Raw genomic sequence first — 134,013 nt, 5'->3', positions numbered from 1 at the left:
TTCAAGTGTTATACACTTTAAAAATTCACACCTGAATTGCACCTGAACCGGTGAACAAAATCTTACTGGACTTGAAATATCGCACTGAAACCGCCCCCAGCACATATGTGAATCGGCTCTTATACTCACAGCAGATGTGGGCACATTATTATGTATTAAAGAGACAAAAAAAGACTTTTCACTAGAGACAGTAAAACTTGGACTGGAATACATCTACTTCTGGTATGGAGGTAACATTGTTGCCATGTTTTTCATGGCCAAATGTGAATCAGAGATTCTGGTGAGTGAACATGATGAGTAAATCATGTATAATAAGAGATGAAGGGGGGTGGGGGTTCTCCTGTTTGGTTTTTGTTCAGTCTAAATAACAATGATAAAAATACTGTTAACATTACAGTACCATAAAAATATTCTCTTTTTTGGATTTGGAGATTTTTGTAGAAGAGAATATAATCCTAACAAACTCTTTCTTTAAGAAAACACATCTTAAGTGGACCTCTCCCCATCCGCTGACTGTATCTAAGTGGATTCTAGACCTTAATAGGGTTATTCTTTTTGAAAAAACATACGCACTTCCTAAAGAATTTCATGAGTAAGTTTGATGCTACCTGGTCAAGGTGGCTTCAATCTATGACTTAGGCACTATGGTAAACCAATATGCATTATGTACTCTGTAATATTAGATATTGTTTCTTTTTCTTTTTTCCTTGTCTTTATTTTATATATATTCCAAGAGTAGATGGGGGGGGGGGGGGGGGGTTGTTTTTGTTTTGTTTTTTTCCTTTGATTGTGTTTTGTTTAATGTGATTTTGTTTGAATAACCTGTTTGCATTGTTTTAATGTTGTCTGCTTAAAAAATAAAAAAGGATCTGATTAAAAAAAAAAAAAAGAAAACACATCAGAATAGCTATATTGTCACTATCCATTAAGGTTTTAGTGTCTCAAAAGGACAATTTGTCAGGACAAGAAAAAACATTGTACAAAGAAAGAAAATGTTATTGCGCCATCCTTGGTGTAGGTTTATCCTGAAGGCATATGATAAAAAAAATATTGAGGAAAAGATTAGGAAGGTGCATGATAGATAGGGATCAGCTATCAAATGACAAGAAGAAAGGAAATGAAGAGAACAAAAAAGTTTGTCTGGCACTAGTCCTAGACTATAACATGCAACATAAAAAGAGCTTTTTAGTAATGAACATTGAACTTTTCTGAAAATTGTTTTACCTGACAGAACTAAGATTATTACTGAGAAAGCACCAGTTTTGAGAGAAAAAAATAGGTAAATAAATAGTTGCTACCCCAGAAAAAATATATATACAGGTATATTTCTATTATTTTTTTAAAGGAGAAGTTTTTTACACCACAACGAGCATCTTGGTGGTCTGCAGGTTTTGGGTGTTAACATTTTTTGTAAACATAGGAGAGATTCTAATTCAAAATGAATCTTGGCTTAAAAAAGAACCAAAATGGATTTATGAGACCAAGACTTTGACTTTGACTTGAATTGTTTTAAAAGTGTAGCGCCCTCCTAGGTAGGTGCTACAGTGAGTGTATATAGTTTTTGGTTTCTCTGCTTAACAGGGAGATACCTAGGCAAATTTATGCGCTGTCAGCTTAACAGAGGCTGTGATTTTTTTTAGCAGGTTCTGCTTAATGTGCTCTGGCGCTGCTCATGCTGTCTTGAGAAGTTTTACACTGGTCTAAGAGCTATGCAATGTACTGGACAGTGGGTGGAAACCATGTAGATGAGAGCATAAATGTTCATACAGCCCTAGCCATTAGAAGGGGATGTGCCCCAATGCATGCTGGCTGACTGTATTTAAATTTGATGAGCACGTGGGCTCTGGGTCTTCCTCTAAAGAGAGAGGTCCAGGTGGGGAGGGGCAGGCTGCCATGCGGTCTCTGTTGGGCGACCTGAGGACCTGAGACATTGAAGCTGCAACTCATGGTTCTTGTGAGAGTTGACTGATGGAGGATGTCCACGGATCTTGTCTGGTACTACTGAGGAAGGCTGCCACTGGTGCTTCAGGAGCCTTGTGAGTACAGACCCTAGGACCTCTCCACTCTGATCCTTAGGACTTGTGCTGCTAGATCACCCTCTTGGTGCTAGAAGTCAGTTGCTGGGTGTAACCTAAAGGGGACACTGGCTAGTGCCCTGAAAAGGCAAAGTTCACTGGGTTCCTTGTGCTACAAAGGGACTTGTTTATTCTGTACAGCTGCTGTATGGCCCTACTGATAATCTGCTACACAGTTCTATTGAGAAAGTTGTCCTCATCTATGAATATAGTGTGGATAAGTGTGGCGCTAAAAAAATATATGGGCAATAATATATGTACGTTATTGCACAAAGTCAGACAGAATAGCATCTGAAAGACAATATGCACAATAAAGTGTCTTAATGAAACTTAATCATAAGTGAAATTATAAGGAATGTATCACCTATAGTGATTAGGTAAAGCACACAAGTGAAACGTATAAGAACTGTTAAGCTAAACACTAGCAGGAATAAGTGAAAAAAAGTGAAACGGATATAAATAAATCCTACAGTAACTACAGCTCCCAGAAATGGGAAGGGATAGTGAAATAAATAAAAGAAAACATGAACTGAAATTGATATCAAATTCCTAAGACATCAATAAACTGTGTTACCCACAAATGTGTTATCAAACATATAGTGGGGAAGTGGGACTAAAATAATAAAAATGTGGACTGTAAACATGTAGACTAATGCTAGGAAATCAAACATGAACTCATAAATTGCTGATATAACTAAAAGTCCAAAAACAATAGATACACATCTGAAGATGAGGCTGAAAAGATCAACGACAATCAGGAAATAGTAGTGGGAGTCCCTTAAATCCAGGAATGGTATCCACAGGATGGGGTATCCAGCTTATATGTAAAAGGGATAGGCAAAAGTACCCTTACCAGCAGTGGTGGACTCCCAGCCAGCGGCTTGGGAGTCAGACAGGCTTACAATGGAGCAGGAGAAGCAGCTCTTTGTCCACAGCGACTGAAGATGATAGAAGAACTGTGGCACTCACCAACCGAACCTCTCTGGTCTCACTGACTCTCGGCTTCAATGGTGTAGGTGAAGGGCTGCTCACCAACGATCGAGCTCCATGGAGTGGGTATAGGTCCTCAAGGGAAAAGGGATCAAGAAAAGAGGCTCCCCATGGTGTAAATCAGCTTAACAAAAAGCTTTATTTAAAACGAAGTAGTAAAAACACACTCTGGCTCATGAATGGAAGTCAGGTATAAAAAAGTATAAAAAAGCGCTAAGATCAAATGGTGGCAAGACAGGCATAACAAACCCAACGCGTTTCGTCCGATAGGGGGTAGATGTCCTATCGGATGAAACGCGTTGGGGCCATGGAGCTCGATCGTTGGTGAGCAGCCCTTCACCTACACCATTGAAGCCGAGAGTCAGTGAGACCAGAGAGGTTCGGTTGGTGAGTGCCACAGTTCTTCTATCATCTTCAGTCGCTGTGGACAAAGAGCTGCTTCTCCTGCTCCATTGTAAGCCTGTCTGACTCCCAAGCAGCTGGCTGGGAGTCCACCACTGCTGGTAAGGGTACTTTTGCCTATCCCTTTTACATATAAGCTGGATACCCCATCCTGTGGATACCATTCCCGGATTTAAGGGACTCCCACTACTATTTCCTGGTTGTCATTGATCTTTTCAGCCTCATCTTCAGATGTGTATCTATTGTTTTTGGACTTTTAGTTATATCAGCAATTTATGAGTTCATGTTTGATTTCCTAGCATTAGTCTACATGTTTACAGTCCACATTTTTATTATTTTAGTCCCACTTCCCCACTATATGTTTGATAACACATTTGTGGGTAACACAGTTTATTGATGTCTTAGGAATTTGATATCAATTTCAGTTCATGTTTTCTTTTATTTATTTCACTACCCCTTCCCATTTCTGGGAGCTGTAGTTACTGTAGGATTTATTTATATCCGTTTCACTTTTTTTCACTTATTCCTGCTAGTGTTTAGCTTAACAGTTCTTATACGTTTCACTTGTGTGCTTTACCTAATCACTATAGGTGATACATTGCTTATAATTTCACTTATGATTAAGTTTCATTAAAGGGGTTGTAAAGGTATACATTTTTTCAGCTTAATGCATTCTATGCATTAAGCTGAAAAAACTTTTGATAATACCGCCGCCCCCAGCCCCCCCGTCTTACTTACCTGACACCTCGAAACTCGGCCGCTCGTTCCCGACCTCCATTCAGCCGATCAGCCTGGTCGCTGATTGGCTATAGTGGATGGATTGAAAGCAGCGCAGCCATTGGCTCGCGCTGCTGTCAATCACATCCAATGACGCGGCGCGCCGGGGGTGGGGCCGAGTGATACAGCGAGCGGCTATAGCCGCCGGCTGTATCACGGGAGCGCGCCCGCAATAACTAACCACCATGCGAGGGAGCTCGCATTAAGGTGGTTAGTTATTACGGGGAGGAGCTGAGACAGCCGCCGAGGGACCCCAGAAGAGCAGGTTCGGGGCCACTCTGTGCAGAACGAGCTGCACAGTGAAGGTAAGTATAACATGTTTGTTATTTTTAAAGAAAAAAATTTTTACCTTTACAACCCCTTTAAGACACTTTATTGTGCATATTGTCTTTCAGATGCTATTCTGTCTGACTTTGTGCAATAACGTACATATATATTTTTTTAGCACCACACTTATCCACACTATATCCGTACCACAATTTGTCTGATTGTTGTGTTGGCTGCTTTTCCCTTTGGTTGGCGCACTATTACCTTTGATTTTTTGTTCTCATCTATGAATAGTTAATTTAGAGTATCCTACTAAATCCCTTCTTCTATCCAAGTTCTCTATATAAAACACAAAAAAGCATATCCCCTAGACTGGCCATTGGAGATAACAAGCAGAAGAGTGTGTGCACCTGGCTGTGTAAAATACCCTGGGACTGGCTGTAGATTAATCAGTGGGAGACCCAGGCACAAATATTAAAGCGGCTCCTGCGGGGGGTAGCTCTACATAAGTAAATATTAAATAAAGGTATTATCTACTGCATTCCAATGGGCAATAAATATAGAAGAGCTAAGGTTAAACCTGGGTGGCTAAACCATAATGTGAAAAGTCATATTAAAGAGAAAAAAATGGCCTTTAAAGAAAATAATGCTGAGGGTTCAATGTTGAAATGTAAGAACGCAATAAGGGCAGCTAAAAAAGACTATGAGAGGCACATAGCGGAGGAGATTAAAAAAAAATCCCAAGAAATCTTTTCAATATATATCTTTTCAATATAATAACAGTAAAAAAGTGAGGTCAGAGCATATTGGCCACATAAAGGATAATGAAGGGAACAGGACCGTCTTTAATATTGATTGGACCCTGGGCAAACATTTTCTTGGGCAGCCGTACACGCGACCTACATCTTTATCTACCCTGTCAGTACTCCTGTGCATCCTAAAACCCCTGCTAACCGCTGCACCCCAAACCTCCCCCATCCTCTCCACTCCAACCCTCCACCCATTTAACTCTACCTGCCTACCTCTGCTCATCTTTGCACCCACCTTCCTTACCTCTACACATCCCCTCATTGCTCACCTGTGCACCCCAAACTTTAATTCTTTTTCTGCCTACCTCTGCACACCCCACACTACCCTTCCCACCACCAATTTACTTACCTTTGCAGAACAGGCTGATATTAAGCTGAATGACCACAGCTGCAGGTAGAACTTTCAAGCATGACCATTTACCTCCCCAGTGGGAAGCACTCAGTATAGGCGATGGTGCATATGACCTCAGGGGGACATGATATACACATGACATATGTGTATATCATGTAATTTACATATGAATGTTGTCATTTACATATCAATGCCGGTTATTTACATGTAAACACAAGGTCTGCAGGTGAGTCATCTGTACACAACAATAGGGCAGAGTTGGGCATCATTAGTAGGAGCACTTCACACTGAGATATCAGGACACAGCACTGGACTAAAACTTCAAGGGACAAGTGAATTTAAACCGGGATAGTTTGCAAGTATGAGGTAGCTGCATTGGGCCCCAGAACAATGACAGAGCCCAGGGCAGCTGCCCCTTTTGCACTGCCTTAAAGAGGGCCCTGGAAGTGAATTTGGTTACAAATGACAAGGAGAAGGCAACTGCACTAAATGCATCCTTCTCCTCAGTTTTTACACAGGAAAAGGAGGGGTATAACAACCATGACTGTATTGTTAGTAACACGTCACAGGAGCTACCCTTGTGGCTCACAGAAGCCCAAGTCCAAAAAAGAATAGAAAAGTTTAACACAAACAAATCACCAGGACCAGATGGCTTATACCCAAGATCCTCAAAGAACTCAGTCAGGTTATAACCAGACCGCTATTCCTAATCTTTATAGACAGCATACTGACAGGAATGGTACCAGCTGATTGGAGAAAAGCCCACATGGTACCAATATTTTAAAAAGGACAGAGATATACTCCTGGAAACGACAGTCCTGTCAGTCTAACATCAATAGTATGCAATCTATTGGAAGGGATGATAAGGGACTATATTCAAGAATTTGCTGATGAAAACTGTCTCATGAGTAGTAATCAGCATTGATTTACTATAGGTCGTTCTTGCTAAACCAACCTAATAACATTCTACAGGGAAGTAAGCTGCCATCTAGATAAAGGTAGGCCTGTGGATGTGGTGTATCTGGATTTTGAAAAATCTTTTGATACAGTCACCCCATAGACGCTTAATGTACTGTAGCGGTACCCCCATTCACTTCTCAGTCACCTTAAGACATTGAACAGTCCATGTGCTTGTTTTTGTTTGTTTTATTGAGGGAATTTAACTTGGATGGGGTGAAGGAAATATGGGATGCCCGGTGAATTGTATATCAATCAATTGATGGATTGTATATCAATCATTTGGTAAATTGTATATCAATCAATTGGGACAACTATGTATACTTCTCTGTACGTTACTACTTCAGTCACCTCCAACACTTTCCTTGCTTGCAGACTATTCCTCTTTTTTCCTCCTGCACAATATTTAATCATCATGGCCAAGTAGGACATGTAAGGTTAGGCCTGACACTGGCTCAGCCAGGCCTCAACAAATCGCCCTTTACAGGCAGGGACCGTGGGCCCCTATAGTGTAGAAGAAATGAAAAGTATTTAGTGATAGCTGTCCTACTGATGGACTACTGCTCCCAGTCAGCCCTCTTCAGGCCCTGCCAGCCCTCATGGCCACAGCTGCCCAACTCCACTGCCCATGACATTGCAATCCTTACTATTGCCTCTGCACCCATCTCTGACTCTTTCCTCTCAGTCCTCTCAGGCATGCTTCCCCAGTCCTCCTGATTGCACATGTCACTCACCAGCCCTCATGGCTGCAACCGGTGGTTCCCTCCTGAAGACCTGCCCGGCAGTAGTAGCTCCTGCTGTCCTTCCTGGCTCCTCCTGTGCCTCCTGTCCAGAACCTTCACGCTTTCTTGAAAGGCTCCGTCCTGCACCCGAGCCCGAGGCCCAAGGTCACCCCCCCAGACTGGGGAGCTCCCTCCAAGGCCCCGACAGCCTAGTACTCCATCTCCAGTTCTTCCACCCGACAACTCCTCCCCAGCTGGGCTGACCCTGTGTATTTAAGGAGGCCTGCCCCCTGCCAATCCAGGTTGGGGATTGGTCACGGCTCCTTAGAACACCCCAGGCAGCTCCACCTCTTCTCTTCTAATAGAGTCCTCTAGAAGAAAGAGGGAGGTCTCAGTGATGCTGCCTGTGGGTAACCAGTTGCTACTCTCTGAGCTACTCCCAGTCCACATAAACCAAAACAAACAGGCCTGGCTGCCAGCCAGGCCTGCCTAAATTTACCTACTCTACAAAACAAAAATCCTATTCTAGCATCTACCTAAGTAGAGGGTGCTACATTACAAACTGATGTCTGTATGCATTAACCATAGGGTTTGATTTCAGATAGAAAACTGGTTACAGGAGCGTGTCCAAAGTGTGGTGATAAATAACCTGTACTCTGACTGGTTTGGTGTGGTAAATGGGTTCCCCCAAGGCTCTGTCCTGGGACAAATTATTTTTAATTTATTCATGAATAATATATAAAAATCTCAATCTCAATGTCTGCTGACGATACAAAAATAAGCAGGGCAACAACCTCACAGCAGGATATAGAAGACCTGAATAAAATAATGAGGTGCACAACCACATGACAAATGAGGTTTAATGTTGAAAAAAGTAAATTATGCACTTGTGGGGTAAAAATAGATACGTAAATTACTTGTTTGAGGGAGAACCTCTGGGTGAATCCAGGATGGAGAAGGATCTAGGGGTCCTAGCAGAAGACAGACTGAACAATAGCATGCAATGTCAAGCTGCAGCAAGCTGCAGCAAGCTGAATGTTAGCATGCATTAAAAAGGGAATTTACTCCAGAGATAAAACAATAACCCTGCCACTGTTTAAAACTCTGGTTCAGCCACATCTGGAGTATTCTGTCCAGTTCTGGTCACCATTCCTGTGCTAAAACTGGAGAGAGTCCAGAGAAGGGCGACAAAGTTATTAATGGAACTAGAGGGCCTCAAGTATGAGGAACGACTACAAGCACTAAACTTATTCTTCCTGGGGAAGAGACGTTTGAGAGGAGATATGATAGCGATATACAAACATCTCAATGGTGATCCCAGCGTAGAAAGAAAACTATTCAGTCTCAGGGAGTGTAAGAAGACATGGGGCCACACAATGAGATTGGAGAAGTGGTTTAACCTTAAGCTGCATGGGGGTGGGGGTTCACTGTTAGGGTGGCAAGGATGTGGAACTCCCTTGCACAATCGGTGGTGTTAGCAGGAAGTAATGATAGTTTTAAAAGACTCTTGGACATGCATCTTAGTGAACACAATATACAGGCATATGGGAAGTGGTGTAGTGGTTAGCACTTTTGCCTAGCAGAAAAAAGGTTCACTGGTTAGAATCCCAACCATGACACTAACTGCCTGGAGTTTGCATGTTCTCCCTGTGCCTGTGTGGGTTTCCTCCGGGTACTCCAGTTTCCTCCCACACTCCAAAGGCATGCTGGTAGGTTAATTGGCTCCTGTCTAAATTGACCCTAGTATGTGTATGTATGTGTATGAGCTAGGGACCTTAGATTGTAAGCTCCTTGAGGGCAGGGACTGATGTGAATGTACAATGTATATGTAAAGTTCTGCATAAATTAACGGCGCTGTATAAGTACCTGAAATAATATCGACATGAACATACACACAAACCCACACTGGATGAACTAGTGTCTTTATTCAATCACTTGACCTCCAGAAGGTTTTATCCCCTTCATGACCAGGGCATTTCTTGCTATTCAGCACTGTGCTACTTTAACTGGTAATTGCGCGGTCATGCAAGAGTGTACCTAAATTAAATTTGTATATTTTTTTCACACAAGTATAGCTTTCTTTTGGTGGTATTGGATCACCACTGGGTTTTTTATTTTTGGTATATAAATGAAAAAAAAGATCAATCATTATGGGTAAAAAATGAATTGTTTACTTTCTGCTATAAAACATATCTGAAAAAAAATTCTTTATTAATTTAGGCCAAAATGTATTCTGCTACATGTCTTTGGTAAAAAGAAAAAATCCCAATAAGTGTATATTGATTGGTTTGCAAGTTATAGCGTCTACAAACCAACTGCTCCCACAGTTGATTTCTTCACACCAAGCTGCTTGCCTATTGCAGATTCAGTCTTCCCAGCCTGGTGCAGGTCTACAATTTTGTTTCTGGTGTCCTTCGACAGCTCCTTGGTCTTCACCATAGTGGAGTTTGGAGTGTGACTGTTTGAGGTTGTGGACAGGTGTCTTTTATACTGATAACAAGTTCAAACAGGTGCCATTAATACAGGTAATGAGTGAAGCACAAAGGAGCCTCTTAAAGAAGAAGATACAGGTCTGTGAGAGCCAGAAATCTTGCTTGTTTGTAGGTGACCAAATACTTATTTTCCACCATAATTTGCAAATAAATTCTTTCAAAAATCAGACATGTGATTGTCTGGATTTGTTTCCACATTTTGTCTCTCATAGTTGAGGTATACCTATGATTACAATTACAGGCCTCTCTCATCTTTTTAAGTGGGAGAACTTACACAATTGGTGGCTGACTAAATACTTTTTTGCCCCACTGTATATGTGAATTTTTTTTATTTTTAATACCACTAATGACAGGGATCAGTGACTTATAATGGGACTGTGATAGTGCAGTGGGCAATCTGACACTAGCTGATGCTGGGGGGAACTGACTAACTGCCACTGACATCACCAGTGACACAAATACAGTGATAATATTATACAGTGTCACTGTACTAATGACACTGGCTGGAAAGGTGTTAACATCTAGGGCGATGAAGGGGTTAAATGTGTGCCTAACTATGTGTAAGTGTGCTGCATTTACTAAAAGATCTTAAAGTTTCTCATCCCTGCATTGCAGGGATGAGAAACAGAGAGATTGTTTTCTCCGTACAGAGCTCTGTGTGATTGTCAACACAGAGCTCTGGACTGTGATTGTACACAGACAATCAGCACATCCTGGCTGACAATCATTGGCAGGGACTTGCTGACAGGTTCCTGCTGTGTATAATCACAGTGGGTGCTGGCTGGGGTGCGCGCACCCTAAACCCAAAAGTAGGCAGTGGCATAGGGGTACGTCGCTTTGCGCCGCAGTACATTGCATGGGTCTTTCCTACAGCTCTATGGTCTGAACAGGCTATGTACAGCACAGTGATGATGTCAACACTGTTATATCATATCTGGGTTTTGTAATAGCATTTGGTACACACAAAGTAGATTTATATCTGGTGTGAATGTTGAGGAATATATTTAAATGAAAGTTTTTGTGCCTGAAATTCAGCTTTAAATTCTCAGTGCCCAGCACAAGCAATATTGTAAGCAATATTCAATAGGTAATGCTAAAACATGCCTTTTGAATTGCCTTCTCACACTGATCAGCTTTTCTTCTGTTTTTGCCTTACAAAAAGAGGAAGAAAAATGCACGACCATTAAATCCTATGGAACTCTTCTCACCAGTCGGTTGTGGGTCAGTTGCGTTTTTAAAAGTCCTGCATGCTGCATTTTTTGGTGCGTTAAAAAAACACACCAAAGATGCAACCCCCCCCCCCCCCCGCTGAGTTGAATAGAAAACACATAAAAAAAACAACAAAACTCCATTAAAAACACACGTGTGTTGCGTTTTTGGTGTGTTTTTTGAGTCAGATGTCACTTTTTCACAGGTGAAGGCTGATGTCAGGCAAACAAAAAACACACTGGAAAATGCATATGGTTTTTTCTGCATTTTTGCCATGGAGTGGTGTGAAAGCAGCCGAAGATTATAAAACAGAAACAGCTGTGCCTAATTAAACTGGTAAGTGGATCTAAAAAAATGCCTCCTGAGGACATCTGTTTGGGATGAAACATGTTGGGCATTACTGCATGTAACGTCACTTCTAGTTGTGGCTTCCGGGTCTATAGAACCCACGCCTGCTTCAAAGATAGCAGTGTGAAGCGGTAATGATTAAGCGCACTTGGAGTGTGTGAAATGCATCTACCAGCTTTCTGTCAACACTTTGGGATGTTCTGAATAAAAGAATTTTGATGGAGTACAGAGTGCGGCCATTTCTTCTTTTGGCGGCACTTCCTATACAGGAATAAGCTTTTATCTCTTAGTGCCAGGAATGCGTGGCACTGGATTATGTGTCCTGGGTGGAGGCACTGCCAAATTTATTATCAAACCTACTCTTCCAAAGGTTCTAGTTCTCTTATTTACAAGTGCAATATTCTGTTTGAGATACCTGTTGAGTAGGGATGAGCTTCCAGTTCGAGTCGAACCCATGTTTAACATTTATGTTCCCTTGTAGGTGCGTTGATGAAATTAATAATCTTTCTTCAGCTTTGGTGTGTCAGAGAGTGTGGTACTGGGAACAGGGGGCCTGAACAGCTGCTCTTCCTGTATGTAAACACTATATTTGTTTATTTTACAGTATCTAGATTTCATCTGATAATATTATGTGGCATTGAGCTGCTGTTAAAGTGGGAGTAAACTCCCATGTATGATTTTTACCTATAGGCAAGCCTATAATAAGGCTTACGTACAGGTACAGTGAATATCTCCTACACCTTTAGGAGATATTTCGTTTAGATGCAGCCAGAGACGTCACCAGCATATGTGCACTGAAGGAACGGCATACCCATGCCGTCCCTTCAGAGTTGTACCGCAAACAGCAACTCCCATCCGCATGCGCGGGAGTGACGTCATTGCTGGCTCGGCCAATCAGATAGCTGAAGCCTGTGAACCCAGAAAGAAGACCGGGTGAAGATGGAAGTGCCTTCAACTGTGACAGAATGCTGTTGGAGGGCTTTGTTTTCAGGCAAGTCTGAAAACAGGTGTGTTTTGGATGCGGTTTACTATGGTTTACTACTACTGTTTTAAGTTGCCCATACATTATACAGTTTTGTTGTTCAATTTCCTTTAGATTTACCTTCAACTGTGTAGAATGTAAAAATTTAAAAACAAAATATTTTATTACAAAAATATGTACAAATTTATAGACAAATGATCATGCCTAAAAAGGTCACTATAGTAACTCTCTCAAAACTGGACTATTGTTATCAAAAGAAAAATATATGGAGATGGCCTTTAGTTCAGGCTACCAGGAAGATATTTTAATAGTCAGTCCTTATGCAACAGGTTTGTGGATTTAGCAAAACTAAAAGAAAGTGAAATGAACAAAGTATATTACAAATGCAATCAAATTTACCTATGTACTGAAATAATGAACCATGGTAGTGTAGTATTTATTAAAACATAACTTCAGCCAAAATCTTTTTTTTTTTTTTCAGTTGAGGACAAAGTGGGTTAGAAGAAGAACCTCTGTCATGATTTATTGTTGTCTGTATAGTTGTTAAAGAGATCTCCCCTCTCAACATCTTCTAGTGACACAGAGGTTCCAATCCTATAGCACGTTCCAAAAAAAAAGTGTTTTTATGATTTATTAGTGGCTTTGTTGGACAGATGTATCTCCATTTCCTGTCCCAGTGACAACACAGGAAATGAGGGGACATTTCTCCAAAGGTGGCACAGTCAGCAGTAAAAATCTGAGAGAGGTGCTAACTCTATTCTATAGAAAACAAAACAAACAAGCAAACATTTGTGTTTGGAATTCCACTTTAAATGTTATTTATTTTAATATAACAGCCCACATTCATTGGATGTCATACATTCACAAGAGTAAGTATAAAAAGAGAGAGTAATGCACATAAGGAAGACATGGTCCACACAGTGCCTTTGTTCCGGATCTCCTTTTCACATCTGTCACCCACATACCACCGGTCTCCAGATGTTTTACACCTGTAAAAAGTGTTATTATATATTAATCTGTGATATACCCAGATATGCATATTCAGTATAGAAAGTAATGCAAACAAGGTCTAAATACTGGTATTTTGCAAGGAGCACGTGAAATAGTTTAAGGTGGAACTTGGATTTAAAGGAGAATTTTTTCCAAATAATCCAAAAGTGTCAATACCACTCCAGAGTGTATACTGTATTGTAACATTAAGCAAATAAAGCTGTAATGAAATATTACATGACAGTGGGCCATTTGTATTTCTTTCAGTAGCATAAACAATATATTCTGCCCTATGCACCCCAATACAAAAAGCACCATGCCCTCTGATACATGCACCACATACCCCTAATGCCATAATACTAACCTAAGAGCTCCCATATAGCTCAAGAGGCCAGAGGGGGACCCTCAGCAGTCTTCATTCACCTGGGGCTCCGAGTCCTCACTGATGGGAAGCTCTGCCAATTTGCTCCACATCTCTTTCCTCCTAACTTCACTGCATCTTCCTGCAGAGCCAGGTGCTGGAAGCCAGTGCACTCCAGGCCTGGTACACACTGCCAATTTGCAGAGTTAAAGGGGGAGAGGAGGCTGCTACTATACTGCAGCCACAGAGGTAGAGAATGAAGACCTTAGGTAGCTGCCAAGTTAGTCAGGGTGAAAGAAGCAAAAAGTCAATTTAGTTCAACCACTAGAAAAAAAAAAAAAAACAATTTACAGAATCCTTTACCCACAGTTGATCCAGAGGAAGGCAAAAAAGCCCTACAGGCATGGGGCAATTTGCTCCAACAAATTCCTTTTAGATTCCCCCAGGAGGCAACCAGATATTCCCTGGATGAACAATCTCTGGTGTTATTACCTATAAATGTTATATTTTGTGTGATTAGGAATGCATCCAGCTAACAATCTACTGAGCTGCCCTGAACTAGTTTTTAGGGAGTCTATTCCACAGCTCTTACTGTAAATAAGCCTTTCTGTGCCCCTTTATGTCTTTTTTTTAATAACATTAAATGATATATTTATTACCACCCTAGAGAAGGAATTACCTTGGAATTACCTTGAATGCCATAATTGCTTTATGTGAGATTAATTCTATTTTTTATAGTAAATACCATGGTTTTTAATTATGGTCATTTTCCTTGTATGTTATATACAGTATAATAAATTGTGAAAGTGGACATGGGAGGTGATCTATTTATATACTTTTTTAAAAAATATATATGTTTAACCCCTTCCCGCCCTATAGCCGAAAGACGGCTACAGTGCAGGCTTAATTTGCTGGGATGGATGTCCACCTGTGATCGTGCTGTCTGTGTGCCTCCTGCGGACTCAGCCAATCACAGCAGCCATTTACCACATGATCAGCTGTGTCCAATGACAGCTGATTGCGGAAGTAAACACAAGCCGGTTATCGGCTTTTCTTTTCTCACGCTGACAGCATGAGGAGAGAAAAAGAGAGCTGATAACCGGCTTGTGCTAAAGGGACATGGGCACTGATAATCAGGGCACCGATTATCAGTGCCCTGATTATCAGTGCAGTCCCAATAGTGGCCACCAGTGCTGCCAATCAGTGGTCAACAGTGTTGCCAGTCAGTGCCCATCAGTGCTGCCAATCAGTGCCTATCAGTGCCTCCTCATCAGTGTCACCTATCGGTAGTGCCCATCAGTGCCACCTATCAGTGCCGCCTATCAGAGCCACCTATCAGAGCCCATCAGTGTCACCTACCAGTGCCAATTAGTGCTGACTATCAGTGCCCATCAGTGGTGTCTATCAGTGTAGCCTCATCAGTGCCACCCGTCAGTGCCACCTATCAGTGCCGCCTGACCAGTGCCATCTATCAGTGCAGCCTCATCAGTGCACATCAGTAAAGGGAGAAAAATTACCTGTTTGCTAAATTTTATAACAAACTATGAAAAAAAATATATATATATTTTTTTTAGGAAAATATAAACTCAGTGATGATTAAATATCACCAAAGGAAAGCTCTATTTGTGTGTAAAAAAAGTACAAAATGTCATTTGGGTACAGTGTTGCATGACTGCGCAATTGTCATTCAAAATGCATCAGTGCTGAAAGCTGAAAATTGGCCTGGTCAGGAAGGGGGTAAAAGTGCCGGTAGGAAAGTGAGGAATGTATACTATATAGTTTATGTGATATTTACATCTTTGTGTTTTGGGCTTGTAGCGTCCTACGTTTGGGGTTCTTTTGTATTGCATTTGATATTGGCAGATTCTGAATCCCTTACTTCGGATTTCAGATTCAAATTACACAAAGGCTGTGCTTTATTATTTTTTTCTCCCAATGCAGGTATAGGTGTCAGTCGAAGACAGAAGGCAATGTAATTCCCATGTGTCTGATACAGCATCTTGATTTAGCAGTGTCAGCTTAGTAGTGTATTTCATGCGACAGGTTCACATTACCCTTTATACATCAAACAACCGTTGCATTATGTAGAGCAGCCTCGTAGGAGCCGCCGTGAATAGGGGTCTGCACAGCCAGGCACACCGAATTTCTACAGGCTCGCTTGAGACTGGAAACTTTTTTTTTTTTTTTTTTTATTAGGTGTTAATAAACTTGAATGGGAATAGGGGATTATGGGATGCCCACTTGACTGGAACAAAGTCTCTTCAGGGACACTCAAATATATTCACTCTCTGTATACACTCCTCTTCCTCCAGTACATCACTTGCTTGCAGAAACAACTCAGACCCAGACAGAACACAGTTTGATGAATCTGGCAAGGCACTCAGCCAGATCAAGCAAAAGCCCTTTACAGGCAGGTGTGTAGAGAAAAAGTCCAGTGTCCGGCTACATTCCTGTAACTACTGATCCCAACACCAAACTACTGATCCCAGCACCACCTCTTCAGGCACTGCCAGCCCAACTGGCTACAGCTGCCCCTTTCACTAGCCCTCCTGGCTACTTCCTACAGTCCTCTCAGACTGCCACACTCACCAGCCAAGCAGCTGTTTTCTCCCTGGAGATCTCCCAGATGTGCTAGCTGGCTCCTGCTGTCCTCACTCTTGCTCCCTTGCCTCTGGACAGGACAGACTAGGGGGCTACCCTCAAGGGCCACCGACAGCCTCCTCAACACTCTATCTCCAGCTTCCACCCAAACTCTGCGCTGCCGGTGCTGGCCTGACTGAGTATTCAAGAGGGGTCCACCCCCTATCAGCCCACTTGTTGGGGACCGGCCAGGGCCCTCCTCAACACTCCAGGCAGCTCCTCCCAACCTCCTTTCCATTCCTCCGGAAGCCACTCCAAGGTTCCAGCAAGCAAGGGGAGGCACCAGAGGTGCTGCCCAATGAGTCATCATGCCTCCCTAGATCACTCACCCCGACCCAGATTAAACACAGACTTGGCTCCCAGCCAAGCCTAAATTTACCTACACTACAAAAAGAAATCTAAGTACAACCTAACACTCTACACTAGAGGGTGCTACAATTATTTGCAGTCACCTGGCTGTAAATGGTCACCCTATCTGCACTCTGTTCCCCAAAGCCTTCTGGGTTTACAAGCACAGCTTACCTCTTGGTGGCTCTCACAGCTCCCTGCCTGGCCTGAACTCACAGCAAGGACAAGGGAGCTGCTGATGCAGGTGCAGCGTGGGATGGGGCAACACGTGGTAAGCTGTAGTCAACACATAATGTGTTCCTGGTATTTATCACCCCTTTAAGATCCTCCCACTATCAGTGCAATTTGGCCACACCCACCATTTGATGTGGTTTAGCGAGGGGGGAAGCGTGGTTGAGTTCCTGCACCTATTCTCTAAGAAAAAAAGCCCTGCATAAATGCATATAGTCTTACGGATACAACTAGCCCTTTGAGGGCAATTATAAAGCTGATGTGATGTGGCCCACAATGAAATTGAGTTTGACACCACTCCACTAAGGCAAGACATTTTTACCTGCATACTGGCTGCTGATTTTCCACAACACAGATTCCATCATTCAAACAGTTATTTTGTGCGCACAGGACTGGCACTTTGGGTGGTGGTGATGTAGGTGGCGGCAATGGTTGTGTCTGTCTTAATTGGGAAATATCTGTAGAAATAGAAGAAGAAGAGAAAATGATTTCCTTTCTCTGCTGAGGCGCTGATAAGCCTGTATAACTAATACACAAAGACAATGAAAGAAGCCAAAGTACATTACATTTGGTTATATTTCAAAAACAATTTATTAGAGGCACTAGACCCTATCCCAATACACCTCAAATAATGCGTATAAAAAAGGAAAAAGAAAACAAAAAATGTGTAGCTGCCCCTTTAAGTGTAGGTAATACATCTAGACGTAGGCCATATATATATATATATATATATATATATATATATATATATATATATATATATAATTTGTAGAGATCAGAGGGGTAAAAAGCTGTCTCAAATAGTTCAGTAAAGTAAAAATGGCTTTATTCAGCAAAACAAACAGAAGAAACGACAGGCTTGTCTAATAACACAGGTGCAGATGTAGGAAAAGTTCAATCTCTTTAGCCAACAGGTTGATATATAGATAAAGTACACGGCTCTAGCCAGAGCTACAGTCTCTGATATGGTTTTGCTCACCCCAGCAGGTACACAATCCAGCAAAGGATCCTTTCACACAGCATGCTGCTGTGTCTCTCTCTCCTACTCAAACAGCTCCCCTCTGACATTTTCAGCCCAGCTGGCAATAATCAGGTCTGAAGGGAAAGTACCTGCCCTCTTCAATTAACCCCTTCTTAACCCTGCCCCAGGCTGAATCTCTACATATACCCCCCCCTCCTGTTCCAAGCCAGGGGTCTGGACACCACAAACTACGTGGCAATAGACCCAAGAAAGGGCATCCGCATTCTGATGAACCTTTCCTGGTCTATGTACCACTACAAACGTGAAGTCTTGTAGGGCCAGAAACCACCAGGTTCTTATCCTTATTTTGGGCCATCCACGTAAGGGGGGCATGGTCTGACACTAGCTTGAACGGCCGGCCCAACAGGTAGTAACGGAGTGTCTCCAATGCCCATTTGATTGCCAGGCACCCTCCTTCCACAATGGAATAATTCCTCTCAGCAGGTGAGAGTTTCCGGATCAATTACACTACGGTGTGCTCATCTCCCCCAAGTATCTGGGACAGAACTGCTCCTAGACCCAGCTTTGATGCATCGGTTTATACCAGGAACTCTTTTTGGAAGTCGGGAGCTACTAGTACTGGTTCCTGGCACAAAGCTTGCTTCAGCCGGCAGAATGCTGCTTAGGCTTCAGTAGTCCACTGAACAACAGTTGCATTCCTTTCTTTAGTGAGATTAGTTAGTGGCACTGTCAAGCTGGCAAAGTTGGGGACAAACCTCCTATAGTAGCCCACAATGCCGAGGAAGGAACGCGCTTGTTTCTTTGTGAGGGGACAGGGCCATTTTTGGATGGCCTCGACCTTGTTTAGTTGGGGTTTAATCACACCCTTGCCTACAATATAACCCAGGTAGCGGCCCTCCTCCAACCCAATTTTGCTCTTTTCTGGGTTCACTGTGAACTCTGCTCTTCGGAGTGCATCTAAGACCAACTGGACTTTTGGCAGGTGGCTCTCCCAGTCATGACTAAAGATGAAGATGTCATAAAGGTAGGCTCCTTAGAAATCCTTATGGGGTCTCAGAACGAAATCCATGGCCCACTGGAAGGGGGCTGGGGCCCCATGCAAACCAAAGGGCATTCTGGCGTACTGCCATAAGCCCTCTGTAGTGGCAAACACAGTTTTTTCCTTGGCCTCTAGGGATAGTGGAATCTACCAACATCCCTTGGTCAAGTCCAGGGTGGTAATGTACCGGGCCAGTCCTAATCTCTCGATTAATTCATCTACGTGGGGCATGGGATACACGTCTGGCTTGGAGACTTCATTTAACTTGCAGAAGTCATTGCAGAACCGTCAGGTTTGAGTTGGCTTGGGTACAAGGACTGTAGGGCTGGACCAGCTACTTGAATTCTCCTCAATGATCCCAAGGTCCAACATACTCTTAGGCTTGGCCGAGACGACCTTCCGGCGAGCTTCGGGTATGCGGTAGGGTTTGAGGTTTACCCAAATGCCAGGGTCTGTGATGACATTCTATACAATTACCGAGGTTAGGCCCGGTAGGTTTGAAAAAGTGTCTCGATTCCTCTGCAAAAACTTCCAGGACTCCTTTTTTTATAAAGGGGAGAGAGCCTCTACAATCCCTACCTTCTTAATCTGAGCGTCAGGATCTTCCGGCACCTTCAGACTGACTGTCAAAACCTTTCTATCTTTCCACGGTTTGATCAGGTTGACATTGTAAATCTGGTAGGGTTTACGTTTGGTGGGCTGATGGACTTTATAGTTGATATTCCCCACCCTCCCAACTACCTCAAAGGGTCCTTGCCACTTAGCGAGAAACATACTCTCCACCGAAGACACTAACACCAGCACCCGATCCCCAGGTTTAAACTCTCTGTAGGTTGTATACACGACTTTGGGCGTTTTGGGCAGCCTGCAAATGTTTCCCGTACAATGGGCATAACTTTTGTTATTCGGTCCTGCATTTGAGAGATTTGTTCTACCACACTCTGATACGGGAAAGCTTCTTGTTCCCACATCTCTTTCATTATGTCCAATAGTCCACGGGGGTGTCACCCATAAACCAACTCAAAGGGGGAGAATCCCGCGGAGGCCTGGGGTACCTCTCTTATGGCAAACAACAAGGGTGGCAACAAGCAATCCCAATCCCGACCATCCTCCTCCACTGCTTTTTTTAGCATTCCCTTTAAGGTTTTGTTGAACCGCTCCACTAACCTGTCAGTTTGTGGGTTATACACTGAAGTCTGCAAGAGTTTAATCTTAAACAGTTTACAGAGTTCTTTCATCACTTTTGACATGAACGGGGTACCTTGGTCTGTTCTCATGAACATCTGAAACAACTCCCATGCAATGACCTTGGATGAGCAATTTCTTAAAGGGACCGCTTCGGGTTCCCGGGTTGCATAGTCAAGGACAACTAAAATGTATTGGTGGCCCCTAGATGGCTTGGGTAAGGGGTCCACCAAGTCCATGGCTATGCGATCAAAGGAAACCTCAATAATTGGAAGTGGTACCAACAAACTGCAGAAATGAGGGGTTGGAGCGATTCTTTGACAGGTGGGGCAGGACTCACAGTAGTCCTTAATTACCCGATATACCCCGGGGCAAAAAAAAAAAACGCTGTAAAACCCGTTCCCGAGTTTTAGCCGCTGCAAGGTGACCCCCTTTCCAGGTTCTGAGATAAAAACCTAACAGCAAGGGAGATAACTTGCACATAGACCTCCCACATGCTTACATTCACAGGGCTGTTAGATCATGAAGAATACCATGCCCTTCAGCATTGACTGGTGTTTTGAGAAGGGAACCCATTGATTTTAGGGCTGTTACTGATTCAAATTTTCGTGTTCGATTAATCGTTTTTTTTTTTTTTTTTAATCGATTACTCGACTAATTTTGATTAATTATAACGCACATACAGATCCAACTAATTTTAGCTGATCTCCTTGCATTGCAGCGCTGCATTAGTCAGTGGTAAATGTGGTGTACACTATATACAATGACCCGACACTAGTTAGTTTCCACAATCCATGACTTAACTTCACAGTTCACACACATACCGTTTAAATTCAAACTATAGCACTGACGTAAGTAATTTTTTTACTAAACTTTAAGAAAAACGTAGAAAGTTATTTTAACTTTAATTATAAAACTTATCTAGTATATTCACTGTCAGACACTTTATAGTAGGCAAGTAGGCATCACTTTAGCCAGTCACGCAGACATACCAGAGTTTGTCAAAAGGTTATCAAATTTGCCTACACTTAGCTCACTGAATGATCCCGTTTAACCACATCCATATTTACCATCACTGTCCAGGCTGTCCGGTGATGTCACGGACATCAACGTCACCGGACTCCTCCCCCCTTCCCTTCGTTAGCAGACGGAGGCACTTGGGAAACTGGGGGAGGAGTCCGTTGATGTCGATGTCCGTGACGTCACCGGATCTCCGACGGAACTCCCTGAAGACCCGAAAGCCAGCGGAGAGGTGAGTACCAATCAAAAGAATTTTGATCGATCAAAAAAATCACGATTAATCGAGGAATTAATCATTAATTTACGCGGCCCTAATTGATTTATTTATTTTTTGCTTTCTATTTTGAAGCCCTGTCTAATGCTGCTTCAAGTGTGCCCTTTCTATTTATATATGGGTTCTCAATGTGTGCCCATCCAAAGTATCCTCTTTTTTCCATTGCATTTCAAGGTAACACATGTTTTATTGATTGTTGTCCAAGTATGTGCATTTGGGTGCCATTGAAACTGAATGGCAATACACCATTACAGGCATACACAATACACTGATAATGCCAATGGGCACACCAAAGTGTGAATGCAACCTTAATTATTGACTTATCTCTAGGTCACATTCTCTTTTTTTTTTTTTTTTTTTTTTAACAGAACTTAGGAAAATTCAGTTCACATGAAATTATCTCAAATGTATATTGTACACATTATATATACCTATTGTATTATGAATAGAAATAAGGTTCAGGGTCATTTTATACCACAGTTTCCTGGTTCAACTTTGTAGCTTTCTGGGTCGTACCTCTGCCACCAGCCACCTCACTGGACAATGAATTAGATTAGTTATCTATTTTTAATGAGCAAACAAATAACACAAGAAACTATAACATAAAACCAGGCACTACATTATTTTTTACCATGACTACACAGCTAGAAATTTTTGATTCACAAGATAGGCTGAATAGAATTACTAATCCTTTTCCAGATAAAGTAATTCACATACAGTATATGTGCAGTAAATGCATTACAGAACTGAAGAAGTAGTTTGGATAAGCTGCAAAACATCTTTCATAATACAGAACAAGCCCTGTTGACTGTGACTAACCACAACTTTCTATACCATGTACCTTCACAGACATACAATAAATACAGATAAATGGATAAATGAGACCCTTCAAAAATATGCAATATATTACTAGAGATGAGCAAATCTGCCTGGGTTCAATTCACAAGGAGTTCATTAAATCCTGCTAAATATTTGTGAAATCTGAAAATTGCTGCAAAGCCCACTGAAGCATATGGGGGCAAATCTTGATACTACGTTCTGCCCATTTTCACGGCTAAGTGGCAAGCTATTGTCAAAAAGGGCATGGGAAACACATTTTTTCAAATAACAGGTTTGAGGGATGCCTTAAAGCTGTGCATTGTTTTTCCAAACCAACATAGTTTGGCAGACATCAGTAGCACAACAATCTACTTGTGTGTGACTGATATCCATAAAAAAAAGGATTTTTCAGATGGCTTGACCAGCTTATCCAAAATACATACTTTGTTTTTGTCAGATAAAAATTTGGCCCTCTTTCTCCTCCTCCACTAATCTCGCCTGATCCTTTGAAATTGACTACAGCTGGAGTTGGCAAAATTGCTTGAGCACTTTGTTTCTGGCTGAGACTGCTGGAAAGATAATAGCGATGTGCAGCTCTTCTATGGATCTCTATATCCTCTTGATCTCTATCTTTATCGATGCTTTCTTTGAACTGGGCCCCATTCAACAATATGGCAATAATGTGCTGGGTTGGCACTTGAGTTCCAAGGAGGGGAGAAAAGGATATACTTAATTGCTGAATGAGGGAGTGCAGGCATATCTCATTAGACAGGAAGCATCAGATGCCATCTGGAGCTGCACAAAAGCTACACTAGTAGTTTTGCAAAAAAGTACACTAGTCTCACATTTTGAATGCCACTTTTTCAAAGCTCTTTGCACTGCAACCTCTCCCATATAATATAACAAAAAATTTCTTGCCCTGGGTGGCCCAGAGTGGCAGATTCCCAGTTGCCATTTTTTATGTTAGTTTTTTCACATTTATTTCTATTTTTTAGTTTATTATTTGGTATCAATGCAGAGGTCAGGCTGCACACAGCAGAGGCCAGGCATGTCTGCAATTCCTCCGCTTTGCCATCGCAGCCTCCCTTTTTCCAGGAACTCAGCAGCCAGTATTTATTTTTCTTTATATGTATTTAAAAGTAATGGTAGACAGCAGAAAAAAGTTTAGGGTAGAATCTTACAGCCAAAAGCCTTTCCGTAGCCTCCCTGACGGTAATCCCGAGTGTGACTCGGGGTTAAATTTCAGTCCCATTAGCGGTAACCCCGAGCCACACTCGGGATTACATTGCAGGATCCTGTTGCGGCTCTACTTCCCTTGTCCCCAGGATCCTGCGATGTCCCCCGCTGTGTCTGCAGGCTCTGTCTCCTCCGAAGCCTCTCTGTGCCGGGCTCCATTCCCTGCGAGCGTCATAACGCACGGGGGCGGAGCCTGGCGGCAAATTGAAAAAAATTTATAAACCATAACACATACAGTACTGTAATCTGTAAGATTACAGTACTGTATGTGTTATGGTTTGTAAATTATATATAGTATATATAACATAAAACTGCATGCAGGGCATGGGCCAAAGCACTGGGGACAAAAGGGATGTGAAATAATTTCATACAGTACTGTAATCTGTAAGATTACAGTACTGTATGAAATTATTTCACATCCCTTTTGTCCCCAGTGCTTTGGCCCATGCCCTGCATGCAGTTTTATGTTATATATACTGTTTTTTCTGCCTGGAAACTGGAGATTGTCCATAGAAACTGAAAAGTGTTCCTTTATGTCAAAAGTGGCTTTAGACCAGCTAGAAAACAGCGATAGTAAATTAGAACACTTGCAGAATTGAGCGATAGTGAATCGTGGGGAAATGTATTTTATTATTATTATATTATTATTTTTTTAATTATTTATATTTATTTATTATATTATAATTTATGTTTTTGTGTTTCAAACTTCATCATACCCGGGATATCTACTAGACTCTTATTTGGACAGATTTAAGTGTGTTATTGTTAAGAATTACAGGCCTACAATATAAAACGCCAAATTTCCATGCAAAATAATTGTACCGCTTTCAGCACCTAAAATCCGAAATAATCATACCGCCAGGAAGGTTAAATTAGGATTGCCCAAAAAAAATAATCAAAAGGCAGGCGTAAAATGAGAGGTAGAGATGCTGCTTGTGAAAGTAGTAGGTGGCAAGCATTGCTAACACACACTTCTCCTTGTCTTCTTCCTCCACCACCTCCTTCCCCTCCACCTCCATCTCCTCCTTCTTCAGCACCTCCCTCTCTATCTCTTTTTCATCCAATCTCACCATAGCTCTGCCGAACAAGACTGATCTTATCCTCTTCCTTTATGTAAAGCATTTTTTTATCTTCATCACTTCCTTAATGTGGTTGTAAACCTCAGTCATAAAATCTGAACAATGCACATATTTCTGTAATGTTTATCTGTCTATCTTCAAAGCTCTAAGTGCTGTCTCTCTCTGGTTCTTTGTTCCTCTGGTATCAGCATGAGTCACTTCTGAGAAGTTTTCCCAACACATGAAATACATTTGTGATGGGAAGGGAGCTCAGCACACATCTTATGTACTCAGAACACAGCTCTGCATGTTCCTTTGTTCCTGTGTGCTGTCTGGAGGGGGGTGTGTCCCTTTCCTCCAATCAGATCTCACACAGTGTATAAGAGCTGTAACTGCATCTGACCACTTGTAGTCTGTTGTATCTAATTATTGGGCCTAATTGGCAGAACAGGCTGGGAAAGAGAATAGCAATAGTGCTGATGGTAAAGTAGCAGGTAGGAACTAATGCACCCCTAAATCAAACCTGGAAAATAACTGATGCAGAAAGTCTACCAAAAAGGTTCTGATTTGTTAAAAATATATTTATTTTAACTTCTCCCATAATTATTGTAAACTTCCTGGCTTGTGAAATCCCAATATACAGAAACTAATGTTGTGAACAGACCTCAAAGCCCATACCCTATATATAGCACTACCCCCACAGGAGCCGTTGAATAGGATGGGTTCCTTGTTCTTTGCCTCAACCTCCTGGGGTTGATTTACAAAAACTGGAGAGTGTTGCTGTGCATAGAAACTAATTAGCTTCCAGGTATTTTGTGTCAAAGCAAATTGAACAAGCTGAAGTTAAAAGCTAATTGGCCACCATGCACAGCTGCACTAGATTTTGCAGTTTTAGCAAATCAACACCAATGGGTTCAATAAACAGAAGCTTGAAATATCATAAAAATCACTGAAGGCAATACCAACTACACATTAATGATGCTCTGTTTGAGAAACAGGCACTAATTAGTAAAGGCAAGTCTCAATATACAGTCCCATAGTGTGATTGGTAACAATAAAGACAGAGAAAGGGAATTAGCAATAGTAGTAGTGCAACTCAACATATAATATAATCCTCAACATACAGTATGATCAACAGTCAGCAGTAGGTGGAGGACAACAGTATGCACCATGGTCAACATAAACAGTAGCAAGATCACCTTGAGTGCAGCAATGGAGCATAATATGGCTAAATTAACTGCGATCAGGAGACTATACTGCTAAAGTCTGTTAATGGTGACTATGCTAGGCATAGGCTAACTGTGTTCTTCTGCTGGTTATAATTGGGGCCTATAAGCAGAGTTGGAGCACTTATCAACAGTCTTGGTGAATTAGCATGCAGTGTAGATGCTATGTAATAAGTATCCTGCTACCAGTAACTCAGTTCCTGCTATCAGTGTGTGAGTGTTGGGCAGTAAATGCTCTCTCTAGTCCCCGTGGTGCGGTTGTAGATTCCCGTGGTAGGAAAGGGGCCTCTAAGCAGATGGCTCTGGTGATTAGAAGTGAAGGAGGGGTGAGTAAAAAGACGTTCCAGTCTCTCTGCAGCAAGGGTGAGATGAGCGGGATCGCCACAGTTTGTGCAGCGCTGCCCCTGTGTCACCACTCTCAGGCCTCAAGCTCCGGTCCCCATCGGCCTGGTCTCTCGCAGAGATGTGGGCACACAAATTGATGTTCTCACATGGACTTCCACGTGCCCCAAAGGAAGAAGTTTCCAGTGTAATCTGTTAAAAGCTATTCCCCCTCCTACTCAGTGTCCTATAGGAACTTTAATGTAAGTGTCCATGAGTCCTATTCTATGGTTGATGTCCTGGACTCCCATGATCCTCAACATTCTGCACAAAAGTCCACATGCTTTCCTGGGTATATATCTCTTCCCCTACTAACTGGAGGGGATAGTGCCACACAATATCCAGAATAGCAGTAGAAAGTAATATAAAACTGACTGTAAAGAGGACACATGTTCTTGTAGTCCAGCACCTGGCTACATATATAACTGTATAGCAAAAACAGACAGAAAAATATTCTACATCTGGAGCCCAAAGCAGAAAAACGCTAGAAACCACTACTGTAAAATATATCTACTTAACAGGGCTACCATGCGCCGTAGACAGAGGTGCGCAGGCGCACTGAGCATGCCATTGCTAACAGCGATATGCTGTTAGTGGCGGCTCCCGTGCGCATGCGTGGGAGTGACGTCATTGTGACTCTGGCCAATCACAGCGCCGGAGCCGCGATACCCGGAAAGAGGATGGACGCTTCGTAGGAGAAGGGACAGCGGTGACATCGCAGGCTCCCTTGTCAGGTAAGTGACACATAATGGGCTACTATGCGATGAACTATAGTTCATGGCCTGTGCATGTTCCACATTAACATTTTCCCATCCATCATCACTATTTTTGTACATTATTTACTGATTTACATTTAGCTAGAACAGGAGATGGTCTGCTGTATTAGCCTGGTTGATTAAATAATACATTTAATTTATATACATACATTTAACTAAAAAAAGACCAAACATGTTTTGGGTATATGGGAGGCAGGGGGTTGCATGGCACATGGGATGAGGTTATGTGGTGTTTTGGGTGCACAGTGTTTTTACCTCTTTTTTTTAATTATGCAGTGCATTGCTACAACAAAAAAGTTGTTGTGGACAGATGTTTTTCCTAAAAAGATTTTTAGATGTACAGAGTTGTGCACACGGGCAGGGCACATAATAAAACTACCCTGGCACTGCAATTAAAAGAACTAAAGCATGGTTTGTTAAAGTAAATATAAACACAACCCCAAAAATCTCATTTAAGATTTAACAAGATAATATCATTTGGAAAGCCTATTTCTTAAATTACTAGCTTTCGCGAAAACAGCAGCTGGTGATACTGATATAAAGGTCCTTGTCTGGACATTTTAAGGTGTAATTATAAAAAAATCTGCATATCTGTCCATCCTTTGAAACTGCATGTAAATTCATTCTGTGAGGATGGTGCAAAATTGAATATTCTCAGGCTTTATTCTCTGCAGATCAAATTATATTCATTGAAAATAAAACATATGAATGATGAAATTACCACATTATGGCCACCAGATGGAGCTTAGGCACCTACATATTTCCTATGATAGTGCTATGTAGTAGCCACGATGGTGCATTTTCCCAATTCTTTTTTTTTTTCAATTAATAACATTCGGCAGAGGATATAGAAAAGATTCAATTTTGTTGAATTTACACAGAATGAATTGACATGAACATTTGAAGGATAAACAGCTATGCAAATGTATTAAAATACACCCTATTGTGTTATGAGGTGACGTTACTTTGGTTAACAAAGAAACCTACTGCTTTGCCGATGCACATTGCCCAGGCATATTTCACTGTTGTCACCATTTAAAGTGGACCTTCCATGAAAATGATTGGTCCACTCTTTTGAAAGCCTTCCAACCCGCAAAGTCAATGTGCATGCCAAGGCTATATAAAAATAAAGCCCTTACTAAAAAAAAAAATGCTAACCTCGGCCCTAAGCTCCAAAGTTTTGAGGGGTTGCAGGTGACCTCACTAGTCAAAATCCCAGAAGACTGCTCTTCAGCTCATGGCAGGGGTATGTTCTCATAGGATTTTGGATGTCCACTCTGATTACACTGATTTCACTGCACAGTGTCAGCTTTTCAGAATGTGCAGTAAAGGCTTTAGTAAGTCAGATGGAGCCTTATTTCCTGGCTGGAGGACATCCAGCATCATCTAGCGCTTTCCTCCTTAGCCTTACTGCTCTAGGCCCGCCCTTTCATTCTTTCGATTTCAGTTCTCTCAGTCATGGAGGCTCTACATCACATTTGAGCATTACCTAACATGGTGTGCATGTAAGTGCAGCCTGTCTAAGAACACCCACTCTTCCAGACTGACATAACCCACTAAGACATTTTGATATTTGTATAACCTCTCCTAAGAACCAGCCCACTGCTTGTTTCAGGGTCCAGAGCTCTTCAAAGGAGTACTGAGGCAGGCTGCTGTGATGTTTGCAGTAAGTTATGTACAGCACATTGCTGGCCTTTCCACCTATCATGTCCTGTCTGCATTGCATAGAGAAGCAGAGCTACAGTGGGGCAAAAAAAGTATTTGGTCAGCCACCAATTGTGCAAGTTCTCCCACTTAAAATGATGAGAGAGGCCTGTAATTGTCATCATAGGTATACCTCAACAATCACATTGTCTGATTTTTGAAAGAATTTATTTGCAAATTTTGGTGGAAAATAAGTATTTGGTCAATATCAAAAGTTCATCTCAATATTTTGTTATATATCCTTTGTTGGCAATGACAGAGGTCAAACGTTTTCTGTAAGTCTTCACAAGGTTGTCACACACTGTTGCTGGTATGTTGGCCCATTCCTCCATGCAGATCTCCTCTAGAGCAGTGATGTTTTGGGGCTGTCGCTGGGCAACACGGACTTTCAACTCCCACCAAAGGTTTTCTATGGGGTTGAGATCTGGAGACTGGCTAAATCACTCCAGGACCTTGAAATGCTTCTTACGAAGCCACTCCTTCATTGCCCGGGCGGTGTGTTTGGGAGCATTGTCATGCTGAAAGACCCAGCCACGTTTCATCTTCATTGCCCTTGCTGATGGGAGGAGGTTTGCACTCAAAATCTCACCATACATGGCCCCATTCATTCTTTCATGTACACAGATCAGTCGTCCTGTTCCCTTTGCAGAGAAACAGCCTCAAAGCATGATGTTGCCACCCCCATGCTTCACAGTAGGTATGGTGTTCTTTGGTTGCAACTCAGCATTCTCTCTTCTCCAAATACGACGAATTGTGTTTCTACCAAACAGTTCTACTTTGGTTTCATCTGACCATATGACATTCTCCCAATCCTCTTCGGGGTCATCCAAATGCTCTCTAGCAAACCTCAGACGGGCCCGGACATGTACTGGCTTAAGCAGGGGGACACGTCTGGCATTGCAGGATCTGAGTCCCTGGCGGCGTAGTGTGTTCCTGAGCTCTCTGTAGGTCATTCACTAGGTCCCCCCGTGTGGTTATGGGATTTATTGCTCACCGTTCTTGTGATCATTTTGACCCCACGGGGTGAGATCTTGCGTGCAGCCCCAGATTGAGGGAGATTATCAGTGGTCTTGTATGTCTTCCATTTTCTAATTATTGCTCCCACAGTTGATTTCTTCACACCAAGCTGCTTGCCTACTGCAGATTCAGTCTTCCCAGCCTGGTGTAGGTCTACAATTTTGTTTCTGGTGTCCTTCGACAGCTCTTTGATCTTCACTATAGTGGAGTTTGGAGTGTGACTGTTTGAGGTTGTGGACAGGTGTCTTTTATACTTATAACAAGTTCAAACAGGTGCCATTAATACAGGTATTGAGTGAAGGACAGAGGAGCCTCTTAAAGAAGAAGATACAGGTCTGTGAGAGCCAGAAATCTTGCTTGATTGTAGGTGACCAAATACTTATTTTCCACCATAATTTGCAAATACATTCTTTCAAAAATCAGACAATGTGATTGTCTGGATTTGTTTCCACATTTTGTCTCTCATAGTTGAGGTATACCTATGATGACAATTACAGGCCTCTCTCATCTTTTTAAGTGGGAGAACTTGCACAATTGGTGGCTGACGAAATACTTTTTTGCCCCACTGTATAGTGCTGATATCACAGGGACTAAAATAAGATATGTAATGAAAATAGAAAAGTTTTTTTTTGTTTGTTTAATTTTTTAGCATGTTGATGAAGGGGAGGGGTAAACCAGGGGAGGCAAAATAAAAGCAGCTTCAACTTTAGCTTTAATGCACCTCCGTGAGTAAGTTTACTTTGGGGAATCAGGGGCTTTCAACAGAGTACACCTTCTATTGTTATGGATGTTCCACTTACAAAAAGGCCTGTGAAACAAACAATTGCAGATAGCAATAATTAGGAAACATGCCCTGTGTAAAAACAAATGCAGCCTGTTATCACTGTAGTGCATGTGGACAAGGACAAGCTGTAAAGAGGCTTCAGAACAACAGCAGCATTAAGATATAACAAAGGATAATAAAAAAAAAGGAAAAGAAAGAAAACCTTCCCTTCACTCTCCCCATCCCCAAATTCTCCTAGATACACAATAAGTTGCTACCTTTATGACATTCAGTACAGGTTTAAATTTACTTTTCACAGACCTATCAGTAGCTACATGCTCTACACTTATTTCTCCCTACACAGTTTAACAGCGGCACTCCCTATGCTTTCCCTATGACAGCCAAAGTAGACTGTCAATATGGCTGTCCAGAAATCTCCCTTTTACAGGGAAGAGACTGGCTTATCCAAAAGCCCCTATATTGGCTCTTCTACACCAGCTGATGTATGTTCAAAGGCCAGGCAATGTAGTCTGGATTCTATGTCGAATTCCCACATTAATTCACTGAATCACGGACATAAAATGTAACTCCTCTTTTGTGGAAAAAAAAATAGCAAATAAAAAAAAAATATATATAGCATATACAATTGCAATTCAAGTTATATAGTAATTGAATGTTATTGAAAATTACCTTTCCGGGGGGAGATGGGCGGAGCCTAGCGGAGCAGACATGCATTGTTAGAGCTCCACACTGCTGAGGAGAGAAGAGAAGGACAAAGCGGAGCCTGCAGGCTCAAAAGGTATCCATTTGAACCTTTTTGCCCCAGGGAACAAACTGTAAAAGTTTGGGCAGGAAATATGGTACTGGGAGGAAGCCGTAGCAGAAATAAAAATCACCTCACAAAGAGCTCACAGGCACTCACTGCAGCTGAAGCAGCTCCAGTCACCTCACAAGATACAGCATCAGGGCGCTCTCACAGACAGAAAATGTCACAGCAAGACTCTCCATTTGAGTCAGATACAGAACAAATCCTCTCACAAAGTTCTCCACAAGCCTCCTCAGCATCCCCAGTAATATTATTACAATTTGAAAAGATGCTTCATAAGGCTTTAAAACAAACCTCAGACCAAATAGCAAAAAGCCTAACCAAAGAAATAAGAGAGCTGGGAAACCGCACCGCAGCCTTAGAAATAAAAATGGATGAAATTGAAATTACAACCCAAGAAAATATAACAGAATTGAAACAATTAAAAGAAGAGAATTTAATACTTCAAACTAAGCTCGAAGATTACGAAAATAGAGCCAGACGTTCAAACTTGCGCATAAGGGGAATACCTGAAACTGTGACAGACCTGCAATCTACTATTACTGCTCTATTACAAGAACTAAAGCCAGATATCCCTATTGAACGTTTAGAACTGGACAGAGTACACAGAGCCCTCACAGCCAAAAAGAAAGATGGACCCCCACGTGATATAATCACAAAATTTCATTATTACAGAACGAAAGAACAAATACTAATTGCTGCAAGAGAAAAAAAGGAACTGACAGAACCCACAAGCAGCAACTCTCCCACACGCAGAAGAATGGCATCATCTTCACCTTCAGGCAGCACCCAGAAAATTTCAGAACAAAATGAGAATCATCATTCTCACAAAAGAGGCCGTTATGCCACATCATCCATGGACCAAGAAGATTCAATGGACTGACATCCTAATTCCTGATATCTCTTCATTTATTATACTAAGAGATGGTTCTCTATAAAAAACCTGTATTTATAACTGAATGTGACTGAATTCTGATAGTCACACACTGTGTGGGATCATGTTACATTCCAGTTATATTTCTTATTACTTCTGATTCATATAGCCTTAGAATATATAAGTGAAATAAGGAAATTCTTGTTCAGTTATATATTTTCAGGTAATAACAATAGATTTATTACTTTTTAGGACAAATATGTTCAATAATCCAGAAGTAATGGAAGCTTTTTCTTTCTTTTCTTAAAACAAATATATTATTATATTATTATTAACTAGTTCCTAGAACTATGTTTTTGTTTATTCTAATCTGAAGCAATACAACCTCAATTTTATGAGTTAACATATCTAAACAGTTACATATGAATAAAATATGTATTTGTTTACTCTAAAAGGGTTAAAATCCCAAAATAATTCAAACTATCTTCATCAATACCAAAGTTATTAACAGTACCTTTCTAACTGAATTATTTAGCCTAAGGCAAGACTAACCATATACAACCACCCTGGAATAAATAATTTCAACAAAAACCATATTCTGCACTCCAATTAATGAATCATCATTTTGATGTCTTTTGACATAGCACTTCTCTCCTGTAAGCGGAAGATCCGTGTACCCACATTAGCCCTCCTCATTCTCCCAACCACATTATGTGGGAGTGTGACGAAGGCACTTATTCCCCTGAGAGAGATATTTATTCTCTTTCACGGGTAAATTGTGATTACTTGCAAAAAATAATTTATACAATGTATCATCTAATCTCATATGTTTTTTGTTTACTCTTTACTCCAGAATTCACTGGTTTCTTTCCTATCTTTTCATCTCTTCAGTCCACACAGGTTGATCTGCGCAGTCAGCTCTGCATAACAAAAAGTAAGTCAAAACTATTTGATCTGTTGCCATGGCACCACTGAATATACTTTCCCTGAATGTTCAGGGAATAAATGTCCCTCAAAAAAGGACCAAAGCCTTCCGTACTTTCCATAACAAGAAGGCTCACATAGTATGCCTCCAAGAAACACACTTCACCAAAGATTCTACTCCAAAATATATTTCTCCTTTTTATCAACAAATTTACACGGCTTCTGCCTGTACCAAACAAAGGGGAACTCTAATTGCATTTCACCGATCCACACCATTCACCTTATCATCAGAAATTAAAGACCCAGAAGGTAGATACCTGATACTCATGGGTTATATAATGGATACAGCAATCATGGTGATTTCCTACTACGCTCCTAACAAACAACCTACACCATTCCTCTCACATATATTACAAGTGATTAATACACACAAAAAAGGAACAGTAATAATGTGTGGGGATTCGAACCAGGTCCTCCTCCCATTTCTAGATAAATCACCTTTTACACCATCCAAAATAACCTCTAGATTACCTTTTTCTCAACTTCTTTCCAAATACAATCTGGTAGATTCGTGGAGAGAAAGTAACCCAATGAAAAAGAAATTCACTTATTTCTCGAACCCTCATCAAACCTTCACCAGAATAGATCATATTTTTCTAACAATAGGAATGATACCAGAAATTATTGCATCAGATATAATTCCGATTCCGTGGTCTGACCATAATGCAGTATACACTACTATAGCCTCAGCCATACCAAAAGCGCATGACCCAACGTGGTACTTACCGGACATAATGCTCAAACACCCACTACATCAGATGGTCATTGAACAAGCTTTAAAGGAATACATATCAATTAATAATACAACAGACATCTCCCCAATAACACTGTGGGAAGCTCATAAGCCTGTCTTGCGTGGTACAATACAAAGACAAATGGCACTATTTAAACGGGAACGCAAAAATCTAGCAAAAAAACTAGAACTCAATTTTAATGCAGCCTACATATCATTCCAAGATAATCCATCTCAGAGTACAAAATCTCATCTGGAAAAATCTAGATTGGAATACGATCTATTTCTCACGGAGTCAGTTGATAAATCCCTCAAACGCTCCAAACACAATTTCTACATGAATACAAACAAACCAGGTACATATTTGGCTCGGGCATTAAATTCAACTAACAAATCTTTCAAACCAATACGTTTGAAATTATCAAAAAATGTTTATACTTGTAATCCAGTTAAAATAGTCCATAAATTTCACTCACATCTCGCAACTTTATACAAGACAAACAATGAATTTAATCCTACAGAGGCTGAATCCTTCTTCTCAAAAATAACCTTACCTGAGTTGTCTCAGAATCAAAAAAGCAGTTTGGATGAGCCTATAACTATAGATGAAGTTGCTAACGGCATAAAAGACCTAAAACTTAACAAAAGACCAGGCCCAGACGGCTACTCTGCTTTATACTATAAAACATTCTCAGAAATACTCTCTCCCATTCTCACTGAAACTTTTAACAAACTTCTAGAAGGACATTCTTTTCGGCAAGAAACACTAATGGCAATTGTTTGTATGATCCCAAAACCCCTTTCTGATGATACTTCCTGTGTGAATTATCGGCCTATCTCTCTGTTAAACCTTGATATTAAATTATTAGCAAAAATAATAGCAAAACGCCTCAATAGCATTATAGGAAAATTAATACATAGAGATCAAGTAGGCTTCATGCCAAATAGACAGCCAGGCGATAATATACGCAGGGCAGTGTTATTGGCACATATTGCTAAAAAATGGAAAATCCTTTTATGTTTTCTATCTCTCGATATTAAGAGGGCATTTGACACAGTATCCTGGCAATATATGCAATATTCATTACAAAAATGGGGTTTTGGACCCCACTTTTTAACATGGATCAAAGCATTATATAATAAACCCAAAGCCTATATAAAATATGCTGGATACAAATCTGATGCCTTTAATATCGAAAGAGGTACCCGACAGGGTTGCCCATTATCTCCCTTATTATTTGCCCTTATACTCGAACCAATGGCCCAATACATCAGAACAAACCAAACTATAACTGGCATTGAAGTAGGAGGTATTACACACAAATTATGTATATTTGCAGACGATATATTACTTTTTCTATCATCACCACAGGTCTCTGGTCCTAACTTAATACCAGCTCTTGATGGATTTGCAGCCCTATCCGGCCTTATGATTAATCCTAAGAAATACCTAGTGCTTAATATTTCGCTCACAAACATGGAACTGATCCCGGCTAGGGCTGCACTCCCATTCACATGGGCAGAAAAATCAATCCCATATCTTGGAATTCATTTAACAGCATCTCATTCTGACTTATTCTCAACCAATTATCCTCCTGTATTAAGACAGATCACAAATCTAATAAAACAATGGTCGCAACTTCCTTTATCCTGGATAGGGAAGATTAATGCAATCAAAATGACTATTCTACCCAAATTGCTTTATCTATTCAGAGTCCTCCCTATTCCAATTCCTTCCTATTTTTTGAGAATAGTACAAAAAAGAGCAACTTCGTTTATATGGGGTTCTTCTAAACCACGTATACCTATACACACACTACATCTTCCCAAAAATAAAGGAGGCCTGGGATACCCTAATTTTACTAACTACTACAGAGCGGCACATTTGGCCAGTCTGTCCAAATACCATGCAAAACAGGAAATCCCATTATGGGTATTTATAGAGGCTTCAGAAAATGACCCTCTATTAATATCAAACTTGTTATGGCTTGATCCTAAAGACCGCTTTAAAATTCATAATCCCATAACTAAACACTTCTTATCTCTCTGGGATAAACTAAAAACCAAATATCAGTTACAATCTCCACACAATCCTCTCCTTTCTTTTATCAGAAATCCGGCCTTTTATCCGGCATGGATCTACCCAAATTCTTTTAAAGCTTGGACAACATCAGGCATTCAGACACTAAATGACTTCATAGCATCTAAATCATTCCTTTCATTCCCATCGCTTAGAGAAAAATATGATCTACCAAACTCTGAGATATTTAGATATCTCCAAATCAAAAATTTCTATACACCATTCCTAAAGGGGGATACACCATTATCCCAATTATCCATTTTTGAATCAATCTGTACAAAAGATCCATTTGCTAAAGGTACAATTTCATCACTTTATAATCAATTATATGGAGTAGTAAATCTTAATAGACCCTCTTACGTTCAGAGGTGGGAGGAGGACCTGGGACGAACTTTAGAAGACACGGACTGGTCTAATATATGGCTGACATCTAAGTCATCTTCACCCAACATCTTAGCACTGGAGACAAATTATAAAGTCCTAACTCGCTGGTACCTTGTACCCGCTAGAGTGGCAAAATATTCACCTAATACCTCAGCTCTTTGTTTTCGAGGATGCCCAGAAATAGGCACATATTTACACATATGGTGGACGTGCCCAGTAATCCAAACCTTCTGGAAGGAACTCTTCGTGATTGTATCTAAAATATTTTAAAAAATAATACAACCGGATCCATATATAACTTTACTTAATCTAAAACCGGAATGGTTAACACTCTCTCAATTCAAACTTATGATCCAACTAATAACGGCTGCAAAACAAACAGTGGCCAAGGCATGGAAATCTCCTACATTGGTACTAGCAGAAACAATTCACAGAATGAATAATACAATGTCCCATGCTAAGATGGTAGCCATCGATCAAAATCAAATTCCAAAATTTGAAAAACTTTGGCATCCTTGGATAAAACAACAGTTCCTGTCAAATTTCAATGACTCTGTCCTGTTGCCATGGTAACAGATTAAATGACTTACAGAGACACCCATTCTAAGGCTTCAAAGAGAACTAAAAAGAATAATAAACTGACGAGCGGGACAACCTTGTGGACCATACCTCTGCCTTTCTACCCTTTTTCTTCTTTCTCTTTCCTTTTCTCCACCTTACGATTAAAGCTCATTATCAGAATTTATTTGACCTATATACACTCTACCTGTAAACAATATGTATAGTAGGTATAAATCATTTAAATACCTACAAAAGTAACTAAGGAAATGATATATATCTTTAATTTAGGTTTACGTGAAGCCAATGTTTAATATTTGAAATTTCATGATATTTACCTATATAAACCCCACTGTAAAACAATGAGCTTACTTTATAGATCCTTGTAAACTTACTTTATGTATCTTTATAATATTGTATACTCAATAAACTTCTTTTGACAAGGAAAATTACCTTTCCTTTTCAATCTGCAGCCACTGTAATTCTGTACATTGCAATACAATATGGCTACCTAGAGGTGTTCTGTACACGGACGGTGTACAGAACCCCCCCCCCCCCCCGGAAACATTATTTCCTGCTTGTGTGATTGGCTCACTGACTTTCCCAGATATCTGCACTAAGATACAAGTCAGGTTTCAGGCATCATTTGCAACAAAAATTTTTGGTTCATTTTTGGTTAGATACTCCCAATAGGAAACTCTATCTAAAAGATTGCATGCCCTGCAATTTTCCTCATTAGAGCCCTGCAAGTGCAGCAGCTGATCTATAATTATTAAACCACTCCCATTAGATTTATTGACCACATGGACACAGACAAACACACAGTGGTTTTTTCAATATAACAAAAAGTAGGAATCTGCAACAAAGTTTGTTAAAATCCTTGCAATGTACATAGATCACCAAAGGGGAATGTTATTTTCTCAACGAAAGTGGAGTAACTCTTCAACCGCTTCCGGACCAGCCACAGCAGGTATACTGTGGCAGGTTGGCTTCCCTGCGCGAGCCGTCGTAGCTGTATGTCGGCTCTTTAAAACGATTTAGCAGGCGCTCGCATGCGCCTGCAACATGTCCCCGGAGCCCATGTGCATGCCCGGCAGGCTCGATGACCGCCGGGCACCCGCGATCGCTCGTGACAGAGCGAGAACCGTGATATGTGAATGTAAACACACAAATCCTGGTTCTCTCAGGGGAGAGGAGACAGATTGTGTGCTCCTACTAAGTAGGAACACCGATCGGTCTCCTCCCCTAGTCATTCCCATTCCCCCACAGTTAGAACACACCTAGGGAACACAGTTAACCCCTTGATCGGGAAAAAGGGACATCAATTGTGTTTGGGTACAAGGTTGCATGACCGCGCAATTGTCAGTATGGCAAAAAATGGCCTGGTCACGAAGGGGGCAAAGCCTTCCGAGGCTGAAGTGGTTAAAAGATTTGTTATGAGCTCATGGAAAAGGCAAACCTGAATTTAATGTTTATATATTACGGCTTTACATTTAATTGTTTACCTGAAATTCAGATTTAATGTGTAATGTCTGTAATTTTGTTACTTTACAGCAAAGCAGTGCAGTCTCTAAATGAGACATTTTATTGATTCCTTAATCTGATTATGTATAGTAAATTAGGTGATGAAGTTTTAAACTATTCATGGCTAGTTGAAAACACAGTTTCTCATATTTATTTATTAAGTCAAGACTTCCTAATAGTTATGTTAGTCCTAGATATCAGAAATCATTGAAAGATCAACAGCAGCTCATGGCTTAGTGGATTTACCTGGGTTTAAACAAAATCAATAACTTTCTGGTCATTAACCATTGGAAAAAAGTTGCAATAATTACAAATGAATATGTGTGGCATACCTTCCATGGATATGAGAATAAAGGCATCTCCGCCTTTTAGGAAGTCTTTTCTGTAAAGCCATTCTTCAGCAGTAATTAGGTTCTTTCCAAATCCACCAGTTTGTTTGTATCTGGTTCCATTAGGGAATATTGCAAGACTTCCTACCACTGCAGGATTATCCCATATCAATGCCTTTGCATCTGAAAGCACATACATTATTTGTCAGCATCTGTAATCTTCCAACTCTTTGTCCTTAAAGGGGTTTTCCTTTTTTATTAAATGGAGTGTATAGAATTGATGCAGCTTTATCTAAATAACCTTGTCAGTGGGTGATAATGATTTGAAAACATTGTTTCTTGAATACTTTATAATTATAGAAGTACACAGGGGTGGCCTTATTTACTCATTACCTATGCCGGTTCTGCTTTCAAGTTTTACTTAAAGAACCACCCCAGGTATGGATATTTTTACATAATAATTTGGACCAGCTTGTACTAATATAACTAAGCATGTACCATGAATAGTGAAAAAACCTTGCTTCAATATCTATTTAAAGTGCTAATTAAGCTGCTCCCCAAGTGCTTTAGATTCCTACTGTGCAATAAGTATAAGTAGATGATAGGAGGCGCTGTGACTCCTATTTAAATGAAAACCTGAATGGGTTTAATGGGTGAACAAATGCTAAAATAAATATAAATATACAACATAGATATGATGAATCACTGTGATCTCTGTGACCAAATAATAATATTTAGTAAATATAAAACATATATATAGTAAATCTCTGTGATTAATTATAAGTGCAAATAGTCCATAATCTTCTGTGAATATTCCAAGATAAAACATGGTTTGTACAATGAAAAAGTGGAAAGTAATGAAATTCCTGTGAGCCCCAATCAACCAAAAGCCTAATAGATATCACTAACCAGCTGCAAGCGTTACACACGTCTCATAAGCTCATGCACATAGACAAAAATAGTAAATAATACGCTGCGCTTTAGAATATTACACAATAAATGCGTGCTGAAGATTAAAATAAACACGTGTAGTGTTAATGTGACGTAAGTGACATATGTGACATAGATGTGATATGACAAAATAAAAATAAAATAAAATAAAAACAATAAATATGTCAATTAAAACATTAATATTAAAATGCTCATGTGCATCCAAGTGCTTTGTAACACAGATATAAGTGTCCAGTGGTATATAGGGAACACTAGTCCCACTTTAAATAGCAAAAAGTGCTATTGTGCAAAAAACAAGTCTTTTTATAAAAGAATGCTGTGACAGTCCTGTTGAAAAAAGTGCATATCTCTGGCATCCAGTAGTAGCACTGCTGACATGTTTATAAATCCATGCATCTAAAAATGATTGACAGGTGTTGCAGATCATGCATTGGTGCTCTTATTCCAGTGACCCCCTAGGTATTAAATGCTCACCTTGCAGCGTATGACTTAGCAATTACGCTCAGTCAATAAACACTTGTGAACCACCCCTGGGTTCTATAATGGTAACAGGATCCTGAGCTTCCCACACAGTATCTTGGGAATAATGGGAAATAAAAAGCCTTGATAGTGTAATATTGCTTTAAACATTTTATTAAACAAATAAGAACAATCCACCAAGGGGTACTCACATGTACGTCAGTGCACCACTCTGTATATAGCATGAAATATTACAGCGGCTGGCTTTGGAATGGTGTATGCTTCCTCCTAGGCAGATAGACTGCCTATCGTACCGTCCTGGCCCCTCCCCTGCCTAGGAGGAAGCATACACCATTCCAAAGCCAGCCGCTGTAATATTTCATGCAATATACAGAGTTATGATGCCGCTGTAGGTCTCGTCAGCACTGTCTGACCAGGTTACCATAGCTTTAGATACTGCGTCTATGACTAGGACCGGCTTGCAGGCCATTACCTGCTGTCAGGTAGATCCGCTTCAGATCAGAATCGATCTGCCTTTTCAAGGGATCTTTAAAGAAGACTGTCTTCCAAAGGAAGGGTCACATATCGAACTAGTCTCATCAACGCGCACCAAAGAAGATGACTCGAGATGCTTAACCTCTTCCTCCCTGAAGGGATACAGCTTCAGGATTTTAGATTGCATGAAACTTTTCTTGTCCATTTTGTCCCACTCATCAGAGATGATGTTGCCCAGTTCAGTGAGAAAGGGAAAGTATTGCTGCTCCTTATTGAGCTGCTTGAAGAATTTCCTCTGCTTTGGAGGAGACGTTACAAGATCTTCCCAATTCAGGGCTTCCCTTACTGCTTTCACCAAAGAGGAAACCAGGGCGTACTCAAAGCCCATCCCCGGATCCTCTACTTCGGACTCGCTGTCCGAGGGAGGAACAGATGGGTGGCTTAGCTGGTAAGATTCCCATGTATCGTGGACCTGCCCCTCTCCCGTTGGAGAGCATAGTGGCTCCAGCGGGGGGTCAAGAGGCTGACAAGCTTCCCTCTCCTGTAGAGATTCTTTCACAACACGCTTAACCAAAGATTCAAAGCACTGGTCTGCACCCTCCCTCTCGTCTGCTGCTTTGGAAAAACAGTGGTCACAGAGGGACTTGCCGGCAGGGACCGGAGCCCTACACCCCCAGCATGATTTCTCCACCCCCCTGCCAGGGTGAGATGAAAGGGTGGTGAGGAGGATCTTTACTGTGGTGTCTGGACCTAGAGGGAGATCCGCGGTGCCTGGATCTGGAGGAAGAGTGCCGGCGGTGTGATTCTGAAGACCCACTCCCTCTGAGGGAACTATGCTGAGTATCAGACCTGGAAGGGCTGTGGGGAAAATAAAAGAAAAAGAGGGAAAGGAATACATTAAAGCTGGTGCTCCTGTACCCCACTCTCCTCCCCCCAGCAGGCAGAACACAGGTATAATCCCTAATGCATACCTGCTGCGAGAGGGCTGTCCACCAGGAGGCAGTGAAGGATCCATATTATCCAAAGCAGGTCACTGCAGGGAAAAAAGACAGATCAGCCTGCAAGGCTCTCATCAGAGGACTTCCCTTCCCTACAGACCAGTACTTACTCAGGGGAGCCATAACAAAGGCCTGGGAAAGTCGCCGCATATGCCCACGATCATTCCTGAGGCTCTGCAGTGTTCCCCCAGGTTTTGAAAGTGGCGCTGCGTGATGTCACGGCCAGCGCCGGGTACGAGACGCTCGCACGTATGCGCGAACTAAGCCTCGCTTCCATTCCGGGTCTGCGCATGCGCAGAGCGTACACCAGGACCCGGAAGAGAGAGAGAGAGAGCAGCGGGTAGAACGCAGAAGGAACCAGCCCCCATGCTCAGGGGAACACTAGCGGGGAAATGAGAGGAAAGGGGAACAGACATAAGACCATGGCTGACGACGTCCATCTTACCACTCCACCTTACGATCGCCTAGGCCGAGGGAATCCCATACACACACCGGACTTTATGGCAGATAATGGCTGCCTGCTGACAGCTAGGCAATCAGGCCTGTGAGCACTCGCCTGCTGATTGCCAGGCTTCCAGCTCTTCAGTGCTACTCTGCATATACACTCCATACCCTGCTTAACAGTCAAGGCTTATCGGAGGGATGTGACACCTTGTGGCTCAGCCGATACTGATCGTAGGGGGGGAGTCTTCAGGTAGGAGAACCATCGACTTGGTTCTACGGAGGAGGTTAAAAAAAGAACACGGCCGCTGGCTTGGAGCAAAGATTTATGGGAGAGGTGTCCTATAGGGTAGTTATGGAGGCGGGGCTAACCCACACGTATGCTGCCATGGAGTCTGTCAGGAAAGTATTTTTTTTATAATAAGGACCCATTTACAGCAATGTGTTGTAGTGTGTCCTGTACACTGCATTTTGTTTTGGCAAGTAATGAAATACATGCCCTATGAGGCTTTTAAAATGAAGAGAAACTTCTTTCTTCTTCTCGTTTAATGTAGAATCTGTAACCACAAGCTACCTATTCTACTAAAATTAAAATGATAAGAGTTGGGTTGTTACATTGTGAGCTCAGTAATTGTTATTTTTCTCAGCTTTACATTTTCAGTAAAGTACTGTATGAGACGCCTTAAAGTGTCTCTGAGACTTAAAAAAAAAAGATGCGACCAGTAGATACAGGCATCTGGATGTGCCTACATATATCTGCATTATCTCTCAGTCCCTTATGTTATTGCTGAATGGTAAATGGTTTGAATGGACAACACTCCAGCAGTCCTGTTAGTGACAGAGTTTGCCCACCCCCCACCCATCTCTAAAAATTCCTAGTGATGATTGAAGCATCTCATCAGCTCCAACACAAACTGGAAATGCCAGAACATAGCTTGTTTGAATATGCAGTTATCATGTGGTACCTGCTGGGAACTCTGTTTTTCTTTTAAAGTGACAGAGTATCTTTATGTTGAATGTTTTATGTTGAAGAGTAATATCAAGTAGAGTTACTCTCAACCCAGTTCTGCTAACTGCAGTGAGCTCTGGCAGCTCTTCCAAAGTTTGAATTACTTTGCTTCTGGGACCCATGCCGAGTGTCTGCCCAGCTGCTTACTGAACAAAGATTGCAGAGATCACTTTTTATTTTCTCAGTGAATGTAAATTGTTCTCCCGTCGCGCTTTATGGCTTTGACCATGGTTGGTGGACCCACCTTCCAAGCAGGTTCAGTGCCGAATTCCCTTTGAGGGTGCTTCCCTTTTCGGCAACTAATGTGATAGCGCCACAACCCGGGCCACGGGTGGCAAGTCGGGATTCCTCCCTCAAGATCGGCGCTTACAGAGCCAGAGACGCACCTTTCCGAGGAGACAGAATACCGATCGGGCCAGAGAGGCACGCAGCTACAGGCCTGGTCAGGAGTTTACAAGATCCTGGAAAGCTAGGCAGTCTTCATTCAAGAAACCTGCGAAGGGCGGTTCTTCCGGCAACCAGGAATCCACTAAGTCTTTTTGAGATTGGGCCCACTCAGGCATGCCAGGTTGGGGCTCGTCTTCTCCACTTTCGGCATGTCTGCATGTCTGGGCGGCCTCAATCGAGGACTGGCCCGTCAAAACTTTCTCCTCGGGTCACGCCTGGGGCTTCAGCAGCACCCCCAGGCTCAGATTCATCGCTACGTCTCTTCCACATTCAGAAGAAAAAAGGCAGATCCCATTAGCCTACGTAAACTCTTTATTGGAGCAAGGCGCAGCTCTGTTAAGAATGGCGAGCAAGGCCAGGGCATGTTGTCAAGTACCTGGTCGGAGGCCTGAAGTGCCGAAAGGGCTCCCCTTGCGGCTAAGTGCAGTACACCCCTGAAGATGGTACAGAAGGTGTAGTGCCCAAAGAAGCACAGGTTGCCAGATGGGTACAGGAGAGTAGAGCCGGTGGCCACCTGAAGTATACTGGATAATGCAGGATACACAGCTGGGCCAAAGACTCTAGGAATCCTCAGTAACACTTGACAATGGTGTGTGCAGGAGACGGTAGTGGAAGCCAGGCCAGGGGTCAAACACTGTAGATCCGACAGGAGGAAGAGACAGGTAGCAAGAACAGGGTCAAGCCAAGGTCATATACAGGAAGGCAACCCAGGAACAGGTAGCCGTATCAAAGTCCGTGATGGAAGCTGGGATCAGACACTGGAGATAGCAGCAAAGTCGGGAAAGCAAGCCAGGGGGGTCAAACCAGGAGATCAGATCAGACAGGTCAGGAGCAAGCCGGGTCACAACAGGAAATCCAAGTAGAATATGCACAGAGGCTCAGGAACACAGGAAGGCTGACGACAATCCAGCAATGTGATGGGCTCAGCAGCACTCTTATATAGGCCAGTAAGTGGCCGCATCTGTCACATTGTGCGTGCACTGTTGCGGACCTGCGTATGCCCATTCACACTTCTTGCACTAGTGCGCATGGCAATGTGCCGGAAGCATCCATTACCAGTACTGGCACTATTGCCAGTTCTCCTATGGCCATTTCCCTGACACCTGTATTCTCCTCTGTTCATGGTACAGAAAAAGAACGGCATGTGGAGACTGGTCATAGATTTGACCCATCTCAACTGCTTCATCAGAAAAGAAAAATTCAAAATGGAGTCTTTATACACGATCCAGTAATCGGTCCAACCAGGAGACTGGTTAGTGTCAATCGATCTAAAAAGACGCCTACTTCCAACAATTCTTTTGTTTTGCAGTAGGCCAGTGGCACTTACAATTCACCTGTCTCCCCTTGGGTCTAACTACATCACCTCGTGTCTTCTCCAAAGTCTTGTTAGCTGTTGTGGCTCTGCTCTGAGTCAAGGGGGTTCATCTTCATCACTACCTAGACGACCTCCTTCTCCTGGCACAAGACAGAGGTCAACTTCTAGAACACAAAATCCTGGTCATCTCCACCCTTCAAGAGTTCGGGTGGCTCCTGAATCTAGAGAAAAGTCACCTGGAACCCTCACAGTCCCTCTCGCTTCTCAGAGTCAACTTCGGCACAGTAAAGGGCACCATCTCGCCGCCTGAGGAAAAGATTGTAGTGGTCCGAGACAGAATCCGCTCAGCCCTCCCTTCATCCCATCTCTCTGCCCTCCAGTGTCTGAAGGTGATTGGCACCATGGCAGCCACAATCCCCATGGTGAAGTGGGCCTAGTGGGGGACATGACCCTTCCAGAAAGGGTTCCTCCAACAATGGAGGTCCGACAACAAGAGCAAGCGCATCTACCTTACTCCGGCTATGAGGACATCCCTCCTTTGGTGGCTCCAGCGGTAAGATCTTCGCGAATGTCACTTGATCGTCCCCATCACATAGGTCACGATGACATCGGATGCCAGCAACAAGGGCTGGAGCGCTCATCGGAAGTATCACAGGGCAGATGGATCTCCCCTTCTCCTGGGGTTGTGTCCAACATCCTGTAACTATAGGGTGCATTTCAGGCGCTTCTAGCATTCCATCATCTAATAATGAAATCCTTGGTGATGCTCAGGTTGGACAATACAAGCGCAGTGGTCCACATAAGGAGGCAGGGTAGAACCTGCAGCTGGTCCCTGCTACAGGAAGTGGAGCCAATCATGAGCTGGGCTCAGATGGATCTTGTCCAACATTTCAGCGGTCTATATACCCGGCATCCAGAATGTTCAGGCAGACTTCCTTTCTCGTGTTCATATGAACAACAACAAGTGGTCTCTCCACAAAGAAGTGTTCGAGTGGCTCTTGACCCTGGGAGTGTCACCAGAAGTAGATCTCTTTGCATCCCCATGCAACAATAAGTTGGCTAAGTACTACTTAAGGTTTTGAGACCCTCAGGCCTATGGGATAGATGTCCTCATGGACCAGTGGAGGTTTAGAAAAGCTTATGTCTTTCCTCCGGTACCTGTAATACTTCAGTTTCTCTGGGGGCTCAGAACAGAGAAAGTGGAAGTGATAGCGATAATTCCTTTTTGGCCCAACGGGCCATGGTTGCCACTCTTGACACACCGCAGTTATCGGGACTCAGTTCCCCTGCCACTCAGGCTGGACCTATTGTCTCAGGGCACAACCCTGCACCCCTGTCCTTCCCACCTGCACCTCAGGGCCTGATTCTTGAGAGGGGAAGGCTTAAAGCCCAGGACATTCTTAGCTTCCTGCAATCAGGTCTAGACCTATCCCTATAAGTTAGCTCTCTTCGGGGACAGGTATCGGCCATATCGGTATTCACGGAAGTTTCATGGGCCAATCACTCCCTTGTTCGCCAGTTCTTCAAAGGAGCTATCAGGCTTAGGCCCCAGAGGAAGTCAAGGTTCCCCAAGTTCCCCCTCTTGTTCTGGATTTTCTTTCCCAGCTCAGATCAGGTCCTGGCAAGCCACTCTCAGTGAAGGAACTTACTCTCAAGACCACCTTCCTGTGGCTGTTACTTCAGCAAAAAGAGTGTCTGAAATCAGAAACCTGGGTTCGAGGGAGCCTTTTCTCACTTTCTTTCCAGACAGAGCAGTGTTAATTCCCATGCTGGGGTCGAATCCTAAAATGACCACAATTTTCCACGAAAATCAATAAAGGTGCTCCCCAGACAGAAAATCAAGATGTTCTTCCCGTTGATGTGGGGCACACTCTGAAACAATATCTGGAAGCCACAGCTCCCTTCCGTCAGTCGGACTTACTCTTCATCCTTCTCCAGGGAAAAAACAGAGGAATGCGGGCCTCAGTTAGATCCATTGCTGCATGGATCATTCAGACCATTCAAGGGGCTTATAAAGCAAAGGTGGCAGGGACAGCGCATTCAACTCTGAGTATTTCAACATCTTGGGCAGCTTTGCATCCCCTCCCAATGCCTGGAGTAGGCTAGTTACAGAACACGGCCGCTGGCTTGGAGCAAATATTTATGGGACAGGTGTCCTATATGGTAGTTATGGAGGCGGGGCTAACCTACAGGTATGCTGTCATTGAGTCTATCAGGAAAGGAAAATTACGGTAGGTATTTGATAGGAAATTTTCAGTTTTTTGGTCATGCATAGAGTAGCAAAATGCATAGACAAGAGAAAAGATGTTATTCAGTCAATTCATTATGTAGCAGTGCATTGTGTCTGGTGTTACAAAGACCAGGGTGTTATTACTGTACTTTGAGAGATCTCATTAGAAAGGGTATTTAATTAATCTGAAGGATTCTAACCTGATAATTGAGTTGGGTCAGTTGTAATACTCTTCATGGCCGATGTTCTCTGCAGACCATTAGGATTTTGATCCATGAACTCTACTGTAGCTTGCCTCCAAGGACAGGGCCATTGAAGGGTCCAATCATTCTCTCCAGTTATCAGATAAAGATATGCTGCAAGGTTATATGGGGAATATAGTGTAGCATATGACCATAGCGCAATTTGGTAAGCATAGCCATCATTAGAGTAGTATGGAGGACTATATACCACATCTTTTGTGAAATCAGAGCTGAAGTTTCTAATATGCCAAACATTCTGAGGACACTTAGTTTCAGACAAGTTGATATCATCGATGGAGATGCCACCAGCAGGATTTCCACTTCCTTTTATTCCTCGGAACACAAATCTGAATTTGTTTGATGTATTTATTGAAGAAAAATGAAGCTGCCAATAATCAGCGGGCTTGACTGCAAAACAGAGAACAAATTTCACTAAAATAATACATATTACTGGTCCATATAAAATATTATGTGAATTAGTATTTATTATTTTTTGGATATTACTGACTTGACTTGTCTACAAATCATCTGGAAGTTCAGTAAAAATCATGCTTAATGTCTGTGACCACAAGGAAAAGGAAGGCAAATTATTCCCAGGCCCTGGGGCTAGCATAATGATATAAATATAGGAAGATTCTGTCTGTACAATGCATGAGGAAAGATTTTCATTGGAAGTGATGAGCAAAGCTAAGAGCCTATAAGGGCTAATAAATACTGTAACACAGTATGCGGACAATACAAAAAAAAATTTGTTCTTCTTCTTACCAGATACAGAGTCCACTAATTTCAGAATTCCATTAGGGTAGTCAGGTGTGTATTCATTAATCCAGATTTGGAGCTGGTCACTTTCACTGCCACTGTGATAGTAGAAGAATTCCAGACACTGATATGCTCTCTTTGGGTAGAATAATCGGCTTTCAAGTGTAGCAAAACTCCCAAAGCTGCCCATGCTGGTGCTGAAGTGCATGAAGTAGCTGGTGTCTAAAACTTTATATGAGAATCAACAAGATAAATATGAGCTTGTATTTAAAAACTGTGACATAATCAGTAAAGAAAATTGTGGAAACCCATGACAACCAACCTACATTCACATTTATTCATCTAATTTCAGTAAAAGAAAACATGATCATTATATATATATTATTACCTAGAATATAGTATATTTACACTCTATCAAGTATTTTTTTTCTTCCATTGTCCAGTCCACAAGATGTTACCTTTTCCCAGGAAAGTATGATCAGAACTTGGCCCAGCTGGAATGCTAGAAACACGCTGCCAATCCAAAGTATCACTGTTATCCTGCAACATGCCACAAATGTCATCACGTTCAAAGTTGCATGAATCCAGAAAGGTAAGGGAGGATGCTGTGCAATAGAGAACAATAATTATACGTTAGCATGATTGACCAAAATGGATAAGTAATTATTTGAAAAAGGCAGAGGAAAAAACAGACATACAGTATGTGCTTGTATAGACACGGATAGCGTTTTTGTTTTTTAATAAAATGCTTAAAATGGAATTAAACGATGTAAACCTGAAAACAAATGCTAGGAGGTAGAGCAGAAGAGTTTGCATGCATCTTCCGTATAAAAAATATATTTCCCCTTTCTCCTAGCATTTATTTTCTAGTGTACATTGCCTGATGCACATAGATAGTGCAGTGCGCACTTCCAGCCCATTCCCAGAATCTGTAAAATACTGACAATAAATCAGGGTGCTGGGATGATGTAACTCCAAAATGCATTCACACAACATTGTTTTTAATAATGATGGCCATAATCAATCCATGTACTAAACACAGAACAGCCAACAAGAAGCTTGGTTCAAAAAAGATCTTCTAGCTGGGGAATCTTCAAAACCAACTTTTGCCCTTTAGGTCTCACGCACAAGGGTGTTTTGTTTTAACCCCTTAAGCTCTGGAAGGTTTTACCTTTTAATGACCAGGCCATTTTTTGCTTTTTGGCACTGTGCTTCTCGATCCACTTAAGCCCCAGACCATGTTGCTTGCCAAAGACCAGAGCACTTTTTGCGAATCAGCACTGCGTCGCTTTAACTGACAATTGCGCAGTCGTGCAACGTGGCTCCCAAACAAAATTTATATCTTTTTTTCCCCACAAATAGAGCTTTCTTTTGGTGGTATTTGATCAACTCTGTGGTTTTTATTTTTTGCGCTATAAACAAAAAAATAGCGACAATTTTGAAAAAACGCATTATTTTTTGCTTTTTGCTATAATAAATATCCCCCAAAAATATATAAAAAAACATTTTTTTCCTCAGTTTAGGCCAATGCATATTCTTCTACATATTTTTGGTAAAAAAAAAAATCGTAATAAGCGTTTATTGATTGGTTTGCGGAAATTTAAAGCATCTGCAAAATAGGGGATAGTTTTTACGGCATTTTTATTAACATATATTTTTTTACTAGTAATAGCAGCTATCAGCGATTTTTATCATGACTGCGACATTATGGCGTACACGTTGGACAATTTTGGAGCGATTTTGGGACCATTCACATTTATACAGCGATCAGTGCGATTAAAATTGCATTGATTACTGTGTAAATGTGACTGGCAGTGAAGGGGTTAACACTAGGTGGTGCTGTAGGGGTTAAATGTGTCCTAGGGATGTGTTCTAACTGTAGGGGGGATGGGCTAGCTGTGACACATCACTGATCATAGCTCCCGATCACAGGGAGCTATGATCAGTGACTCTGTCACTAGGCAGAACGGGGAGATGCTTATTTACATTACATCTCCCCGTTACATTACATCTCCCTGTTCTTCCTCTCCGTGAGGCGATCGAGGGTATCCGCGGAACCCACGACCTGACTTACGGAGCTCCCAGCCAGCATGCGCGTGCGCTGGCGGCGGCGCACACGCGATGGCACAGCGGCAAATTCAAAGGGACGTACAGGTATGCCCATTTGCCCAGCCGTGCCATTCTGCCGACGTACATCGGCGTGCGCCGGTCGGGAACCAATTAACTGGTAATTGCGCAGTCATGCAGCACTGTACGCAAATAAAATTTAGATAATTTTTTCACTCAAATAGAGCTTTATTTTGGTGGTATTTGATCACCACAGGGTTTTTATCATTTATTATATAAACAAAACTAAGTTTTGTAAAAAAAACAAAAAAATAAAAATTTCTACATTCTATTATAAAACATATCCAATAATAAAAATTTTAAAAAATCGAGTTTTCTTCATAAATTTAGACCAAACTGTATTTCACTACATGTCTTTTGTAAAAAAAAAAAAAAAATCTCAATAACTGTATAATTGGTTTGTATGAAAAATTGATCAATCCTGATGTACTGACGGCCAATCTCATTTGTTGAGGCCCTTAAAATCCCAGGACAGTACAGATACCCCCCAAATTACCCCTTTTTGGAAAGCAGACAGTCTGAGGCATTTAGTAAGTGGCATGATGAGTTTTTTTGAAGTTGTAATTTTTTTGTCAAGTTTTTTTGAAAATGACAAAAATAAAGAAAAATTGTTTTTTTCACAATTTTGTTTTACATACTGTCACCAGCACAGTACAACATAATCATGTGACTGGTGTGGCCGTGATCAGGGACACTGATGACAGTATGTAAAAAAAAAAAAAACGGGAAAAAAAATGTAAATACTATTTTTCAGTGTTTTATATAATTTTATTTGTTTTATAATTCTTAATTTAAACAATTTTCGTACAGACAGGCATGGGAGAAACAAACAGATTAAACTCAAACGGTGCATTGCTGCAGAAGAAAATTGCTGCTCGGTATCAAAAGACATGGTACAGTATATTGATTACCATTAATGGATGGCAATGGATGGCTCTCACTATCCAGTCCATACTTCAATTTTTAAACACTTATTGGCAATACCCATATATACGTGAACTGTACACTGCAAAAATAATAAAAAAGTAAACAAAAAGGAAAAAAGGAGGAGAGATCAGAAAAAGAAGGGGGGAGGGGGGGTGTCCCTCACCCATCCTCTGCTAGAGCAGACCTGTAATCCCTGGAACAAGTACATTGGGTCCAATAGAACCAGTTTTTGTTAAATTGCTCTTCCTCATCACATAAGGCAGCAGCAATACTTTCCATGGCATGAATATCAGCAATCTTGGTAGGCTGTAACGAAAATCTAGGGGGGAGCCCTGCTTCCACACTGCCGAAATACAGGCCTTTGCCGCATTCAAGAGGTGAACCATATTTTGTTTTAACTTTTTTTTTCTAAAGCACCATATAATATACATAGGTAAAGTCCCAGCTATAATGTTTGAATTGTAGATTGTGACAGCAATGTTTTCAACTGGGTTATGTTCATGACAGCTTTGATTACTGTACTAGTAATCTGTGATTGACTACAGTTAATCACATGGTACAGGGTGCTGTGATTGGCCCAGGTACCATGTTATAGCTGTGGGTCAATCACAGCTCACTGGTTTAAGATACAGAGCTGTTATAAATGAGATTCATTAAAATGACTGACAGGTTCACTATATGTTTTGTTGACTATAATCTTAGCAAGAACTTACTGCAGTTGTACAGTCGGTTTAACTTCAAGACATCACCATTACCAAAATCCGATTGTTTTCCAATTATATTTGTATACTGAGGATTCTTAGGTATGATTGTTGGATCGTTGCTAATCTGAAAAGCATTTTTGCTGTAATGCAATACAGAGGTATAATCATAAGGAACATTTAGAGAGCTGGATGTTTTATCATCATAGGCTTGGAAATTATGGTCTTTACCTAAAAAATAAAGATACTGTTTAGTTAAAGTTGTATTAAAAAAATGCATTATGTTCGATAGATAAGAAACAATCATACATATAAATATAATACATTAATATATGTGTATATTTGTCAAAATACATAATGTGGCTTTTCAGTTTAAACATTCTTATCTACTTGATACCTCCAAGGCTGCATTCACACTTCAGCGTTTTGAATCGTGGACAGATTTGCAGCGAATCTGCCCGCGATTTGAATGCGCTGATGTGTGAATGGAAAATCGCGGGACTCGCATTTGAGATGCTATTCATTTGAATGACACCTCAAATCGTGGCGCGGATCTGCCGCGATTGTCGCATGATAAATCGTGCTGCTACGGGAAGCATGTAGCCCAAAGTAGCTTACTTCATATTAAAGCATATGTATAGCCAACAGGTTTTTGTTTTAGTTAAAGTAGGAAAGGGTTAAAACCTCTGTTAATTTAAAACGTTTGTTAACCCCCCAACAAAAAAAAAATACAGATCTTGTTCTCTTAAAGCATGTTATACAGCACAGTGCTTGTGCTGTGTCATTTGGACCCCGTAACACCTAAAATACCTGGCTGATCCTGCCTAGCTATGCCCTCCCCTTTGCAAACAGACCACGATAATCATGGCTGCTGAGCCCTGACATCATGGTCTGTTTGCGTGCCTCCATCACTCGCAGCCTGCTATCTGTCTCCTGTGTCCTTCTGCCCCCTCCTCCCCTCTCTGCCTTTCTCTGCTCGTACAATGTGCCTGCCCCCCCTGCTGCTCTAACTGCTCTCATATCTTCTATTACATCATCCCATTCTCTCTGCATCATTATAAGAAGTTTCTCTGTGCCTGTGTTCTGTAAAAAAAACTGAATGATTCTAACTGTATGAACTCACCTCGCACTGCTCAGCTGCTTGATGGCGGCTCGACGCTCTGTCTTTCCTCTCTCCCCCTCCTCCTCGGCTGACATCAGCGGGAGGGCTAGGCCCCGCCCACTGTAGCCGTGACCTGGAGACAGAACAGGGGAGAGGAATCAGCTGAGCGTCCAGACAGGAGCTCATACAGGTAGAATCGTGCAGGTTTTCTTTACAGAACTCAGGCACAGGGAAACTTCTTATAATGGTGCAGAGAGGATGGGATGATGTAATAGAAGTGGGTTAACAACCACTTTAACCAGCTCAACTCCCGAGCAATTTTTTAAAATTTTTTGCATACATGTAAAAATCTTTTTTTTTTTTGCAATAAAATTACTTAAACCCCAGAACATTATATATTTTCCGAAAGCAGAGACTCTGTAAAATAAAAAAGGTGATAGTTGCAAATGCTTATGTCTCATGATTTTTGCACAACTGTTTATTAAATGCAAATTTTCAGGAAATATTGAAAATTTCCCCAAAGTGAAAGGACAGTTGTAACCAAAACAAATTTTGCCCTTGGAAGATTCCACTTATCTCTTGTTCTGATGACACCTCTAAAATGTTGAATTCTTGATGACAATAGACGCCTGACAGAGTGTGACAGCAGCAGTGATACAGACAGCAGAAATTCCTGACAGTTTAGCCTCTACTTACACTTCAAGGATATTAGCTTCTCATATCAAATCTGTTTTTACGCTTTTTATCTTATGATCATTCTAAAGTGAGTCGCATGTAAATCAAAATTAGGTTCGTTCTGCAAACAGCAAACAGAAGAATTGCTGAAGTTTCTTTTTATATGGAAGACACCATCATTGGGTTTTCAGCAGTGGCAAGTCACCCAATTTAGTGCCTCTAATATCTGATCCTACATTACAAATACATGTGCAGCCTGCAGTGCAGACATTGCTCCTTACAGAAAGGGATTGTATAGTGTTTTGTATATATTTTCTCTATACAATGGGTATATAAAATAACCACATTTTGTTGCTTTGCAGCCTGAAATGAAGACAGACACAGTTTTTGTTTTATCAAGCTGTATTTATAACATCCGAGTGAAAGATATAACACCAACATGTCAGAAAAAGAAAAAGAAAATCAAAAACAGAATTACTGAGTTAAAAAAAGGATCACCCCCTTGTGTCAGTATTTTGTTGAACCGCCTTTTGCTTTAATTACAGCCTTTAGTCTGTTGGAATATGTCTCTACTAACTTTGCATATCTATACTTTCTAATATTTGCCAACTCTTCTTTGCAGAGATGCTCAAGTTCAGTTAAATTTGATGGTGTTTGTGGACTTCAGTCTTCAAGTCATTCCATAGATTTTTAATGGGATTTAAGTCTGGGCTCTGACTAGGCCATGCAAGGACGTTCACCTTTTTATCCTTCAACCACTGTGTGGTCATTTTTGCTGTGTGCTTTGGGTGCATTGTCATGTTGGAAGGTAAACCTTCTTCCCATTGACAACTTTCCGGCAGAGGGCAGCATTTTCCTTAAGAATTATACAGTATTTTGCCCCATCCATTTTTCCTTCTATCCTGACAAGTACTCCAGTCCCTGTTGCAGAGAAACACCCCATAGTACTCCAGTCCCTGTTGCAGAGAAACACCCCATAACAGGATATTAGCAACTTCATGCTTTACCATAGGAATGGTGTTATTTGGATGGTGAGCTGTATTGGATTTCCACCAGACTTATCGTTTGGTGTTGGTGAAAAATAATTCAATTTTAGTCTCATCTGACCATCAGGGCTGTCTTTAATATTGATTGAACCCCGGGCAAATATTTTCTTACCCCTCCCCCCACACACACAAACACACGCACACAGACTTAAGCCAGCTATAGACGGAGCAATTTTTCTTTTCCTGCAGCCACAGGTTGCAGGAAACAAAATATATAGATTCCCCCCTCAACACAGTGTTGACAGGGGATTCCCTCCTGCAAAACCATTGTGTTCTCATGGCGGGGGAAGCTGTCCCCAGTGGCAGAACACATGATTATTGCTGGCGGCTATCAATAATCACATGTAAAATCTGACAGGCTGGTTGTACCCAAGTTGATAGATGGTACATTCAGCCTGTCCATACATTGATTAAATCTTGGTCAGTTCCTGCTGAACTGGCTGACATGTGAACTGTCTATGGCCAGCTTTATCTAAAAAAGTTACTAATGTACACATAAAGGTCCACACTCACTGATTGGTTGCTAAAGGTTACTGCACATCTTTGCCACTCACCGATTGGTTGCTAGAGGTTGCTGCACATCGTTATCACTCACCGATTGGTTGCTAGAGGTTACTGCACATCATTACTGCTCACCCATTGGTTGCTGGAGGTTACTGCACATCATTTTGCTTCACTAATTGTTTGCTAAAGAGGTTACTGCACATTAATACCATTCACTATTTGGTTGCTAGAGGTTACTGCACATTAATACCATTTACTGATTGTTTGCTAGAGAGGTTACTGTGCATTATTACCATTCCCAGATTGGTTGCTAGAGGTTAATGCACATTAATACCATTCCCTGATTGGTTGCTAGAGGTTACTGCATATTAATACCATTTACTGATTGGTTGCTAGAGATTACTGCACATTATTACCATTCACTATTTGGTTGCTAGAGAGGTTACTGTGCATGATTACCATTCACTATTTGGTTGCTAGAGGTTACTGCACATTAATACCATTTACTGATTGGTTGCTAGAGAGATCTGCACATTATTACCATTCCCTGATTGGTTGCTAGTGGTTACTGCACATTAATACCATATACTGATTGGTAGCAAAGAGAGGTCTGCAGGTTATTACCATTCCCTGATTGGTTGCTAGAGAGGTTATTGCACATTAATACCATTCCCTGATTGGTTGCTAGTGGTTCCTGCACATTAATACCATATACTGATTGGTTGCTAGAGAGGTTACTGCACATTAACACCATTCACTAATTGCCAGCAACTTACCCTGTGTCCTCTTCTGCAAGTTTCTTTGGTCCGGTCCTGCCCCCGCTATTAATCTCTTTCCTGCTGGCAAGAGAAGGGAGAGAAAAATCCACATACAGCCCGGTCTGTGTGTTTGATCTCCGCGCTGCTGACCGAAGAAGGGGGGGGGGGCGAGCGGGGGAACACAGAGCTGTTCTGTCTCACTTCCTGTCACAGTAGCTCCAGTTCTAACAGAGGGAGAAGCACGACTTGTGGCACGTACAGCCCACAGCTGTGCCTATCTCCTGTCACAGCATAGCCGCTTGAATTATTGGGCTTGGAGAGCAAGTGGGGGATCGGCTGCACCTGCTACACGAGGAATAATATTTGCGGGCAGCGCGGGCTCAGGGGGCAGCCACGATTGGCCCCACAACAATGATATGGCCCAGGGCAGCTGCCCCATTTACCTTGCGTTAGAGATGGCCCTACTGACCATAACATCTTTTTCTATGTGGCCTCAGAATCTTCAAGGTGTGTTTTGGCAAAGCTCAGTCGTGACTGCATGTGGCCTTTTTTGAGGAGTGGCTTTTTTCTTGCAACCCTCACATACAAGCCACATTTGATGTAGAATTAGTGATATTGTTGTCACATGCACAAATGACCACTCTTTGTCATAAATTCCTGCAACTGCTTTCGAGTTGCTGTAGACCTCTTGGTAGCCTCTCTGACCAATTTCCTCCTAGCCCCTTCATCGAGTTTAGAGCGACATCCTGTTCCAGGGAGGGTCTGTGTTGTACCAAATACCTTCCACTTCTTAATAGACTTCACTGTGCTTCTAGGCATTGATAAAGCCTTTGTAATGTTTTTTGTATCTAGCTCCAGACTTGTGACTGCTCACAACTTTCTCCCGGAGATTTTTTGGCAGTGCCTTGTCACCCATAGTTGATTGCTTTAGTTGCACTACCAGGGAGTGCAATAGTCCAGGAAAGCCTTTTTCATGCTGAGCTAATCAAAATGAACAAATATTATTACAGTTGAAAGTCAAATGGCTTTGCATGCAATTGAGAAGGCGATTAGCTTTACGTGTGTAGCGGTACCCCCGTAGGAGCTGCTGAATGTTGTAGTCTGTCTGTCACCATGCCCCAGCCAGGCACAAACTTTTCATTCACTCAGACACATGAAAGCAGTCCTTGCACTTGTTATTTTTTATCGAAGGGAATAAAACTTGGATGGAGATAGGGACTTATGAGATGCCCAGGTAATCAAACATCAGAATTTGGGACTCCTCCTGCACTGGCTTGCTTGCAGAGCATCACTCCTCGCTCCTTCTGCACATCACTTCCTTGCTTGCACTCTCCAGACTAGCTAGGACTGTAGACCTGACACTGGCTCAGCCAGGCCCAAAGCAGATGCCCTTTAAAGGCAGGGACAGCGCATCCCTATGGTGTAGCAAAATAGAAAAGTTCCAGTGCTAGGTGTCCCTGTGGCTACTGCTCCCAGCACCACCTCTTCAGGCACTGCCAACTCTCCTGGCTGCAGCTGCCCCTTTCCACTGCCCTTTCCACCACCACCCTCCAGACTGGCTCTGCACCCATCCCAAACTGCTACATCCCAGTCCTCTCAGGCATGCCCCCCAGTCCTCCCGAAGGTGTGAACACTCACCAGCCCTCTTGGCTGCCTCTGTGAAACTCCTGGAGACTTGCCCAGCAGTGTTCTCCGGCTGTCCTCTCTTGCTCCTCCTGTGCCTCCTGGCCAGGACACCTCTGTGGTTTGTAAGTGGGTCCCATCCGCACCCGAGCCCAGGCCCAGGCCCAAGGTCACACCCCCCAGACTGGAGAGCTCCTTCCAAGGCCCCGACAGCCTAACACTCCATCTCCATCTTCCACACGATCAACTCCCCCCAGATGGGTATTTGAGGAGGCCTGCCCTCTGCCAATCCAAGTTGGGGATTGGTCAGGGCTCCTTAGAACACCCCAGGTGGTTCCACCTCCCCTCTCCACCTCTCTTTCCAGAAAGTACCAGAAGATTCTGGAAAGAAGTGAGAGGTCCTAGTGACAGTCACCCAGCACTATTTTGAGCCACTCCCAACCCTGATCACCATAAAAAGCTTGGAAGTGTAGCTGTTCTCAACACAAAACTACATTATTCTAGAACACTAGAGGGTGCTACACCTGATTGAGTTTACAAGTGATTTTTAGAAGGGGGTGATCCTTTTTCCAACCCAGTGATTCTGTTTTTGATTTTCTTTTTTTTTTTTTTTTTTGGTGTTATAGCTTTCACTTGGATGTTATAAGTTGCACCGAGTAAATACAGCTGTATAAAACAAAAACTGTGTCTGTCTTCATTCCATGCTGTAAAGCAACAAAATGTGCTTATTTTAAAGGGAGGTGATTCTTTTCTATACCCACTGTATTTCATTTTCAGGAATGAAACATACAATTAGTAAAAATACTCTGTATGAATTTCTCATCTGTATATTTCCAGACAGCAAGTAGAGCCCAAGGCTTCTTTTCACTTATTTTCTTAGGGCTTTGTATAGTTAAACCTTTTTTTATCTTTGGACAGAGTAGGGTTTTTTTTACTGTCTGTGCCCCAGGAAATTGGATGAAATCCTATCTCAAAGTGATTGTAAAGTCTCTTTTTTTTCTATTAAAATAACAAACATATTATACTTACCTGCCCTGTGCAGTGGATTTTCACAGAGCAGCCCAGATCCTTCTTTTCTTGGGTGCCGATTCTGTGCTCCTGGCCCCTCCTTCCTGTTGAGTGCCCCCACAGCAAGCAGCTTTCTATGGGGGCACCCAAGCCGAGCTACAACTCTGTGTGTCCATTCAGACACGAAGTTGCGGTTTCGGCCCCACCCCCTCTCTCTCCTAATTGACTAACTTGCTTTGATTGACAGCAGTGGGAGTCTTGGACGGGTGAGACACTCGTGGACATTGCTGGACAGAGAGGGGGCTCAGGTAAGTATTAGGGGGGCCAAGGGGGGCTGCTGCACACAGAAGGCTTTTTATCTTAATGCAAAGAATGCATTAAGATGAAAAACCTTCTGATTTTACAACGACTTTAAAGCAGTTGTTGCTAGAATATTTGCCCCCATTCAATGATTTTTACCTCTTGTTCTGGTGACAGCTCTAAAATGCAGGATATTCCCCTACTTTCTATTTTGGCGATTATGGGCACCTGGATCAATAAAGGGGATAAATCTACCTAATGGGGACACTTACAGCAATAAAAACTGGACAAACAGTCTAACTATTCTCTACTCTACAGTAGGGAAAATAATTATTTGATCTCCTGCAGATTTTGGAAGTTTGCCAACTTACAAAGAAATTATGGTCTATAATTTATTATCATAGGTGTATTTTAAATGATAGAGACAGAATGTCAACCAAAAATCCAAAAAAAACCCACATGATACAAATGTTATAAATTGAGTTGCAGTTCAGTGAGTAAAATAAGTATTTGACCCCCAAGCAAAACACGACTTAGTACTTGGTGGAGAAACCCTCGTTGGCAAGCACAGAGATAAGGCATTTCTTGTAGTTGGTAACCAGGTTTGCACACATCTCAGGAAGGAATTTGGTCCACTCTTCTTTACAGATCTTCTCCAAATCCTAAAGGTTTCTTGGCTGTCGCTTGGCAACTCGAAGTTGCAAGCTCCCTCCATTAAATTTATATAGGATTAAGGCATGGAGACGGGCTAGGCCACTCCATGACCTTAATGTGCTTCTTCTTGAGCCACTCCTTTGTTGCCTTGGCAGTATGTTTTGGGTCATTGTCAACTTACTAAATCTGTAGGGGATCAAATAATTATTTTCCCCACTGTATTTAAAGCTAAAATAATGTTGTGTCTTTATATACACTTTATCACATACATACACCATTATTACCCACATGGAACCCCACAGGGTCCACTTTTTACACATCACGTTTAATTAATCCAAGATTGTCTAATCTAATCATTCATACTTACCACATTATTTGTTTCTAGATAATTTTGTGCAATGAGCCACACACCATCACCTTTTGTCACATGGACACCATCCATGCACCCATGCACTTCCCCATACCACCTGATAGCTGCAACCTGTGTACCTGCCACCTCAGCTCCTGCGGCGAGGTCCGTACCTCCTGCGCACCCTGTGCCAGTTGCCACATGCCGTTTTCACTGTCCGCTTTGGTAAGAGCGCTTGGCTAATTATTCATATTGAAATATCCTCCATTTTTATCCTTCTCTTACCAGAGTTGGTTTACTAATTTGTATATTCTTAAGGTAATTGTTGCATCTGATCCTGATGAGTGAACGTATTTACGAAATGCGTCGAGCTATAAGACAATTTTGATGCCACACTCTTATGATTAATCATGTTTTAACCTTTTCTATCATGTGATCACGGATGCAGTTTTCGGGCATGCCACTCTTGGCACCTGTAGGCCATGCCATTATGTTATGTGCAATATCTTACCACCCATGATTTATGTATATCGATATATATTTTCTATCTAATATGCTACATTCTGTGCATATCCCATTAATGTATATATATGAAATTACCTTTCTGCTACAATTATGTTACGAATAAAAATCTTTTACCCATACCTCCGCATTCCAACTGCTTCATTTAAAGTCCCAATTCCCCTTGATATGTACTTGAATAGGGATGGAGGCACTAACCTGTGCCTCATATAAAGTCCCAAACCTTCCCCTTTTTTTACAGAATTTACAGGGATGGAAGCAGTTGGAAAATTGGATCCGCAGTGCTCCCCTGCCATCCACGTGCGAGGTTTGCATATGGATTCTTATGCCCTGATGGGATTTGCACATTTGACACAGCCAATCAATTTGTTTATTTATATATGTATGTAATTATTAGTTTTACCACCATATAATAATAATAGATGCCAATCCCGGCACTGATCCTGTGTTTTCACATATATACCATTTCTTATCCCATGCACGCCTTTCCTTCGCCCAGTGTCATGTGCCTCTGTTGGTATACTGAGCATCTCGGTGCTGCTGGGGGTTTTTTCCTTAATGCAGGGGCTGCGATGCGCCCTGTGGGTCCTCCCCTCCTCCCTTTACACCTTTGTGTTCGGGAGGTTCGGGTGGACGCCCCTCAGCGCAACGGCGCCACAATATCCATGTCGGGCGTGTGACGTCACTTGTTGGCACCACCGCACTGACGTAGTGAGTACCATCTACGTGCTTCCAGTGAGGGAATTTGGCGCCAATCGCTAAGCAATCAGTTAGCTCAGGTGCGGACGCTGTCCCTCCTAGTACGCACGTACGTGGCGTTGGTGGCATGTACACATACACCCCAGTTGGAGTAGACCGTCTTCGCGGCCGCTCTCCTCCTGGGGTCTCTTGCGTACCAGCTGATTTTCCGCTGGTATTGCATGAATGCAGCCCACGGGTAAGTGTTCCCCATTTTTGTTTCAGCTTACCTCGGTTCATATGTCACATTTTTTCACACATATATTATTCCCCTGTTTTTAGTTTCTTTTGGCATCAGTATGCACATATCTAGGTAATTGACAATCACGTCCCACGCACAGATTGGTCATTTATTTAAATTCCCCTTCCAGCATCACCTCTCATGGAACCACATTGGGGTTAATATGACCTGTACAGTGTGAAAGGGCTGTTTGTTTAGCGACTGTACAGACCTAATGTGACAGGGGGGCAAAGGTGGTTGCGCAAACGTAAATACATATTGCAGAGATCTGAGTTAAAGTTTCATTCATAGGATTTAGTCTGCTCATTTCTAAATTAAATGCACATAAACATGGGGGGACTACAGTCTGAGTGTACTTTTGCATGTTGAACCAAATCCCATAAAATTAAAGGAAGTTTTTCTTTAGAAACCATGGAGGCTGGCTTTGCTGCTTTTTCACTTAATTTGTTGCCTGACTGTGATGGTGCCCCTTAGCTAAAATTTTTAGAAGGTCATCAATTGCAGCTTTCATTTTTTTCTCAGTAAAGGTTTACTTTAAAATGGCCCTGTGAACAATTAGCAAATAACAATGTTTCTGCAACCCATATAGTCAACTCAGGTACAGCTAATTGTGCACAAAGAAGCAAGCATGCTGTGTTGGTCTGACTTTGTCTTTACAAATGGAGAAACTTAAAGCATAACTCCACTTTTGTTGAGAAAAAACATTCCCCTCTGGGTGATCTATGTACATTGCAAGGATTGTAACAACCTTTGTTGCAGATTCCTACCTTTTGTTATTCTGAAGAAATCCCTGTGTGTTTGTCTGTGCCTCTGGGCTAAGTGAGTGTAATGGGAGTGGTTTCATAATTATCAGTCAGCTGTGGCAGCTGCAGGGCACTAATGAGGAAAGCTGCTGGGCCTGCATCATTTTAGACCGGCTCCTATTGGAAATATCTCACCAAAAATGACATTTTTGTTGCAGGGGATGCCTGAAATCTGACTTTTATCTTAGGCAGACTTCTGGGAAAATTGGTGAGCCAATCACACAAGCAGGAAACGATGTTTCTGGAGAGTGGTCAGGGCACATTCTGTGTATAGAACAACTCCATGTAGCCATATTGCTTTGCATTTATAGAAAATTACAGCGGCTGCAGTTTGAAAAGGAAAGGTAATTATTTAATAACATTCAATTACAATATGACTTGTATCGCAATTGTACACGCTATATTATTTTTTCTTAATTTGCTATTTTTTCCCCACGAAAGTGAAGTTACCCTATAAGCAATGGCCTAGCTCTGCATGGGGATTGGTTTGTCAGAAGAGCATTAAGAACAGGGATAATGGAATAGGTAAAAGGGGTGGGGGGTGGATACTATTTTTTTTTGTAACATTGCTTAAGTGTTCGTAGTCCATAGAATATACCCTGATATGGTTAATATATACTGCCCATGAGGAATTTATTAATTTATGATTATTTTATTGTATGCATAAAATGTATAAATTGAAAAGAGTTAATCAGATAATAAAATCATAATACTAGTTTTACTATGGTTACATCAATTTCATCTGATAGCTTTCATACTAGATTAACTTTAGAAAAATAATTTTTAGTTAAGATCTTTTTTTGTTTGTTATAAGCTATAGCTGCATCCCGAGGTTTACATATTTGTATGTTTCTAATGCCCCGTACACACGGTCGGATTTTCCGATGGAAAATGTCCGATCGGAGCGTGTTGTCGGAAATTTCGACCGTGTGTGGGCTCCATCGGACATTTTCCATCGGATTTTCCGACACACAAAGTTGGAGAGCAGGAGATAAAATTTTCCGACAACAAAATCCGTTGTCGGAAATTCCGATCGTGTGTACACAAATCCGACGGACAAAGTGCCACGCATGCTCAGAATAAATAAAGAGATGAAAGCTATTGGCCACTGCCCCGTTTATAGTCCCGACGTACATGTTTTACGTCACCGCGTTTAAAACGATCGGATTTTCCGACAACTTTGTGTGACCGTGTGTTTGCAAGACAAGTTTGAGCCAACATCCGTCGGAAAAAATCCTAGGATTTTGTTGTCGGAATGTCCGAACAAAGTCCGACCGTGTGTACGGGGCATAAGTGTTTATATTACGCTAATTCACAATGTTTTATAGCTCTTTGTTTAATGTTTCATGTGAATAAATTGTATTGGTCTGGCAATGAGAGTTAATTAAGTTGCAGATTTTGATTTCTGCTAGTTGCTGGTTTAAATTGTGTCTATATATATTTTTTTTAACAAATGAAACCACCAAGCTCCTCATTCACTCCCTTGTTATCTCTCGCCTTGACTATTGCAACTCCCTTCTCATTGGCCTACCGCTCCATAGGCTATCCCCTCTTCAGTCTATCATGAATGCTGCTGCCAGACTTATCCACCTTACCAACCGCTCAGTGTCTGCCAACCCTCTACTTCAATCCCTACACTGGCTCCCAATCACCCAGCGAATTAAATTCAAAATTCTAACCACAACATACAAAGCCATTCACAACTCTGCCCCAAGCTACATCACTAATCTTGTCTCCAAATATCACCCAAATCGTCCTCTCCGCTCTTCTCAAGACCTCCTGCTTTCAAGCTCTCTCATCTCCTCCTCCCATGCTCGTCTCCAGGATTTCTCCAGAGCCTCTCCCATCCTCTGGAACTCGCTACCTCCATCTATCCGGCTAGCCCCTACTCTTGCTACCTTCAGGCAATCCCTGAAAACTCATCTCTTCAGGAAAGCCTATCACGTCTCCAACTAATCTCCCACCACTTCCACCAGCTCATTCCCCACAGTTACAACCTTTTGTACCACCTGCCCCACCCTATTAGATTGTAAGCTCTTCTGAGCAGGGCCCTCTTAATCCTATTGTATTGTATTGTATTATATTATAACTGTATTGTCTCCCTTTTATATTGTAAAGCGCTGCGTAAACTGTTGGCGCTATATAAATCCTGAATAATAATAATAATAATAATAATAATATCGTTTGGCTAAGTGTTCTGGTTTTTATATCGATATGTCTTTTTCCTGATAATGGAATGGTGCATCATTTTGAAATTAAAAGTTGAAGTAAAGAAAGGAAGAGTAAAAATATTAATTCCTGAATGTTTTCACTTGCTGGTTCAACATTATCTGGATGGGTGAAACACAAAAAAAGGACTTGATGGCTGCACTCCTGTGCAATTCACTTTATTCTCGGTTTCATGTATAGCACTCCTGTGCAATTCACTTTATTCTCAGTTTCATGTATAGCACAGTGGTGAACTACAATAAACAGCTTTCGCGTTTCACACCAATGTTGGGTGCCAATGTTGGGAGCTATGATTAAGCACCCAACATTGGTGTGAAACGCATCAGATGTTTATTGTAGTTCACCACTGTGCTATACATGAAACTGAGAATAAAGTGAATTGCACAGGAGTGCGGCTATCAAATCCATTTTTTGTGTTTCATATATCTGCAAGGACCACGCCCACTATACGGGATAGAGGTTTGGAACAGTAGAGTGAGTGATTCAGCACTTGAGCGATGCATATGCTTCTATTAGCTGAATGGGCTTTTGTATACTACTGAGAGGAACCAATGTGGGGGAACCTGGAACTAATCCGTGTGCTAACAGCCCACTGATTCACTGCCATATAACAAGCTGTTGCTGTTTACAGGTATGTATTTTAACAGCCATCACAAAAATCCTTAGGCTTTTTTTTTCTGTTTCAGTTGTTACCAGAACAAGAGGTGAGGGTAAGCCATTCAATGGTGAAACTTTCTGATGAAAATTGTCTTGGATTCAATTTCAAGCTCACATTTCGGTACTTTACCCTCATTTTCTTTTGCGTCGTTGTCCTAACCTATTTCACTAACAAATAGACATACATATATCTAAATCACATATATCAGTTTACCAGACTGGATATTTTCCCACACAATGGTCACATAGTCATCGCGGTCAGATCGGGATTGCTCATGATGAAATCCCAAAGCATGGAGGAACTCATGCTGAACTGTTTCAACCATATCACATCCCAATCCAATAGAAAGCAGTTGTTTTTCCCGTTGCAGGTTTCCAACATATGAATAGCATCTAAAATAGAAAATGGTATTAACACAATTGGCTTGAGTTACTGAAAATTATTAAGAAAAGCATTTTATGCAAAACTAATTAGGTGTTTAGGAGTGATACTTAAAGTACATTTAAACGCACATATATTTTGCCATGTTAATGTAAACTCAGAAGCCATTTTTTAAAAAATGTTTAGATCGGCATTGGTAATTAATCCCTTGAAGCTGGCGCCTCCTGGCCCTTTAAGGGGTTTATGATCATGTGCCCGCCGTGATTGGTCATCGCAGCAGTCACATGATCGGAAAGCTCCAGATCGCAGGCAGCAATCATGAGCTTTCCATAAGCCGCCGGTAACTGTGCTGGGAGCACGCAGGGCGCACAGCTGTATTCTACCAATTCACACAAACATGCAACCACTCTGTGCCAAGGCCCACCTGCCGAAAGGCTGTATATTTGTGTGCGGCCAGTACCAAAGGGTTGAAATAATACAATGGGATCCTGCCAAAAAGGTCTTTGTTACATCAACTTCCTGTTATAGGGTGATAACACTCTGTCCCTATTTTCAAGTTATGCTACTTCGTCGCCACCAAATTACAAGGACTTCTGAGGGGAAGCTGTTATAAAACAAATGTCATATAGGTATTCTCCACTGCTGTTACCATCAAGCCTTGAGAAATGTTATTTCTGCCTGCAAACAGAAAGAACCTGTAAAGTGGCTGCAGGAGTTCAGCAACACAGATAGGATGAAACGTTGTAAAGAAATATTTTATTAAAAACAGTTAAATAAAAAAGTGTTTATCATACACTGGACTTTATGATATTTACTACTTTCTGAAAATTTGGTTTGTTGGTGCCTGTAGCCAGGTGGTAATAAGGCACCTAAAATAGTATAACTGTGACAAGTCCCACGGAGTATATGGAAATTGCAATGTTTGGAAAAATTGACTTTGAAGGCACGTATAAAAAAAAATCAAAATTATTTTATTAATGTACATATATTACAATACATATATAGCGTTAAACATAAAAGTGGGACTAATTGTGGTTCCCCTATTATAAGAACCGGATATCGTTTCCTGTGTGACAATGCTGAAATTGCGTCCACACATAGGTATCCTCTCAGTTGGGGTTCCACTTGTCCACTTGTATATCGTTACTAAAAACATTTTTCTAAATAGAAATATTCAAGCTCCTGAAGAAGCGATGGCCCTAGTCGCGAAACATGTAGAGCAGAAGTGTTTTTAATCTACAAGTGAAATACCATTTTTTTTTAATGGGATGTGTGTAAATATTGTTGAGTGTGTAAATGTATTAACAAACAAACCAAAAAAGTTTAAATATTAATAATTAATAAAATAGAAACAAACAAAAAAAATCAGTAGGAAAATAATAGTCGAAGAGAGAAGAAAAGTAAGAAATTAGTTTACTCCAATCAGCCCTAATTTACAGTTAATAAGGGGTTAAACAGAGAAACATTTTATTTAAAAAAACCCAAAAAAACACTTTTTATTTACTTGTCGACTTGTCTTTCGACCGCCTGTCCATTTACACCCGACTGCCATCCAGTCGGCCAGATGGATTGGGAACGGATCACCATCCGTCTGTTTTTAGCTGATAGGATCGTTGGCAACGTATCAACGGTCGTATCGTATCAACGGACACATGTCCATTGATACAAGCCACTCCATAGAGGAGACTGGAGGATCTGATCCTCCAGTCTCCTCTATTGGTGCACTAGTCTGAAAGGGCCCTAAGAAGAAGTCGGTATACTGGGAGAGGAGGTCCCAGAAGTAGGGCAGAAACACTGGACTTTTTTTACACACACCTAGTGTACAATGATGACAGATTTTTTGGACATGTGTAGCACACCCAAAGTCTGCAACAATTTTTTTATTATTTAATGTGTAAGTATATCCATTTTTATTGATGTTTTATATCTTTTTTTTATTAACATTTTATACAATCTGTATTTTAGAAATAAACATTAATACATGATAAAGCATTCCCAGAGCACTATGGGATCACTGAAAGACATACCAACAGTAGCTGCCTGCCCTGAAGTTTGCTCTGTTCAAATTAATTCTTGATAGATCCCGGTTATAAGAGATGAGTCATTACAATGAGACATTCACTATGTAAGTACTGTAGCTGGAGTTAATGAATTGTATAAATAAGCCTAGGTTCACACCTTTGTGTTTTTGTGGCCCGCGTTTGGGAAGGCACGGCATCCCATTCATTTGACTGGGCTGCCATTCCTGCATTTCCTATAGGAAAAGGTGCATACACACAGCCCGCAGGGAAATTGCATGGTCAGAGTTCCATGAATTCATAAAACCATTGTGGCCAGCAAAACAGCAGAGAGCCTAAAGAGTAGCCTAAAGAGTAGCTCACTATGTCGGCTTCTCTGTCTTGCATCCACCCCTGGGACAAGGGGTGGGCACGGGAGCAGCTGTCCTGGGCACTGTGCTATCATGTGTGGTGCCGGGGTGCACCGAGGAGATTGGGGGAGAGGGGGATTTGTGTTGGGTGGGGTAATTTGGAGGGCAGAAGTGAGTAAAAATTGTTCTAGGAGGGGAAATTTGGGGGGGGGGGGGGAATCTATAAGGAGCATGGAGCACATATTTCAAGAGCACCTGTCACTTTTTTCAGTTTTATTTATTTTTTAATTTTTAATTTTAAATCTTTTATTTTTTGGAATGAAATATGGACTATTTATGATCACAGTGTTTATATATTTGTATCTCTTTGCATGAAATTGATGCACATGAACATTGTTTTTGAAGACCACCAGTCACTTTAAATAGGGTTTTATTTATTTATGCATTCACAGTAATGTCTTATGGATCATTTATGAATACAGTAAATATATATACATATTTCTGCTTGTATGAAATTGATGTATATGAGCAAAACTGAGGTACAATTTTGAACAGCACTTGTCACTCAGAGAAGGGGTTCATTATATTATATATGTAGATATTTTTACTGCATGTGCATTGCTAGTACTTGCACACACTTGGATTTGCACTAAGCACATGACAATTTAAACAATAGGATATATAGAGTGTCACATAGGGGTATGTAATAGTGCACCCCAACAGTGCCACACCTACCTCCCCTCATTTATTATTTACATCCCGCTTAGGTGGCTGTACTGGTAGAGGCAGCAGTTCTCTTTTTCTCTCCATTTCCATTTATTTCCGTAAACGCAGGGCCACCAACACATTTTTTCGTAATACCTTCTTAGGTTACAAAGTTGGGAGGTATGCTTGAGAAATTCCCAGCCCAACTCACCAACCAGTCTGCTTACCAACCGAATTAACCTATCTAACAGTGTGTGTTAAAAACAGGGGTTTAGTCAGCACACATTTGCAAACGCATGCGTAAGCTGCAAGGCCTCTTCACGGCACCCTGTGTTACCTGCAGTCCTAACTCCTGTAAATTTATCAGAGTCTCTACAGTGGGAGCACATGCATTCTAATGGATATATGGAGGGCAAGTGTGCCTGGAGGTAGCCCAATCCTCCTTAAAGGCACAGGGGCACATTGGACACCCAGCACATAGCACAATGGCAGCAAAGGTGCCCAGTGTGTCCCTTCACCATTACATCAGTAACAAACAAAATGGCCCCTGCCCCACCTTTAACTGGCCTTCACAGCAAGGAGCACATGGAAGGGCAACTCATGCAAGACAAAACCAGAGAAATTCCCAGCTCAACTCACCAACCAGTCTGTTTACCAACCAAATGAACCTGTCTAACAGTATGCGTTAAAAACATTAAACATTTCTCTGGTTTTGTCTTGCATGTGTTGCCCTTCCATGTGCTCCTTGCTGTGAAGTCCAGTTATAGGTGTCGGCAGGGGGCCATTTTGTTTGTTACTGGTATGCTTTTGTTGCCTATTAAACATAAAAACACTGAACAAAAACCCAACAGGTTATATCCCTCACAACACTAGTGCTTCTCCCAAATGTGGATTTGAGCACTATCCTGGGTGAAATCGTGTCATGATTGCACAGAAAACATTTGTATGACACAACACACTTGTCCCTTGTATTCTATTGCCAACTGCTCAATCCTTATTAAGTCAACAAGCAAATGTAAAATTAATTCTGAAATCCACTCAATAAGTCAAGTTCTTAGGTTTGCTGTTGTATAGAAAGCTCTACAAAGAAAGTTTCTATATATAGCAGGGACATAAACTGAGAAGCAGCAAACGTCACCCGGGCCCTGTTTTTAGAGGCAAAGGTATGTTGCTGAACCAATAATGTGCTTTTCAGTTATTGCACCAATAAAAGCAACATACTAATCTGTTATGGATAATGCACATGTTCATGCTCACAAATGTATTACTGTGTAAGGTTGGAGTATTTAACAATAAGAGGGTATCAATGGAGCTCTGGTTCATGATCTTTATTTGAACTTTGTGGATTCAGCTATTCTTCTGGCAAATGGAATAAAACATACAGTATATCTATATTGTTTGTATGTTTAATTATGACTTACCCTTCTCCTTGAAATACAGAAATATAGTTCTTTTCTCCGGCCCATGGCTTAAAATCAATGCATGTTTTCAGCCTGTAGCGTTCAAATGCTTGCAGAATAACACCCTTGGCATTCATTTCTTCCTTGTAAAAAATGCACACAGATGGTTATGGTACACAGGCTATTTAACTGCTAAATCTCAAAATAGGAAATCATAACAATTGAAGTGTTACTAAACCTAGGACCCTGCATTCACTATATCCTTTTTATACAATGAGCAGGATTAACTCCTTAGATTCCACAGTAAGTATAACAAGCATGCTCTACTTCATATACAGACTGATTTTATTGTTGTGGGATTAGTAACACTTTAAAGTCTAACTGAGCTTTCAGTTTAAATCAGCTAAATACATGTAGTGGGCACCTACTTTCATGTAGGTGACCTTTTCTAAGTTTAAATGATAAAGTACAGTTTCAGGTAAAATTTAGGCAGGCTTGTACTAATATATCAGGCCTGGTTGTTTATTTTGGGAACTGGGAGTGTCAGTGTAGTGCACGGTGTGGCCACCTGTGCTTGGACCCAGAGATGCCTCCTCTTGCTTTCAATTAAATGATTTTGGAAGAGAGGTTGGACTTGGGATCTGAGTGACAGGCAGCTTGTAGGGGAGTTCTGGCCAATCATTAATTTGTTTGGCAGGAGGCGGAACTCTCATAAAAGCTGGGGTCACATGACAGAAGGGGGGAGTGGTGTTGGAGTTCCAGAAAGGGAGAGGCCGTAGAGAGAGGTTCCCCTGCGGGGAGCCAAGTGGAGCCCCCCCCCTACGGGGACACATGGAGGAGAGGAGTTGATGACACCGGACAGCATGTAGTCGCGGGTGTCACTGAACGCCCCTGTGGGGAAGGGAGTGTGCCAGACTGGAGAGAAGGGACAGAGAAACACTTATGGAAGAAGTAGCAACTAAGCAGACTACATCTGGGCAGTCGATTGTTTGTGAGTGGAACATGGACTATCGATCAAGTGAGTGAAAGCCCAGGGGAAGGGTACTACCAGAGGCTGAGGGATGTTGGTACGCAAATCAGCGAAAACAGGTGGTGATGGCCTGTGACTTTGGGTTCAACAATGACCCGGGATTCCAATCAGTCAGGCGGGAGGAATTATTCAGAGTAATCCCTTCTTTAGCTCAACTTGGAAGTACCATGCAGACGAGAAGTAGTGGTAAAAAGGTGGCGGTAAAGCTCCAATCACAAATAGAGATACAGACTGTTCTAAAAAGTTCTGCAGGTGAAGAAGTTATTCAGACTGACTCTTTACCCTATATTCTCTAGTAAATCTACTTCTGTCTTTCCCACTAAAGAAATCATTCAGAGTTTTTTCTTATAGTCCGCATTGTTCTAAGTCTTTGCATGAAAAGGAAAAAAATTTACAAAGCAATATAAGAGCATCTCAGAAAACCCTTCTCCTATCCCAGTTCACGTTATATCAATAAAAGCAAGAGAAAATTACAATATGGACTGTTTTCTATTTCTATGGGCTGCCATGGGCTAGATGGCAAATGTGAATTACAGATAGAACACACAAATTGCAGCTCCTTCGAGGGTAGTGCGCTACATACATTTCAGCTTTTATCAAAACATAGTGTACATAAAGTCTAATGCCGCGTACACACGAGCGGACTTTACAGCAGACTTTGCCCGGCGGACGGGATTTCGTCGGACAATTCGATTGTGTGTGGGCTCCAGCGGACTTTGTTTGCTCAAAAGTTGGACGGACTTAGATTTGAAACATGTTTTAAATCTATCCGTCGAACTCGAGTCCGGTCGAAAAGTCCGCTCGTCTGTATGCTAGTTCAACGGACAAAAAGCCATGCTAGGGCAGCTATTGGCTACTGGCTATGAACTTCCTTATTTTAGTCCGGTTGTACGTCATCACGTACGAATTCGACAGACTTTAGTGGATTGTGTGTAGGCAAGTCCGTTCATTCAGAAAGTCCGTCGTAAAGTACGTTGAAAAGTCCACCGGGCAAAGTCTGCCATAAAGTCCGACCGTGTGTACGCGGCATTACAGTTTTCTTTAGAAAGCAACCAAATACTAAGTAAAAAAAAAAACTATGCCTTGCCAGGGTGTAAAGAAGAACCTTTGCTTTCTGAAAGGAAGCAGTGGTCTCGCTGCAGAGGTCTGACCCACCCCTCAGACCTAAAGCTCTGCAATCAGCAAAGCTTGTGCTCCTTGCTGAAGGTCGGCTCTAGCTGTGTGAATCAGTAGGGGGCATGATGGGCCTTTGCAGAGAGACTTTTGCTTCCATGCAGAGAACAAGTATGCTATTCTGCAGTATGCTGGCAGGGGACAAGATATTCTGTTCTGTGTACACTGTGGCTACTTTTCTAAAGTCAGCTAATTGTAAGTATTAGTAAAACTTTTGTTTTGATGCACCAAAAATGTATTGAGCTAATTTAAGTGAACGTTCATTTGTACTGCCTTGATGCTTTGATGAAATATTATTGTTTATATTTGTACTGTAATGGTAATCTCCCCTGAGTTATGCAATCTTTAAGCCTCTTGCACTCTGGCACCTAAGCCCGTGCAATATACAGTAACTCCCTGTATTTTTCTCCTGCCTGGAAAGCCCAAGTGCTGCAGACAGCCACCCATAGACATGAATCCCTGTACATGACTATACTGGATTAAACACCAGTGTTTTCATAAACTGTTATGCACAAATTAAAAGGTTTAGGCCCCTTTCACACTAGGGCGGTGGGTGCATCAGCGGTAAAGTGCCGCTATTTCTAGCGGCGCTTTACCGTCAATTTCGCTGCGCTATTCGGCCGCTAGTGGGGCGCATTTACCCCCCGCTAGCGGCCGAGAAAGGGTTAAAACCACCGCAAAGCACTGCTGCAGCAGCCCTATGCCAGCGGTATAGCCGCGCTGCCCCATTGATTTCAATGGGCAGGAGCTGTGAAGGAACGGTATATACACCGCTCCTTCACCGCTCCAAAGATGCTGCTAGCAGGACTTTTTTTTAGCATCCTGCCAGCGCACCGCTCCAGTTTGGAAGCCCTCGGGGCTTTCACATTGGGGAGACAACAGCGGCTCTTTCAGGGCACTTTGCAGGCGCTATTTTTAGCGCTGTAGCGCCTGAAAAGCGTCCCAGTGTGAAAGGGGTCTTATTGTGAATGTTATTATTAGGGATGAGCCGAACACCCCCCGGTTCGGTTCGCACCAGAACTTGCGAACAGGCAAAAAATTTGTACGAACACACCAACAACTTTAAAGTCTATGGGACACGAACATGAAAAATCAAAAGTGCTAATTTTAAAGGCTTATATGCAAGTTATTGCCATAAAAAGTGTTTGGGGACCCGGTTCCTGCCCCAGGGGACTTTTATCAATGAAAAAAAAGTTTTAAAAATGTCAGTTTTTTCAGGAGCAGTGATTTTAATAATGCTTAAAGTGAAGCAATAAAAAAAAAATGGCGTAGGGGTCCCCCCAAAATCCATACAAGGCCCCTCAGGTCTGGTATGGATTTTAAGGGGTACCCCGAGCCAAAATGTAAAAAAAATGGCATAGAGGTCCCCCCCAAATCCATACCAGACCCTTATCTGAGCACGCAACCTGACAGGCCGCAGGAAAAGGGTGGGGGCGAGAGAGAGCACCCCCCCTCCTGAACCGTACCAGGCCACATGCCCTCAACATGGGGAGGATGCTCTGACATCACGTAACGTCAGAGGGGGCAGGGACACCCGTTCGTTTACGTCACCGAGTGGCCCTGCCCTCAGCTATATAACAGCTGTCATTGCAGAAAGCCTGCAGTCAGCAGGAGCCTCCCATGGAGGTGGAGTTTTTTCTGTTTTTTTCTCTCCGTCAGTCGGACGCTGTGATCAAAGATGAATGGACATCGCGGGTCAGTTTTTTTTTTTATTTCTTATAAAAGACTTGTCCCAAACTGTCTACTGTCATTTTTACCATTTGGCACTTTTTTTGATGAATGTGTATGAGTACAATGTACCCGATACCCATTCACACAGGGGGGTCGGGATCTGGGGCTCCCCTTGTTAAAGGGGGCTTTCAGATTCCGATAAGGCCCCCCGCCCACAGACCCCCACAACCACCGGGCAAGGGTTGTGGGGATGTTAGTGTCCCATAGACTTTAATGGCATTCCCCAGCTTTCGAATTTGCTGTGAACGGCGCATATTGTTCACTGTTCAGTCTTGGTCTTGGCCACTGTGCTGCAGCTCAGTTTAGGGGTCTTGGCAATCTTCTTATAGCCTAGACCATCTTTATGTAGAGCAACAATTCAAATCCTCAGAGAGTTATTTGCCATGAAGTGCCATGTAGAACTTCCAGTGACCAGTATGAGAGAGTGAGAGCGATAATACCAAATTTAACACACCTGCTCCCCATTCACACCTGAGACCTTGTAACACTAATGAGTCACATGACACTGGGGAGGGAAAATGGCTAATTGGGCCCAATTTGGACATTTACTCTTAGGGGTGTACTCACTGCCAGTGGTTTAGACATTAATGGCTGTGTGTTGAGTTATTTTGAGGGGAAAGCAAATTTACACTGTTATACAAGCTGTACACTCACTACTTTACATTGTAGCAAAGTGTAATTTCTTCAGTGTTGTCACATGAAAAGATATAATAAAATATTTACAAAAATGTGAGGGGTGTACTTACTCACTTTTGTGAGGTACTGTATATAGAGCACACAGAATCATCAGCTACAGGGGAACTACATGCTCCAGCAAAGAGAGAACCTACATATAATAAGCAAGTGGCTCTTCATGTTGGTGGCAGGAACAATGCTTATTTGCTAGGTTGGGGGGAGGGGGGAATGTGGAGTGGTGGGCCTGCAGTAGCTGCCCTACCTACCCCTAGCAGGAGGAATGGATTAATTATTTGTTAAGTCCTCATGTACACTGTTGCTGGTAAACTGACCTTTAGGAGCAGTTGGTAGTTTTTTCAGCAGCCCCAGAACTCTCCTCTATGTTATCTTATGAGTACATATACACATAGTTGTTTAGAGTCGTTTTTAGGCAGTTGAGTTTAGAAGCATGTTTTTGAAAGCAAAAAAATACATTCTGGACAGATGTTCAGAGGCATTTAAAATGCTAAATGCTTGTAACAGCGGGTAAACGCATCTAAACGTGTTTTCGATCATAGGCATTTTTAATGGGGAATCATTTTTGTCAGTTTGTAATGGTAAAAAATGATAGAGAGAGAGAAAGAGAGAGAGAGAGAGAGAGAGAGAGAGAGAAGAGAGAGAAGAGAAAGAGAGAGAACTGGTGGTGGGAGAAGACATAAGCGTAGAGAGAAGAACCGGAGGATGAAGACATTGCTGGAGGGAGAAGAAATCAGAAGGAGAAGAGATGCCGGAGCTGCTTTAATAAATTACATTATCAAAAACCCGTCTACTGTTTTGATTTTTGACACTTTTTTGGGGGTGAATGGGTAGGGGTACAATGTACCCCATACTCATTCACATAGGGTGGGGGGCCAGGATCTGGGGGCCCCCTTGTTAAAGGGGGCTTCCAGATTCCAATAAGCCCACACACTCCGAGAACCACCGGCCAGGGTTGTTGAGAAGAGGCCCTTGTCTCCATCAACATGGGGACAAGCTGCTTTGGGGTGGCGGCGCAGGGCTCCCCTGCCCCAAAGCAACCACACCCCCCATATTGAGGGCATGTGGCCTGGTATAGTCCGGGGGGGGCACCAGCTCGTCCCCTCCTTTCCTGGCCTGCCGCGCTGCGTGACCGAAGGGTCTTGTATAGTCTTAGGGGGAAATCCCAGGCCAATTTTTTTTTTTCCATTTTGGCGAGGGTTCCCCTTCAAGATCCTCAGTGCACAAGCCGCAATGCAAGTTGGGTCATCACGATTCGACTTGTGGTGAGACTTCTATTCAAATCAGTGGGTTCTCATAGGGAACCACTGATTTTGAATTTTAAAAAAAACGCTTAACGAGGCTTAACGCGGCTGTATCCAGCGTTAAGCCTCGTTTAGCAGCTTTTTATCAGCGTCAGACATTTTTACAGCTCTAACACTGGTCCTCAGAATGCGCTGGGGGTTTTTTTTTACAGCTTGAAAACGCCTATGGCACTTACAGCTCCTAAAAGCCTGTGTGTGCATGGACACATAGAATAACATGAAGAGGCCTTTTTAAGCTACAAAAAAAATGTTTGACGCTGCTAAAAGCAGCTGTAAAAATGCCCTGTGTGCATGAGGCCTAAGGGGTCTATTTATAAAAAATTTGTTGTATGAAGGTCAGAAACATTTGTGCAGCTTAAGCAAAATGTTACCATATTTGTTCAAATAGATTAACTTCTATAGCATCAGCTCTATCTAGTAGACAAAATGTGGTGTATTTTCCTGAAATACCTCCATGAGAAAATATACTGTACTTTGGCCACTAGATGGTGCTGATGATACATAAGTTAATCTATTCATAAACGAAATTTAGCTCAGTTTGCATGTTTCTGACATTCATGCAAAGAATGTTTTATAAATTGAGCCCTAAGTGTTGTGGTGGAACCCTGAGTTCTAATGTGCAAAGTAATTCCTTCCATCTTCTTTCTTTCAATTTTCTGTGTTTTTTTTTTAAACTAGAGATCCTGCCATTTTCCAGACTCCCAGTCCTATGGCGACAACACTCTCTTAGCAGCTCCCTAAGTAGAAGCAGCATTGTCACTCTAGGATGTTCTTTCCTATTGGACTTTAAAGTGGTTCTAAAGCCTCAGGGTTTTTCACCTTAATGCATTAAGGTGAAAGCCTTTCTGTGCTGCAGCCCCCCCCCCCCCCCTTTTCTTACCTGAGCCAGTTCCGATACAGAGATGTGCACGAGCGCAGCGGCTCTTGCCGCTTCCTCCCTCCTCATTAGGCAGATTGATAGCGGGAGCCTTTGGCTCCCACTGCTGTTAATAAATGCTGTGACATGGGAGTGGGGGCGGGGCCAAGCTGTCCACTCTGTGTCAATAGAGACTGGCAGTGCGGCTCGAAAATGGCTTTCCGTGAGGGCACCCATCGAAGAGGAGGGACCTGGAGTGCTGGTGGGGGACCTCAGAAGAAGAGGTCCGGGGCTGCTCTGTGCAAAAGCATTACACAGAGTAGGTAAGTATAGACATGTTTTTTTTATTTTAATGAAATAAAAATTGAAGGTTTAACCACTTAAGCTCTGGAATGACCAGGCCATTTTTTGCGATACGATACTGCATTACTTTAATTGACAATTGTGCGGTCGTGCAACGCTGTACCCAAATAAAATTTATGTCCCTTTTTCGTACAAATAGAGCTTTCTTTTAGTGGTATTTGATCACAAACAGACAAACAATTTTGAAAAAAAAACAATATTTTTTACTTTCTGCTATACAACATATCCAATATAAAAAATGTAAAAAATTAAATATCTTCATCACTTTAGGCCAATATGTATTCTGCTACATGTCTTTGGTAAAAAAAATCCCACTAAGAGGTTTGTGCAAAAGTTATAGCGTCTACAAACGATGGGATATATTATGGAATTTTTCTTTATTTTTTTTACTAGTAATGGCGGTGATTAGCGACTTATAGCAGGACTGCAATATTGTGGCGGTCAAATTGGACACTAAGTGACACTTTTTTAGGGACCAATGACACTAATACAGTTATCAGTGCTAAAATATGCACTGTTACTGTACTAATGACACTGGCAGAGAAGGGGTTAACATCAGGGGCGCTCAAAGGGTTAAATGTGTGCCTAGGGAGTGTTTACTAACTGTGGTGGAGGCACTTGTACTGTGGGAAGGCAGAGATCCGTGTTCCTGCTTAGCAGAACCACAAGATCACTACCTTCCCTTCTTACAGAACAGTGATATTCCTATTCCTTGCAGTGTGACTTTTCACACTCGGGCGGTGCACTTGCAGGACGTTCCAAAAAGTCCTGCAAGCAGCATCTTTGAGGGAGGTTGGGAGCGCTGTATTTAGAGCTCCCAAAACGCCCTGCCCATTGGAATGAATGGGCAGCACTTCCGAAGCGCCTGAAAAGCGATTTGGAAGCATCGCAACACAGGAGTTTTTAACCCCTTCTTTGGGGTTAAAAGCGCCCCACTAACAGGCGAAAAGCGCCGCTAAAACAAGCCACTTTACCACGAATGCGCCCGCGGTCCCAGTGTGAAAGGGGTCTTAAGGTTTTGTTATGCTATAACATTAGGAAGGATTGGGTTTGATGTTTGGGGTTAGGTTAAGGGATTGTGTATGTGGGCAATGTATCAGACTTTTAGGTGAAGATCAGTTCATGTTCCCTACGCAGGTGTGTTTATCCTGCAGCTGACCTCCTTCTGACCTGTTTCAAGCATGGCCAAGGCGAGCACTTTGCTTCAGCAAGGACTGTGTGTTACACCAATTGAGTCTTAAGTTGTAACAACGCACCTGTTAGTCATTCCTTCAGTGGAGTGATCTTAATAGGACCCAATAGAAGAGAAATATTTTAATATTCTAAGCTGTAAAGTCATCAAAAAGGTGGTGATTAAATTTAAACAGAATTAATACTTTAATACATACCAAGACTGTCCTCTAGGTAGTATGGGATTGTCTGTGGCCACCTGGATCTTTCATTAATCAGTGTGTTTCTTGCATTTTTCTGTAGAAAGAAAACATGACATTGGGAACCATAATAAGTCTTTATAATACAAGAAGGAGACTAATAAAAGATCCTTAAAGTGTAAGTTCACCTTTACAGAAAAATCTGTAAGGTGAACTTACAGAGGACCCCCTCCTCACCCCCCCCCCAGTCCCGTTCTAGCGGCTTTAGGGGTCCGGGCCGTAGAAATCCCTGCAGCTTTCACTCTTCTTTTTCCCCGCTGAGAGGATGGGCTACACAGGTAACCAATTAGACATTACACACGCCAACCAATTAGAATGCTCCTAAACGTCCCTCCTGGTGGGGTACGTTTAGGAAATTAAGCTCCGGGGAATTCTAAGCCCTGGAGCCGTGAGGTGGCTATACCAGGACTCAGAACAGGAGATCGCCGCGCTGCAGGTCAGTGGCACAAGGATGGGAACGGGGAGGGGGGGACTTGTGTAAGTTCACCTTACAGATTTTTCTGTATAGGTGAACTTGCCCTTTAATCAATCCCTGGCATACAGTCCTTACAGCTTCTTGATATATTTATGTATTTGCTTATGGTGAGGTTCAGCGTGGTGTCGTGGCAGTAAACACTCCGCGTCCAGTTACAAAGAACAAGATTTATATAGATCTGGGAACACTCACAGAATGTAGTAGCAACATGAAACAGAGCAGGTCTAATTGTGCCAACAATGTCTGACTTGAGGGGCAGAATGTGGCCTGACTTATCTATACACAATGGGGAGGTGTCCAGAAAGGATGGCGCGTCCCCTTCCTTTCCCTTCTCATCTGGAACCTCTCCCTGCCGCTAATCACTCTCCCAGGCAGATGGATGACATGTCTACATTCAATGAACTGGTTGCACAGGCCCATCTTAGTTTGAAACTGCTGTTTTATTGTTTGCTTTTAGGTTGACAACACCATTACACTGATATCCATCTGTACTCACTTTCATTTGGATCTTCCTTTCATTTGCAGTAAATCACTTATATAAACCTTCGCAATTTGAATAAGATAAAAAACTCTAACCTCATCAATTATAATGTCTCCTTCAAACAGGTTCAGACCAGCAGCTGAAAGACAAATACCCAGATTGTTACAATACAATATGTATATATACTGTATATCACCAGAAAGCTTTTTGGTACTTCACGTGGCCAGGAGAAGCAGTTATTTATTCTAATGTGGAAAAAGTGTGGATATCATGCCCATTAACCTGTTAAAAAAACAATATGGCAAGGTTATGGAGATTGGTAGCTAGCTGCTGCCATAACCCTGGTATTTAAATGTAAAGTAATGACATATACGGTATTTACAGATAGGCGGTCGGCAAGTGGTTAAGGTCAATGGGAGCTGAATATTGAAATACTGTAATGGCCATTTTCTAGGCTAACAGGACAAACAAATGACATGGGGAATTGAACACTGCCCTAGGGGACATGTAGAAAAGCAAACAAAATCTTTAAAAAATTATATTTGGCGGAGGACAGCAAATTTTTATAATGTTTTAAGGACAACATTAAAATTGCAAAATTCCTTCAAATGCTTTGGGATGGCCCTGTTATAACCCCTTAAAGCTGAGGCCGCATATGTGCATACGGTCGGCGCTAAGGGGATAATAAATGTTTACTTTTGGGTTTAATACTGCGTAAGTGAACTATATACAGCTTTAGTAAATCATCCCCAAAAATCAACCTATTATTCTTGTGATTTAGTAGTAAATAGAGGCACTTGCACTGCTGATTTTGTTTTAAAGATGCAAGCTCCAAGGCTGTTATCCTGATCCTTGCATAATATTTAGTAATACTTTGACCCAGAATGAGTTTGCAGGTCATTTCTTTATTAGTTGCATACTCGTTCCATGTCAGTGACTCACTAGGTAGTAAAACCAACTTTCACCTTTAAAAAAAAAAATAAGACATTGCAGCCTCCAATTAGTATTTCATTGTGACATTTTGTTTCTTCTGTATAAGAAACAGCACTTTTTTTATTTGTATTGAACAAGAATTTGTTATGTATGTAAAAATGTGAACAGTAAAACATTACCTTGATTTATATCAACAATATCCGTATATTTTGGAAGGTGAGTGCCATTTCCTGTGTGCAGGGAAATAAGATAAGTTTAATTTCCATTTAAAAGCAATGTAAAGGTTTAGAGACATGAAAATAAAATTTCCTGTATACAATCAATGCTACTGAGTACTCCTAATACTCAGTACAACTACTGTCACCTGCTTCATATATATCTCTGAAATCAAGATGGCGAGCTTCAAATGTTGGACATGCTACAAAAGCAACATATACATTATTAGTCTTAAAGTGGAGGGCCAACCTGGGAAAAAAACCCACCAAAAAACCTAAAAAAATTAAAAAAAAAACATTTGGAAAAAAAAATGTTATACTTACCTAAACCCTTGTTGCTAGGCAGTCTTCTTAATCTGCCTCTTCCTATTCCGCGGCATGCTCTTCTCCTCGGTGAGCCCAGAACACCATGGGGCCATTCACAGATCGCCGTGCCGCTTGCGCGTGCGCAGTAGGAAACTGGCAGTGAAACCGCAAGGCTCCACTGCCTGTTTCCCTTACCTAGGATGGCGGTGCAGGGACCCGAGAGCCGAGGGACGGGTCAGCCTCGGGCGGCGGACATTGCGAGCACCCAGGACAGGTAAGTCTACTTATTTAAAGTCAGTAGCTACAGTGTTTGTAGCTGCTGACTTTAACATTTTTTTTTAGCTGGCCAGAATCCCACTTTAAAGTGACACTAAATCATATGCTTATTCTTCAAAAATAATCCATGCACATTCACCACTTAATTGCCCTGTTATCTATTTTTTTCATGAAATTACTTTTTAAATCGGTAGTAAACCACCACTGAAAAAAACGTAAGCGCCCCCCCCCCTGCAGGGTTAAGTCACAATGTACTAGTGTGCATAGGGTTGCCACCTTTTCTTTGAGCCAAACCCGAACACTTTTGCACCACAGGGCAATTTTTTATTATTTTTTTTGCTGTAAACACTATAGGATTATAAAAGACCTGGGATACATTTGGGTGCCCCAAGGAGAGTAGTAATGTAGCACACAGAGCGCGCCTTGACACACAGTGGTTGTGGACAAATTTCTCTTGCTGACATTATCACCCCACCCTTCAGTTAAACCTGCTCCCAAACAGCTGCCCGCAGCTCCTAGACGGCAACAGATTTGTGACAACTATCTCGGTTACTTGGGGAGCCACAGCCTGGTCTGAATAATGTGTCCGGGTTTCAGGTGGACTGAAACCCAGACACATGAATCAAAACCCGAACTGTCCGGGTGAATGCTGGACAGGTGGCAGCCCTAAGTGTGCACTGCATATTAGCACATTACGCCAGACTTACCAGTAATGTGGATCCCTCCCATGCAGCGCTGTCACCGATTCCCAGCACTGCCATCTTCACCCAGTCTTCCCTCCGCTCTTGGCTCCGGCACAGAGCTTCAGAGTGCGTGCACCGTTGACGTCACCAGCAGCATTGCTTGTGATATCTCCTAAACAGTTCAAGTTTAGGAGATATTCACTGTATCTACAGGTATGCCTTATTAAAGGCTTACCTGTAGGTACAAGTTCAAAAGTGGAATTTACCTCTACTTTAAATTACTTCTTAGGTAGGCCATACATGGGTCGAATTTGAAAAGAATTTTCTTACAAAAATCTTATCTAAGAATTTTCGTTAATATTTTGCACCATTAGTGGGCTGCAGCAACAGCCGATTTTCGTGCGGCAATGAAATTTGGGTAATCGGACATGTTGGAAATTTTTTGAAAAATGACTGATTTTCTAATCGATGATGGGAGAATCATGCAAGAAATTGAATCAAAAAAGAAATGCGCATGTGCAAGAAAAGAAAATTCCCGGAAAGAAAAGAAGATTCCCAGCCATGAAAATTCTTTTCTGTAGCAACAGGAGGTGAAATTGAAGGCTTGGCTGGTCGAATTTCAAAATCAATGGTGGCACCATCGGATCACAAAATGCGCAAAATTTCTGATTTTCAAAAGAAAATTCTTTCGAAATTTGACCATGTATGGCCATCCTAACTGTGTTTTTCTGACTCCTTGTAACAACTTCTGTGAGCTGTACAACAAAAGAAACAAAAGAGTTTGCACCAGCCTAGTGCGTTATTTAAAGCACCATTTATTTAATAAGTGTGATATTAAGTAGCGAACATTCAACTCTGAGGAAGAGGGGATACCCTTGAACCGCGTCAGCCTCTGCATTAAGCTTGCAGGATGTCATCTGACCCGACCTGGAGCATGTAGAGTGATCTTGGCTGATGTCTCTCCTTGTATTTAAAGAGGAGTTTCCCCAGTTGCCTGGGGAAAAAAATTAAATGTCAGCAGCTACAAATACTGTAGCTGCTGACTTTTAATATATGAACACTTACCTGTCCAGGGAGCCCGCAATAGCGGCACCCCAGCCAATAATCGATTGGCTCCCAGGGGGTCCCTCCACCATTCCTGTTAAGGGAAACCAGCAGTGAAGCCATTTGGCTTCACAGCCAGCTCGAAACTGAGCATGCGCGAAGCGCGCTACGCTTTCTAACTGACCCGGTAGCGGAGGAAGGAGGAGGGAGGCCCGGCTTCCGAGGGACGGCACCGCAGCGCAGTCTCCCAAAAGCAGAAAAGGGTCAAGAACAGATACACCCCCCCCCCCCCAAAAGGTGTCAAAATGTCAAATGTGACACTGGAGGGTGGGAGGAAGCAGATAAGTGGACGTTAAATTTTGGGTGGAACTCCGCTTTATGATGAGCATATATGCATTCGCATTAGTGAGAATGATCACACTAGGCTGGTGCACCCTCTTATTTCTTTCTTGTACAGTTTTGGACTACGCTGGTCTGAGGAGGGCTGGAAAGCTTGGTCAACCTGTGATGTCTAGTATTTTTCCGGCGGCAAGGAATATTTATATAGATACATAATAGAGGTTTCACACTTCAGTGCAGAAGAGTTTGTTGTCTGAATCCTCTGTGAGCTCCCTAACCTTCAATTTTCCCTGTCACTGCTACCAGCAGAGCATTAGTTGTGGTCATTCATGTCCACTGCCCTATCCACACTACAAATACCCTAGACCATCATCCATTTCGGGAGCAAGGATGGATACATTCCTACATACAGCAGGACCATGGAGAATAAACATAGCCACCTTCTAACAGGAAGTTGGGGGGGGGGGGGGGGGGAGACATTTTGGGGAAGGCTGAGAACAATAGAAGGTTGAAGTGTTTGAGTTAACAGTAAATATGAATACATTTTTTTAAAACCAGAGTTTAGTGTAACTTTGATCTCTCATTCATCACCTCACCCACACAATATCCTGTGTAAGGGACATTTCACTATAAAGTTAAAGGATAACTTCCCTCCTACATGACTTGGTATAAAAGGGTGTGTTCTTGTATCAGTGAATCTTAATAAATTGTACTGTGTATCTATAGATTTTGTGCCTACAGAAATGCACATAAAGGCTGGAAGTGCCATCAATACACTTAGCACTACCATACCGACCCCACCCTCCCTATTAAGGATTATAGTCCCATATTGGGCCCATTAACTCCTTGTCATACATAAAGACTTATATTGGTGGGCATTGAGGGGTCCAGCAGGGTTTTTCTGTAGTCCATATTTTGAATAGTTATGTAACAGTAGCTTATTATTTAATAAAATATTTGAGGATCTTCATTAAATGAATTATATGAATATTCATTTCAGTTATTCAGTCGTGAATTGTGAAAAGCAAATTACTATTCACTGTTTACTCAATCATCTGCAGATGAAATAAGTAAAATAGAATATGCTTTTTACATGATTAAATAACTGACGTGAAAAAAAAAATCACCAAAATTTGAGTGAAGATTCTCAACTCCTTTAGTAAATCAGTCCGATTTTATCTACTCTGTACACAACTCCTCATAACTAAGATTTTTATTGAAAATTATTATTCGTAAAGCTAAACAAAAACTAATTCAAAAATATTACTGCAGCCACTGCTCTTTATATTAGATACAGTTCTACCAAGATTTATTGCAATGGCTGTTGTTGATTGTTCTGTTTGAGAAGGATGGGAAAGGTCAAATATCAGTATTTTATTTTTTTATGATAGGCAGGTGAGCTGCAAGGAGAATTTGCTTAGATAAAGAAAAGATGACAATCAGAAATCAGTACAAAGACCGCACATATACTGTATACTGCATGTAAATAAATTTACATCTTGAACGCTTATCATCCAACAAGTAGAATGCAATCTACAATTTAACAGGACCAGAAAATATACTGTGCTGTGCTAAAGGATATTGGCGTATATGTGGGCTGAAAACTGAATAATGTTTTTGCTTTATATTTATTTTACCAAAGTGCATCTATTTTCTGATATATAAATAATAATGTCCTTTATTATCTCATAACGAATTATCAAAATGTGCAGTTTTTTTTTTTCATTTTTGCTAATTTGATTAGTTAAATAATTTGAACATGACCAGTTCCCATAGTAGGCAAATTACTGGGTTGGCTTAAAGTTGAACTTCATTCTCCCAATCAACATTGATTATTTTTTAATTCTCATGCTTCTAGCATTAGTAAATAGATAGGAAACTATATAATATTTACTTGTTTTCAATTATTTTACATTTCTTCAATTACTTCCTGATATTCTTGCCTAGGCAAATGATGTCATACATCCCAGGGGTCTTCAGGAGGGGAGAAGAAGAGGAGGGGTTTTCTCAGCTAAGTACACTCTTCTCTTCTGCATGCATGCTTGAGCTAAGGACAGATGGATTCCAGGAAGTAAATGTTACATGAATCATTTGCCTTTACTTAAGATAGCCACGGCCAGAAATACTAGAGGGTTGTTTTTCAAAGTGTTTGCTCAGCAAAATAAAACATGGAGACATGGATGGATGGGAAGGTTGCTTTGAATTTTAAAAAATTGATTAATTGGTGTTTTTGGTTTGTGGTGCTTAGATGCAGCGAAGATTTGCTTTAACTGTATGAAGCATACAGAGCATGTACATGGCATCCACTTCCTCCCACACCACCGGAACAGTGGACAGCTCTACCAAGATTCCTACGTAAGTTACAACTTGCAGAACAAGTTCAGACTTAAGCCTGGTACACACCACTAGTCTTTTTTCGTTCAAGCCAGCAGGTTGAACGAAAAAAACCTGACAGCTCCATTCAGAGCCATTGTACTAACGATCTGACATTGGTACAATGATCTCCTCCGCTGAGCTGCTGTGTTCTGACAGGGGAACGGCCCCCCACCAGAACACTCTAGTCCAGTGATGGTGAACCTTGGCACCCCAGATGTTTTGGAACTACATTTCCCATGATGCTCAACTACACTGCAGAGTGATGGGCATCATGGGAAATGTAGTTCCAAAACATCTGGGGTGCCAAGGTTCGCCATCACTGCTCTAGTCCCAACCATTGACTGAGAGCGCTGATTGGGAGCTGGTCAGCTGCTGGTTTTCCCAGCATGCTCGTCCGACAGAAGCTGGCCAGAAGATGTTATACTTACCTGCTCTGTGCAGTGGTATTGAACAGAGTGTTTTCTTATCCCTTTTTCTAGAGTCCCCCGCCATCGCTCTCTGCTCCTTCTTGCAGGTGGCCCCACAGCAAATCGGCTGTTGTGGCAGAACCCATGCAGGTGTGCTCTCGAGCTGGGCTGGGTGTGCCCATAGACGTACACACACCCCCTACACCCTCCTCACAGGATTTGACTGACAGTAGCAAGAGCCATTGGCTCCCACTCTCCAAATCTCCTGTGAGATCAGGAAGAGAAAGCAGTGACATTGCATTTGGACACAACACTGGATTGAAGTGGAGCCAAGGAGTGTTTAAAGCAACACTTCACCCAAAAGGGGATGTTCCAGTCTTCAGCCTCCTCCCCCTCTCCTCTACTAAATTTGGACAGTTTTTTTTTTTTTTTTTCGGGGGGGGTCCTGGTTTTGACAGCAGGTACCCACTCCCACTTCCAATCAGATTGCCATGGCGGATCCACCGAAAGTTCTCCTACCCCCTCCCTGCCCACAACCTTCTGGGACATCACAGGTCCCAGAAGGCTACGGGACCATTTAGAAAGTGCCACAGTTAACATGCCAAAGACCGAAGACCAATGAAGAATCGGCTTGAGTGAGAACGGTGCTGGATCCCTGGACAGGTGAGTGCCCTTTTCTATTGTTCCTAGGATGAAGAACTGCTTTAAGGGTGGGGGAAGAGCCATTGGTGGGGCTCTAGAACCACATTAAGAGTAAGGCTGGCCATATATTGCACAATATTTTTATACAATTTTCCTATAGATGTATAGTATCTCACCAAAGTGAGTACACCACTCATATTTTTTAAAATATTTTATTATATCTTTTCATGTGACAACACTGAAGAAATTACACTTTTCTACAATGTAAATTAGTGAGTGTACAGCTTGTACAACAGTTTAAATTTGCTGTCCCTTCAAAACAACTCAACACACAGCCATTAATGTCTAAATCGCTGGCAACCAAAGTGAGTACATGCCTAAGTAAAAATGTCCAAATTGGGCCTAATTAGCCATATTCCTTTCCCAGTGTCAGGTGTGAATGGGGAGCAGGTGTGTTAAATTTGGTGTTATCACACTCACTCTCTCTTACTGGTTGCTGGAAGTTCAACATGGCACCTCATGGCAAAGAACTCTGAGGATCTGAAAAAAAAGAATTGTTGCTCTACATAAAGATGGCCTTGGCTATAAGAAGATTGCCAAGACCCTGAAACTGAGCTGCAGCATGGTGGCCAAGATCATACAGCAGTTTAACAGAACAGGTTCCACTCAGAACAGGCCTCACCATGGTCGACCAAAGAAGTTGAGTGCATATGCTCAGCGTCATATCCAGAGGTTGTCTTTGGGAAATAGACATATGATTGCTGCCAGTATTGCTGCAGAGGTTGAAAGGGTGGGGGGAGGGTCAGCCTGTCAGTGCTCAGACCATACGCTGCACCCTGCATCAAATTGGTCTGCATGGAAGCCTCTTCTAAAGATAATGCACAAGAAAGCCCGCAAACAGTTTACTGAAGACAAGTAAACTAGGGACACGGATTACTGGAACCATGTCCTGTGGTCTGATGAGACCAAGATAAACTTATTTGGTTCAGATTGTGTCAAGCATGTGTGGCGGAAACCAGGTGAGGAGTACACAGACAAGTGTGTCTTGCCTACAGTCAAGCATGGTGGTGGGAGTGTCATGGTCTGGAGCTGCATTAGTGCTGCCGGCACTGGGGGAGCTGCAGTTCATTGAGGGAACCATGAATGCAAACATGAGAGGGTGAAAAAGGGGGGGGGGGGGTATGCCTATATATCAAGAATGTACAAGTGAATGTGAGAGATGACATCAATAAGGGAGCTAGGGAGGATGTGGAATCCTTAGGGGTAGAGCTCAGAAGGGATGAAGCTAAGGGGAAAATAATACTGGGAGTATGCTATAGGCCCCCTAACCTGAGGGAGGAGGGGGAGACGGACCTCCTATCACAATTTGGATTAGCAGCAAGGATAGGAAGTGTTATCATAATGGGGGATTTTAATTATCCAGACATAGACTGTGTGACGTATCCTATCCCATACTCCACTGAGTGCTTCCGTCAGGAACACCGCTTCCTCCAGCCTGACCACCAGAGAGATATATTATTATAGCTGCATTGAATACAAGTCTAGCCGAAAATAGCTTGTGGAATCTTGAATGCTTTATTGGACAGAATACAGCCTTTTTATACACATTTAACACAAGGGGTTAGATAACGAGGTAGGGCTGACTCATGGATACTCCCCCCCTCCCCTCTAGCAATAACTTAAAAGACAATAATATAATTAACATGTTAATTAACACAACACTTAAGGCAGACCTGGTGACCGCAGGTTAATGTGATCAGCTCTTTCAAGAATCATGTATTGTTCAGAATAAACAACCAAGAATAGTCTTTGGGCAAATCCAAAAAAAATAACAAATAAAAGATTAATATAGAAATACCAAACAACAGGGTGAATGTGGACAGAAAAAGGTCCTTGCAGCCAGTGTCCGCGACAGGCTGGGCAGAGGGAACCACGCATTCATCTAAGGCTCGCCAGTTCATAAATGTCTTGCAGGACAATTTCATAGGTCAGATGGTAGACGCACCTACTAGAAACAAGGCTACAACCTACTAGAAACACACGATAGGACTTTGTACAAACTTTCCCTTGGATTTTTGTACAAAGGGCGTTGCCCAAAAGTTTGTCTTACATACAGACGACAGGACTTTTCCAGCCAACTTTCACTAAATCATGTGGTTTTTCAGCTCTTTACCACCACCCTTTGGTCAACTTCTTTATTGTTGTCTGATATTGTGTCAATCTCACCACTTTTATTGGCGAGATTGACACCTTGCGAGCCGGGATGACACTGGTGCGGGGATCCGACTTGGATCCCCGCCAATACCAGGCACTGTGTTTGGTATGAATCTTGAGGGGGAACTCCACGCCAAATTTTAAATAAAAAAACGGCATGGGTTCCCCTCCAGGGGCATACCAAGCCCTTCGGTCTGTTATGGATTTTAAGGGGAACCCCATACGCTGAAAAAACGGCATGGGGGTCCCAAAAAATCCATGCCAGACCCTTATCCGAGCACGCAGCCTGGCCGGTCAGGAAAGGGAGTGGGGATGAGCGAGCGCCCCCTCCTGAGCCGTACCAGGCCACATGCCCTCAACATGGGGGGTGGGTGCTTTGGGGGGAGGGGGGCGTCCTGCGGGCCCCCCACCCCAAATTACCTTGTCCCCATGTTGATGAGGACAAGGACCAACCAATGGCCAGGGTTGTCGGGGTCTGCGGGCGGGGGGATTATCGGAATTTGGGAGCCCCCTTTAATAAGGGGGCCCCCAGATCCCAGCCCCCCACCCTATGTGAATGAGTACATTGTACCCCTACCCATTCACCTAGGGAAAAAAGTGTCAATAAAAAAACAAAGTACACAGGTTTTTAAAGTAATTTATTAGGCAGCTCTGGGGTCTTCTTTCGACTTTGGGGGTCCTCTTCCCACTTCCGGGGTCCTCTTCCAACCTTGGGGGTCTTCTTCCGACTTCGGGGGTCCTCTTCTGACTTCGGAGGTCTCTCCGGCGTCTTCTCCCGGTGTCCGCATCTTCTGCCGGCTCCTCCGCTATCTTCTGACGCTCTTTTTCCAGTGGTGGTCCGGACTTCCCGACGCTCTCTCCAGCTGGAATGGTCTCTGTGCGCTCGGACTTATATAGGCGGTGACCCCGCCCCCCTATGACATCACAGTCCCGGGGCATGCTGGGACTGTGAGGTCATAAGGGGGCGGGGTCATAGGATGACATGACCACACCCCCTTGGGGACGAGTGCTCGCTCGTCCCTACTCCCTTTCCTGACCGGCCAGGCTGCGTGCTCGGATAAGGGTCATGGAATGGATTTTGGGGGGACCCCCATGCCGTTTTTTCGGCGTAGGGGGTTCCCCTTAAAATCCTTACCAGACCAAAGGGCTTGGTATTCCCCAGAGGGGAATTCCCTCGCGCCCGCCGCAGTAGGAAAATGTTTTTTTTCCTATTGCAGCTAGCGTAAGATGTACAGTACCCTGCCGCCGAGAACCAGCGCGATCCGATCATTCAACATTCTCGCGGCTGCGTACTGTAGTTTGTACAAAAGTCCGATTGCTTTGTGTACACACAATCGGACTTGGCTCCATCGGACTTTTGTTGCCGGAAAGTTTGTCCGTTCGCACAGCCAACAAAAGTCCGATGGAAACTGAAAATGCATGTTTGTTGTCAAAAAGTCCGATCGTGTGTACGGCCCTTTAGAAACAAAGAACATGGATGTGAGATGGGTTTGCTTTAAGAGCATATTAAATAAGGGCATTAGCCAGTGCATCCCATTGGGAAATAAATTTAAAAGAGCGAACAAAAGTCCTCGATGGCTTAACTCTAATGTAAAAATGCATATAAAAGCAAAGGAGAAGGCCTTCAAAAAATACACTGCTGAGGAATCATCATCAGCATTCAGACTTTACAAAGAATGCAACAAGATATGTAAGGGTGCAATTGGGGCGACTAAGATAGAACACAAAAGACACATAGCTGAGGAGAGCAAAAAAAATCCCAAAACATTATTTAAGTATATAAACAGTAAAAAAGGGAGGACAGACATAATTGGCCCCATAAAGAATGAGGAAGGACATCTGGTTACAAAGGATGGGGAGATGGCGAAGGTATTGAATTTATTCTTCTCCTCAGTCTTCACGAGGGAAGCGGGGGCTTCAGTAACCAAAACTGCAGTGTTTGTCCTCATGACACATCACAGGAAGCACCCTCATGGCTAACAGAGGACAGAATTAAAAATAGATTTGGGAAACTTAACATTAATAAATCACCGGGACCAGATGGCTTGCACCTGAGGGTATTTAAGGAGTCAAGTAATTGCCAGACCATTGTTCCTAATTTTTACTGACAGTCTACTGACTGGAATCGTAACAGCTGATTGGAGAAAAGCCAATGTAGCACCAATACTTAAAAAAGGGCCAAGATACATCCCTGGGAATTACAGACCAGTTAGCCTAACTTCAATTGTATGCAAGCTCTTGGAGGGGATGATAAGGAACTATATACAAGATTTAGTAATGAAAACGGTATCATTAGCAGTAATCAGCATGGATTCATGAAGAATCATTCTTGCTAAATCAATCGATACTAAACTAAGCAGGGCAATAACTTCTCCGCAGGATGCAGAAACCTTGCAAAAAGATCTGAACATTCTAATGGGGTGGACAACTACATGACAAATGAGGTTTAATGTAGAAAAATGTAAAATAATGCATTTGGGTGGCAAAAATATGAATGCAATCTACTCACTAGGGGGTGAACCTCTGGGGGAATCTAAGATGGAAAAGGACCTGGGGGTCCTAGTAGATATTAGGCTCAGCAATGGCATACAATGTCAAGCTGCTGCTAACAAATCAAACAGAATATCGGCATGCATTAAAAAGGGGATTAACTCCAGAGATAAAGCAATAATTCTCCCAGTCTACAAGACTTTGGTCCGGCCTCACCTGGAGTATGCTGTCCAGTTCTGAGCACCAGTCATCAGGAAGGGTGTACTGGAAATGGAGCGAGTACAGAGAAGGGCAACAAAGCTAATAAAGGAATCAATAAATAAAGTGATGTGCTAGAGTGTGCTGGGTGTGTCCATGTACTGTCACAACCTCTAATATATCAAATATACAGTTAGGTCCATAAATATTGGGACATCGACACAATTCTAATCTTTTTGGCTCTATATACCACCACAATGGATTTGAAATGAAACGAACAAGATGTGCTTTAACTGCAGACCTTCAACTTTAATTTGAGGGTATTTACATCCAAATCAGGTGAACAGTGTAGGAATTATAACAGTTTGTATATGTGCCTCACACTTTTTAAGGGACCAAAAGTAATGGGACAGATTAACAATCATCCATCAAACTTTCACTTTTTAATACTTTGCAAATCCTTTGCAGTCAATTACAGCCTGAAGTCTGGAACGCATAGACACTGGGTTTCATCCCTGGTGATGCTCTGCCAGGCCTCTACTGCAACTGTCTTCCTGCTTGTTTTTGGGGCATTTTCCCTTCAGTTTTGTCTTCAGCAAGTGAAATGCATGCTCAATCAGATTCAGGTCAGGTGATTGACTTGGCCATTGCATAACATTCCACTTCTTTCCCTTAAAAAACTCTTTGGTTGCTTTCACAGTATGCTTAGGGTCATTGTCCATCTGCACTGTAAAGCAACATACAATGAGTTCTGAAGCATTTTGCTGAATATGAGCAGATAATATTGCCCAATACACTTCAGAATTCATCCTGGTGCTTTTGTCAGCAGTCACATCATCAATACATACAAGAGAACTAGTTCCAATGGCAGCCATACATGCCCACGCCATGACACTACCACCACCATGCTTCACTCATGAGGTGGTATGCTTTGGATCATGAGCAGTTCCTTTCCTTCTCCATACTCTTCTCTTCCCATCACTCTGGTACACATTAATCTTGGTCTCATCTGTCCATAGGATGTTGTTCCAGAACTGTGAAGGCTTTTTTAGATGTTGTTTGGCAATCCCTAATCTGGCCTTCCTGTTTTTGAGGCTCACCAATGGTTTACATCTTGTAGTGAACCCTCTGTATTCACTCTGGTGAAGTCTTCTCTTGATTGTTGACTTTGACACACATACATCTACCTCTTGGAGAGTGTTCTTGATCTGGCCAACTGTTGTGAAGGGTGTTTTCTTCACCAGGGAAAGAATTCTTCGGTTATCCACCACAGTTGTTTTCCGTGGTCTTCCGGGTCTTTTGGTGTTGCTGAGCTCACCGGTGCGTTCTTTCTTTTTAAGGATGTATCTCTCTGATGGGTTTGTTTTGTTTTTTCAGCCTAATGATGGCTTGCTTCACTTTTAGTGACAGCTCTGTGGATCTCATATTGAGAGTTCACAGCAACAGATTCCAAATGCAAATAGCACACTTGAAATGAACTCTGGACCTTTTATCTGCTCCTTGTAAATGGGATAATGAGGGAATAACACACACCTGTCCATGGAACAGCTGAGCAGCCAATTGTCCCATTACTTTTGGTCCCTTAAAAAGTGGGAGGCACATATACAAACTGTTGTAATTCCTACATCGTTCACCTGATTTGGATGTAAATACCCTCAAATTAAAGCTGAAAGTCTGCAGTTAAAGCATGTCTTGTTTGTTTCATTTCAAATCCATTGTGGTGGTGTAAAGAGCCAAAAAGATTAGAATTGTGTCGATGTCCCAATATTTATGGACCTGACTGTATGTAAAAGCGTATTGAACACTAGTGAATTAAATACATCACAAATCAAAAAAATATTAATGCAATATAAATAGTGCACTAAAGCGTACTGGGTGTGCCCATGTGGAGATACAAAATTGTGCATCAAATATATGTGAAAGCGTATTAAACACTATTTGATTAGATATAATCACAAAATAAAATAAAAATAATAGTAAATCATAAATAATAAAATATAAATAAATTTAAAGTGCATAAACACATACGGCAAACCTAAACCACAATAACTTGCATCATATGTGGAAATAAATTCCAGAAGTGCCATGTGCCAAACAAAATGTAAGGTACTGAGTGCCACACAATTCATAAATGCAATGTGTCTTTAAGAACTATATAACTGCATCAAGCATATGAGCAGTCCTGCACATAGATATCAAATGATTGTACAAGATCTTCAACGGTGGTGTGTTCAAACGTGCTTAAATCTCCACATGCCACAGATCATGCGATGGTGCAACACAGGGGACCCCCTGAAGGTAATATGCTCACCTCAGAGACTGTGACTAAGTCGCTAGACAAAGTCAAAAAGCGCTTTGGAGCCACCCTGGGCTCTGTGCAGATTCCAGGATCACAGGTTTCAGCTCTCCCCCCCCGCCGACTGCCCCTATAGCAAGCCACTTGGTATGGGGGCACTCGTGTGTTCTTGCTCCTGAGCCCCACTCTGTGTCTACAAGACATACAGAATGGGGCTCGGCCCTGCCTCCGCTCACTTAACTGGCTGTGATTGACAGCAGGAGTCAATGGCTGCTGTCTCTGAGCCAATAAGGAGGCAGAGAGCCAGGACAGTAGCTGCTCTCGTGCACATTGCTGGATAGGGATCAGACTCTGGTATTAGGGGGGCTGTGGGGGGAGCAGCATACTCAAGGTTTTTTACCTTTTATGCATAGAATGCATGAGGGTAAAATACTATCATGCTTTACAACCACTTTAAGGTCAGATTAGTTTACAGCCTGAGACCCTTAATTTCATTTGCTGTCTGGAAAATTCCCTCAGTCTTATCAGAAATTCTGATCACAAGGCAGTGATAAGACATCTAGTATGACACAACTTCTATTTCCTTATATGTCAGATGATAAAAACTGGGTGGCTGACCTCATCCTCACAGGTTTGGATACATAACACAGTTTATCATTTTTACAGTAAAATTTGTACTTACTTGCTTGTTCCAGGACAGGCTGAAAAGTAGTACAAAACTGCAATTATTATAGTGAAAAGTACTCTAGAATATAATAATAAAAGATCTTATACACATTTTGTATAACTGTTTAGCTAAGAGAAGCAATGCATCTTTCAAGATTTTCGTTTACAATGGGTGGGACAGTAACTATTGCATTCAGAAGATAGGATGAACATTTCAGTAGCAAATAACTGATTAACATGGACTGGTTCAGTGATCTTGATTACACAGATTATAATGAAAATCATGGATGACAAAGGTGTACTCAAAGTGTATTATAATATGATATTTTTCTTCCAGGTGGAAAAAAGTTATCTGTACTTGTTTCTATAGTAGATATACTGATCCTACAGTGCAGTTATTGTGTACAGGGGGTCTTTTTAAGGGTTGGAATTAACCCAGGGCACCAAAAATTACAATACATATAATGCTTCCCCAGTTTACTGACACTTATACCAAACTCCAGTCAATATATAAAGTAATTGGGAAGGGTCCTATTGAGCATATTTTTTTTCTCTCAGGTATCGTATGCTGTCTCTGCTGGAAAGATTTTTCCTCACTTCCTGTTCTGTCTTACACCCATCACCTGGACAGTAGGTGAAAAGAAACATCCCTAACAATGATGAAGACCACAAAGAAATCCTGACAGAGCTTCTAAATGATTCTCACTGAGAAAATGTATTTTGTTGCTGTCTGCACAATTGTGGAGAAGGGGAGTAAGCTCTATCAAAAACGTAAAAAGTATTTTGACTGGAGTTTGGCTTTAGCGTTGCTCTCAACTTTCTGATATGAGATAAAATGCAAAAACCTCTAGGCTGGCTTCACACCAGTGCCAATTGGAATGTGGGTTTCTCCACATCCAAGTCACTTTGTCAGTAGATTGTGACCATCTCTCACATCTCCAGAGCGGCTCCGGTGCGAATTGCACAAGTCCTGTGCATTTTCTGGTCCATTTCACGCCTGAATTCAGACAAAAATTTGGGCTGAAATCATACCTAAAACAATGAATGGAGACGCACCGGACCCCTGCTGTGAGCAGCTCCGTTCCTCAGTGTGAACCCAGCCTTAAGAACAAATAAGTAGGCATGGGACATCCCAATGTCACTTTCAAGTTAAATCTTTGCAAATTTATTAAAAATAAAAAAGGAAAAAAAATGTACATAAGTATTTACAGCCAGGGGCGGAAGTATAGGGGTCGCAAAAGTCGCCATTGCGACTGGGCCCCATGCTGCAGGGGGCCCGTGTGCCCCCCTCTCCCCGAGCGGTGGCTGCATATGGGACCGAGCTCCCTCATCCTCAGCCGATGCGTAAATCATTCGGCAGTGCAGGAGCTCGGTCACAAAGTGAAAGTAGGTGAGACGTGTCTAGCACACTGTGTGCTGTGCTCTCTGCCTCCCCCTACAGTGCAGTACCCAGCATGGAGAGTTTAAGGTACAGAGCTGCAGCTGCAGATTTTTAAAAAGGCGATCTATATATGTTTGTATGCATGTGTGTGTGCTTATATGTGTGTGTCTGCATGTGTGTGTGCTTATATGTGTGTGTCTGCATGTGTGTGTCTGCATGTGTGTGTGTCTGCATGTGTGTGTGTGTGTGTGTTTTATATGTGTGTGTGCGTTTATTTGTGTGCATGTGTATGTTTACATGTGTGTGCGCATGTGTATAGAGTTATATGTGTGTGCGCATGTGTGTGCATGTGTATAGAGTTATATGTGTGTGCATGTGTATAGAGTTTTATGTGTGTGCGCATGTGTGTGTGTATGCATGTGTATAGAGTTATATGTGTGTGCGCATGTGTTTTCATGTGTATAGAGTTATATGTGTGTGCGCATGTGTGTGCATGTGTATAGTGTTATATGTGTGTGCGCATGTGTATAGAGTTATATGTGTGTGCATGTGTATAGAGTTATATGTGTGTGCGCATGTGTGTGCATGTGTATAGAGTTATATGTGTGTGCGCATGTGTGTGCATGTGTATAGAGTTATATGTGTGTGCGCATGTGTGTGTGCATATGTATAGAGTTATGTGTGTGCGCATGTGTATAGAGTTATATGTGTGTGCGCATGTGTGTGCATGTGTATAGAGTTATATGTGTGTGCGCATGTGTGTGCATGTGTATAGAGTTATATGTGCATGTTTGTGTGTTTGCTCATGTGTGTGCGTTTATGTGTGTGCGTCTATGTGTGTGCATGTATTTATATGTATATGTGTGTATTTGCGTACGTGTGTTTACATGTGTGTATGTATACACATTACTTGTAATTCTGACCCCCTTTTTCTTTACGATCAGAACAGATTTTTTAGGGGGGGTTCATAATACCAACAAGAAAATACCATTCCTCTGAAAAGTGATGCAGATCGCTTTTCAGAGGCATTTGACAGGCAGTGAAGAGCCAATATGTTGCACCTTGACTAAAATGTTGAAGAAATGTTGAGAAACACTGATACAGAGAAACGGATCTCTCCATTCTCCTCCTGCAGCTGCTGAAAGGAGATGAGAAGTGGGGGAAATGGAAAGATCAGTTCCTCTATATGCAGCCGCACCCACCACGCCTCCTATGCAGCTTCTTTCTGCTGCCCCCCGTGTGCTCTCCAGCCCCCCTGTACTTTTTCCTGCCCCCCCCGCTCTCTCCTGGCCCCTCCCCTTGTCCCCACAGCTCAGCAGAGTCCCCCCCTCCCCTCTCCTGGCAGCTGCTGTAGGGTATCTGCATGGAGAGTCAGTGATCCATACCGATCACGGACTCAATCCATTCATAACTGAAACATAGTAAACTGTATTTACTATGGTTCAGTTTGCGAATAAAGGGGCAGCTCTATACAGAGCTATTCCTGTCCATTCATTCTGTGCAGCTGAGGCTGTGCTCTCAATCTTCTTTCTCGTTCTCAAAGGTGAAACATCAGAGGTCTGCTTAGACCCCTGATATCTCACCAAAGCCCCCCAACTCTTAAAAAAAAATTTAAATATTTTTTATAAAATAATATTGTAAAACAATAAATAAATGGTAGAAAAATACAATAAAAATAAAAAAAACAGATGCCAGTGGCAGAAGTACCAGGGTCACAAACATCACACTTGCGACCGGGCCTTGGCATTTATGCCATCGGCTTGGAGGGAAGGGCCCCAGCTGGGGGTCAGGGGGGCCCTTCATGATTTCTTGCACCGGGGCCCTGAAGGTTCTAGTTACGCCACTGTTTACAGCCTTTGCCATGACACTCAAAATTGAGCTCAGGTGCATCCTGTTTCCACTGATCATCCTTGAGATGTTTCTACAACTTGATTGGAGTCCACCTGTGGTAAATTTAGTTGATTGGACATGATTTGGAAAGGCACACCTGTCTATATAAGGCCCCACAGTTAACAGTGCATGTCAGACCACAAACCAATCCATGAAGTCCAAAGAATTGTCTGTAGACCTCTGAGCCAGGATTGTATTGAGGCACAGATCTTGGGAAGGGTACAGACAAATGTTTGCAGCATTGGAGGTCCCAATGAGCACAGTGGCCTCCATCATCTGTAAATGGAAGAAGTTTGGAACCACCAGGACTCTTCCAAGAGCGGGCCGCCCTGGCAAACTGAGCGTTCGATGGAGAAGGGCCTTAGTCAGGGAGGTGACCAAGAATCCGATGGTCACTCTGACAGAGCTTCAGCGTTTCTCAGTGGAGAGAGGAGAGCCTTCCAGAAGAACAACTCTAAAGCACTCAGCCAATCAGGCCTGTATGCGGATCCGTTGCGCAGTCACCTAGAGCGCACTGCTATCTAGGGGGCACAGCCAGGGCCACTGACTTCCCCTTTAGCCTGGCCGTAGAACATGAGGGGCTGAAGAATCTCAACCTACACAGGGCTGTTCGGCGGGCACAGCTTGGGAGGCAGAGGAGGACAGTAGGGAAGGGACACTGGGGAGCCAGACGAGGTGGGCACAGCTGGGGAGGTGGTGGAGGACAGTGGGGAGGGGATACTGGGGAGCCGGATGAGGCGGGCACATCTGGGGTGGTGGAGGAGGACAGCGGGGAGGGGATACTGGGGAGCTGGATGAGGCGGGCACAGCTGGGGAGGAAGAGGAGGACACAGTGGGGAGGAGACACCGGAGCTGGATGAGGGGGGCACAGCTGGGGAGGCAGAGGGAGAGAGTGGGGAGGGGATACTGGGGAGCCGGATGAGGTGAGCACAGCTGGGGAGGTGGACGACAGTGGCGAGGGGATCTGGACGAGGCGGGGATGAGAACAGCTGGGGATGCAGGAACCATCAGGTCCCTGAGCATAGGCAAAATTATCCTGCCCTGGTAAGTCTGCTCTGACCCTGTTCCCTGTTGTAGACACCCGTGCTTTAGACTAGCACCACCAAACCCCCCCCCCGCCGGGCCGGGCAGGCTGCATTGGGGGGCGTATTAGTCTTGCCTGGGGCGCAAAATATACAAGCACTGGCCCTGCCTGTATGGTAAAGTGGCCAGACAGAATCCATTCCTCAGTAAAAGACACATGACAGCCCACCTGGAGTTTGCCAAAAAGCACCTGAAGGACTCTCAGACCATGAGAAATAAAATTCTCTGGTCTGATGAAACAAAAATTGAACTCTTTGGCCTGAATAGCAATGTGCATTTCTAGAGGAAACCAGGCACCGTTCATCACCTGGCCAATACCATCCCTACAGTGAAGGTGGTGGCAGCATCATGCTGTGGGGAAGTTTTTCAGCGGCAGGAACTGGGAGATTAGTCAGGATCAAGGGAAAGATGAATACAACAATGTACAGAGACATCCTTGATGAAAACCTGCTACAGAGTACTCTGGACCTCAGACTGGGGCGAAGGTTCATCTTCCAACAGGACAACGACCCTAAGCACACAGCCAAGATAACAAAGGACTGGCTACCAGACAACTCTGTGAATGTCCTTGAGTGGCCCAGCTAGAGCCCAGACTTGGACCCGATGCAATGACGCTCCCCATCCAACCTAAGAAGAAAGAAGAATGGGAGAAACTGCCCAAAAATAGGTGTGTCAAGCTTGTATCATCATTCTCAAAAAGACTGGAGGCTGTAATTGGTGCCAAAGGTGTTTCAACAAAGTATTGAGCAAAGGCTGTGGATACTTATGTACAAGGGATTTTTTTCCTTTTTTATTTTTAATAAATTTGCAAAGATTTCAAAAAGAGTATTTCACGTTGTCATTCGGGGGGTATTGTTTGTAGAATTTTGAGGAAAATAATTAATTTAATCCAATTTGGAATAAGGCTGTAACATAACAAAATGTGCAAAAAGTGAAGCGCTGCGAATACTTTCCGTATGCGCTGTAGACTGAAGGAAACAGGTGGGTGCAATATTAATTAGTACTTTCCTTAAAATGTGTACTGTCATATGCTGCTGCATTATAATTTAGTTTAATTACATTTTATCAATCAGCACAAGGGATGGTACCTTCATTCAATGCAAAGTGTCCCTTGTGCTGCTGGCTGCTCTCTTGAAATTTAAAGTCCTCTGCCCTCCCCCATGACACCACAGCTGTAATCTTCTGGTGCTGGTGCTGCGGGTGTAAATACGATTGGCTGGACCCGTCACAGGCATTCGGCAAGATTACCAACTATGCTTGCCCTTTCTGCCCCCATTCTCCATGTATAGCTATATTATAGCTTCCATCAATGAAACATGCTCTATCACTGGAGGAGGCCATCTTCATTCATCCCTCCCATAATTTGTATTGGAATTTACAATAAGTTTGGATTTCCTAAATTATAGCTTTAGCTTTGAAGCATTTGTTATACTATCATAGAAAAAATTGAGTACTGCCCGTGATACTTTTTTTGGGGGACATACCCCAAAAGCTTGTCCTGAAAAATTGTATGTTAGTGTATGTTAGTGCAAACAAAAAAAGTATCACGGACAGTACTCAATTTCCTCTGTCACAATTGCATTAATACGGCTACAATCACATCAGTTATACTATCATAAACACGATTCAAGCACTTATAATAATTAATATAAAAATCTAAGAACTGAATCCATTGATATTTTTTATAACATCAACTTCTAAGTAAGAAAACAGGATAACATTTGCTGTGGGTATAATATTTTTTTTCTCATAAAAAAGTTTATTGGAACACAAACAAAGAAAAACATTACATTTTACAAAGATATATCAGCAACGATCTTCACGTAATTTCCAAAGATATAACAATAACTGTCATAGATTCCGGACACATATAGTTCAGTGGTTCATTCAGCACATACATCACTCAATATTCATTAGCATGGGATACAAGTTACCGTTAGCCCCAAGCACTCCCGCACATACCACATCTAGGGGGGTCTGTCCCTTACGTCCGAATAAATACACCGTTTGCCCTCTCTCCTGTCCTCATCTCTGTGTTTATCTGAGCAAATTAAAGCAGCAGCCTATCCATCCCCAGGTCTATAGGGGAGGTGCCAGGGGTATCCAGCCAGGGTGACCAAAGTTTATCAAATTTTTTTGAACGCCCCCTATGTTGAAAGATGTATTTCTCCAACCGGAGCGTGTCCCCTATCTGTGCCAGCCACTCCTTCAGCACAGGAGGGTCAACCGCCTTCCAATGCCTAAGGATTCATTTTTCGGGCCTGAAACAGGGATCTGGCAATGTAGATATAATATTTAAACACTGCAAAATGACTGGGGTGTTTGTTCAACAGCAGGGTTCAGGCAAGCAGGGTTTACTTGGTCCAACAATAGGTGAAAAAGCAGAACTCACCATGGCCATAGTTTTTTTTTTTTTTTTATAAATATACATTTTATTTTTTATTCTGGCTGTTGTAATATTCCGTTGTTAAATGTGGGTAATTCTAACAAGGACTCAAAAATCAAAGGCAAGTGTTTTTTTTCAGTGTAGGGAAAATAAGCATATTCTGGGGTGACAGCTTTCAAATACTTCTAATATCTCCTTTTTAGAGCCTCATAAAGTATCAGAAAAAAATATTATTGCAAATGTTTCTAAGTTACATTTTACATTTAATTGTATATATGAGACAGAATATTTAATATGTAGCCTGTTGTGATTATACTTTGTAAGCATTTAATAAAATGTCAGCATAGTTTGAAATACACAGTTAAAAAATATTTTTTTGCTAAAATTCCTGCAATAAAGGGAGCGGAAAGAACTATTACCATCATGGAAATGAACACTCTTTTCTAATCAAGTTGGGTGTCGATGATTTTAATTTAGACATGCACTTGTATTTTAGACCCAACACATTTGCTATATGTAAATCAGTATCTCTATGACATTGCTTGAGATTGACTGAATCAGGCTCGTGCCATCATTATAGTGTCAATGTGCAGTACACACATTTCGAAGTAACCACTTAATAAAAACTGAGAATATTAGTGTGATCTGAGTACATATCCTTATGAGTACAGTTTATATTTCAGTAGGTGATAATAACATGCGCAGAAAGCAATAAACTGTCTTATTATTTTTTAAAAAGTTGAAGATAGAGATTAATGGGAAATCACCTAAAGCACCACACCCCCACATATTGAAATGACCAGAAAATTATAACAAGCAAAAATGGGACTTTTAAGGTGCCATGAATAGATTTAAAAATTAGAGATACTTTATTCCAACATGTATCATTGGTCAAGATAAATTACAATAAAAATTGTATACAATTTTAAACACACAACATACAAGTATGTTGGATTGTCATAACTATGACATAACCTAGGGTTTAAAGTGGAGTTCCACCCACTTTTGAGAGGTGGTCCTAAACGAAGCCCACCCCTCGTTTTTTAATATATTGAAAAACCTTTTTTTCCCTTTAGTACTTTTTTTTAAAGTACAAGTGTAATTCCAATTCAGCCGGGCCGCGGCCCGAGACATCACATCCTCTTCTGCGCCGAGCACCCCCGTTGTCTTCTGGGACCTGTGTGTCCCCCAAAAGACAAGCTGGCCATTCGCAAAGCGCCGCGGGACTCGCGGGAGTCCCCGCAAGGCTCCACTGCCGGTTTCCTCTTAGTTGAAATGGCGGCGCCTGCACCTGATCCGAACGGATCGGCCTTGGGGGGCTGACATCGTGGGCTCCCTGGACAGGTAAGTGTCCTTTTTAAAAGTCAGCAGCTACAGTGTTTGTTGCTGCTGACTTAAAAAAAGAAAAATTGCGGCTGGAACACCGCTTTAATGAACAGATGACGGTGCTTAATACACATGAAAAATTATTTAATTGCTCTGTCTTACAATGTTATATTTGCCATAAGAATAGCATAAAGTGTAGTTATGCTATGAACAATAAAGGTAAAATACTGTATGTATAGAATAATTAGATCTCTTTACCAATCCATGGATGTGCTGGAGAAGTAGCAGCAGAAACAAAGTAGTAGCCATTGGTTTCTGTAGTTATAAAGAATGTAAGATGTCTTGAACTTGCTTTTTATATTTCCACCCTAAGTTAGACTTTGTCCCTAGTAGGAGCTATGCATATTTGCATATTCCTCATATAGTTAGCAAGGCAAAAATTCCTGTTGTGAAACAATGAATCATTGTGTCAATAAAGTGTTAAAGTGGAAGTCCACCCTAACACTTAAATTCTCCCCTGCAATCATTAATGTGAGCTAAGTTCAGCCTTATGCCTCAAAATGAAAAAAGTTTTTCTACCTTTATTTTGCAGTATCCAGTGCCATCACATGACTTCAATTCTACTTCCTTCTGAGCATAAAAGCAGCCAGTGGGTGTGGTTACTGAAAGCTGGTGACATCATTTCCTGGGAGGGGCACTGTTCCTGTGTAGCCAGGGGGCGCAGTGGCAGAATTACCAGGGTCGCAACAGTTGCACTTGCAACGGGGCCCGGCATTCCGCCACTGTGGGGGGGCCCAACGGGGTTGCTATTCACACACGGCTCTGAGCGGAGATCTGTGTCTGTCATGGAACAGACACAACAGAGACACCGGCATTAATGTTCTATTTGCCCGTCCGTCCTCTCTGGCAGGGGATGAGAGAGGACACACACAGCTGATCTCACTGCTCCCCCTTCTCCCTCTCCCCTCTCCTGTGTGCTCCGCGGGCAGTCAAGTGTGAAGCTAAAGAGCTCATATTTCCTGCGGAGCACACAGGAGAGGGGAGGGGGAGAAGGGGGAGCAGTGAGATCAGCTGTGTGTGTCCTCTCTCATCCCCTGCCAGAGAGGATGGACGGGCAAATAGAACGTTAATGCCAGTGTCTCTGTGCTACTGTTCCTTGACAGACACCAATCTCCACTCACAGCAGTGCTGTCCTGAGAAGGCAGAGGGCACTGATGGAAATGAATAGCATTCACTGATGGGCACTGATAGAAGGCACTGATGGGCACTGATAGAGGGCACTGATGAGCACTGATAGAAGGCACTGATGAGCACTCATAGAAGGCACTGATGACCACTGATAGAAGGCACTGATGACCACTGATAGAAGGCACTGATGGGCACTGATAGAAGGCACTGATGGGCACTGATAGAAGGCACTGATGGGCACTGATAGAAGGCACTAATGGGCACTGATAGCAGGCATTGATGGGCACTGATAGGCCACATTGATGAGCACTGATAGGCAGCACTGATAGGAGGCACTAATGTGCACTGATAGGCTGCACTGATAGGTGGCATTGATGGGCACTGATAGGTGGTACTGATGGGAACTGAGGAACACTTATAGGCAGAACTCAGGCAGTATTGATGGGCTTTGATGGGCAGAATTGAAGAGTACTGATAGGTGGCACTGATGGACGCTGTTAGGCGACATTAATGAGCACTGATAGGTGGTGCTGATAGGCAGAATTGATGGGCACTAATAGGCGGCATTAATGAGCATGGATAGGTAACACTTGTAGGTGGAAGTGATGGGCACTGATAGGCGGCATTGATGAGCACTGATAGGCAGCATTGATGGGCACTGATAGATGGCACTGATGATTGGGGGACTGATTGACAGTATAAACAATTTACTGACATTCTTGACAGTTAACGGCAGTCCTTTCCTAACACAGACACAGCGTGGGAGGAAAGGGCTGCGGATAACTGGCAAGTCTGTTTACATGTGATCGGCTGATCACATGGTAAAGGGCCGCTGTGATTGCGCTGGATGCATGTCCCAGGGGTCATGCGGGTACGGTTTTGGGAGGATGTCCATGGACACCCTCCCAAAATTGGAAGCCCGGGGCTCGGATGGAAGGGGGGCAGGAGGGCCCATCATGGTTTCTTGCACCGGGGCCCTGAAGGTTCTAGTTAGACCTCTGAGTGGGCGTATACAGAATGGGAGGAGCTGATCATAGGTTCCCACCCAGTGTTTTCTCATTGTACATCCTAAATAATGAGAAAATGAAGAAATAAAAAAAGCCCCATCCACACAGGACACGGGGGGGGGGGGCTCCAGTACACATATACAGTATAGCTGTGCATAGGAGAAGGGAGCTGGATACATGGGGGGACTGTCAGTGTAGCTGGAAGTGCTCTGTTGCCACTAGTGCAACTTGTCATGCGACTTTGGACACATACAGTTGCGTGACAAGTCACAGTCCATTGATTTTAGTGGCACAGATTCCCATCTGTGCAACTTTGAAAATCAGTGACTTTGAAAAGATACCTGCACTAATTTGATGCACTTTTGATGCGACTTTGATCCAGAAAGTGTAAAGTTGGATCAAAGCAGCACTCAAAGTCGCACTCTAAATTGTGCAACTTTGGGGTCGCACTAGTGGAAACGTGACTTGTCATGCGACTATGGGTTCAAAATCCCATGACAAGTCACAGCCCATTGATTTTAATGGTACCGTTCCCATCTATGTGGCTTTGAAAATCAGAGACTTTGAAAAGGTACCTGCACTACTTTAATGCAACTTTTGATGCGACTTTGATCCAGAGAGTGTAACGTTGGATCAAAGCTGCACTCAATATCACATCAAAGTCGCACTTTAAATTGTGCAACTTTGGGGTTGCAATAGTGGAAACGTACACTAAGGCTCGGTTTCCACTAGTATGACTTGTCATGTGACTTTGGACACATAAAGTCGCAAGAGAAGCCACAGCCCATTGATTTCAATGGCACCCATTCCCATCTATGCGACTTTGAAAATCAGTCACTTTGAAAAGGTACCTGCACTACTTTGAGGCAACTTTGATCCAGAGAGTGTAAAGTTGGATCAAAGTCGCACTTTAGCCTTAGGCTATGTTTCCACTAGTGCGACTCCAAAGTTGTACGATTTAGAGTGCGACTTTGAGTGCAGCTTTGATCCAACTTTACACTCTGGATCAAAGTCGCATCAAACATTGCATCAAAGTAGTACAGGCCATGATTTGTCATGCGACTTTGTGTCAAGTCGCATGACAAGTTGCACTAGTGGAAATGGAGCCTTAAACTCATCACTTACATGTAACGAGCAATAGAAATCGATTTGTATCCTTCCAAACTTTTCAAAAATGTTACTTTGTACCCTATTTCAATTTCTTTCATATTTCTTCCCCAGCTCCATCCGCCATTCACAGCAGCTGGGCGTGTGCCACACAATGCCCATCAGTGCCATCACAGTGCCCATCACAGTGTCAATCAGTGCCACCACAGTGCCCTCACAGTGCCCATCAGTGCCATCACAGTGCCCATCAGTGCCCACAGTGCTCATCAGTGCCCATCACAGTGTCAATCAGTGCCACCACAGTTCCCTTACAGTGCCCATTAGTGCCCTCACAGTGCCCATCAGTGCCATCACAGTGCCATGCAGAAAATCTGCAGCATGTTGCATTGTAATCTATCTTTGTTTCTAACAAACAGTGTGTGTGTTATGTGCTACTGGAACCATGAAGAATGAGCAGAGCATACTTGCAAATCTCTCTCTCCCTCTCTCTCTCCTATGAAGACAGGAGGGCAGGGGCGTTGCTAGGTCTTCAAAAGATCTGGGGCTAGTGCCCATAGCCGCGAAGTAAAGAAAGTCATACACATGTATATAATATACACGTGTGTGTATTTATGTATGTATGTATATAGAGATCTATAAATCTATATAGATCTATATATCTATAATTTATAAAATGTACTGTAGTTACACAACTGAGTGCGGATCCCCCTTACATCAGGGTCCCCAGAGAGCCTCCCTACTTACATCAGGGTCCCCAGAGCCCCCCTCATTACAACAGGGTCCTCAGAGAGCCCGCTGTGTCAGCTTTAATTTGAATCTCTGGGTGCCCACCGTCAAATAGGTTCCGCCTCCTGGATTGGCTCCCACCTATGATAGGCAGCACATGTCCCGGCATTGGACAAGTGTGCTGTATGTCAAAGGAGCCCTACCAGGAGGTGGGACTTTGTAACGGTGGGCACCCTGCGATTCAAATTAAAGCTGACACAGCGGGCGATGCCGGCATGACACCCACCAGTGTGTGGCACCTGGGGCGGGCCGCCCCTCCTCTGCCTCAGCACCTGCCCTGGTCACCCTAGAGACTCAGGGCTATGGGCCCCAGATTCAGGGCTATAGCCCCAGAAGCCACCCCCTAGCAACGCCACTGCAGGAGGGGATCATGTTCTGTGAAGGATAGGAATCAAGGGGGGGTGGGGCTGGGCATGTCTTGGCATGTTTGTCTAAGAACCACTGACAACTTTTTCAGGAAGTGAAAGACAGCTTAGCAAATTCAGATAAAGGGAAAGAGAGCTGTCAGTGAAGAACAGGAAGAAACCGACTGTCTGGCTTAGATTAGACTTTCTAAGCTAAACAATCAGCTAGCCAGAAAATTAATATCAAAAATAAAGATATTTAACATACTATTAATAGGAAAAATTACATTTTTACTGGACTTCCACTTTAAGTGTCCTCTATATATATTTTGCAAACATTTAATGAGGAAAACACAATATTTTTCATGCAGCTATAGTTTTACAGTACGCAAACTAGAAGAGGGTGCATAGAGTAGACTTATTGCAATGGAAGTATTGGTATTAGGATGCATGACATACATTTGTTTTTGAAAACAGAATATTGTCAGGGCAATTAACTTATACTGTATTTAGCTTGTTTCGCAAGCGTATATATAGCAACAGAAAGGAAATATTTATGTGAAAACAATAAGAATATTTAGAACAGTTCTTCAAAATAGTACCAAAAGGGACTAGTTGGGTAGCAAGATGCATTGGTAACATTTTGCTAGCTTTTGATGTATATCTAATATTAAAATGTTCATAAAGCTCTTCCATACCTCAATAGTTTTGTCAGTTGCTCATTGTTTTTTTGGAAAGGTCCTCCATCCATTCTGTTGAAATAGATAACTTTCTTGGAAAAAAGCCTGCCATTAAAGGACCATGGAAGCTGTCACTGACTTTTCTTTTGAAGATGCCAGTTGAATGGGAGTCATGCTCACTCTTTGGCTTTATTACTTGGAGTCACTGGCCCATAATAATCAGACATTTATTTTTATATTTGTTTTGCACAGAATGGGGCATGAGAGAAGCTGTTGGTTTTCCCCACTATGTCCCCACCTGAGAGATCTCCTTTGACTTCTTGGCTGATACCACAGCACTTTACAGGTGACTGGGAAAACAAAGTGATGTGTATCTCAGCAAACAGGCTTGTATATTAATAGTGTGCTACTAGTGTTAGTGCAGACAAATTTATGTTTAGACTCATGGTTAACTTGTGAGTCTGAAATTGGGTTAGGGTTTACTGCAGGTCAGAAAGGCAGATGACTCAGAAAGGCAGATCTCTGGTACCTCCCCCTGGGTCTGGAATTTTGGAAAAACTTCTAGAAGTTAGCAGGCGGAGGCCAGGAGGACTGATCTGCATACTTGAGGGAACTTGGCCAATCCCCAGGCAGAATGCTCTGGCCGGGTGGCTGAGTCAGCCCTTAAATATGGTGGAGCCATGTCAGCAGGTGAGCCGGGTGGAAGAGGAGGCGCTGAGGAGGCTGTCGGTGGCCTAGGAGGTGGTCTAGGGGGGCCTTTGTCTCCAAGCTGGGCTTGGGCTGGCTTAGGAACATCAATTCAGCATCACAGTTTGAACGGGATTCTTGCCTGAGAGCAGTGGGAGCAAGGTGGACAGAGTGAGTACTTCAGCAGACCCAGTGATTCACAAGGGGAGAGACTACTACATGTAACAAGTTTTCAAAGGACAGTGCTGTGTTTAACCCTTTATCCCTTGTCCTGGGAGATCTTTGGAGAAGCTGGTGGGCTGGTAGCTGTGCAGCCTGGGGGGGGGGGGGGGGGGGGGGTAGTCTGGTAGTTTCTTCAGGTGGTGGAGCTGGAAGCAGCTCATCAAAAAGGGAGGATATACTCCTGCATGCCGTATTTCAACATTTTGTGCTACTTTCTAAAGGGGCTGAGAGCTCCTGTCCATAAGGGACTTTGCCACTGATCCAAGAGACTGGGTGTCTCTAGCAAGGAGAGCAATCTAGGATCTTTTCTCTGTTTATAGGAAGGATGTTGTCCTCAGCTCTTTAAGTCAAGTTGGGCATCCTATAATCCCTATACCCTATCCAAAATGTTTTCCCCAATAAAAACAACAAAAACAAGCCTTTGAACTGATTTCTTGTGTCTGGATGCAAGTTGGAAGCGTGTGTCCTTGCATTTATGTGTGCTCACTCCCAAGCCCTGCTCTCTGTTTCCATAATACAGAGAGAGAGAGCGGCTCAGCCTCGCCCCCTGCTCCCTCCTCACTGGCCATGATTGACACCAGTGGGAGCCAATGGCTCCTGCTGCTGCATCTAAGCCAATGAGAAGGGAGAGACCCAGGAGAAATGCTGCTCTCGTGCACGTCACTTGATCGAGATCGTGCTTTGATAAATTGGGGGCCTGAGGGGGAAGCTGCACACTGAAGGTTTTTTAGAATGCACGAAGCTAAAAAACCTTCAGCCCTTAGAACCGCTTTAAGCTATGAGCTACAAAACACTCAGGTGTGGATGGAACCTAAGAGATTTTGACAGCTGATTGTATTGAAATGATGGCAGTCAACTGCCATGAATCATTTATAAAGGTTTGTTTAAAGCAGAAAAACGAAAGATGGAAGCAAACAAATAGAAGCACAAACAAAAATGAAACCACAGTCCATAAATGTTGTGATTTTGTGGGTTTTTTTTGTTTTTTACCAGGCAGTTAATGTGTTAAGTGGTGAAGGAATGGTAATCAGCTTGTCTGTGAGGATGGGGGTAGTATCTTAAGTTGAAGCTTTGCAGGCATTGGGTGAACTTCCTCTTTCACTTTCTTTATTATTTTTGAAAGTAGCAGGGCCGGACTGGCCTACCAGGATACCGGGAAATTTCCCGGTAGGCCGCCTGCCCTAGGGCTGCTTTGAGCTGTGGCCCAAGCAGGGCCGATCCTGCGTGGCTGCACTGCACCTGGGCGCCAAGCTTCCGTGCTGTCCTCCCCTCCCTGCTCCTTGTGTGTGGCAAACACACAGAGTGAGCAGTGGCGATCTCCTGACTCCCGCTGTGTCATCGAGCTGGGGGTCTGAGTTGTTCAGCGGCGCGTAAAAAAATCCCGCCTCCTAGACCGGCTTCTGTGATTGATGGAACACTGATCCAATGGGACATTGAGCCATTGAATCAGTGTGACGTGTGTCACAGGAGGCGGGACTGTCTTACAGCGGCCGCCTGGGCAGACAACTGAAATCCAAGCTCCATGACACCTTTGATCGTGATCCAGGTACATACTAGTGGGCAGTGCACTGATAGGCAGCATTTGGTTGGTACTGCAAAAGGTGGGCTGCATCTGCTGGGCTGCATCTGGTGGGCATTGCTCTGGTGGGCTGCATCTGGTGGGCTTTGCACAGGTGGGCTGCATCTGGTAGGCATTGCACAGGTGGGCTGCATCTGGTGGGCACTGGTGGGGCTGCATTTGATGGGCACTGGTGAGGCTGCATTGATCTCTAGCACCTGAGAGGTCAGCATCAGCACTGCTAAGCCAGTCTGAGGGGGGCCGCTAATGTAAGGGGGGAGTGAATACAATAATACAAGGGGGCACTGATATAAAGGTTTCCCCCTTTAACCAGCCACCCCTTACCTTAGTGTACTCTTCCTGTGGAAAGTGGTCTCTGGTCACCAGAGCCCCCCCCACGTTCCCAGAGTCCCTGGAGCCCCCCTTGATGATTGCTACACCTTTTACCACTTTTAACTGGAATTTGCTCTCTTTCTCTCTCTCTCTCTCTCTCTCTCTCTCTCTGTATATATATATATATATATATATATAAATATATATATATATATATATATATATATATATATATATATATATATATATCCCTATGTGCTTTCATATCTGTCTTATCCATGTATAATACACTCTTCAAATGTGCTTTAAAGTGCATGGTTTTCCCTTTTATGAATAAGAAAATTACATAATGATGTTGGGCTGGTATAATAATGCTATGGGGCTGGTATGACATTTTTTCCAGGGCTGGTTTTATTCCCAATCCGGTCCTGGAAGTAGGATTGTTTGTTCTTTAAAGTCATGGCAGCCAGTAAGCAGGTTGATGGGTCTTTGAAGGCGATCAATTCAGCAGTGATGAGAAATGGTCAAGGTTTCATCCTGGGTATGGCATCCCCTCTTTCTCTTCCTTGCCATCAACTTTCAGTGATCTGGTATTTGATGGATCAGGATGTGTCTGCTCTTATGTTGTTGGCTGAAACATTTTTAAGATGTATTTGAAGGTTGCAATAAAAGGCTTCTATGGCTCTTAAATCTTATCCAAATGTGGTCTATTTATTATTGCCAAAAAATAGTTGTGTTGGGGATGGCATGCAATGGGTACATCTGGTTCATTCTGACTTACCCTAGTCATGAATTCTATCATTTTGAACAAAGACTGCTATTGAGGGCTACACTACTGCATGCACAATTCAACTTTAACCACTTGACCTCCAGTGCATTACTTTAACTGGCAATTGCGCATTCATGCAACACTGTACACATGACATTTATGTAATTTATTTCACATAACTAGAGCTTTCTTTTGGTGGTATTTGATCACCGCTGGATTTTTTATTTTTTTGTGCTATAAATGAAAAAAAGATGGAAAATTTTGAAGAAAAAAAAAAATTATTATTTTTTTTTTTTTTATATAAACATACAACAAATATAGAGGACATATTAAAAAAAAATAAAAATGGAATTTCTTCATGAATTTAGGCCAAAGTGTATTCTGATACATGTCTTTGGTAAATAAAAAATCCCAATAAGTGTATATTATTTGGTTTGCGTGAAAGTTATAGCGTCTGGTATGGATACTGGATTTTTTTTTATACTAGTAATTGCGGTGATCAGCAGCGTATAGTGGGCAATCTGGCCCTAGCTGACACTGGCTGGGGAGGTACACTAACTGACACTGACATCAATAGTGACACTAATACAGTGATCAGTGTTAATACTATACACTGTCACTGTACAAATGACACTGGCTGGGAAGATGTTAACATCTAGGGGCAATCAAGGGGTTAAATATGTGCCTAACAATGTGTAATGTGTGTGTTATGTGGTGCTTTTACTACATCTTGCTGTTTTTTCACTGCTTTGCACTAGTCAGAGCTCTGCAATGTTTAATTCACAGAGCTCCCTTCTCTGAATGTTGGAGCCAGTGGCGGAAACCACCAGAGTCGCAGCAGTCGCACTTGCGACTGGGCCCATGTGTTCTGCCATTGTGGAGAGGCCCGCTGACTTCTCTAGTTACACTCGGGTCAGAACAGGGACACTGACTGCACAGCAGACCGCCCACACTGTCTCTCTGCTGAGTCTGCCCATCCCATTTGCAGCCGCAGGTTGATGATGGGGCGTGCAGTTGGGGAGCTGAATCTAGAAGAGTGCCAGCTGACCCAGTATAATCACGGGGGAGGAGCTGCAGGAGGTCGTGGCCACTGTGTGAGGAGACCCCATCTCCTAACAGATGTAAGTAGAGACACGTGGAGCAGAGGGAGCCGAGAGAGACACGGAGCAATGCAGGGGAAACCAAGTGGACACTGACAGCAAGTAAGTGTCTCTGATCCTGGCAACCAGCTCTGTCAATGAACCCATTCCTCCCCACCACCACCACCGCTGATTCCATCCCACCCCCCAGCACTGCCACTCATCCCTCCCCCCCAGCACTGGCACTCATTCCCCCCCAGCACTGCCACTCATCCCTCCCCCCCAGCACTGACACTGATCCCACCCCCCGGCACTGCCACTCATTCCCCCCCACACGACTGCCACTCATCCTCCCCCCCTTTCACCACTGACACTCACCCCCCCAGCACTGACACTCATCCTTCCCCCCAAAACTGACACTCATCCCATTGACCTAGCAATCCCACTCATCCCATCCCCCCTGCACTGTCACTCACCCCCCCCCCCCAAACACTGTCACTCATCCCATCCCACCAGCAGGGGCGTATGTACAGGAGTTGCAGGGGTCACAATTGCATTCTCCAGGTTTCCCGTGCAGCCCCCTGTACACCTGGATAGGAGGGGCGTCATAAAGAGGAACCAATCCCTTTCATTTTCCTCCTGCAGCCTTTCAGCTGCTGCAGGAGGAAAATCAAGGGGAACGGTTCCTCTATATGCCGCCACCCCCTCTGCTATCCACAACCTGCTGCCTGTGTACCCCCCTTATCCCCCACAGTGCTGCTGGGTTCCCCCCTCCCTAAATTAAGTGTACTCAGATTGGTCTAGAGTGGTTAGTGGGGTATCCTAAGACTCTGTCCTGGGACCAATTCAGTTTAATTTACTTACAAATGATGTAAATGATATAGAGGATAGAATAAATAGCTCAATCTCAGTGTTTTCTGATGACACAAAAAAAGTAGGGCAATAACATCACAGCAGGATATAGAAACTTTACAAGAGGACCTGAATAAATTAATGGAGCAGGCAACTAGATGGCAAATGAAGTCTAACATTGGTAAATGTAAGGTAATTCACTAGGGGGTTAAAAATATAAACGCAAACTACTCACTAGGGGGAGAACCTAAATGAGGAGGGTGTGGATCTGCTGGGAGTGAAGATGGCCGAAAAATTAGAGGGGCTTTTAACCACTTCAGCCCCAGAGGAATTGGCTGCTCAATGACCAGAGCACTTTTTACAATTTGGCACTGCACTGTTTTAACTGGTAATTGCGCGGTCATGCAATGCTGTACCCAAAGGAAATTTGCGTCCTTTTTTTCCCACAAATAGAGCTTTCTTTTGATGGTATTTGATTGCTTCTGGGATTTTTATTTTTTGCGATATAAACGGAAAAAGACCAAAAATTTTGAAAAATGAATGATATTTTCTACTTTTTGTTATAATTTTTTTTAATAAACTCAGTTTTAGTCATACATTTAGGTCAAAATGTATTCAGCCACATGTCTTTGATAAAAAATTGTCAATAAGTGTATATTTATTGGTTTGCGCAAAAGTTATAGCGTCTACAAACCAGGGTACATTTTCTAGAATTTATGCAGCTTTTAGTTTATGACTACCTATCTCATTTCTTGAGGTGCTAAAATGGCAGGGCAGTACAAACCCCCCCAAAATGACCCCATTTTGGAAAGTAGACACCCCAAGGAAATTGCTGAGAGGAATGGTAAGCCCATTGATTTTTTTTTGTCACAAGTGATTGAAAAATAACAAAAAAAATAAAATTACACAAAGTTGTCACTAAATGATATATTGCTCACACATGCCATGGTTATATGTGGAATTACACCCCAAAATACATTCTGCTGCTTCTCCTGAGTATGGGGATACCACATGTGTGGGACTTTTTGTCAGTGTAACCATGTACAGGACCCCGAAAACCAATCACTGCCCTCAGGCTTTCTAAGGGCGTACATTTTTGATTTCACTCCTGCCTATCACAGTTTCGGAGGCCATGAAATTCCCAGGTAGCACAAAGCCCCCCCCAAACGACCCCATTTTGGAATGTAGACCCCCCCCCCCCCAAGTTATTTGATGAGGGGCATGTTAAGTATTTTGCAGATCTTGCTTTTTGTCACAAAGTTTTGAACATTGAAAAAAGAAAAAAAATAAGCAGCAGAATGTTTTTTGTGGTGTAATTCCACATATAACCATGCCATGTTTAAACAATAAATCATTTAGTGACAACTTTGTATAAAAAAAAAAATTAAAAATTTCAATTTTCCCAAAACTTGTGTCAAAATATCAAATATTCCATGGATACAACATGCCTATCAGCAAAAAGCTTGAAGTGTCTTCACTCCAAAATGAGGTCATTTGTGGGGGTTTTGTGCTATCTTGACATTTCAGGGCCTGAAATCACCATTTTACGCCCTAAGAAAGCCTGAAGGCGGTGATTGGTTTTTGGGGTCCTGTACACGGCTAGGCTCCCAAAAAGTCTCACACATGTGGTATCCCTGTACTCAGGAGAAGCAGCAGAATGTATTTTGGGGTGTAATTTCACATATGCTCATGGCATGTTTGAGCAATAGATCATTTAGTGACAACTTTGTGCAAAAAAAAAAAAAAATTGCAATTTTCCCGCAACTTGTGGCAAAATATAAAATATTCCATGGACTCAAAATGCCTCTCATCAAATAGCTTGGGGTGTCTACTTTCCAAAATGGGGTAATTTGGGGTGGTTTTGTACTATCTTGACATTTTATGGCCATTCAAAACTGTGATAGGTAGTGAGGAGTGAAATCAAACATTTACACCCTTAGAAATCCTGAAGGCGGTGCTTGGTTTTTGGGGTCCTGTACACGGCTAGGCTCCCAAAAGGTCTCACACATTAGGTAACCCTCTGGAGAAGCAGTAGAATATATTTTGGGATGTAATTCCACATATAACCATGCCATCATTTAGTGACAACTTTGTGCAAAAAAAAAAAAAAAAAAAGCTTAAATTTTCCCGAAACTTGTGGCAAAATATAAAATATTCCATGGACTGCAAATAGCTTGGGGTGTCTACGTTCCAAAAAGGGGTCATTTGGGGGGGTTTTGAACTGTGCTGGCATTTTATGCACAACATTTAGAAGCTTATGTCACACATCACCCACTCTTCTAACCACTTGAAGACAAAGCCCTTTCTGACAGTTTTTGTTTACATTAAAAATTATTATTTTTTTGCAAGAAAATTACTTTGAACCCCCAAACATTTTAGATTTTTTTAATACAAAGGCCCTACAGATTAAAATGGTGGGTGTTGCAATTTTTTTTTTCAAACAGTATTTGTGCAGCGATTTTTCAAACACAATTTTTTTTGGAAAAAACACAGTTTTTTAATTTTAATGCACTAAAACACACTATATTGCCCAAATGTTTGATGAAATAAAAAAGATGATCTTATGCTGTGTACATGGATACCAAACACGACATGCTTTAAAATTGCACACAAACATGCAGCGGCGACAAACTACATACATTTTTAAAAGCCTATTAAAGTCTTTACAGGTTACCATTTAAGATTTACAGAGGAGGTCTACTGCTAAAATGACTGCCCTCGATCTGACCTTCATGGTGATACCTCACATGCATAGTGCAATTGCTGTTTACATATGCCACCAGACCAACGCTTGAGTTCGCCATTGCGCGTGAGCACGGGGGGACAGGGGTGCTTTTTTTTATTATTTATTTTGCTTTTTTATTATATTTAAAATGTCCCATTCCTTTTTTTTATCAGTTTTATTGTTATCTCAGGGAATGTAAATATCCCCTATGATAGCAATAGGTAGTGACAGGTACTCTTTTTTGAAAAAATTGGGGTCTATTAGACCCTAGATCTCTCCTCTGTCCTCAAAGCATCTGGCCACACCAAAATCGATGTGATAAAATGTTTGGCAATTTCCCAATGGCACTGTTTATATCCGGCGAAACCTAAGTCATGACATGCGCATACCTTCCGGTTTCTTAGGCCATACAGATGATTGGAGCCATTCTGGTCTCTGATTAGCTCTATGGTCAGCTGGCGGAACCACCGGCTGCATTCTCGGGTTCCCTGTTGGGACAGGAGAGCCTGAGAAAATCATGGAAGACGGTGGGGGGGGGGGGCGACAACATCTAATTAGCTGCTAGGAATGCTTTCACACTTTTACATGAAAGCCGACCTCTGGCTGAAAAGAACGATACCAAGATGATACCTAAACCTGCAGGCATTATTCCATTATAACCACTCAAAGTCCAGCAACATACCAGTACATTGCTGGTCCTTGTTGGGCACACATTGTAATGTTCTTTTTTTCATGCAGCCTGTGGGCTGAACGCAAAAAAGAGATTGATCGGTGGGTATGCCCACCAATAGAATACAGCCTTTCATCCACCCACTTCTAATGATGGGCATAGATGCACATTTTTTTATTTAACTGTGGTGGTTTTATTAACTGTGGTGGTGAAATCATCTCCTACAGCGCTGGAGTCGCTGATTTACATATCATGGGAGCAAATGCTGTTGCTGTCAAGATAAATAAATCAGTGCTACAGCTGAATGGCGTACCTGCTAAGCAAATGATGGTTAACAATAAAACAAAGTAACATTACAGTATAACAGTAAAATTTTCCATACCTGCAAAGCAAATACAATAAAACATAGTAAAAATAAAACATTTTTTAACACAATCTGTGCCTAAAAAATATATGCCGAAGCATAGGGGCAATCCGCCCCTAATGTTAGGGGCAAATTGCCCCTCCACCCCTGCCCCCGTGCTTCGGCATATATGCTCTTTTTTTTTCTTTATTGCGATGGTGAAATCACCTTCCGCAGAGCTGGAGTCGCTGATTTACGTATTGTGGGAGCAAACGCTGTTGCTTTCAAGATAAGTAAATCAGTGCTGCAGCTGAATGGCGTACCTGAAAACAAAAAAATGTTTAACCACTTCAGCCCCGGAAGGTTTTACCCCCTTCCTGACCAGAGCACTTTTTACAATTCGGCACTGCGTCGCTTTAACTGCTAATTGCGCGGTCATGCAATGCTGTACCCAAACGAAATTTGCGTCCTTTTCTTCCCACAAATAGAGCTTTCTTTTGATGGTATTTGATCACCTCTGCCGTTTTTATTTTTTTGCGCTATACACGGAAAAAGACCGAAAATTTTGAAAAAAAATGATATTTTCTACTTTTTGTTCTAAAAAAAATCCAATAAACTCAATTTTAGTCATACATTTAGGCCAAAATGTATTCGGCCATATGTCTTTGGTAGAAAAAATGTCAATAAGTGTATATTTATTGGTTTGCGCAAAAGTTATAGCGCCTACAAACTAGGGTACATTTTCTGGAATTTACACAGCCTTTAATTTATGACTGCCTATGTCGTTTCTTGAGGTGCTAAAATGGCAGGGCAGTACAAAACCCCCACAAATGACCCCATTTTGGAAAGTAGACACCCCAAGGAATTTGCTGAGAGGCATGTTGAGCCCATTGAATATTCATTTTTTTTTGTCCCAAGTGATTGAATAATGACAAAAAAAAAAAATTACAAAAAGTTGTCACTAAATGATATATTGCTCACACAGGCCATGGGCATATGTGGAATTGCACCCCAAAATACATTTAGCTGCTTCTCCTGAGTATGGGGATACCACATGTGTGGGACTTTTTGGGAGCCTAGCCGCGTACGGGGCCCCGAAAACCAATCACTGCCTTCAGGATTTCTAAGGGCGTACATTTTTGATTTTACTCCTCACTACCTATCACAGTTTTGGAGGCCATGGAATGCCCAGGTGGCACAAACCCCCCCCCAAATGACCCCATTTTGGAAAGTAGACACCCCAAGCTATTTGCTGAGAGGCATGGTGAGTATTTTGCAGCTCTCATTTGTTTTTGAAAATAAAGAAAGACGAGAAAAAAAATTTTTTTTTTTCTTTTTTTAATTTTCAAAACTTTGTGACAAAAAGTGAGGTCTGCAAAATACTCACTATACCTCTCATCAAATAGCTTGGGGTGTCTACTTTCCAAAATGGGGTCATTTGGGGGGTTTTTTTGCCACCTGGGCATTCCATGGCCTCCGAAACTGTGATAGGCAGTGAAGAGTGAAATCCAAATTTTACGGCCTTAGAAAGCCTGAAGGCGGTGCTTGGTTTTCGGGGTCCCGTACGCGGCTAGGCTCCCAAAAAGTCTCACACATGTGGTATCCCCGTACTCAGGAGAAGCAACAGAATGTATTTTGGGGTGTAATTTCACATATTCCCATGGCATGTTTGAGCAATATATCATTTAGTGACAACTTTGCGCAAAAAAAAATAAAAAAAATAAAAAATTGTCTCTTTCCCGCAACTTGTGTCACAATATAAAATATTCCATGGACTCGACATGCCTCTCAGCAAATAGCTTGGGGTGTCTACTTTCCAAAATTGGGTCATTTGGGGGGGTTTTGAACTGTCCTGGCATTTTATGCACAACATCTAGAAGCTTATGTCACACATCACCCACTCTTCTAACCACTTGAAGACAAAGCCCTTTCTGACACTTTTTGATTACATAAAAAAATAATTTTTTTTTGCAAGAAAATTACTTTGAACCCCCAAACATTATATATTTTTTTAAAGCAAATGCCCTACAGATTAAAATGGTGGGTGTTTCATTTTTTTTTTTCACACAGTATTTGCGCAGCGATTTTTCAAACGCATTTTTGGGGGAAAAAACACACTTTTTTAAATTTTAATGCACTAAAACACACTATATCGCCCAAATGTTTGATGAAATAAAAAAGATGATCTTAGGCCGAGTACATGGATACCAAACATGACATGCTTTAAAATTGCGCACAAACGTGCAGTGGCGACAAACTAAATACATTTTTAAAAGCCTTTAAAAGCCTTTACAGGTTATCACTTTAGATTTACAGAGGAGGTCTACTGCTAAAATTACTGCCCTCGATCTGACCTTCGCGGTGATACCTCACATGCATGGTGCAATTGCTGTTTACATTTGACGCCAGACCGACGCTTGCGTTCGCCTTAGCGCGAGAGCAGGGGGGACAGGGGTGCTTTTTTTTTTTTTTTTTTCTTTATTATTATTATTTTTTTATCTTATTTTTAAACTGTTCCTTTCATTTTTTTTTTTTTTAATCATTTTTATTTTTGTCTCAGGGAATGTAAATATCTCCTATCATAGCAATAGGTAGTGACAGGTACTCTTTTTTGCAAAAATTGGGGTCTATTAGACCCTAGATTTCTTCTCTGCCCTCAAAGCATCTGACCACACCAAGATCGGTGTGATAAAATGCTTTCCCAACTTCCCAATGGCGCTGTTTACATCCGGCGAAATCTAAGTCATAAAATGCTCGTAGCTTCTGGTTTCTTAGGCTATAGAGATGTTTGGAGCCACTCTGGTCTCTGATCAGCTCTATGGTCAGCTGGCTGAATCACCGGCTGCATTCTCAGGTTCCCTGTTGAGACAGGAGAGCCAGAGAAAAACACGGAAGACGTTGGGGGGGGGCATTCCCTCCCACTGCTTGTAAAAGCAGTCTAGAGGCTAATTAGCTGCTAGGATTGCTTTTACATGAAAGCCGATCGCTGGCTGAAAAGAATGATACCAAGATGATACCTAAACCTGCAGGCATCATTCTGGTATAACCACTCAAAGTCGTGAATGGCGTACCTGAAGACAAAAAAATGGTTAACAATAAAGCACAGTAAACGGTAAGGTATAAAAAATTGCATATCTGAAAAGCAAACATGATAAAACATAATAACAATAAAACATTGCAGAATAGAATACAGTAAAAAAGAGCAGAACAATAGAGAGAGAGAGAACAATAAAACGACAACTATTTTTTTTTTTATTCTATATTTTTGTATGTGTTTTTTTTTTTTTTTACACTTTTTTTTGTAACTAACTTTTATAACTGTAACCGGTTCCAGGTTCGGGTCTCTCAAAATGCGATGGCATCTTGGGAGACCCTGTGAAAGTGTGCCTAGTCTGTGCAATGCTGTACCCTACGCTAATACTCAACTAGTGAATGGTAGCGTTCAAAACATTCACCAATGCAAAGACCAGGATTGTCAGGACAGGAGGGACAATAATAGCGGGTGTCACGCCTATATCCGCGCTTGCTGCAGACACGACATCTTTTATGGGGGGGTTCGCTGGGTAGGGGTACTCGGGAGGACATAAAGAAAATGCCTCTCATGCAGCCGACTGCATTTGGTTGGGGATGTGAATGGGGGAAGTACGGGCGCTGCAGAAGCGGTGGGTTCCCAATTAGGATTGGCGAATGCAGCAGGAAGGGCACTATGTGCACGACGGGCCTGTGTTTGTCTTTTTGGTGGCAGCGGGACACTACTTGTGCTTGCCACCTCACCAGCTTGAACTGCACTTATGGGACTCGCCACGTCACCAAGTGTTACTGCAGTGCTGGTTTGACTACGACCGGGGTGTACTAGGCCGCTGGTGCTTGCCAGTTCACCAAAACACTACAAAAAAAACTGTTAGCGATCGCAGGGATCAGGCCTGACAGTGATCGATCGATACTGCACTTGGGTGGGCTGGGCCGGGCGGAGGGGCAAAACGCAGGTGCTAGCAGGTATCTGGGCTGATCCCGCTAACACTGCGTGTTTGGGAACCCTAAACTGCTGGGGACGCTAGTATAGATCTGATCGGATCAGATATTGATCCGTTCAGATACTATACCACTAAGGGAGGTGTACGCTGCGTGCGTGGGTGTTAGCGGTACTGGCGCTAACCTGACGCTGCCTGGGGCTGGTGCTTGCCAGTTCACCAAAACGCTACCAAGAAAACTGTTAGCGATCGCAGGGATCAGGCCTGACTCTGTGAACGCTGCAGTTATGCGTTTAGTGTTTTGTAAGTGACAGTGATCGATCGATACTGCACTTGGGTTGGCTGGGCCGGGCAGAGGGGAAAAACGCAGGTGCTAGTACCTCAGGAGTACCAGGTGAGACTTGGCAGAAGGGAGAGCCAGCGGAGTCAGGAGCCAGGCCAGAAGTCATACACAGAGGATAAGCTGGGAGTATGGCAGCAAGCAGAGTCAGGCATAAGCCAGGGTCATACACAGATCAGTAGGCAGAAGCGGAGTCACTGGAACAAGCCAAGGGTCAAAGCCAGGAATGGAGATAAGACAGGTCAAAGGCAAGCTGGTTTGGTAACAGGAAATCCAATGATAGCACTAACAAGAACTCGGGAACACACAGTAGAGCTGAAGATCCTCTAACAATTAGTGATTGTTGCTGCAGGCTTTATTAGGCCACTGGGCGCCAGAATCTGTCACGCATAGCTCGCGCTTTGGCCTACGCGCATGCGCACTGGCGAATATATCTGGCCCGTGTGCACATGCGTATTAGCATTGGCAAATTTTTGTTTGCCAATCCACGATTCTGCTGGCCATTGGTAAATATGCCAGTTCTTCTGCAGATTGTTCTCTGACATAAGTAAAGTAAAAATTATTTTGTTAACCTGAAAGATCTGTAGAAAGAGCCGCGTCCGTGGCTCTTTAACCATGTGATCGGCTGTGTCCAATCACAGCCGGTCACATGTAAACAAGGAAGTGCCGATAATCAGTGCTCCTCGCCTCACACTGACAGAGTGTGTGGCGAGCAGAGATGATCAGCGGCATCTCCACGGAGGGGGACATCTAGGAATGTAATCAGGGCACTGATCATCAGTGCCCTAATTACAATATTGCAAAATAGTGTCACAAATCAGTGCCCACTATTGCCCACCGATGCCAGCTATCAGTGCCCACCAGTGGCAGCAATCAGTGCCCACCACTGCCCACAAGTGCCACCAATCAGTGCCCATTAGCAATGCCAGTCAGTGCTGGCAATCAGTGCCTCCTATCAGTGCTGCCAATCAATGCCCATCACTGCTGTCAATCAATGCCCATCAGTAATGCCCATCAGTGCCACCCATCAATGCCCATCAGTACCGTCTATCCGTGCTGCCTATCAGTGCCCACCAGTGCCCACCAGTGCCGCCTATCAGTGCCCATCAGTGCCACCTATCAATGCCCAGAGGTGCGGCATAGTAGTGCCACCTAACCAGTGCCCATAAGTGCCGCCTCATCAGTGCCTATAAGTGCCACCTCATCAATGCCCACAAGTTCAGCCTATCAGTGCCCATCAGTGCTGCCTCATCAGCGCACATCAGTGAAGGGGAAAAATTACTTAGTTACAAAATTTACTGACAGAAAAAAAGTAAAAAACATTTTTTTTGCAAAATTATTGGTCTTTTTTTTGTAAAAAATAAAAAACCCAGCAGTGATTAAATACCACCAAAAGAAAGCTCTATTTGTGTGAAGGAAATGATAAAAGTTTGTTTGGGTACAGTGTAGCACGACCGTGCAATTGTCATTCAAAGTGCGACAGCGCTGAAAGTTGAAAAATGGCTTGGGCAGGAAGGCGGTGTAAGTGCCCTGTAGGCAAGTGGTTAATTGCCTAATGATGACTGAGAGTATTATTTGATTGAGGCAATGGTTTGAGGAAACAGGTAAGTTCTCTTTCGGCCTGTTTGTGGCCTCACATTTGGTTAATGTTTTTTTTTTTAATATAAATCTATTGAAACTTTGATGCGCTTTCAGCAGAACTCACGTTCTATAGAGCTTGATGGTAACACAATGGTAATGTGCTGGTAACCTGCCTAAAACGCATGTGAAATGCACCTAAAACACAATGCACAGATGTAAACCAACCCTCAGTGTTCTTTTGGGCTAAGTACATATTCTCCAAATAGATGCCTCGTTATCTAGCCTTAATTTGCATCCTTGTAACTTTCTGTGCACTAAATTGATACTATTTACCTGATTTACTAAAGGAGAGGCGCATGCTCACTGAGTGAATATTTACTTTGGAAAGAGAATTTTTACATAGCTTAAAGACTGTGGGGAAGCTGTGCTGACTTCATTCATTCAGTCATATAGAAAGTAAAAACCTTGTTTTTTTATTTTTTATTATTATATTTATTATTTAGAATATTTTTTATAATTTTTCTTGCAGGCGATTGGGTATTCTTTGCAAAGTAATGATTCTTAATTGCTTTAGTAAAGGCCAGTAGATATGTGCACTGACAAAAAAATTGTTTGTTTTCGTTTCATTCGTTTTTTTGTTATTTTCGGAAATTCAAAAATTTGGAAATTAGAAAATTCAAATTTCCGAACTTTCGAATTCCAAATTTCCGAATTTTGCATTTTCAAATTCCGAATTTTTGAATTCCGAATTTTCAAATTAGGAATTTCCGAATTTTCTTTTTTTTTTTTTTTAAATTCTTTATTTATATTTTTCCAAATACAAAAATAAAATCCATACATTGACATACATATAATACAAATCCTTCTCTAATATCCCTCTTCTTACAAAATGCCCTCCCCCCTCCCATCCCCATCCTGCTGAAATACTATAGTGCAAATCAAAAACCTGATTTCCTCTCATAGTTCCCTTGTTTTGAACCCATTTGAACTTTAGCCAGTAATCTCCTCCACATAACTCCATGTATTCTTAAACCTTCGCCACCCTGCCCATTGGTCTTTTTGTTTAGCCCCCTCAACAGGTTCTGATTCAGCACCCTCCACGCACTTGATACTGTAAATTTCATTTACGCAGAACAACCATTCTCGGGTTATAGGGCTCTCAGGCTCCAGCCATTTTTTTGGGATCTGACTCTTAGCAGCATCCAACAAGATGGGAACTATAGATGTTTGGTATTGCTTGATTGACTCCTCTGTCCTATGGAATAAACATGTCCATGGATCTTCCTGTATAGTCTTATTGGTAATTTCCTTTATTAAGAGTATAATTTTCTTCCAATACGCTTTAATGATGGGACACTCCCACCATATATGGGCATTTGTACCAATATTTTTATACCCTCTCCAACATTCTCCCGATTTCTCCGGTAGGAATTTACTAAGTTTGTCTGGTGTCGCATACCACCCTGCTAGACACTTAAAATTTGTTTCCGTCATCTTAATGTTGACTGATGAGGTATGCATCATTTTCAAAATTTTTCCTAACATGTTATTACTACATTGTGTCCCCAATTCCCTTTCCCATTTCTTGATATAGGGAGGCACATCCAGTTCTTCTTTGGACATTAAAATTTTATACAATCGAGAAATGATATTTCTAGGTTTTTCTCTCTGACAAAGCTGCTCAAGCGGCCTATAATCTTCTTCGCCTCTAATTGGTTTCGGAAGTATATCAATATCCATTAGATCTGTCTCGGTTCTCAAATCATGAAATGTGCGAATTTTCCCTTCTTTTATTAAATCTTTTACTTGTGTATTTCCATTCTTAATCCAATTCCCCCCCCACATCCCTCGACCCTGGTTCAAAAAATGTATTATCCTTCAAGTAAATCAAAGGAGAGTTATAATACCATTTATTTTGTATGTGAATCTGATCCCATAATTTTAGTGTGTTAAGTGTTAAATCAGATATATTTGTGCTTAGTGTTCTGTATTTTGGGGGGTTCCATATCATGTGTCCTAAGTGTGTGCTGCTCAAACTGTGTTCAATGTTGACCCATCTCTTATCCGAGGCCTCCCTTGACCATTCTATAACCCTTGAAAGTGTCACTGAAATATAATATTTATTGAAATCCGGTAGAGCTAGCCCTCCTTGTTTTTCCCCCTAGTCAAAACTTTATATGCAATTCGTGGCTTTTTGTTACACCAGACAAACCTCGCTATTAGGCCTCGAAGGGCTCTCATATATGGCTGTGGGAGGGAAATCAGAAGCATCTGGTATTTATAAAGGATTTTCGAGGCCAACGCCATTTTTACTGTGTTAATGCATCTGATCCAAGAGAGGGGACGCATGGACATGTTTTTTATTTCTTGCTTAATTTGATCTAATAAGGGTATGTAATTTATTAAATACAATTTCTTCAAGGAGTTGGATAGTTTCACTCCTAAATATTTTATATCCTTTCTCCAGGGAAAATGAAATTCCCTTGAAAGTTTTTCTTCTTCCTGTTTGTCTATGTTGATGTTTAAGATTTCAGACTTGCTGAGATTTATCTTGAAATTTGAAATGTCACCATATCTTTTTAGAATCTGCAGCAGGTTTGGAATCATAATCCTAGGATTAGTAATATAGAAAAGGACATCGTCGACAAACGCCGCTAGTTTGTGTTCCTCCGTTCCTATCCTTATCCCGCTACAATTTGGGTTGTTTCGAATAAACGCCAACAAGGGTTCCAGGGTTACAAATAAAAGGGGAGACAATGGGCACCCTTGTCTGGTTCCATTCTCCATCATAAATGGTCTTGAGAGGACTCCATTAACTTTAACGGATGTCGGCGGGTGGTTATATAAAATACTAACCCATGTGATAAATCTTGGGCCTACTCCCAGAAATTCCAGTGTTTTAATCATGAGTCCCCAGACTACCCTGTCGAACGCTTTCTCAGCGTCCATCGACAGGAATAGAGCTGGGGACCCATTGGACTTGGTAGACTCAAGAAGGAGCAATGAACGTACTCCATTGTCCCTGCCCTCTCTACCTGGAATAAAACCTACTTGGTCTGGGTGCACCAGAGTCGTCATTTTATCCTTCAGCCTGCCCGCCAAAACCTTGGCATATAATTTGGTGTCCGCATTCAGCAGGACGCTAGGCCTATAGCTGGAGAACAGCATATTACTTTTTCCATCTTTTAATATCAGGGTAATGGTTGCAGATAAAGAGTCTCCTCCCATTACGCATTTGGTACCCAGATCGTTCCAGTAATGGCAAAGCTTTGGAACCAAAATTTTTTTATATTTCTTTAAAAACAAAGTAGTAAACTCGTCTGGGCCCGGGCTCATTCCCAAAGAGGAATCCTTTAATGCAGACTTCTGCTTCAGCTATGGGTCTATCCATGTCAGTCCTGTCTGCCTCAGACAACCCCAACACCGCTGCATTGTTCAGGAATTCTTCCACCCTCCTGTCCTCTATCTGTTCAGGGTGTCCCCTTTGTCCCACGGTATAGAGAGCCTCATAGTACTTCCTGAACTCTTCTGCTATCCCTTTAGTTGTAGATACTACCTCACCCTTTTTATTTTGGATTTTCTCAATAAAGTTCAAATCTCTTTTCCTTTTCAATAACCTCACGAGATGCTTGCTTGACTTATTTCCCCAAAAGTATCTATCTCTTGTTATTTTATTTAGGGCCCTCCTTGAGTCCTGTTCCATACAGTTCCTTAGCTCCTCCCTTTTAATAGTCAGCTGGAAAAAAAAGCTTTCCTGATGGTCTCCCTTATATTTTTTATGTTCTTGTTCTAGTAAATGTATTTCCTCTATGAGTTTTCCCCTTCTTTTTAATCTCTCTTTTTTTTCCCTTACCCCAATAGATATAAGGATCCCCCTAATATATGCCTTGAAAGCCTCCCAAATTGTCGAGGCAGCTATTTCACCTATTTCATTGACCTTAATGAAAAATTCAAAAGTTGTCTTTGGGGCCCAGATAACCTAATCCTCATTGAGATCGGCGCGTGGTCCGATAGCGTGGTTATTTCTATTCTGGTTTCCTCCACGAAATCCAGTAAACTATGGTCGGTCATAATATAATCTAGTCTTGAGTACGTCCCGTGCACAGGGGAGAAGAAGGTGTAATCATTTACTTTTGCATGCTGCACTCTCCACACATCCATAATGTGGCATTGATGCAGCTTATGCCCAATCATTTTTAATTGAACCTTACTTGTCCCCTGTGCCCGCGACGTACTATCCAAAGAAGAATTAAGACAAAAATTAAAATCTCCTGCCAAGACTACCTCCCCCGTCTTGAACTCCATCAGGTTGTCCAGCACCTGCTTTAAGAATACAGTTGGGTTTTTGTTCGGGCAATAAACATTAGCGAGAGTGATCATTTTACCCCCCAGCTTACCCTTCAGAAAGAGATAGCTGCCCTCAGGGTCCGTCAATCTATTAATCAGAGTAAAACTAGCCGACCTTGAAAACCCGATTGCTACCCCCTTAGCTCTCCTTATGGGCGTATCACTATAAAATCAGGTAGGCAAAGCGGGAGAGTATAACCTAATACTTGTATCCAGGGCAAGATGGGTCTCCTGGAGGAATACAACATCTTCTCTATAGTGATGTAGCTCTTTTAATACTTTGTGTCTCTTAACCGGAGAGTTCAGGCCCTTCACATTGTATGATAAAAAATTTAACTCTGTCATTTTTTTTTCAATCTATTTAGGGTTTTTGTCTGCCTAGCTTCAACAATCTTACAAAGAAAATTTGTGCACATCCCAGCAGGATAGAAATCCACCCCCCCTCCCACCCTAATTCCCCCCGACTCCCCTCCCACCATCCCCAGCCTCGGTCCGGCCCTGAGTCCCTGGCCACGAATCACAACTGATCCCATGCCACGCGCTTCTTTACCCAGGGTGCGACTCTGACCACTGCACCGGTGCCCCCCCACCCCCGCCCGGAGGGGCAGGGACGGGTGATCCAAACCAATCTATGGTTTCTAGAGTCCTTGCAACTATTATCTAGGAATGTCCGATACTGGAATGCCCACATTTTCACAAAAGTCTTGGAGGTCTTCCAGGAACCTCAGCCTAATCGATCTTCCCTCTTTCAGGACTACTAGGGATGAAGGAAACCCCCAACTATACTTTATGTTGGACTTTCTTAGTTGATCAAGCAGCGGTCTTAACTGTCTTCTACACGCCAGAGTTCCTATAGATAGATTCGAAAATATTTGTAGTTACTTACTCTCAAAACAGACTGGGTGAGCTCCCCGAAGTCCTCTCCAGATTTTTTCTTTATCTTCGTATGAGTGGAATTTAATAATTACATCTCTGGGTGCGTTCTGTCTCAGATTTGGGGGTTTTCTAATCCTGTGTACCCTGACTACCTTTAGGACCTCGTCATCCCGTCTACCCAGGATTGGATTAAAGATTTTTTTCATTTTGATCACCAGATCTTCATTCAGTTGTTCAGGTAGAGATCTAATCCGCAAGTTTTGGCGACGACTTTGGTTTTCTTGCTCTTCTAATTTATATAGCAGGATTCGATAGTCGCACTGCATTTTCTTCATCTGCGATTTTAATTCTAGTATTTCTTTAGCCTGATTTCCTGATGCTTCCTCTGCCATCTCTACTCTTTGCAGTAAGTGGCCCATGTCAGTCCGTACATTCAATATCTCTGACTTTATAACATTTTCAAGCTTGGAAAACATTTCCAGCATTTCTGGCTTGGTGGGAATTAAAGCGATGTTTCTCTGCTCCTCCATCTCGCTGTGATCAGGCCCTCTTGCCTGCTCCCACTCCTCCCTGGACCCCTCCCCCTGTTCCCCCTTTTGTTTTGCCAGTTCTTTCTTTTTTTCCTTTGTTCCTGTTGGTTTCTTTTCCAGCCCTGGACTTTTTGCACTCACCTCCTTAAGATATTTCTGGATTGTACTGGAATTGAGGCTTTCTCTTGGGGTCTTGGGCTCTGATGTTTTTTGTGATCGACCTCTCATATTACCTCCTTTATCTTTCCCCCCTCCTCTTTATTTCAACAGCACTGCGACTTATATTTGACCAGAAGGGGCGCAGGTAACAGACTATCCAGCTAAAACCCCTGAGGGCTGGGAGAACACCACTATTTTAATGGATAAATCTTTTTCAAAGGCCTGTTGAAATATACAAGCGTGTGTTGTGTTTAATAGTTTTCCAACCAAATGTCTATTTCGATTACTTTTATTTTTATTCGGGAAGCGATCTCTTAAAAATTTCTCAAAGATTGCTTAGCACAAACGGGAGGGTAGATAAATGCACAGGAGAGAGTTTATAGTGTGTCATTCAATGTAACATACAGTCAGTAGAATAATAATTATTTAGGAAAGTCTCTTTAAATAGCTTTAGATATACTTGCCTTTCTTTTCCTCTTCCTACCCCCTCCTCTTCCTTAATTTTCAAGGACTTGACACTACAGTTTGAGGTAAGAGAGAGTTAATTTTCATACCTTGGAGTGGCTCCTTATCTTATCTCCATACCTCCCAGTGTTCTGAGACAATGCTTGTTCTCTGCGGGAATCCTCGCTCAGCTGTTGATTACACTGTGCCAGAGACGTACTGCTTCACCGGTATCACTAGCTGCTTGTACACACCACCTCCATTCCTCTTATCTTCACTCAGGTCGGTGTCAGCTCCGGATGGCTTATAGGGATATGAGAAGGGCTGCGGGGGGGGGGGGGGGGGGCACACAGGGGGGAGTAGCGCTCGTCCAGCAAGAGACAAGAGACAAGCCTCTCACATGGAGGATCCAACTACCTCCGACTATCTCCAGCTTCTCCCAGCCACTGCAGTAGTACTGTGGTGATGCAGTGTGGGGAGGTCTGTCCCGGGGCTTCCTTTGCCATTCTCACTGCGGGCTCTCACCCCGCTCTGCGCTCACGCCGCTCGGTCCGACCATCCCGCCCCAGCTCCCTCAAACTAGCGCCGCCGTCAGGCCCCTCCCCACACTCTGACATGTCACGTCAGCATCCTGCTCCCCTGATCTTGGGTTCCACACCCCGAATTTCCGAATTTTCAAATTCTGAATTTTCAGAATTCCGAATTTCTGAAATTCGGAAATTCAAAAATGCGAAAATCCGAAAATTCGAAAATCTGAAAAAAAGAAAGAAAATCAGTAGAATTCAAAATAATAACGAACTAAAAGTAACTATTAAATTATAGGTATTGGAATTTCCTTTCAAATTTGGCTGTTTGTGAACGTAACGAATACAAATTTATCTGAAGTTAAATTTATCTTAATTATCCCAAATAACAAATGTGTCATCTAAACAAATCCAATGGAACAAATTAATAAATAATAATAAAAAAAAGGTATTATTATTATTGTTATTTATTATTATTAGATCGTTACATTCCATCCTTTTAGATACAGCATTCGTTATTTCAGATAATTCATAACTTCGGATAAATTCGTACTCGTTAGGTTCACTAACAGCCAAATTTGAAAGGAAATTCCAATACCTATAATTTAATAATTATTATTAGTTAGTTATTATTTCAGATTTTCGGGTTTTTGAATTTTCGGATTTTCATTCTTATTTTCGGATTTTCAAATTTCCAAATGTTCGAATTCCCTAATTTCGAATTTTTGAACTTCTGAATTTCTGAATTTGAATTTTGTAATTTTCCAATTTCCGAAATTTTTCAACTTCCGAAATTTCGAATTTCCGGAAATTCGGAAATTTGAAAATTCGGAAATCCGAAATTTCGGAAATTGAAAAATTCGGAAATTTCGGAACTAACAAATTTGTCAAAATTTGTTAAAAAAACTAATTCAGAACTAAACAAATTGCACATGTCTAAAGGCCAGTTTCCCAGCTATATCTACAACAACAAAATAATTCCTCCCTATATAATGGAAATGAGGGAGGGTTTGTAGTCTAAATTAAGAGAGCAACCCAGTAAGAATGTTGCTCCTGCACAGATACAGTTCTGTTAGTGAATGTTGTCACCCTAGGACAGGAAAGATGTGATAGCCATATCACCAGGTAAAAATAAAGGGAAAAAAACAACAGGATAATGTAAACTAATGTAGCAATCTCATCTAAGCATTGTTAAGCTGCAAAATGTAAGTTTTTTGTTTTTGGGTTTAGATACACTTCAGGTATAGAAAAATATATAGAAGACAGCCAAAGTGTTGTTATCAGTGTTGTAGAAACAGATTATAGCATTTAGCATTATACCCAAAGAGTTTGCCTTTTTGCTCTAAAGTAGTCTTCCTTCTGAATTGTGTAAACTTCTACCTGTAATTTGTAGCAGGGATAAACCACAAAGGTATGAATAGATTGCATGCCTGCATGTGCAGGTAAGCATAAACAAACCTTAGGTCACATTTATTATCCCAATTGAAGAACCTAGTTGATTGTACATTTACAGTCAGGTCCATAAATATTGGGACATCAACATAATTCTAATCTTTTTGGCTCTATACACCACCACAATGGATTTGAAATGAAACTAACAAGACGTGCTTTAACTGCAGACTTTCAGCTTTAATTTGAGGGTATTTACATCCAAATCGGGTGAACGGTGTAGGAATTACAACAGTTTGTATATGTGCCTCCCACTTTTTAAGGGACCAAAAGTAATGGGACAATTGGCTGCTCAGCTGTTCCATGGCCAGGTGTGTGTTATTCCCTCATTATCCCATTTAAAAGAGCAGATAAAAGGTCCAGAGTTCATTTCAAGTGTGCTATTTGCATCTGGAATCTGTTTCTGTCAACTCTCAATATGAGATCCAAAGAGCTGTCACTATCAGTGAAACAAGCCATCATTAGGCTGAAAAAACAAAGCAAACCCATCAGAGAGATAGCAAAAACATTAGGTGTGGCCAAATCAGCTGTTTGGAACATCCATAAAAAGAAAGAACGCACCAGTGAGCTAAGCAACACCAAAAGACCCGGAAGACCACGGAAAACAACTGTGGTGGATGACCGAAGAATTCTTTCCCTGCTGAAGAAAACACCCTTCACAACAGTTGGCCAGATCAAGAACACTCTCCAGGAGGTAGGTGTATGTGTGTCAAAGTCAACAATCAAGAGAAGATTTCACCAGTATTCACCAGAGTGAATACAGAGGGTTCACCACAAGATGTAAACCATTGGTGAGCCTCAAAAACAGGAAGGCCAGATTAGAGTTTGCCAAACAACACCTAAAAAAGCCTTCACAGTTCTGGAACAACATCCTATGGACAGATGAGACCAAGATCAACTTGTACCAGAGTGATGGGAAGAGAAGAGTATGAAAGGAACTGCTCATGATACAAAGCATACCATCTCATCAGTGAAGCATGGTGGTGGTAGTGCCATGGCGTGGGCATGTATGGCTACCAATGGAACTGGTTCTCTTGTATTTATTGATGATGTGACTGCTGACAAAAGCAGCAGGATGAATTCTGAAGTGTTTCGGGCAATATTATCTGCTCATATTCAGCAAAATGCTTCAGAACTCATTGGACGGCACTTCACAGTGCAGATGGACAATGACCCGAAGCATACTGCGAAAGCAACCAAAGAGTTTTTTAAGGGAAAGAAGTGGAATGTTATGCAATGGCCAAGTCAATCACCTGACCAGAATCCGATTGAGCATGCATTTCACTTGCTGAAGACAAAACTGAAGGGAAAATGCCCCAAGAACAAGCAGGAACTGAAGACAGTTGCAGTAGAGGCCTGGCAGAGCATCACCAGGGATGAAACCCAGCGTCTGGTGATATCTATGTGTTCCAGACTTCAGGCTGTAATTGACTGCAAAGGATTTGCAACCAAGTATTAAAAAGTGAAAGTTTGATGGATGATTGTTAATCTGTCCGATTACTTTTGGTCCCTTAAAAAGTGTGAGGCACATATACAAACTGTTCTAATTCCTACATCGTTCACCTGATTTGGAAGTAAGTACCCTCAAATTAAAGCTGAAAGTCTGCAGTTAAAGCACATCGTGTTCGTTTTATTTCAAATCCATTGTGGTGGTGTATAGAGTCAAAAAGATTAGAATTGTTTCGATGTCCCAATATTTATGGACCTGACTGTATGTTCAGTGCATGCAGTTTGGCCCTAGTCTTGCACTTTGATGTGCACATTGAACTTCCAAATGATGTTACTTTAATGTATCCTATTTCTAAAAGGTGGACAATAAAATGCGCATGGAAAAAAAAATAAAAATGAACCTGAAATTTAAAAAAAAAAGAATTTGATCAAGTTAAAAGAAACATGAAAAATTCCCTAGACAATAGTTCAATGTAAGAATAATCAAACAAGTACAAACAAGTACCAAAGGCTGAAGGTTCATTTGAAAAAAATGATCTTTATTCCCTTTTGAATAACATACAAATGCATCTAAGTAGAGAAGACCTAAACATACACCTAACATTAACATCCAATGTAGCTGTAACTATTGTAAGCACCATCTACCTTTAGAGTTGATTTACATCAGAATGTAATAGGCTGCAATGCATGAGTTTTCGTGCATTGAGGCACGTTGAGTTATGCCGTGTACACACGACCGGACTTTCCGGCAGAAAAGGTCTGATGGAATCATTCCGTTGGACATTCCGATCATGTGTGGGCTTCATTGGACTTTTTCTTTCTAAAATTCTGACGGACCTAGAAATAGAACATGTTTCAAATCTTTCAGACGGAATCAGTTCCTGTCAGGAAAACCGCTCGTCTGTATGCTATTCCGACGGACCAAAAACGACGCAAGGGCAGCTATTCCTTTTTCTAGTCCCGTCGTACATCATCGCGTTCTAAACGATCGGACTTTGGTGTAATCGTGTGTAAGCAAGTCCATCGGAACTCCGTCGGAAAGACCATCAGAGTCTATTCTGACGGAAAGTCCGGTCGTGTGTACGCGGCTTAAGGAAACCCATTCAAAGCAGAATGCAGCAGAACTTTTTTTTTGGATTCAGCACAACACAGCCCAAATTGTATATTGTGGTTCATTGCGGTAGATTCTGGTGGTAAATTGCAGTACAGTTGCATTTTAGTGGTGAATTATGGGCACTTTGCCACGCACATGTGGTTTACCATGCTTTACTGTAATTCACTGGTGTGGACAAGCACTAATGCTTGGATCTTAAAGCCCATCTGTGGGTGCCAGCATTCACATTTAAAAAAGCTTTCCTACGCTTTTTTTTTTTTTTTGTGTAACACGTTTAGGGCAGCCCTACACACAAAAAAATGCACA

General features: G+C 42.3%; 1 protein-coding gene across 1 annotated transcript; it reads right to left on the bottom strand.

Annotated features, from left to right (window-relative positions):
* Positions 1 to 13,170: 13,170 nt before the first annotated feature.
* Positions 13,171 to 102,964, bottom strand: LOC141145139 (meprin A subunit beta-like). The gene is made up of 14 exons (XM_073631523.1): positions 102,832 to 102,964; positions 94,524 to 94,542; positions 80,535 to 80,585; positions 79,518 to 79,561; positions 78,425 to 78,503; positions 69,911 to 70,028; positions 65,249 to 65,427; positions 51,838 to 52,056; positions 48,529 to 48,675; positions 48,077 to 48,298; positions 47,270 to 47,719; positions 38,728 to 38,907; positions 17,275 to 17,410; positions 13,171 to 13,371 (listed from the first exon to the last, which is right to left on the bottom strand). The coding sequence occupies exons 1-14, from the start codon at positions 102,880 to 102,882 to the stop codon at positions 13,236 to 13,238; spliced, it is 2,031 nt and encodes a 676-aa protein (XP_073487624.1). The 5' UTR covers positions 102,883 to 102,964; the 3' UTR covers positions 13,171 to 13,235.
* Between the last annotated feature and the right edge of the window lie 31,049 nt (positions 102,965 to 134,013).

This window comes from Aquarana catesbeiana, linkage group LG05, assembly GCF_042186555.1.
Source record: "Aquarana catesbeiana isolate 2022-GZ linkage group LG05, ASM4218655v1, whole genome shotgun sequence".
Taxonomy (NCBI): domain Eukaryota; kingdom Metazoa; phylum Chordata; class Amphibia; order Anura; family Ranidae; genus Aquarana; species Aquarana catesbeiana.
Note: the sequence above shows the minus strand (reverse complement) of the source record. Positions and strands in the feature narration are given on the sequence as shown.

Excerpts from the sequence above, each read along its gene's own strand:
- LOC141145139 (XM_073631523.1), bottom strand. The coding sequence starts at position 102,882 with ATGGCTACTACTTTGTTTCTGCTGCTACTTCTCCAGCACATCCATGGA. Across the intron at positions 78,504-79,517 it reads GAGACATTATAATTGATGAG|AAAAATGCAAGAAACACACT; the intron begins GTTAGAGTTTTT and ends TTCTTTCTACAG. Across the intron at positions 47,720-48,076 it reads ATTAGTGGACTCTGTATCTG|TCAAGCCCGCTGATTATTGG; the intron begins GTAAGAAGAAGA and ends TCTGTTTTGCAG.